Below are 121,896 nucleotides of genomic sequence, written 5' to 3'. Positions count from 1 at the left end.
TTATAAATAGCCCCCCCCCCCCCCCCCATATGAATGTTATCAAAATGAAAGTAGTCATGTTATTTGCTCTGCCACACATCCTTTACTAGTACTTTGCTAGATATAACCTTTTGTTTTAAATGAAAATACAAGACCCATCCGCAAAGGAGAAGCCTAAGCAAGAAGGTGTACTGAAATTTAATTAACATTAGTGCAAGAATCACATTTGATCCTACATAGCCTAAATGAACAGTTGAAAATCAACTTGAAATCAGCCAGAAAGCATCTATAAGCTTATGCTACCCAAACAAAGAATAGGGATACTATGCTTGCAGTTTAGTCTTCCCACAGCAAGAGGTAGACCCTTCTCAACAGTCAATCATTGCATTGTCCCCGATAATTTACATTATTAATGAAGCACAGACAATGCTTGATTATTTTTTCCCTGTATTACCGCTGCTGCTTTCATTGCATAGAACCACAGGCATTGTGCTGGACCAGGAAAAAGAATCCCCTTAAGCAATGTGAAGTCGATATAAAAGTACAATTATTTATCCTGCACAAATGGTTAAATAAGGCTTCACTTCATTGTGTTAAGGGCTGGTTCAAACTTGCTGAATAAACAATAATTTATAGAATCCAAAAATAGAAAGGAGAAATAAAGAGAAAATGTCTTTGGGTTAGTGTATCAAAGATAGAAACCAGTAGAGTGCTGTGAAGGTGTGGTGTGCATGTGCGGAATCAGATATGAACGAGCGAGGCCCATTCTCAGGGCTCCCTATATAGGCTGAATCAGGTGTGCCCAGTTACTCTTATATCCAACTGTTAGTGTACTGCCACTACACAGACTGAAGAGGGCATGGGGAAAATTAGGTTGTGCATAATTTATGTGCCAATACTTTCTAATTGGCTAGTTCAGGAGTCCAGGACTGGTTGAACTCTGGAATTGTGTCACAAGAACCAATAAGAACCAATAAGAACCACACAGACACAGGGATGGCAGGCTTGAAATCAGAGTTCCACAGAAGCAGGTCAAGTCCAAGCAACCAGGGTACTGTAGAGCAGGCAGGGTGAAGTCACAAGACAGGCGGAGGTCAAAGCCGAGTAGTCAGTCAGAAGAGGGCAGGAGAACAGGAGGGCCAAAAGCAGAAGACTGGTTTGGAAGGCAGGAGAGGCTGGAGCAGGGCTAGGACAAAGACGGGACTCAGGAACAGGCAGGAAGAAACGCTGGAAAGTATGAGGACACCTACAGAGCTTCCTTCTTCCAGCTGGCAGATGCGGCTAATGTCTGGAACTCGATGGAGAATTCTGAGACGGACTGATGCTCATAAATGACAGGAAAGTATTGGTGGTTGGGTCCCTTGATTCCCAAAACGCCATTCCCCAGGCACGAGCCTTCCCAGCAAGAAGGGTAATGATGAAGGCTACCTTGGAGCGGTCAGTGAAGAATGAAGAGGTCTGAAGCTCAAAAACCAGTGAGCACTGGGCGAGGAAGGCATAACAGGATCTAGATCTGGAGCACCAGTCAGGCAGGGGCAGGCGTGTTTCCGGAACTCCTCTGGATATCCTTGTGGATAAAGTAAAGTATCCTAGTGGATAAAGATTTATATGAAACGCATAGGTTTGTGTATATCCGCATTCTCATAAACACAGATGATGTCTTTTAACAGTTTTGAGAATACTAAAATTCCAGGAAGTAGTTTCTCTCCAGTGCCATAGGAATTTGGTACAGGCTTTGCTGACGCCTTCGTGACGTCATCAGAACCAGCCCTGTTTACGTGGATAACATGGCGCCCGATAGGTGGCTTTTTAAAGGCTATCCTGTTCACGTACGTGGGCAGCAGTTCGAATAGAATGGGAAAATAAAATGTATACATGTCATACAAAAGTATTACATGAGTGTATTAAGCATTGCCATGCACTTAATCTCCGTATAACGTCTTTCTTATTCTTCCTTTGGGCGTAGGAACAACGATAATGGAAGACCAAGAGAGACAGAAGAAACTGGAGGCCGGTAAAGCAAAGGTAGCTGTGACATTAGAGTTTATAATTTTCCATATTTTAAGGGCTGTAAAAAAATATGTCATTCAGATATTTTGTCGAAATGGTTTTGGACGTCACCCTCGAGTAATAGAACACACAAGCTGCTCCGTTGCACCAGCTGTCATGTCCCTGATGTTAGAGGAGTTGTTATTGAAACACGCGTTGTGCTTCATCACGAGGTTTTATCTTGTAGCCAGTAGGTTTCCACAGCAGTTTAATTTAAACAGTTAAACCTCTCCTTCTTGATCAAAAGAATAAAAACTAGTATTTTTGATAGCAAGTTGAAAAAAATGTTGGAATCCGGTGGAACAGGATTTCCAAGATCCACCCTGAGCGGCTTGGTTACTAGCTCGTGCTTTACCTTCATTGGTCTCACTCATTGTATCGAATCAGCATTAGCATATTTCTAAATTATCTGCTAACACAAATGTGGCCCATGGTACCAAACAAAAGTTTTGGAAATGTAGCCTATAGCTACATGGCCCACGGAGCTGTTGCTCTCTTTCAATCTAAACGATTGCTTTATAGTATTAGCTTTACAGTAAACTGCCTTTATTTCTGTAATCCAACATAATTGTGCAATTCATTTGTTTTTGGTTAAGCTAACTTCACATTTTCAACATGTTGAGGTGCTCGAAGGGGCACTCTCAAATGCAGGGTCAGTGTGACTGCGGCCTGCTTGGTTCTAACACAGTCATCTGAGAGGTTTAAAAATAGTACAGATATGCTGACTTGATGAGCAGGACAATATTATGTGCCTGAGGAGGATGGGAAACAGTTCAGGCTCATTCTGTATGTTTTTATACTGCACAGACATACATTTAATATAACTTGTTAACCTATATACTTGTGGGTCATTCCGTGTCAACTCAAATGAAGTGCACCGCAGCATCTCTTCAATTTCTTCATTTTTTTTTTTCTGTGGTGGTAGGCAATGATGAGGAATAGAAATCCTGAAAATATGAGCTTCATAAACTGCTTCAATTTGGTGCTAGAGACTTCTAAAATTCAGGAATGCATCACTTGAAATGTACATAGTTGCATTACATTTTTAAATGCTCATAATTCTACAGCCAGACTGCCAAATAATTTCATATTTGGCATCCTGGGGCTACATAGCATGTAGAATTCAAATCAGGTCTCATTTTGAAGGTATTGGGCTGTTAAATGTGATATTTTGTTCACAAGAAGCTGTTTTCAAGGCGTCACATTTCAAGAAGTAAACGCATTTTGTGATTAACATGATGATTTTGTTGCCTAGATAATTGTAAATATTAAATATTAAAATATTTTTAGTACTATTCAATCTTCTCTTGTTTGGTGCAGTATACTGTATATTAATTCATGAGGTTATGGTTTTTGAAACTGCCTTAGAAGCCGAACCCATCAAGACACCATGACACATTTTTTCATGAAAGGTAATCTATCCAAAGTTGAGGATGGTTGCACACTTCTGGCGCCCCTTTTCAGTGGAATTAAAATATGTATAAATATGCATACATTTACTTAATTGTATTTTTCGGTGTAATAACTTACACACAATAAAGAAACAGACAGCAACAATGTGTTTACTTTTCAAGATATGGCCCCTTGAAAAATGGCTTCTTGTGAACAAAACATAAGCCCCATATCTTCAAAATGGAAAGAGATAAATATTTTTTGACACCTGATTATATTATACACGCAAAGCACTTCCAAGATATCAAATGTATGCAAAGTGTCTGTACATGGCCCATATGGCACCCTAGGCTTGTACTTTTAGAAGAAATAATGAATTCATTTGAGGGCTATTCTTTAGCTTAAAGGTCCAGGAAACCTGAAGCTGTGAATTCTCAGCTGATGTTGTTGTTTTAGTACTTTTTTGCACAGATGGCTCAGAATATGGAAAGCCTGTGCCAGGTTTTCAGTGGCAGGGTTATCTGGGTAACATCTCCGTCACTATCTACTGGCAATTCCTTTCTATTTGTAATATATAAATGATGCTTTTGCCACTTTTGTGCAGGCAAGCTCAAATTGGAAATGCCTAGCTAAGCGTTGTGCTCAGCATGACAAATCTGGATGCAAGAAAAGGCATACGTTTGGGCCTCCCAAAATAACACCCCGTGCCATGGCCACTGCAATTTTACAATAACCCCAACAAGTAGGATTTGTAGTGGCAATTTTCGCAAGGAGGTGTTCACCAGATATTGACAAAGGCAATTGGATTTTGCTTTAAAGCTAGTACTTACTAATGGTATTTTACCTTCACCACTGTAATGCGCTGTGAGTAAAATGGGCTATATAATTGCAAGCCATTATTATTATTGTTGTTCTTGTTATTATTATTATTAGGCCTTTTTCCAGGCTAGGACTAAAGCCGGGTGAATTGTGTGTTCCAGCTTGCTGAATACCGGCAGAGGAAAGCAGAGGCAGATGGGCAGAAGAAAAGCAAGAAAAAGAGGAGAACGGTAGGGGCCCAGGGCCCAGGCCGCACGCGGGATGAGGAGGAGTGTGACCAGCCGTTGGGCCAGGAGAAGACAGGGAGCAGAGCCAACTCCCCTGTCACTGAGTTCACCATCAGCAGAAAGCTGCGCAGTGGAGAAACGGTCAAACATGACCAGGTCTTCACCATAGAGGTACAGAAGTTCAGTAAAACCTGGCGAAAGCTATATCAGCGATTCCCAAACTTGGTCCCGTGTATGCTGGTTTTCGTTCCAACCTCAGTGGAAATCCTAGAACTGTTAACAAGCTGTTAAATTTCCTGAAGTATGTGCTTTTCATGTTCAGAAGGGTTATTTACTTACTCGTTAAGTCACTTTTTGTCGGACATGTTTGTTTTTGTGCTTATTGTACTATTTTATAAAAACATCAAAAGGTTAATCAATATGCTCCTAGTTAAGTTGCTGAACACATGCGTTTCATGTCTTTAATTATTTTTCCCTTTGTTTTTTAATGTACTGTACTAATGTAATGTAATGTACTGTACTGCCTGTTGGTTGGTTTTGTTTGCTAGCTGTCCACAATTTCACCAATTAGGAGCTATTAATTTGTCTTTAATTTGATCAGTAAAAGAAGATTATTGTGCTAATTACTTATCAATTACTTATCAATTAGCACAGTAAGAATAAATATGAGAACGTTATTCTTCATGGCTTTTTTTCTATTTCTGACAATAGATAATAGGCCTAAGAGGGTGAATAATCCCTCAAAACATCAATATCAGATCATTCAAAAGAAATAGCAGTTTGTTAATTTTCTGGGATTGCAATTGTGGTTGGAACAAAAACGAGCATGCATAGGGGGCCTTCAGGATCGAATTTGTGAATCACTGACCTATGTATACAGTGCCATGAAAAAGTATTTCTTCCCTTACTGATGTCCTCTATTATTGCTTATTTGTCACACTGAATGATCCTTTGATAAAATGTAATAGCAAACAAAGGGAAACGGAACACAAAACCCGTTTTTAAGGTTCCAAACACCAAGTGTGTGTCGGACCCCTCTAGATTTTGCTCAGAATATTAGAGGGCCAAGCACCAAGGGTGCATAGGACCCAAATTGGGATTATTTGGGGGCCAAGTGTCACAGGTTCTTAGGCATGTCACTTTTTTTCGCCGTAATAAAAAAAAAAAAAAAACCCATTCTTAAAACTAAAATGCACACTATAGACAAGATTTTGGTGAAGATCTGTAAAAAATCTTGTTGTTCAAACTAAGTTTACTGGGTCTAGCCACCAGAAAACATTGTCCTAGCCAGGAGAAAAGCCACAGCAGTGGAAGGCTTTCTAGCAGCTGGGATGCTCCGCATGGGAGCTGTAAAGTTTACAGCATACGTACAAAAAATAGGAATAAATCATGACTGATTACCTACCACATTTCACTATGAGCTTTTCTTGTGATAAGATACGTGTCAATTCCTTCAGTGTGGTTCGATGTTGGTGCAATGTGCAGGCACAAACACTCAAATTAATATAATCTTTTGAACTGTTGAATTCTTTCAAATTGTCGATATTTCTTTGTTAAATTGCCTGTTAAAAGTGAGCCCAGACATCAATTTTGTTTCACGTTTGTGATTACATTGCAGGCAGAATGTTTGCCATCCCTAATAAGTTGCTGTTGGTCAGTTCATCTCATCACAATGTGCTAGGCTAACTAGCATATTAGCTTAAGGGTATTATTTGCACCCCACAATTGAACTGATTTCACTCATGAAATGCTCTGCAGTGTAGCTCAATTTTAAATCTGAATAAAACCAATCATAATAACACCACGGAATAGAATAAAATGATAGTATATAACCTCAAATTCTATCAATCAACCTTATTGGTTTTAAATGCTTTTAAATGTAATACATTTTAAATTATGTTCATAGTAAGTACTGCCCCCTCTGAATGCAGCAGTATATGACCTGGATTACCCTTTCTTCCCAATAACACAGCTTCCATTTACATGCTTGAGAAAGAGGGTACTGTTTAACTAGACTTTTATTAACTATTATTTTGCACCGATTGAAACATAAAGTAAAACATTTAAATGTATTCCTTTGAACATGGGTGTGTGTCTGTTTATTATTCATTTCTTAGAAATGTAGGATGAGCAGGTAAGCAATGCACTTTTGTTTTATCAAAGAGCATGAGTACAAACAAATTAAAAAGGAGAAAACAATTGTCAAATATATAATAGATTATTGAGAATTATGCAGTTGCCATTAGCTACATTTCTGAATTTGAGAAGATGAAAGCTTCCCCCCTTCCACCCATGACCACAATGCGTATAAATACAATAATGGCTATATAATAGTTAGAACAAAATCCCATAAACGGCATTGCAGAATGAACTGATGGACGAAAATTGATTACTTTTACCATTAACATTGCCGAATGTAGTCTGGGCAATTTGTTTCATTTATATTCTTCTTTTAATCAACCAACATGTATTTATGTGATTGCAATTTATTATGCATTTCTACCTTTGGGTGAAAATTGACCTATTCCAGAATTTATTTTGAAGTAAACCTTTATTTCTTGTGTTTTAATTGAGGTGTTTCGAGATTACTTCTGTAGCCTTTAGCTTTGAGGTCATATATTGCTTGAAAGCAAAATTGTTTTAGACTGACTGACAAAATTTATTGTTAAGTCCCATGCAAATGCTGTTGCACAGGATATGCTATATTATATATGGGGCGACATGGCTCAGGCAGTAAGAGCAGTTGTCTGGCAGTCGGAGGGTTGCCGGTTCGATCCCCCGCCCGGGCTGTGTCGAAGTGTCCCTGAGCAAGACACCTAACCCCCAAATGCTCCTGACAAGCTGGTCGGCGCCTTGCATGGCAGCCAATCGCCGTTGGTGTGCGTAGATCTTGGTCAGTCTTGTTTTAACCAACTAACCAATCAGAAATGATTTTATTTGTTATGATGAACAGAGCATTTCTCTAGAAAGTACAAAAACACAAAGTGTATGTGTATCTGCCATTTGCACGTTATAACTTGCGATACGCAGTGGCAATTCTGACTTGGGTTGCATGCTGAGCTTCTGAAAGATCATTGGTCATTAGATGTGCAGTGCATTTAAGTGTGTGCCTGGGTCTGTTGTTGTACATTTCTTTAAGCTCACCCCATCCCATGTCAACACATTGACATGGAAATTGCCCGGAATTTCTATCCCATGACTCACTGTTATGTTACTCACTGCATAACTTGAAGATGCATTTAAACGGTGTTCGGTTCTGTATGTCAATAGCTGATATTGCGTCTTGTAAGAAGGACAACAACAGGCCCCGATGCACTTAAATGTACATCTTATGAGCTGCATTTTCTTTTGGGCATTTAGGTTACAGAACAAAACTAGAGTGAAAAGTTTATGTATGCATTTAGCTGTTATCAGAAAAAAAAGTTAAAGAGCTGGAGCTTATTAAAATCTGTGTAACCTTAGTAGGCTGGTCTGCCTTATTAGAAACTGTAGATATGTCCATTGCATAAGGGCCATTTCAAACTATAAAGAAAGTAGCATAAAACGAGACAAGTTGGCACCATCCTAAACAGCCGATTCTGAATGTGGTCTGTGAGAGACAGGGTGCATGTCAAGGCTTTTTAAAGGCAGTTGGGAACTAGAAGTACAAGTGCAATGATCAATTTGTCCACTAAATTTCAGGTACATTAGCTGTATGAACCTTCCGAATGCCTTGGAACCATGTGTGGCTTTATCTCTGTTTGTTCAGACTGTACAGTAACATTTTTAAATCAGTTAAGGACAATTGTTGATTGAATACAGGCCGGTCTATTCCTTGGCTTGGCTTATTGCTTCACCATGGTCACTGTCCACTGTTGAAATCTTTGTGAAATGGCACTTGATTTATGCATGAATAATTACTCACATTAATTCCTACCAAAGTATACGATAGAAGCACATTTTCACCCTGAATTGAATAAAAATAACTTGTATTAATAGTATTCATGTGGATAATAAACAAATACCCTTTTCTGTTTCAGCCTGAAAGTGAGGTGTCCACAACAGCTGAAGACTGCACATCAGAGGTATGGCAACTGGACCATATGAACAGTGTTGTGGCCTCATTTGTCAGACTGTAGCTTAAAAATCCCAATGACAATTTTGTATAACTGTGACACTGAGAACGAAATGTAATCAATATTGTTTTTAGTAAAAATGGAAAAAAGCTATGGTTCATTTTGTTAATAGGGTTTCCTTCATGTGAAATGCCAATTCTGTGGCTGGTTATGGCCTTCTGGCCTAGTGTAGAAAGTGTGAACTGGAGGGACTTGTTCATTGCCCATGGTTTTCTCAGGGTTGTGGAATTAATTGTCTTTGAAGAATTGGCATGGGCACCAAAGCTCTTTATTTTGCAACTCCATAAAACACGTGCTGAAATGGTCAGCTAGGCCATCTCAGTCTTGTTGTAATAGTTACAGTATTGTATATTACAGGTAAATTAAATGGCCATGGTATACAGAGAATACAAATGAGTATTATTTTTTCTGTGTATTGTCATTTTTATTGTTCTGCACGGTGTTTACTACATGTTATGCAGCTCTGAGCTCCAAGCGTGAGGAATTTCTAATTTGGAGACATGCGTCTGCAGTACTGCTTATTTAATGAGAATCACAATGCTCACAGCTGGATAAAGAGCTGCCTGACATTTCAAAGTTGTAAATTATTTTGGCCAAGTTAGTTGAAGAGGGGGTGGAGTGGACAGAGTCGAGGGTCTGAGATTGTACAACTAAACTGTCACAGGCAATTCCTTTTGGGATGAGGCATGGTTTAGGTGAAACTGTGTCCGTATGCATCTGCTGTTAGAAGCAATGTAAGGGCTTCTAATTGTATTTGAATTGATAGGAGGAAGACCTGCGTGTTCCTGCATCTCACTCTGAGCATGAAGCCAAGGGCTTGCGAACAAGGATTGAAATGATGGATGATGAACTGGCAGCAAAACAACAGGCCATGGAGGAGCAGACCAAAGAGCTGGAGGAGATAAGGACTGCCTTCAGCACAGAGGTACCCTCTATACTGCACTGTGAAATACAAATGTGAAATTGTGAAAGTGTTAATGTTTTCCGAAATGTAAATGTTGCGTATGATGCTAAATGTTGCTAAAGGCAATAAACGCAGAACATGGATTGCTTTTGCCTGACATCATATCTACTACCACGGCCATATTGCTGACGCAGATAACCATGGCAGTTGACAAATTGTCAACTCCGCACAAGTGGTAATAGCAGCGCAAGTTCTCTTTGAATTATGGGGGAGTCAGGGGGAAAAAGAGATTCAAATGACACCAGAGAGTTTGCTTTTTTCGCCACAAAGTGGTCATTCACTTTCTTGTGTGCCCTATTCTCTTGCCATCAAAAAAGATCAGTATGCATTCAACTTAAGCTGTGTATGCTCAGATAGTGTTTACAAGATGGTTACAGATATCTGGGTAAGTTAGAGGAGGTCATTCTCTTCAATGAGTCCAAGCTTCCAAATTATTGGGCTTTCCAAATTGAGAGAAAAGGGCAAAAAAGAAAGTTTGACTGTTGATCTGTATTAGAGTTTTAAATCCTCAATATCAGGAAGTCTGAAATGTGACTTTGTGAATGGCGTCTTCTGTCCTCAGCTGCAGAACTTCGAGGCGGCGGTAAACCAGCGCGATGGCATAATAACTCAGCTCACCACCAACCTGCAGCAGGCTCGCAAAGAGAAGGACGACATCATGAGGGAGTTCCAGGAAATGACGGATCGGAGTCAGAAACTGCAGATCCAGTTCCAGCAGGTATCTGGAAAATAACAGTTATCTTCAAATATGATGTGCAATTCCAAGCATATGTTTTCAGTAAAAGAGATCTGCAAAGCTGAGGTTTTCTGAGAATGTACCACTTGGTGGTGATCCCCATTATTGCATTTGATAATTATTTGTGGGGTGTACCAGCCAGTCCTACTGTTCTTCTATAGTCCTGTGGTCTTGCCAACCGACTATCTCTACTTGCCTTATGGATGTGGGCAGTAGCCTCACATTGAAAATGAATGGGGGTGCTGTTGCTGGCCAGAGGAATGTCTGCCTGTCTGTACTAGGGGATACAGACAAGCAGGAAAAAATGGTTTTCTGTGATTTTTAACAACTTTGCTGTGACTGCTCAGTGATTTCAGCCAGTTTCTGTGACAAACAGTCAGCCTTTCTGATTGCAAATGAATTGCTATTTTATTCATTTTGAATCACTGCCTGAGTGATAATATATTAATCTGTGTGTACAGTTCATGTCTATGATTGAGGTCTGGGTCTGATGATGTCCAAAGTTCATACTAAATATTTTATCACCTGCAGTCTTCAGTCTCGTCATGTAGCTGCAGGATCTGAAGTTGTTTGAATTCCAACATGAGGTATGTTTTTGTTGTTCCACAGCTTCAGGCGGGTGAAAACCTGAGGAACAGTAGCCACAGCAGTACCGCAGCAGACCTCCTCCAGGCCCGGGTGCAGATCACCAGCATCCAGCAACAGGTTGAGCAGAGAGAGACCCAGGCCAAGGTCTACTTGGAAAAGATGGATGAGCAGCAGTTACAAATCAGTCAGCTTCAATATACCCTCAACCAATCTGAAATGGTAAGTAGTCAGGACCTACTGGGTTTTCTGTGTTCATATTCTGTGGGCAGAGAATTGTGAGATTGTGAGATTATGATATCATTGCATTCTTCAATGTTTATTATTTCTAATAATGTTATTGAAGACTCAACACTTTCAAAACTTATTGTGCATTTTTGTTGTTTTTGCAGTTGGTAAGAACACAAGAAGAAAACCTTTTACAAAGATTAAATGAAAAGGATGCAGTGATTGCAGAACAAAAGAGAATTATAGCTGATCATGAAAGCTTGCTGACAGTAAAACATGATCTGGAGGTGTCGCAGAAATCATTGAATGAATACCTAGAGCAGATTACTGAGCAAACCAAAGAGTTGGAACATTGTCAAAGTGAATTATCTAGTTCAAAGGAGAGGGAACTAATGTCATCGAGTGAAATACGGCAGCTGATGGGCGCTGTGGAGGACCTTCAGAAACGTAGTCACAAAGGCAGCCAGTCGGAAAGTGACACAATGCACAAGTTGGAGGTGGAGATGGAGCGGAAGATGGATCGACTGAGAGCGGAGCTGGACGAGATGTATGGACAGCAGATCGTCCAGATGAAACAGGAGCTCCAAATGCAGCATTCGTCCGAGATGGATAGACTGAGGGAACAGGATAAATCTGAACTTGAGATGTTGCGAGCTCAGTCCTCCACAAACTTAGGTCAGATAAATGCACTGAATGCGAAAATTGCTGAACTTCAGCAGAACGTAGAAGAGGTCCAATCACTGAAGAAGAAGGTGCACCACGAGCTGTTGCTTGAATCTGAGGAGAAGCAGAATCTCCTGGGTCAGGTGGAGAACCTGAAGCAGGAGCTTCATTCTGTTAGGAAAGCAGAAATAATCTCCCAGAGTGTAAACAACCAGGAGCAGGAGCAGAAGCAGAAGCAGGGTGAGGTTCAGAGACTACAATGCACCATCGGCCACCTGGAGGCCCAGCTGGCAGCTATAGAAGAAGCCAACAGGGATTTGGAGTCCAAGCACGAATCCGAAGTCACCAACTACAAGATCAAGTTAGAAATGCTGGAGCGTGAAAAGGATGCAGTGCTGAGCATGATGGCGGAGTCCCAGGAAGCTGAGCTGGAGAGGGTGAGGACGCAAATGCTCTTCAGTCACGAAGAGGAGCTCACCAACCTCAGGGAGGTCTTGCAGAAGGAGAGTGCTCTGCACCTCGAGAACCTCAAAGATGAGATGACCCTCAAGCAGAAACATGCCATTCACAACCTGCAGACCAGTCTTCAAGAGCAGCTTAGGGCGATGGAGTGTGAAAAAGAGAGTTTGGCCACTGAAAATGTGGCGCTGTTAAATAAAATCAAAGTGCTGGAGGAACGTCTGAATCAGCCTGTGGAGAGTGCCAACTTGGTGGAGTCATCCACGCAGCCAGAGGTACAACAGGTAGAGTTGGAGGGAGTTGGCCAAGAAGAAAAAGAAAAGGATACAGACTTATCAAGAAAGACTAAAGTGGTAGCAAAGACTGGCAAGCAGAGAAAGAAAGCTTTGAAGCTTCAGTCTGAAAAGATCAATCTTAAAGAAAGCAATAAAGCCATCAAAGAAGACGGAAAGAGAATGCTTGAACAAAACGTCGGCTCGAGGACACAGGGGAATATAAAGGCCCAGACTGTAGAAAAGGAGCAATTGTGCAAGCAGCAAATAGGGGAGGATAAAATTAAAATACAGCAGAATACTTTGTTTGAGAAAAACATTGAGGTGAATTATAAGGAGCTAAAGGAAGAATTTGCATGCCTTCTTCAGATTAAAAGAGAACTGGAAGAAGAGATTCTCAAGGTAACGGCGGACTATGAAGTGAAACTGAGTGACCTGCAGTCACAAATTCAGAAGCTGCAGGAGTGCAAAGCGCAGCCCCGCAAACTACAGAGGGATAATGGTGAGGCAGACAAAATGGAGGAGGATTTCATCGACGGCAGTAAATTAATTGAAAAAAACACAATGGAGCGCCCTGAGACACTTGACGCTCTTCGCACTGATAGCGGTGCGCCGTCTGAAGTTTCTGAGCAACTGGTGCTGAAAGACAATCGAGCGGAACGGGCGATGGAGGATGTGCAGTCGATCGGCGCTTCGAACGAGGAGCGAGACGGGCGGCGGGAAGTAGTCATGGGAACGCTGAGCACGGAACGAGCGAGCGCTCAGCTGTCCGCAGTCCTGGCCCGCGGCGGCGCTCCGAGTGGCTTGATCCGGGATCGTAGCCGGCAGATTGAATCGTTGGACGCGAGGGCGTCTGCGCCGCAGATCGCCGAGGGAGAGCACGACCGCACTCAGCAGCAGCAGCAGCAGCGGCGTGTTACCCAGGCACTTGAAACGCGGGCTGTGAATGATCAGGCTCAGGTTCACGGGCAGAGGCGTTTGGTGGAGTCCTCTGCCTCAGGTCTGCAGGAGGACGGGCGCTCGCTGCAGCAGAGGGCCCCGGTGGGAGAAACCCTTCGTACGGACCCAGAGCGGAAAGCGCTAGATTTGGCTGCAGCGGAGCAGGAAATCCAGGCTTTGATGGAGAGGCTGAGAATGCTGCATACACCACAGTCTGAAGAAAAGAGAGCGTCACAGCAATCTGTCACTCTCCGACAGGTAGGCAGTCTCCCGTTTCAGCCCCCCTTTGTGCAGACAGCTGCTGTAGTCTCTTAAACATCCCTGCTGCGAAATTAAATTACCTTGCCTTTTCTTTCTGTGAAGACTCATCGCGCTTTTATATTCTGTGAATCAGGGCTGTAAAATTGAAACAAAAACTGTGGTTGAGAGAGCTTGTACAATAATATTTTTTATCTTTCTAAATTACACATTTAGCATGTTATGATTTCAGTGGCTGGCAGTCTGTAGTGTTTTCCCCTGTTGCATGTTGATGTCTCTTGGGTGACAGGAAATGCATTTTAGATCTCAAACTTCAGCAAATTATCTCAGGGACAATTTGTCTTGTGCATTTCTATGAGTTGAAGGCTATTGGCGGCACTTAATGTGAGAAAAGCTGAAAAAAAACATTTAATTGTAGTGATCGAGAACGCATCTCTCCAGCATGCACCTGAAGGACCTGGCTTGGTTATTAGATGCCATTTGAACATTTATCTTTTTAACCTGATGCTTCAGCTAGGAATATGAAGGCTGACTGTCTTTTTATTTTGAATCCCTGGACTGATTGAACTTCTGTAAAAATCATTTGAAAATAAACCTTTCGATGTTAGAGAAGCCATTTTGTCGTAACCACTTGTGTGGTGTAGATCACACTTGGATAAGGCTTTGTATCATCGGGCAGACATCTACTCAGCTGAGTTGAGTTATATTATTAACTCACTCACTCTATTTGATTTTACAGTATAATACCATGTAATTTTCAGACATCATTATTTGACACACTGTCCTAATCTGGCATGCCCAATGAACTGAAAAGAGCCTTTGTGGATACAGGTTTTTGTTCTGGTCCAGCACCTGATTCTCCCTATCAAGCTCTTGATTGAAGACTATGATTAGTTAATGAGTTGAATGAAATGTTGTCGTGCTTGGCTGAAGCAAAGACCTGGTTCTCTTCAGATATGATTAGACACCCCTGACCTTAATACAGTTGAACACTGCCTCTTTCCTAGCCTTGGTAAATGTGCTAGATTTTGGAGAGGCTGCATGCCCCAGTCTATAGGGTGGCTACAGTCCCCAGGTGGATTCTCCACAAAAGGCAGTATCTGTATTGTCACCCCATCTCTTTCTGTAACCATCTGTGTTTGTCTGAAGTGAAAACAGTCCTTTCTAAACTCTAAATTTATTTATAAATTATCTTCGAGTAACGGTATAACCAAAACAAATACAATCAGTAGTTATTGATGACTATAATCTTAAATATCTAACTTTGTATAGGTAATTATAACTTCTATTAATAATGACCAATATTTATGGTCAAATGTAAATACATCAACTACTTAATAGATAACCTAAAGGATGGAGTTCTTGGATTTACTATTTTGATTCTTAATAATAGAATTTATCAAACATACAAACAAACAAAAATACAGACCACATGCAGACTAACTGTGAAAGACTATGGGAAGGTAGTGGAGATTGTGTGTGTCTGCATGCTTGTGTCCCTTGTCTGAACAAAGGGGGAAGACAACCTCAGCATGTTGGCTGTGTTTAGAAATATGTGTGATGTAGTATTGGCATGGCTGAACAACCTAGTTTAGCTACAAAGGAGTATTGCTCCTCAACTAATAAGCGTTACAAGTAATTCATAGGTAGTTAGTCACCAGCTACTGCCTACATTAAGATTGTTTGATTGTTTGTAAGGCGTTGAAGAGTTATCTCTAGTCCAGACTATTCTTCAGACTGAGCAACGCTAATGCAGATATATTTGCAGTGACCTCCATAATGTTATTTAATGTTTATTTATTTCACAATTCGAGATTTGTAATAAAAAGATCACATGTAGCTAAAGTGCACATTGTCCAATTTTACCATGTTTCACCATGTAGAAATTACAGAATTGTTTATACATAGTCCCCCAATTTCAGGGCACCGTAATGTTTGGGACACAGCAATGTTATGCAAATTAAAGATTCATGGATATCACCAGTTGCTGGGTGTCTTCTCTGGTGATGCTCTGCCAGGACTGTATTGCAGCCATCTTTAGCCCATGCTTCTTCTGGGGGCTAGTCCCCTTACGTTGTCTCTTCGACGTATGAAAGGCATGCTCATTTGGGTTCAACTCTTAAGTACTACTTGGCAAACTGTAGCCTGTTCATCGGCTCGCCAGTGGTTTGCATCTTGGAGTGCAGCCTCTGTATTTCTGTTCATGAAGTCTCCTGCAGACAGTGGTCATTGACAAATCCACACCTGACTCCTGAAGAGTTTCTGATCTGTCAGACAGGTGTTTGGGTATTTTTCTTTATTATGGAGATGATTCTTCTGTTATCAGATGTGGTGGTCTTCTTTGGCCTGCCAGTCCCTTTGCGATTAGTAAGCTCACCAGTGCTCTCTTTCTTCTTAATTATGTTCTAAGCTGTTGATTTTGGTAAGCCTAAGATTTGGCCAATTGCTTTCATTGGCATTACTGTGGTCCTCATGTTGAAATGGAGTTAGCTCTACGTATTTGTGGCTAGCCAATTCATGTACTTACCAAGCCAATAGAATTCATTTAGCTGATCAGTAAACAGACAAATGTAAATACACAGGCTAAACGGTAGCTATTGCCTGTACTGTTTACTTACTGAGATCCTTCCATGCTCGTTGTTGTCTCTGGTAGCCACTGTTGGAGCACACAGTTGTGGAATTGTGAATTGAGGAGATTTTCCCTCCACGACGCAGACAAGCCAGGGTTTTTTTGCTGTAGGGGTGGTGATGTTGTCTTGTCTCCTCTGGTAGTCTGTAGGTGACTCTTTCACTGTTTGTTTTGCTGCTGTTTCTTGTGGTCAGCTAGCACCGCACTGGGAGTACAAAAGGTTTCATGTGGGATGAAGTAGTCTTAGTCAGAGGAACACTTCCTTGTTCTTAAAGTGTCAGTATCACCCATACAGACTGACCCAAGGGTACCTGCATATATATATATATTTTTATTTTTATTTTTTATTTTTATTGTATTGTCAGTTGGTAGAACAACTTGCCAAGTCGGGCAAATGTAGTTCAGGCAAGGACTGTTAGAGTGTCAAAGTCCAGGTTACTGTTGATGCAATACTGGATTCTCTCTGGCTTGCAGTTCAGCCATAAGCCTATATGGGTTTAAATGACCGTTTTTTTTCATCATATACACTGCAGTCCTTAAGTATTTGGACAGTGGTACAACTGCTGTACTCCTGCACTTTAACCTGATATCCATCCTTTCATTTTGAGTCCAACATTGGAGAACAGAGCCAAAAGAACAGAAACCGTACCACTGTCCAAATACATACGGACTGCACTGTAGATTAACTCAAAAGTGATTTTTAAATGTTTATGTTTTGTCCTTGGCTCAGGAGGAGTTTCAGCTGCAGTTTGAGGCTCTGCGCATCAGCCTGTCGCAGATCTGCGCCGCGCAGCTGGAGCTGCAGAAGGAGAGTCTGCAGGCGGAGAGGGAGGCCTGTCTGCGCAGGCAGGAGCAGGATCTGCGCTCCTCGCACGCACGCGAGCTGCAGCAGCTATGCGAGAAGCACAGACGGGAGCTGCAGGGCTTGAAAGGCCGACATTCAGGTGAGAGATGAAAAGCGGAGAGCCACATCACAGGCCTGGTGCTGTTTTTTGATCCATCATTCATGCTGTTGTTGCCTCTGTGCTCTTTCTCCGTGCTTCTGTTTGAACGTCATGCGAATGCACTGTTTTAGATTCATTGTCCGGTAGCGCACATTCAATTGATATTCACTGTAGTACCTAATTTGATGTCGTTTTTTTCTTGCTGGTTGTAAGAACACTTGATCTTGTGTTTATGCATTTTGCGTAGTCAGTGCTCTATACACTTTATAAAATGTTATTATGCCGTACTTTGCTACCCTAAGAACGTAGGATCCATGTTTTTTCACAGGTAAATGGGTTAAAATGGCCAATGCTAGAAAATGTTTGATTGTCTTGTTTCTGGATTTATGCAGTGCAACAAAAAAAACATTAAAATAGGAAACATGTTGTGCCCCACCAGTGCACTGTGCCACCTCTGATTTAATTGGTTGGAGTACAATTAGCCTACTTGACAACTGATTTGTTGGTAGGTGTACCACTAGTATTTGATTGGTAGGTGTGCTGTTGACAATTGCCACGTAGGAGATTGCAGAACCTTGCCTACAGTGCTACCTACTGTAGCAATTTATTTCACAGCCCACACAGCCCATTACTGTCATTTAGCAGACGGTAATAAGTACAATGCAAGTCGCTTTGGACATGCTGTCTAATTCATTTACCAATTTTGACCAATTTGAGCAATACAGTGCAAACAACATTCACAGGCCGGCGTGTAAGGAAGGGGAGATATAATATCCAAATAAGATATCGGTTACTGTGTGATGAATGCACAAATGAACGCACGCACAAACGCACGCAAGAACAAATGAACAAACTAATGGAGACTGATCCCGAGTAGTGCCCCCCCCCCCATTCATTGATTCATTGGGCGATGGACAATGATTCATTGAGCAGCATATGATATAGAAATATTTAACCAGGAGATGTGTAGCATAGCCTGCATACTGCTTTGAGGACACAAATGGTTTATATACTGTTGCCAGGGTAATATGGTGATAATATGTGTTCTGTCATTATGCTGATTAAAGTAGCACTAGTCAGATTATTACCGGATGAAGTACCTGGCCTGTCCACAGACTCGCGCTCCCTCCTCATGTGCCTGTTTGAATTTAAATTGCTGGGTGTCTGCTGCATTTAAAGTGGCTATATGTAAGATTGTTTTCGTGACATCTGCCTTGGGAGAGGGTAATTACAATGGAATTGTACACTGCAAATCTCATGTAGCCTTTGAAATATGAACTGTGTCGCCCTTGTTGTGACGTAAATCAGTAAAAGATATGAAGAGACCAAAGCCTCATATCAGGAAAAGTAATAAGCGCTACTGGAAGATAATGTGCTGCATCACTCTTCTTAAAAGCTCCTCCACTGATTTTTAAATCTCGTTCTGTTCTGCCGAAGATCACTTTGTCTTTCGGCAGGCTTGCCTTCTTCAAATTCTTGCTGTGGTTACTTTGTTCAGTGGCTTGAGTTCAGTGGCTTGAGTCACGAAGCAGGATTACGGAGTTAGCTGGATAACTGGACTGAGTAAAACCCGGACCAGCTCTTTTTACTTCAGTGCATGTTCTTTCACATGTTCTTTTGCTTCTGTGACAATGTGACATGAGCACCCATTACTCTCCGTGTTCCTGGAGATGGAGCGGGAAGATGACCTTTCCTAACTTGGGAATTATTTTCCCTTGTGTGCCGGTCTGTCCCGGCGCGACCTCCAGGCCTGAGCGGGAGCTCTTGGAACTCGGAGGAGATGAAGGCTTACTTCCAGGAGCAGCAGACCCAACTGGAGGAGCAGCACAGCCAAGAGGTCAAGCGCCTGCAGGCCTACTACCAGCAGGAGGCCAAGTATACGGAGGAGCGCTACACGGCTGAGCTCACACAGCTTAAGCAGAGACTGCAGGGCCTCACTACGTCTCGGGCCCTGCTCAGGTACCGCAACTGCCTGTACGGTGGCAGGCCTCGTACTTTTCTTTCATTTTTCTACCATTGCATTTTTGTCTGTGCATGTATTGTATGGGGGAGGGGTATGTTGTGGGACAGGTCTTCGCCCACACACCCTTTCTTCTAAGAGTCGAGCTCTGCAACCATTCATTGTCCTATAGTGCAGTTCAATGCTTGGTTTGCTGAGATGGAACTTTAATCATTTATGCTTGTCACAGGGCCCGATAGTCTTTTTTTTGTGGCACAAGCAGGTGTGTATAGTAGAAATTCTTTATGGAAAAGAGTTGATGTGGCATTCATGCTTGTGGTTCATCTCTAGTCCGAAGATATTAAATATCTTGCCAGTAAATTTGATAATTGTATTGCTTTATCCCCATAAAACAAAAACAAAGGGGGGCACATGTGTTACATTGTTCAGTAATAGTGTATAAAGTAAGTAGCCTTGATAGATTTACAAATTATAATAAGGCATGAACTTTAATGCGGTCTGGGACCATAAGCTATACTGGGTTGGACTACACGAAAGGAAGGGAATAGCATTGTGAGCATGGGCCAGCAGCACTGGAGTTATTGATCTCTGGTGTATCGTAAATCCACTGGCAAGTGATTTCCCTTATTTCTCAGCAAGGTACAAATTATAATCGATCTTGAATCAATTTTGTTTCTTGCACGTATAGGCCAATTTAACAAAATCAGAATCGGGGTTCATCTAGCCCTATGACTTTTGCTATGCCATTCATCGGAGTAATACATGCATGCATCTGTTACTCTTATGATTTGATAAATCCAAACAAACAATGGTGAAAATCCCGGAAGTGCTGTGTCTGTGTGTCTGCAAAATGCTTCTCTGCGTGAAACCAAGAATTTTATCTCAAATTCATTCTTTTCAGCTTTTCAAGAGAACCACAGCTCTCTGTCCCCAAAGAGGAGGAAAGTGAGGAATATAAGGTTTGTTTTTTTTTGTTTTTTTCTTGATTATTTTCATTTAAAATAGTCTTTCGCAGCACTTCATATTGTTTGTTCTTTTTAAATGCCTACTCATTTAAACGCAGTGACTCAATGAGCCCTCAGTGCAGATGAATGCAGGTCATGGCTAGAACTTTGCCCCAGGTCCTTGCATTGATGCAGAGATGAAGCGACCATGTTACAATGGATTTGATGATGGAATAAACTAGGCTAGATTACATAACATAAGTGTGGTCATGGTATTAAACTGCATGAAAGACCAATTCTCTCTGCATGAGTGATTTGGTTGATTTTATTGTGCTCATTGCAAATCTTTGTCTTGGAGTATGGTGAGCCTGCATTTTGCTGTTTGCGCAGGGAGTGCGAAGTAGAGTAGATACCTTTTCATTGCATGGGCCCGCTCTGTGGGAAATAAGGTGTATTAGAAAGTCTTAGAGGAGAGGAGAATTAGTTTTCTGCATGACTACCGATAGGCAGCAAAACAATACTGAATGTTTCCCCAGCGCCATGCAGAGCTGGAACAACTCACAGACCGTCACAGCAGGGAGTCACAAGCGTTAGAGCAGCAGGCCTCTCCCTCCACCGAGCATCGCCCTGACAGCATTAATGGAGGAGCATGGTCCGTCGAAGCGCATGGGGCGGTCGAACTGATCCAGACCCTGGAGAGGCAGCACCAGGAGAGGGTAGAGGAGGAAATCGCTAAGGTATGCTTCTCCCGTATCGCAAAGGTGTGCTTCCCGTGGACCTTTCTTCCCGGTCAAAAGTGAAACACTATATCTGCTAATATTCTACAAACTTAGTTTCATAATTATAAAGAGCATGCATGCTGTCTGTTACTGTGTTTGTAATATAGTGCGTGTTGTTCAGGGCTGGAAATGGGGGGGTTCTTGGGGGTGGAGTCCGGGGGTGGATGCCGTTGTTTCAAATTCTGTTTCAAATTGCCGTTCTGTTCAAAAGTTCAAAAGCCGGTTCTGAGTTTCTATTCATTTCAAAAGTTGTACGCAATATTGCCTTTGTTGCATGCAGCCAATAGGAATGCAAGCCTCTCTTTTCCCTTGCAATCAGAACTATTTGCTTTGGATGCTGCTGGACTTTACTTTGTGTGTGACAGAGAGACTGCCTTGTTTCCTGTGGTTAATTTATTAAGTAAATTAGCTGACTAGGTTTGCTGAGATTATAGTTTTTGGATTATTTTGACAACTGTTCAACCTCATGATTCTTCGGTTATGTTCGTGAACTGAAATAATTTGCTTGCTCGTTTGCAAACTCTTGTCGGTGATCTAGCTTGCACTCGATAGCTGCCTCACTAATTAGTTAGCCAACGAGTTGGAAACTTTATTTGATCGCAGCTGGGATCATTATTTTGTGGACTATTTTACAGTTATTCAGATCATTAATCCAGGGATGAGGTCAGTAGAAGACAGGTGGTGGGGGCAGAAATATTTCAGCTTTTAGTAGAAAAGCTCTTTAGTGCATATGGCTGGTTGTCTACTGTGTGTTTTGGGTTATTTTAAGTTAACAGTGGCCCTGGCACTCCCCAGTTGGAACTACACTAGAAAAGAGAATATCTGGGTAGGGCTTTAAAATAATTTAATTAATTTTATGATCAACATTCTCTTCCTGGTTTTTGTATCTAAAACACCCACAAAACATTCAGTGACTTAAGTTTTTAAGAAAGTCCCTAACCCTGCCCTCAGAGGTGTTAACATTTAGCAGTGTCATCACGTCAGGTCACGTGGGAACTCTGAAAAATAGCAGGTTGACCCTAAAATATACCTACTTCTACCATAACTGCAATTGTTTTACTTGAATCAGTATGGAACACAAACCTAACATAAAAGCTCATTCCCACAGGGCAGAATGAAGCGGATTGCTGCAGGCACCACTGTCTTAAATAGTTATTGTTTGTGCCACACATCATTTATGAATATTGTTCACGGCCTTCTAAATGTTCCTGTTCTGACATTTAAGAAATTATGCCATTCAATGGAGACATGAGTGAGATCATTTTTCCTGTATTACTCTGATTGTGGCAGGATGATGCATTTTCTTTGCAGAAGTATTAAGGATACAGTGACATCAATATGTGTATACATTTCAAATAGTATACTTGGATAATTGTGTTGTGAATGCATGAACTGCAGTACAATTAATACTCTCAGAATGTTTCCTTTAAAGATGTTAAAGATGCGTCATATGATGCTGTTTTCAGGTGATAGTGCAGATGTCCGTTGAGTTTGCTCAACAGACAGAACAGACGAGGATCGCCACACAAGCGAGGGAGACGATCCCGCCCACGCAGACGCGGGCGGACGAGCTGGGGGCAGCAGGCGCAGTGCGGCGTGGGGTTCAGGGGCCAGGGCACGGGGTGGACCAGATGGAGCAGAGCTTCACAGCAGGGCTGGAGAACAAACTGGAAAGGTCCGCAGAGGTCCTTTCCCTCAGAGTGCAGTCACAGCTGAATGAAGCTTCTCCAGACAACCAGGGCCTGCCCTGTGGAGAGAATGAGGAGTCTGGCCTCAGGGTATTACCCAAACTGACAAGGGTGAACACACTACACACTGAGGTAAGGACTGAGCAGTGCGATGTGTGCAATGTATTTTACTGTCTCCGTTACATGAAGTAAGGTCTCAAAACATTTAACAAAGAAATGATTAAGGGTTAAGGTCCAGTTTCTGAATGTTTCTGAATGTTTCGCACTGTTCATTTTCCAAATACAAATCGTGAAATGTATTTGGCTGTACATTGCAGAGAAGAGCAGGCCTTTGAAGATGTTGTTACACAGAAATAACACATTAAACATTAATTCATATTAAATGCAATACAAAATGCAAAACTATTTTATGTTTACAGACATATAATTTTAGTAATTACATGCATTTACTATGCCTTAAGAACAATAGACACTTGCAATCTAATCTAATCTCCAGATTAGAATACAATTTATTATTTTCCATTGTAAATTTAGGGAAACTGGTTTCACCCTTCATATCATGCATGGAAATGCATTTAAAGGCTTTATACATTTCTACATTAGCCCCACCTAAAGTAAAATGTTACACTGCATGATACATTTTTTACAAAACCCGTCAACAGGACTTATCTTTGTGGGTTATGTGTCAATGCAGCGGGACTGAAGTATAGTTGTATAGTATTTGGGGTTGAAGGTGGTAAAGAGGTAGTCGTGCATTCAAGCATTGCAGCAGCACACAGACTGAACAAGTCCCCTGACAGTTTAACAGGAGTTCTGTCCTGAGATGAAAACATCGGTGGGCGCATATAATTGCGCATATTTCCTGCCTGCTCATTACTATATTACAGGATTAATGTTGTCTGTGTTGCAGTCGACACAAGGGGGAGTTATTTCCACTGTGGTTATTTTCCAGCGTGCCGGTTGCCATAGCTCCACAATGAGCGCAATGTTTCTGTTTGCCTGGCAATGCGCGTTGCTCGTCTTATATAAATATATTTATACTTAAAGGCACAGTTTTCCAATGAAGTTGAACTGCTGCCACTGTTGCTCACAAACTTGCTTTGAGGGCATGATGTTCAAAAAGTTGTGGATAGAATGACAGGACTTCTATCTGTTGTCTCTCTCTTGCCTTTGTTGAAGAATGAAGAAGTGGACGGTAGCAAGGGATCCCAAGGGAAAGAGGTCACCTCAGGAAGCCTGCCTCCAGGCACAAGGCAGTCAGACATTTCTCCTGATGTTATTACAAATGAGAGGTTTGTGGGAGAATAAGCGTCTTGAAGTCTTTTTTTCCTCAGATGAATCTAGGTAGACTGAATATCGGATAGTATGGGCATGTTACGTCTTGTGTTCAAAACACATTTAACTTAATTCATTGTATCTCGTGTCATGCTTCAGAATCATTACGCTTGCAAAAGCCGGTCCATTGTGTTTGTGTCGTGAAAAAGTATGGGCTCCCTTCATGGTTTCCTCTATTATTGCATATTTGTCACACTGAGTGGTTTCAGAACTGCAATATTTTACAAAGGGAAACTGAGGAAACACTAAATGCTTTTTAAAAAGTATTATTTCATTTTTGTTTTTATACAAAATTCCCTATATCACCCCTGTGAAAAATTGCCCTCTTAAACTTAATAACAATTTCATAACGATTTCACCACCTTTAGCATTACATGACATTACATGTATTTTTGTAGATGCTTTTATTGTAAAATTAGATTAAGCAGGAGACAATCCTTCCCTGGAGCAATGTGGAGTTAAGGGCCTTGCTCAAGGGTCCAACAGCTGTGCGGATCTTAGTGTGGCTACACCGGGGATCGAACCAGCAACCTTGCAGGTCCCAGTCATGTACCTTAACCACGATATGCTGTATTTGCCTTACGTCAGACATAATGGGAACCGTATTGTACAAAAAGTTCCACATTCCTCATCTGACCATAGAATATTATCTCAAAAGGCTTGGGGGTCATCCTGGTGCTTTTTTGCAATTTTGAGACAAGCATCGAGTTTCCACAGAGTATCTTACTAAATATAGAAGTACAGTAACTGCGCTGCGCTCTTAGGCACATTTAGGAAAAATTGAATGTTTTGAATGTTTAGAAAGCCGCACTATAAATCAACAAATATTTATCAAAAAAAACAATCATGAACATTAATACCTTCTGTACTTCATGTACACGTCATATAGTAACCAAATTTGGATGACATATTGTTGTTTAAAAAGGTAAGCATGTCTACATGTTCAGGTGTAGCTGAGACCCATGTTAGCTGTAATGATTTGACTGGCACGCAGAGCTAGCGGTTTGCTACACTGCTTCTTTTTGCTTTGCATTGTCATTACAGCACCACGGCAGAGATGATCTGCTCAGTTCTCAGCTGTGTGTATGGCTAGCTTTGCCAGAAAGCAGGCAAGAGAGTACAAGTCAAGTCGTAGCTTGCTTTAAATCAGACTAATGCATTTCGTTTTAAGAACAGGCTGTACAACTGATAGCCAAGCAGCGAGATTAGACGAACCTCCACCGGATAAAAAAACATGAATGAAATGGCATACCAAGAATTTATCTCATTTGGTTCCTGTTTAAAACATTTTTGTTATTTGCATTTCAAAAATAGAAACTCGGGCTCCAATATCTCACTTTCTGTTCTCTCTCCCCCGGGCAAGGCATTAGTAGATGCTGATTTGCATTAATGTGCTCATATTTGCCTTTGCATCAAGTCCAGGGTGTGTCTCGGGAGTATCATGCACTGCTGAATAAATTTTGGAGAAAGGAATAGTTCTTGAATGCTTAGAATATAATTAAGATGTTTTCTCCTCTACAGGAGTTGAAAGACTTTCCTCTCACGGTTGACTGTTCTTGGTATTCAGGAATGTGGTTTACACAGTCACTGGATTGGCTTGAAACAAAAGCTTTCACCTGAATGTAAATCAGCGACAGTGAAAACCACAATCCTAGATGTAATGAACAGTCAACATTTACACTTACATTACATTTACATTAACACTGTTTGTCTATTTATGATAAATACCTTTTATTTGACGCTGGATTTTACCGTTTGACCTGGCGCACATTGCCCCCCATTTATACTGTCGCATTCATACTATAGAGAAGAAGTACATTATACAGAAATACTGGTAAAATTCAGCTTTAAGTCGGCATTTTGACCGTAATAAAGGAGATGGAGTAGCACAGTGGGTTATCATCTGCTCTGGCTCGACAGGAACCTGCTCCGTCAGGCGAACCAGAGCCTGCGTCAGGTGTTGAGTGATGTTCTGAAGACCACGGCTGCCGCTGAGGAGACCATAGGCCACTACATGGAGGGCCTTCTGGACCCTTCCACCGGGAAGCAGCCTGAGCAGAGGCCTGCCTGGCAGGGGGGTGCAGCAGATACCTTCAAACACTACAGCTCCCATTCTGCTGGGCCAGGTGGAGGTGGGTGCGGTGTAATCCCTACTGTGATTCTCATGCCTCCTCCATTTTGTAAAAAATATGGAAAACGAAGCAAGGTTTTATTTTATACCCCTCCCCCTCCTCAAGCCAGGTGCAGGTGTCTCTGAGATAAAAAAAAGATTACATCTGAGTAGAAAGATTACATGGTAACCAAAGTATCTTTATTTTGCCCATAGTGGCAAAAGTTTTGTTTGTGTTCAATTTATTGATATAGTAAAATTAATACAGCTTCTTTGAGGAAACCAGTAAGACAGGTCTTACAACACATATTTGTCTTTTGATATTTGTATACGATAATAAATATTATATCAGTATTATATAGAGTGGGTTAAAATATTGGAGGGACCGCTGGCTTCATTTGCAGTGTTTATGGGAGTGACATTATCTCAGTAGTTAAGAGCGGTTGTCTGGTTGTCGCAGGGTTGCCTGTTCAATCCCCCGCCTAACCCCAAAAGCCCAACAAGATCATTGCTGCCTGTGAGTGTGTATGAAAGAGAGGCTCAAATTGTAAAACGCTTTGGATAAAAGCACTTTATAAATGCAGTCCATTTACCATTTAATGGGAGAATGCAAAAGAGTATCAACAGATGGCAACATTGCCCTGCCCATATGGAAATGGAATATACTGCACTATGTTCTAAATAACGGTAATAAAGCCAAAGGAAAGCTAGAGCACACTGTTCTTTCTCTGGTTATTAGGGGTATATTTCCTTGTAAATATTGTTTTTATTGCTTGCTCTTTTTTTTTTTTATCCTTGCAATGTTGTCCTGTATTTGCAATTTTTTGTACTGCACAACAGTTTGAGCATGGGAAAAGCATTTCACAAATACAATGTATTATTATTATCGGTAATGTCTGGCAACTGTTAAACATAGTGGTGGACCTGGAATGCCATCTCATGAGGCTTTGGATCAAGGCCAAGGACTATTAAGCCAGTTGCATCCTATGTTCCCTCGTGATGTCCCCGCTTTCCAAGATGATGCTGCCAAGATACACACCGCTAAACAAATTTGAGAGTGGGTGAAGTCGCACACCTTCCATAGCCTCAACTATCAACAAACGTAAACATCGCTAAACATTTACCTAAAGGCTGTGAGTGCCTGCTTCCGTCCTCAAAGAACTTGAAGTTTCATTCTAGAAGAACAGTCCAATACCCTGTACACACTCTTCAGACAGCATTCTTTATTCTGAAGATGAATGGTGGCACTATCTTTAGCTTCAGCCATTTGCCATTAAAATAACTGAAACAACTACCACATGACTTAACGCCTGGATTTCATTAGTCTTAACACAAACTCTTTTGGCTGCGTCTAAATGACTGTATGCAAACAATGCACCTGACCATACCTGATCTTAAGACCAACCTGCTCACATGGGTTCAGCGTAATTTGCCGTGTAAACAATGTAGGCAGTGGACTCAAATGACAACCGCGTCAGTCTGAAACTAGCAAAGACACTTGCCTTTGGGTTACCACTACTTTGCACTAAGTGTAAAATAGAGCCCAATATGTTTATGTATTGTATTAAATATTCTTGGAAAGTACTGCATTTTCATACAAAAATATAAGCATCAGGTCAGTGACCTGCTTATTGCTACTCGTACATCAGATGTGTGGTGTGCTGGGTTGATGCGTTACTGATGCCGTGTGCAGAGTTAACTTTTGGTTGAGGGTTATTACATGACATTTTATTCAGCAGATGCACAAAGCAACATACAAATTATTCAGCAATTGTTCTTTCTGCGTGCTAATGCGGCAGTGAAATGTGGAATATTTTGTTGTGCCTTCACAGTGTTTTCTTGAATTATAAGTATTATCACCCTTGCAGTCTCTGGCGTGGCTGTGTAACATCGTGCTTAACGCTGTAAACGGCTACTGACGGTGCTCTGTTGGTGTTGTTGTTTGCAGATGCATTGTCAGATAGTTGCCATGGCAGCAGTGCGGCGGGCGATGACGTGAGCGTGTGGTCAGGGGAGACCGAGACGGACGAAGGCCTGATGAGCAGCCTGCACACTGGGGCAGAGCCTCAGCTAGAGAACGAGGAGTATCTCATGAACATCAGCTCACGCCTCCAAGCCGCTGTGGAGAAGCTTCTGGTGGCCATCACTGAAACCACAAACCAGGTACAGTGCCCTCATTTACACACTGGACTGCCGTCTTGTTTGGACATAATAGTAGGCATGTACAGTGCAGTCCGAAAGTATTTGGACAGTGGTACGATTTCTTTTCTTCTGGCTCTGTACTCCAGAACATTGGATTTTAAGTGAAACAATGAATATGAGATTCAAATTGTCACCTTTAATTTGAGAGTAATTGGATCCATATTGGGTAAACCATGTTGGAACATCCCTTTTTATACATAGTTCCCCCATTTTAGAGGACCGCCATTAATTTAACAGTAGTAAGAAGCCTAAGTTTAATCACAAAGAATTATGGGATATGCTACCTGGTGGAGGGGCGCACCATGTGTATCGATATGCACAATTATTATTATTTATTTTATTTTTTTCTCGGCCTCATAATGGCTTCATTGACTGTCAATCAGAAACATCTGAGAAGCCAACTGTCCAAATACTTTTGGTCCCCAATAATGAAGGCGACTGTACACGGATCACTCAATATGGATAGAAATACCCTCAAATTAAAGATGAGTCTGCACTATGACCTTATACCAGACTGTACTGTATAAGTGTTTTTGTCTGTAGCCTCTATAGCTGAATATTTCTATTTTGTTAATTTCGCAGTCATGGCTTTTTGACAGTTACACATCCTTTCAGACCCATAGCATTAAGTTGTCTTATCACAGTGGAAGGATTGACAGAAACACCTGTGGATTTCTTTAGATCAGGCTAGTGAAGCTTGCTTTTGATGACTTGATAACATCTTTGAGTACTGTCTTTGTGATGGTGATCTACCAGTTCTTGCGCGGTTGTGAGGAGGCCTAATTTCTCTGTCTTGGAATAATCTTCTACTCCACTTTTGGAAACTCCCTTCATTTAATTTATTTTCCTTCCTTGAATTATCTTTTTTCTCATCTCATCAGAAATATCTCCTTTAGCCATTTTAGATGCATTTTAGATGGTCAAGAAATCTGCAAGGCAGCTAGATGTTAGGGTAGTTTGTTTGAATTTTAGTCACCTTTGCAGACGGTTTCAACATAACGTCATTAACACATTGACACAGGACCCAGCTCTACTTAAAAAAATAAAAAATAAAAAAAAAAGGATAGAAGACCAAAGTAGGCTGCACAAAGGAAAGTGGACAAATACTGACATTTCATATTATACAGTGGCTTCAGAAAGTATTCAGATTTTGCACACTTTCAGTTGTAGATTTAATTTTAAATGGAGGCAATTACCATTTTTGCAAAATAACACTGAATAACCCATCAAGAAAACATGTTTTTAGACATTTTAGCTAATTTGTGAAAAATCTCAGTATTCAGACCCTTTGCTGTGGCTCTCCAAATTGTGGTCAGGTGCATCCTGTTTGCTTTAATGATCATTGTGATGTGTCTAGAACTTGATTGGAGACCACCTATTTTAGAAAGGCACACACTTGTGTGTCCCACTATTCACACTGCATGTCAGGACAAAAACCAATCCATGAAGTCCAAGGAACACTCTAGTAAATTGTGGTGAGACGTAGATCAGGGCAAGGGTATAAAACCATTTTGAAACCTTTGAATGTTCCAAGTAGCACAGTGGCCTCAATAATTCTGAAATGGAAGAAGTTTGGAAGCAGGAGTTCACCGTCCAACCAAACTGAGTAACCGGGCAATAAGGGCCTTGGTCAGGGACTAATAGCCCAACAGTCACTCTAACAGAGAGCTTCCCATCCAATCTGACAGAGTTTGAGAGGGTCTGCCTCAAAGAATAAAACTGGATAAACTGCCGATATCCAGACGTACAAAGCTTGTAGAGACTAACCCAAGAACGCTCAAAGCTGTAATTGCGGTCAAAGGGGCTACAATTAGTACTGAATTAAGGTTCTGAATACTTCTATAAATGAGAGATTTCAGTTTAATGCATTTTCAAGATTTTTTAAAATTTGTGCAAAAAGTGAATGGGTCTGAACACTTTCTGAAGCCACTGTCTGTAGTGATGGATGCTTTTCTCTAATATTCAGTTAAATATATGTTGCCTGCTTTATTGTGCGTGTGGGTGTGCCTGAATGTGCCCATTTAATTATTATCTTTATTTGATGCTGAATTCGATGCCCCCAGCACAGGGGCCTCATAAAAGCATGTATTCACAAGTATCGTCAGAGGTTGCAGAAAGGCTGCACTTAAACACATGCCCTCAGAAAGCCAATGAATTCAAGATGAAGGATACATGGCATAAGTTTCATCCATCTCTTTCTGATTTATTAAACCACAAGATGGCACTATAGAGCTCAACTTTGGAAAAATTCACTAGAAATCAGTTTTTTGTAGCCATTTGAAACTTACTACATTGACGAACTGCCTCATTACGAATATGTACAGTACGTTAAAGTCTTCACCATCTCGAATTGGCAGCTGTTTTGGATTTTGTTTGTTTCTATGTTGCTCTTCCTACTTTTACCTGGTTGATTGTACCTCCCAACCATCACTGACCACCAGTTTGATGCCGACTGGTGCCATGTCCTGTTTATTATTCTCCTTCTTTCATAAAGTCTGTTTTTGAATTTTGAATATGAGGTTATGCCAGAGTAGTGTAGTGAAGAGGGCAGAGCTAGAAGGGGTGTTTCCAGGTGACAACATTATGCTGATGGTATTGATTTGAAAGCATTTGTAATTTGAAAAAATTGTGCATTTGCCTGTACAATATAAACACAGTTGGTCTCTAGTGGTTCTATGATAAATGTTTTTAATTGCAATGACTCCCACAACTGTTTTCACAAAACTGAAATCATCTCAGAAATGTGCTCTAAAACTGAACCACTAAAGTTCATCTGGATAGATTCTTTTTGGATAGAATTTGAGTTTTTCCCAATGGCCTTTTTGTTTGTGGATCAGCACTCATTTTGCTTTGCTTGTTTATTGGGCCAAGGCACACAAACTCCAAACCAGTTCAGTCACCCTAACATCATGAGCGCCATTAGCCGACGAACAGTTCATGGGGTTTGGTGGTTCTGGGCTGCAGATGACACGGGTGCCTGTGCATCTGTGTCGTTTGTTCTTTGTTTTCACCGCTCGATGTCAACCGGGATGGATGCCGTGATTTCCGACACTTTTGACACTGATGATGTTGATCCTGTATGAAGTTCTCACCACGTGTGAAACTGCACTAACATGGGTGAAAAGCAACCTGGCGTTTCCAAAGTGCACTAGGGACGCGTGCCTGTCTCTCTGATATGACAGTACAGAGATGCAGACTCCTTCGAATCCCTCGTCAGAGACTTCGCAGTGGCAGCGATTACGGGATAGAAGCTGGAGGGGAGGTGTCTGACCTCTGCTACGGAGAAGTGGTTCAATCCAGAAACCTTTGATCCCTGATAGAGATCGAGAAATTCCCAAATGTTCACTCTGACATAAGCAAGCCTTCAGGGGAAAAGCAGAGTATGCGGGCTTTGCATGTACGTCAGTGACGGGCTCTGTCTACAGGATACTGTTTGGGAGACGATATACAATCCTGACCTGCAACTGTTATACCTGAGCCTCCTGCCGTTCTGTCTACCCCTGGAGTTTGGAAATAGCTTCTTATTTTCTGTTCATGTTACCCCCATAATATGTGGTAATGAATCAAGAGGGAGGCTCCCCATCATGACCAGTATGGAGGTGGTACAAATCTCAGAGCATTTTTTGTCAGAAGCCAAACGAAGGAAAGAAATTAAACCAAGTACACATCATCTGGGGACGCATATAAGTGGAAATATGAAGTTTGGTGGGAATTCCTCCAGCTGGGCATGGCTTATGATACAATGACCTATAGGTCTGGCGTGGCAATGAAACTAAATATGGTTATCTGACTCCATTTGGAACACAGACATCATATTTCATGCAAATCCATCCAAGGAAGGCTGAATGGTGTGCGAGTGAGTCATTTTTTGCTTCGTACTGAGGGAAACGAATTGGCATATCTGTGTCAGTCACTCCTTTGTGCTCTAAAAGCTATCTTGAGGACAATGTTGCACTAACCACCCACAGCTATTGTGAGCAGGAATTTCAAAATGGCGTAGGCTTCCAAACTTAATCTGCAGTTTCATAAAAGGTCTGTCCTGGAAAAAAAATAATAAACAGCCCACTCACCTCTATTCTTAAAATACCAATATCTGATGTTATTATAGGCATGTCTGTACCTACTGCTTTATTTCAAAAGATATGAAATAATATGGAAAGTGAGAGGAAGGTGCAGCTCTGAAGTAGTTGGTTCATTCATCAAATCCAATTTGCAAGACTGGTTGTAACTACCGTTACGACTGCCATTACAACTTTGAATTACCGTGGAATCTCTTCCTTTAGCATTATCTTCTTTTATCTCTTCTGCCTTGAAATCCATAATAAAATGCTCCAGCTTTCAGCCTTCAATTCCGCTCACTGGCGCTTGCTGCTCTATTTTATTTTGAAATGTTTTTGCACCTACTTAATTATTTTATAAATTAATTTCTTTCATTTATTTATTTATTATTTTGCCACATTTGATCATCCATCCCCATAGAGGACCTTCTTGTAGTTTGTAAAATACTTTTTTTTTTTTTCTAAAAGAAATTTGGTAGTAGTTCTGATTAATATTTAGCAGATTTATATTTTTTAAATTTAGGTTATACAGGTGATGTTTGTACGTGAATGTTTTTTTCAGAAAATCATGTGTGGTGTTCAACAAAAGAATATATAAAAAAATCCAAAATGCTAGTGGTAAGAATGGTTTGACGTACACAGGTGCAAATCGAACTTTAATTTGAGGATTTGGCGATGCTTAAATGTGTAACTGTAGACCAGTGTAGACTGAAAATTAAATTCTATTTTTCTTTTCACAAAGTCTTCTGTAGGTACAGATTTGAGATTTGGTCTGAGCAGTGCCCCTTCCCTTGAGGAACCTCATGGTTCATTAGATCTATGGGGGTCAGAGGTCAGGTTGGTTTAACACCATGACCCTTTCTTGTATATTTCAACAGGGGCTGAATGGGAGAGCCCTTCAGTGATTATATGAGATGGTTTAAACCCGTCAGCACACCCTCCCAACTCTTTTAATCTCCATTGACGTGGAATAGAAATCCTGTCAAACCAGCTTGTGTGTGTGTGTGTGTGTGTGTGTGTGTGTGTGTGTGTGTGTGTGTGCACGCACGCATGCGTGCACTAGCAGCCTTACCTGCCACTCTAGCTGGAGGGTATAGGCCACACCTTCTCCTGTTCCTGCAGGTCCACATCCTGAATGCAGTCTGCTCAGGAAATACTATTTAGTCCTCCGTGCTGCTGTTTTCCCAAACACCGCTCTCCCGTTTGACCAGAAAATGAGGACCTCTGATCTCCCTGCTGCATTCAGGTGCTGACGAATGTTGTGTAAAGTAATTACCGAAGCTGTGAGCTCTCCCAGAGACCTGTTGCCTTGGAGCCATGGAATTGTTTACAAGGTTGCTGGAGCAATGGAGAGTGCTGACTGGCGGCAAGCGACATAATGCTCAGCCTTTATCACAGGACTTTGGAATGCGCTTTTACCACCGGTACAGGATGTCAGGAAGAACACCTGTTTAATGAACAGGAATTACGACAAGGGCTTTTCACTTTTTGCTGTTGGCATTCGTCCCGATTTTTCCCCCGGACCAGCTGCAATTCGTGTCTTTGAGTCGGTGGTGTTTGCTCAAGGATTTTCCAAGGCAGTTCCGTAGAGACCGTTGCTTGGATCTGCTATGTTGGCTTTTTGCACTGTGCCAGACCCTGGACACGTAAGGCATCTGCAATGACACTGGCCTCAGCCAATGATTCAATCCGGTAGCCCAGGAGACAAAAAACACCCACAATGGATTCCTACAGAACTCACTGCAAATCCGATGATCTGGGGCAGATGTGGGTGCAAGGAGAGAATCAAGACATCTATGAAGTAGAATCACGCGTGCCTTTGCCAAGACCATTTCCTTTTACCTCGTCTTTAAATGAGAAAAATGCAGTTGTGGTTCAGACTCAGATCTCTCATATTAAGCACAAGAAGAATGGCCATTTGCTTAAGGTTGTGTCAAAAATCTCCTTGCCTACTCCACCGTACACAGTAAGTGTTCTGTGCTTTCTATTTCCCTTTACCAAGATGGTGGTGATGTGATCTGTGTCTAGATTATTGAATGGTCGATGGTTCCAAAACTGTTTTAGTCTTTCCTCCTGTAGGTATAGTAGGGAAATATTGCTCCCTAAATGTCTAGGCCTGTTTGAGTTTTATTGCAATACACTCAGTACTAACATTCCAGTCAAATGATCAGAAGCTCCTGAAAATGTGCATTCAGTCCTACTCTTACTGTTTAGGCAGTGTGGCATTGAGTGAATTTTTAGGCCGTACAAATGTGATTACTAGTTTAACTTACTGGTTTTATTTTCAGAAAATTGCAGCAGGTGACAGAAAAAAAGTGTGTTGGCAATCTCAAGGCTCTGAGTCACGTCTTGAGAAAAGGTTGAGGCTGTTGGGCCTGTTCTTCATAATGCCTTCATTTTTAATGTATTGTACATACCTCTTCCCTATCTGTAAAGAACCAAACTGTTTTCATGAATATATGTACTCAGCTTACTGTACTGATATCTGTAACATGTCGGAGTTATCATACATAACTATGATAAATTAAGTTTTAGGGCCCTGTTTTCATTGTCTTGGCACATAGTCTAAAGTGCTACACGCAGGGGCATTTAGGGTGCATTTACTTGCTAATTTCATGGTGGATAACTCAAGCGTAAAGTAAGATGCAACGTCTAAAAGGGCTGGGCTGAGTGGCTTAATTAATTCATGGATGTGTCCTGGGCGTAACATAATTAAAAACCGCGTTATCTTCCATTCCCTTTTGAGCTTTATTCGACTTCCAGTTCTCTTTAGAATCGTTTTTTTTTTTTCCAGTTATGGGGTGGTAAAATCACGGGTTTAATTTGCTTAAAGTGTCTGGTCACTGTAATTTCAAAAATTCAATAATTGTGTTAAAATAGTGAAATTTGAAAGAATCATATCCAGATGTATGCAATGAAATGCAACACACAACATGCTACAAAGAATATTTAGGTCACCTGAGGGCTGTATTGTAATCTTCCATCTCATTTAGGCAAACATTTGAAGCGCATTGTCAGTACTATAAAGCTCTTCTCTGTTAGGCTAAAGTGTCCATTTTAACAAGTTTTCCATTGAAAGATACATCGTGCAATATATACAGTGCTGTCCATAAGTATTTGGACAGTGGTATAATTCTGTTCTTTTGGCTCTGTACGCCAGCACATTGGATTTGAAATGAAATGATGAATATGAGGTTCATTCTGAAGTTCCGACTGTCACCTTTAATTTGAGAGTATTTACATCCATATCATGTGTAGGATTACGTCTCTTTTAATACATAGGTCCTCCGTTTTAGGTGACCAAAAGTAATTGGACAGTTGACTTTTCTGATTAGTCAGGTTTATTCAACAGCTTCCTTCGTGCAGGCATCAGAAACAGCTGCCTTTGTGTCATTCCGAGTCAAGTCATCATTTATTTAGTGCATTTATAAGCAGAATAAAAGAGAATAGACAGCTATTGGGCAACAGCTTGAACAATAACAAGACAACTACACGGGGGTGTGGTGGGGTGGGGGACTATGGATCGGTCTCTGTCAGTTTGTTTCTTCGTTTGTTCTTCACACTGTAGTATTATGTGTTCACCGCAAGGGTGTGACAAAGCTAATTATAACTTGTCTCAGTTCAGTTTGACCTACAGCTAGCTGGCAAGAACTATTTTCAGTATTCTGTCACAGATCTTACATGCAATGGGAAGTAATTTATTGGATGTTGTAAATATTGATTTATTTAGTTTAGCCGTCATGAAATGGCAGGACTACACACTAGTCCAGAAGAGGGCTACACCATGTTGCTTGTCTTCATCGCTAGTTTATAAAGCATAATATTTGTACAGTAACTTTGCTAACTAATAATCTTACTTAGCTAACAGTACTATTCATTCATTCATTTGGATAGCCACCAATGTAGTTATATCATAACTAGATGTCGTGCAATTCTAGCTGACCACTCCAAGTCTAGTGTTTAACTATTAAAAGCTAAGCTTCATAGTTACTACCAGACCCTCAAGTTTATATGTCCTATGGCTTATAGTTAGTATACCCTTGAAACATCCTTTTAGACTGTTTTGAACGATTACCATTTTGTCATAGATTTGGTTATAGCATTCAGTGTTCTGTAGACATGCCTGACTAAAGGAAAGCTTTGTCCCAATTCCCTCACAACCCTCAATGGCACCGTAGGTTTATAACTCTGCTGTACTGCTGTTATGTCTGATTGTGATAAATTGCTATTAGATTATGTGGCTGCCATGCACAAATGTAGTGTGTGGCCGCCATGCACAAATGTACCTGTGTTTCTGACAGGCTGTGAAAATGAATATCCTCTTGAGCACAAATAAACCTCTCATCCAGGGTTACTCGACTCCAGGACCTACAGGCTGCGGTGTCTTTGCTGCAACCAGGCACTGCACCACCTAATTTTACTAATAAGCTTACTTTGTGAGCCATGGAGGGGACATTATGAGTAAAATATGAGTTTAGTGCACATTTGGAGTAAACAATTGCAGAGACTGTGGCCTGGAGGACATGCAGTTCAGTCATGTAATCTATAATCTAATGTAATCTCTAATGTAAACAATTATTTGAGTTAAGGCTGGAGTGAAAGGAAGAGAAGGTGAACTTACATGGAAAATGAAGTGCGCACTCTCAGGAAAATGAGCAAACATGTGCGACAGCGTTTGGTACACTCCAAAAAGACCAATTTGCAATTTAACAAAAAAACCTTGCGCAGCACATTGTAATGGCTCAACAATGATAAGTTAAAGTCTAAGCTCAACACAGAGAGGCTTGCCGCTTTGCAAGTATATTAAAATGAAATTACTGATAAAAGCAACTGGTGTCGTATCTGCGTCACAGATAAGTCAAGGCCTTCCAAATTTGGTAGGATTGTTTGCATTGTTTACCCCAAGACCAAGTCATAGGGAGGTTGGGGTGCTCCTGCATTCGCGGACCAGGGAGGCGGTGGCTGGTCAGGTCACAGACGGGGCGGGAGCTTGTGATGATGCTACAATCACAGACCGGCCCTGACCTGTGTATGCCACTCCCATCTCTTTATGCTTAATGTTTTCACTTTTTTGAGTGTACAGAGTAGACACCTACAGAGTAGCTGGGGCAGCCTGCCCCTCCTAATGTATTGTTGAAGGGGAAACCCTGGTTTGATTGGTTGAACTCCTGGATCTGGTAAAACAGACTGGACGTCTGGTATCGCTATGCTGCATATGATAAACTTTGAACATGCAGGCCCCACATTTGCTATGCCCCATGCTAGCCACTCATGTAAAACCCAGAACACAGCTCCTTAATCCTGCTTTGTGAAACAGGGCACCAATGCCTCTTTGCTTTTATTTGATGTTTTGGACAGCTCAATTGAATTTTAACTATCAAATCCTAATTTTGTTATAGCCTCTTCTGAATAAGGGCAGGATATGCTTTGTAATAGCATGCGACGGAATAGGCTTGGTAGGCTGTGATATGGGTGCGGATATTCCTCCTTTGAATGAATATAATGGGTTTTTCACGGGCGTATTGTGTTCTTTGGTTTCGTTTGTCCTTTATGGGGGTTGTGCGGAGCTGGTTTTTGGGTGGTATTGATCTTTATACGTTCAGTGTTTTCGCTGTATGCATTCAGTGGGGGCAGGCTGCTGTGACAAGATTCTCACCACCGCCGCAAGCAAGTGAAGAAAATGATCCAATTTCTCATCGATAATCTGGATGTCGTTGTTACTGTGTGCTGCAGAGCCGTCTGTGGGCAGCAAGCTCTCCGTAGCATACTCCCCATACTTGCAGAAATTTGATTTAGGAACATTTGGCCAAAGCAATTAACTTGCATGACTTGACAGTATACAAATATGCATAGTCAGCTATAAAGAATTAGTCCAATCAAACCACATGGTAGTGCTGTCGACCACAATATTCTAAAAATAAATTGAATGTAGCTGCAAGCAGTAAATTCTTCGTCTGAACTGAGAATAAAAGCTATTGATTTCTTGTCAGCAGAGGACTGAACTATCTGCAAGGAAACAATGCCAAGACAAACAACCTAGAATTTGGGACATGGTATCTCCTGAGACTTGTATTATTTATGCCTTTTTCTCTTGCTGTGTTGCAGCAATTAAATAATGTATTTTTGAGATTCAGGAATTGAATGTTCTGGGTGCAAAGCAGACAGAATCTCTGTACAGCAGACTATAGCCTAGTGGTTAAGGTACATGACTGGGACCCAGATGGTTGCTGGTTCAAGCCCCGATCCGCACAGCTGTTGGGCCCTTGAGCAAGGGGGGGGGGGGGGGGGGGGGGTTGTTAGATAAAAGCACCAGCTAAATGACAAATTGTCATTGTCATTGTAATTATAGTTATTATAAGTACATTTCTCTGGTGTCTGTTTCAGCTGGAGCATGCGCGGGTCACTCAGACGGAGCTGATGCGGGAGTCCTTCAAATACAGCGAGGAGATGGCGGAGCTGCTGAGGAGGCAAGAGGAGCTGCAGGAGAGTCTGAGTGAGGAGGCCAAGGCCCGCCAGGAGCTGGCCCTGGAGCTCCACAGGGCAGAAGGTGTGTGGAGCATCTAATCACTGGGCTCATTACAGTCGCTTGTTTTTCTCCTCTTTTTTCCTTTTCCTTACTCCCAATTGCACTCCGAGCTCCACACATTGGGAGAGGCTAGAAAAAGAAGTGAAGATGGGTAAACGTGAATAGCCTTGCTCCTTCAAATGTCAGTTTGAAGCTACGTCAGTTGCAGACACGGCAGACGTGGGGAGGTGAATCCACTGGTCGATCATTTATCGGTCACGTTTTCCTAAAAAATACTTCCGCAAGGATGCTCTCATATTTACTTGTTCATAGGCAGGTTTGGTAGTTCCAAGCTTCTACTTCTAGCTCTGTGAAGGAACATTTAAGAGTTGGAATGTCCTTTAAGATGGCGGTTCTTGATTGATTTCTGGGTCAGGAGCAAGGAAAAGAAAAAGAAAATGTGAAAAATAAGTGATTGGAGTGACTCAACTGTCGCAGGAGGATAGGTCAGAGCTATTACGTTGCCCTCTGCCCTTCATGGAACTTGTGATGGCATCTAATCTCTAAAAGGTCAGCCACTCATTGGCGTAGCTATGCTTCTTTCCTGCCCAGCCATTGATATTATAGGGAAACGGTTGTAATTTGATTGGTCAGATAAAGATGGCCAGTTACATTTGGGCAAATGCATTTCTGTCTTAGTGACTGGACTGTTGGCAGTAATGTTCCTGCTGAAAGAATTGCCACAGCTCACTGGCGCAGTAGCCATTTTGTAGATTATTCCAATATGAATTGATGAACTTCAGAGTGGTCATATGAGAATATGAGAATGCGTGCCTGAGGATTCGTTCACAGTAATACAAACAGTAGCCTGTGGTCTGTAGCATATTCACTAAGGTCAGATAGAACGCTTAAGCATTAACTAGGATGTCTCTATCTTTTTGTAATGTATGCTCTGTGGGTACACATTCCTAGCAGCTGGTAAGTTGATATAGCAATAGTACTGAATTGAATTTAACCTGAGTTAACTTCAATTGCTTCTACATCTGTTGCAAAAGAAGGACTTGATTGTGTTGTTCTTTCTACCCTTTTTCATACCCTCAAAACACTGTACACATTGCCACACTTTTGTATGATATGATTACGATCTCACGGTATTTGAGTGTTGATAAATTCATTACTGATTTGCATAGGATGAATTTAGTCAGCAAAAAATATTTGTGATGTGAATGCCTCTTCTGTAATGTTTAATCTAAAAATATAGTTCACACACAAGAGGTATGTGAATCAGTTATCTGGAATGCTTTCAGTGCTTACAAAAATATGGATATAAGCTTTTCAATGAGCCAACAAACCGTAGTAAAAGGCTCTGGAGATGGCGGCACACCAAATAGAAAAAAAGTCACCTCATGAACACCATTTGTTGTGGCCTTGGCTAACGCGTTTGAGCATGAAACCTTCGTCAGAGCATCAGACAGGATACTACTAGCCCATGTTTTACATACTAGTAGCAGCAGTGATTAATTGAAAATGGCCTCACCTGTATGGGGCAAGGCTAGCTAATTCCAAAGACATGCAGAGATAAGCCACGACCAGACGCGTGTAACATAAAGCTGAAAAAATATCCATCAGCAAGGCAATAGGATTAGGAAGGTCCATATAGAAAATCAACCACCATGGATATAAGCAGTCTAGACATTACCTGTGTGGGGGCGGCCTGTGGCATAGTGGTTAAGGTACATGACTAGCCGCCGCAAGGTCTGTGGTTCGATCCCCAGTGTAGCTACAATAAGATCCGCACAGCCGTTCGGCCATTGGGCCCCTGAGCAAGGCCCTTAACCCTGCATTGCTTCTGGGGAGGATTGTCTCCTGTTTAGTCTAATCAACTGTACATTCTGGATAAGAGCGTCTGCCAAATGCCATTAATGTAATATAATGTGCGTTTGTTTCCAAACACGTTTTGGTGCCCCGTAGGTCTGATTGACGGGTATACGGGGGAGAGGGCTGAGTTGGAGCAGCAGCTTCAGGAAAAGCAGGGCTTGCAGCTGCACCTGGAGCAGGAGCTGCAGGTGACCAACAGCCGCCTTCAGGAGCTGGAGCAGGAGAGACAGCAGGTTCTGGAGGAGAGGGAGCTGCTGGGACGTCAACAGGGCGCCTTGAAAGATGGCGCCGGGTCGCGTGAGCTGCGTAAGTATTCCGGAAACTGATTCCGGAAAATAGAGTGTCACTTCCAGATGTAATGGGAACTGATTCTTTAATTCAATTGAATTACATTGCACAATTATTTTGCTCTGATACAAATTGACTGTTTACAGTATATAAATGTTGACCAATGTTGAAAGTATATTTACTGCATTTATAAATAACTGTATTTTACTCCATACAGACCCCGTTCTAGGTTATGCTGTGTATTGTAGCCTAATTTTTCTGTGGAGTGAATGCAATGTGTTCTTCTTACACAGCAAAGCCACCCATATATGCTATAGTGAAGACGTGTGAATGGGGTTGAATCTGTTCAATTGAGGGATTTATTTCAGGAGTGTTTAGCAGCAACTCCCCAACTTTTAAAAATCCTCCTGCATCTTGTAACGTGAGTCATGTAACCGATAATTCCCAAAGTGCTCCATCATGTCTCTCTCTCTCGGCTTCCCTCCTTCTTGGAGACTTATACAATAAGAGCATGTTAAATTTCTGTGCTTTTTCACTCTTCTAGGGCTAGTTGAAGCTGCAGTCGATGTAGCACCTGAAGCAGGTGTGTTCACTTTGAGCATGGCCACTTTATTGATGTATTTATTATTTCTCATCAAGTGGCAGATACAACTGATTAAAAGTCCATCATTTTTTCAAAGCTTGCTTGCTATAAGCTTACTCACATGCTAACCCCTGCCTACGCCTTTTATTTGCTTGTTTACATGTTCCTGCAACGTTTTATGGGTGTAAATTAATTTATTGTTCGCATGATAATACATTTTAAGCATTCTACACAAAGCTTTCCTAATAGCAATCATCTCTACTTGTAGCTTCATCAGTTTTGATTTCCCTCCTGGCCGAAATGCTAATGTCCATCTTTTTGATTTTCTATTTTCAATGCAGTTAAGATGATTGCTCAGTTAGGGCACTTCACTTGCCTGCTTACTGACATGGAGATTGTGTTAGTTTAGTTTTTCTTTTCTTTTCTTTTTTGCTAATGTCTTTGCCCTTTTTATTCTGTGTTTCACTAATTTCTAAGTGGGGCTTGATCTCCTTACTCGCACTGTGAGTTGGTGGTATGGTGACTATAAGATACAAACAGTTGGGAGTGGGTTCATTTCAATTATCCAATGATGAAGAAATGAAGTGATGTTGTGGCTGCCTTTTAAAGAGTGTGCCAGTAATAAAAAGCACATATAAACCTTTTCTGAAAGATTTGCCAGATTAAACTTTTCCAGCAGTTTACTGATGTTTACATTTTAATAATGACTAAATAATGTGAAAGGCCATTTGAATGGCTTGTCGCAGCTGTGCCATCACTGGTACTCCTTGGGCCAGATTTTCTAAAGGAACGGCTTGTCTGACGCAAAAGCATTTGCTACATGGTCACAATGGTTGCAATAAATACAAAATGAGTACTTTTAACAAGCTAGCTATTAGAATACTTTTTCTGGGAATGATGTTACTCTGCAACTTTTAATGCCTAGTTGAATGTGTTCATGCGTATTTCTACATCTAGAAATAATATTTTAAGCTCCTAAAAGTTGGCAGTAATTTGCATTGATATAGCCTGTATCTCATACAGATGTCGCAGAAGGGTGTCCTGTACACACATCCTCTGCAGTCAAAGCAGTTTTCCTTGTGGGCTACAGTGGAAATGAACAAACCGATGCATAACTTTCTTGAAAGGAGACTGGATTTAAATCATCCATCCATCCATTATCTTAACCCGTTTATCCTGAACAGGGTCGCAGGGGGGCTGGAGCCTATCCCAGCATACATAGGGCGAAAAGCAGGAATACACCCTGGAAAGGTCACCAGTCCATCGCAGGGCACACACACCATTCACTCACACATTCATACCTACGGGCAATTTAGATTCTTCAATCAGCCTAACCTGCATGTCTTTGGACTGTGGGAGGAAACCGGAGTACCCGGAGGAAACCCACACAAACGCGGGGAGAACATGTACCTGAGCCACGAGCCCACAAAATTGTATTGCCCAAAATTGGCAATACAATGTCACTAACTGTAGTTAATCTCAATCTTAAGGAACTATATTATGTAATTCCATCACTTCTTGTTTCATTAGAGTATAACAATGAGGTAACAAGCACGCAAAATCCCTATGTCATCCATCAGCATGGGGGAAGCCATGGGACCCCATTGTATGAGTGCCTCCTGCCACAAAATAGTGAATGAGGGCATTGAATTTGTTTATGGAAAGTCTTGGTAAATTGATCGTTAATGTGTCGGTATTTGCAACCAAGAGAGGGCCACGATATGCTGTAGCAACTGTTTTACGTTGTGACTATTTCCTTAGTAAGTCTGGCCTCATACTGCCTCATGCTGTCCGAATTTTTCTTTTTTGAAACTAAATCTGGCATAATTTATGTACTGCATTAGCATTACTGTGTTACTGCAGTAAATATAGGTTAAAATGTAGGCATTTTCAAGTTATGGTGGCCATTTTGGTGGCCTTTTGTGTTTTAACAGCCAACATCATTTTCTTTCAGCATCCTTTTTAATCAATCTAATGTGGTTAATGAACGTGAGTCTGGTGTTGGTGACGGGTAACCGACCCTGCAGCTGCCCAGGGGGGAGTATAATTGTCTTCCACCGCCTTGCAGACCTGCTGGAGGAGACCGAGAAGCTGATGAAGGAGAAGGTGGAGGTGCAGCGACAGGCGGAGAAGGACAGCAGCGACCTCCTGGGGCAGGTGAAGTCTCTGGAGGCCGAGCTGGAGGAGCAGGTGAACAGGGGGATGGAGTTGGAGCAGGCCCACAGGGCAGAGAGCAGTGACCTGAGGCAGCAGATCCAGGCTCTGGAGAAACAGCTGGAGAAGAACCGCAGATTCCTCGACGTAAGAGCGCCGTTCCCCCTGAATTTGTGTTCGATACGCAATAAACCTTGGGTTGCTGTCTTTTTTATACATAAATGAAAATGGAATAGAGCATGAAGCACATGCAGCTGGACTTGAACAAGGTTAATTGAAGAATCAAAGATGTATGCATTTATTTATTTAAAAGGACGGTGGACACTAATAAACGCAGCTAATAAAACCAGATTTAGCCATTTTAGGCTTATTGTCATCTCTAGGCCCTGGGCAGGGTGATTGAAAAACATAAAAGAACATCATCTTTTCATCATAAAAGAACGTCATGACGTAATATTACATGCACATACCAACAAATAGGCATTATCAAATGCCTATGGTGTGGCAATGGTTATTATGATAAAAACAGTTATTGTAATAACAGTGTCCTTTATAATGTAATAACTGCTGGCTAATGTAATACAGTTATTGAGTGGTTAATGTAGTGCACTTTGTCGGTTATTGTTGTAACTCATCTATGGTAAGAGTGTGGGCGAGACGGTAGAGATAGGCGATGTCAAACGGCAGTCGACCAGATTCAAACATTTGGAGCGACCTTTACCACTGGACCACCCTTGGTCACCACAGGCACCATTTGCCTTCATCAAACTTACAGTAATTTGGTATGTTGTCACATTATCAGTTGATAATAATGTAATAGGTTATTACATTAACAAGCAAAATTCTAATGTTAACCATTCAAGATTTTTATTACAATAACCGGCACATGGTATTTTAACTGGCAGTTATTACATTATAAAAGTTATTACATTATCCATTTTATTGCATGAAATGTTTTGTGGTGGAATTTTCTTTTAAGGTCTAAGGTCACTAACTACTGTAAAATAAAATAAAATAAAATGCTGGCTACTGTCACTTAACAGGAGCAGGCGGTTGACCGGGAGCATGAGAGAGATGTCTTTCAGCAGGAGATAATGAAGTTAGAACAGCAACTGAAGAACTCACAGAAGCAACAGCCCAGTAACGGCCAATATGGCAAAGAGGTACTGTGCTTCTCTTCAACTTTCCTATTGCTGGACTGGGAGCATAATGTGGCTTTCCCATTATTGTTTTCTCACAAAAGGAGCAACTTTTATATAACTTTTATTAACGTATTATGAGCTGTTCACAATGTAGAATCTGTGACTTCTCTCGGGGCAGGAATTGTTGTGTGGTCTGAACAATGGCAAGGGAGGTGATTTAAAACCAGTTGGACTGAAATTGAAGCTCCTTGTTCTTTAAAAGAAAAACGCCCACCTAATCAATAACATAGGTAAAATATAAAGTACTAAGTCAAAATACAGAATAATAGTTGTAGCTGTGAGAGTTAAAGAAATTATCTTCTAGTGAAATGTATGTGCACGTCTATACTGGGAATAGTGGTAGCTCGCAAAAACAAGGTCACTAGGCAACACTTGGGAGAAAAAGACTCATGTCAAGAAACATGTTAAAATTAGCAGTTTTATCTGTTGGCCAAGCATAAATAGTTTATGCTTGCTCTGGATTTCTGCTAACCAAGGTCTGGAATGTATGCATAACAAATAGGAAGATGTTTTACTGAAAAATATGCTAATTTAATGTCATTATACCCGGGACCCAGGTCCTGTATGTGGGCTGACATAACAACACTACTTGAGATTCCATTACACAGGAATGCATTGCATTGCTGCCACAGGATTTGCTGATTACATTTTTGCATTAACAAGCTGGTAGACCATGATATTATCATTCAAATACAGTCTCTAACATTGCAAATCGATAAATGTCATTGTTATAATCAGCATAGGCAACATTACAATACTCAAGGCCGAGATTGCTTGCTAACGTATACTAGCTGTGTTTATGATGTGAGCCAAATAGCTGGTAATGTGGCTTAATTTGTTATAAGGTGCTTAGTTAAGGACCAGTGAACACATTATTTGTGTGCGCAATGTTATATTTTGCTCACGGAGAGATCCTCTGCTGTGTAACATAGCTGGATTTTAAATCAGAACCGCTGCCGTGTTTTTCACTGCACTGCCATCACTGATTACACTGACCAGCCTATGTCTGAAAAGTTAAATGGTTACCTGTCATCCCTATTTTGTTGCACCGACTGTAGTGATTTCGTGGATGCTTGTATTCAGTATTCATTTCTAGGTTATATGGGTAAGCTAGCACCTTTTGACAGCCACATAATACTACAGTGCTTCAACTGAACAAACTGACAGATATCAATCCGTAGTCCTCGCTCCATTTCATCAAGTGGGGAACAAAAACATTGTGGCAGCGGCTCTATGCAGGGGAAACGCTTGATGCTGCCATTATTGAATCTCTGCCTCAGTCTCATAACATTATATCCGCTCATAGATGACAGACGTGTACTGCTATCGTGCGTACGCAAGTAATACGTCGTGTGGGCAATGGGGTGGCTGCGCTCTAAACACTTTTGTGTCCTCAAGCTGTCCTTGGTATGCATTTGCATTCGCCAGAGGGATCAGCTGACCACGCAGCTGCAGGAGAAATCGGATTGGTGCAGCGAGCTCCTGCTCCGCTCTGAACAGCTGCAGAGAGACGTTCAGGATCGCAACGAGGAAATCGAGCGGCTGGAAATGCGCGTGCGGGAAGTGGAGCAGGCCCTGCTCGCCAGCGCAGAGATGCTGCAGGTGAGCCAATGCTGCTTTTCTGTCCAGCAAGCCTATATTTAAGCGCATTCGGTGCATGCGTGCGCGTGCTAATTCTCCCTGCTATGGTAGTATCCCCACAAACGTTTGTCAAGGTTATTATTGTGACAGCGGAGTGCTCTGCGATGTGCGTTTTCCAGGTGGAGCAGGAGAAACGGCCTCCACCTGCAAAGGCTACACAGAACACTACGTTGGAGGTGGAGCTGCAGACAGAGAGAGAGGCTCTGGACAGGAAGCAGAAGGAGGTAGCTTATTCATGGATACATTGCATGTGGAGACGCAACATTACAATATCATGTGGAACAGGGAGTAATAATCAGCTAAATAAGCTCTAATATGTGTATGATACAGAGTGTATTTGTTTTTACAGTCATTGCTGGGCATGGTAAAATAATGCTTAGTTTCCCTTTTATCTGGCTTCTCACTGACAAAATGTACTGCTTACTTGACACTTGTTCATTCTTGAATCATCCAAAATGTATAAATTACAGCAGAATGTTTTTTCCTCTATGTTTATTTGGAATACTTATCAGTGACAAAGCGTGTTTCCGATGTGTCCCGTTCCTCTGTTATACATCACTGAAACGGCTTGTCGAGGTAATGTTGTGTCTGCTTCAGATTAGCAATCTGGAGGAGCAGCTGGAGCAGTTCAGAGAGGAGCTGGAGAACAAGAGCGAGGAGGTGCAGCAGCTTCACATGCAGCTGGAGATCCAGAAGAAGGAGCTGAGCTCCCAGCAGCAGGAGCTGCTGCACAAGGGTGACCTGCAGAAGGTAGCGATCCCATCTTCCACCCCAGAACACGGTTGTCATGGTTTGCAATTACAAGCCAAACAAAAGCTCAGCATCTAAATGGAAATATTAATAGCAAGGTTTTTCGGTTTTATTATGCTTTGTGGGTCATAAAACAGCATTCAGCAACATTCATGATCAATTTCTATTAGCTTTGAAACTCAGGTGGTCAGGTCTCAAATTCCAGTCTAACATTTGTTGGCTATATGCAGTATATTGATGGGGTTATCTAAAAAGCTGTAAAATATTAAAATGGTTCCAAGGAAAAGATTCACTTTTGGCCAGTTCTTCAAATGAGCCATGGTTAAAAGCTTTTGTCTTTGGATGGATATTTTACGAGACAATACTAAGCCGCTTTCAGAATTGCTGCTGTAGTTTTAATTTGGCCATTGAAATGGCCTGCAGCACTGCTTGCCAGTCCCCTGCTGAGCTGGCTGATAACAGCTCATTCAAGCTGTAAACACAAACAATAGCTCATTTGGAACATAATAGTCCTCTCTAATACCCCTTTCTCACGCAGACCCTGGGATATACACGGGATGGTTTCGACCTGTGTTTGACCCTTTCGCTCTGTGCGATGGTCAAGGGAAAGTTACATTACATCACATTACATTAATGGCATTTGGCAGACGCTCTTATCCAGAGCGACGTACAACAAAGTGCATACCCATAACCAGGGAACTGGGTCCCGGGTACTCACCATTCACACAAGACTCGAGCTTGCAAGTTTACTTCCGTACACGTCACTGCTGAATAGGGCTGTCCCTTTCCATTAAAAGCAGACGTTATGTTCCCGTGAAGTGATCTGTAGGCTATACTAGAATTTTCTTGCAATGGAAAATAAAATCAATAAATTCATGAATTAATTCCCTGTTTTTCCTGGGAGATTCAACGTGGCGGACAGTGCGCATGATCTAATGTTTCTTTCCTTTATTTAGTTGCCTTATGTATACAGTAGTAAGCTTAATGCAAATAATTACAGTTTACAAGCATCTTTGCAATTGAGAAGTATGGAATTCTTGGCTGACAGAGAACAGTCTTTCGGTTGTCCTCGGTGTTGTTTACTCAAGAGGAATGCCATTGACCTGAAGCTAATTCCTGATCTAGTTGCTGCTAATTGAATTTTGCATAATGTTTGTGAAATACAGAAACAGCATTTCTTGTCTCAGTGGATAATTGTTAATGTCTCAACCAGATGATAACCTGCGACAGCCAGATGCAGTTCCTTTTGAGGGAGAGAGACCTAATCAGCAATGCCGGGAAATATTAAGCTATTATGGCTCTAAAAATTATTCTTTATTCTTTGCAACAAAATAAAGTGTATATAGTACATAGTCAAAGGAAGAGACAGTTTGTCATCTTTAGCAATAATCTTATAATGTTTTGACAGCATATACATTCTACACCTAGCAGCACAAACAGATGCAGGGCATATACCATGACGTATGGAATTGTGAGGATGGATAATTGAAAAGTATCCGTCTCGGTAATCCTCTCACGGGGCACCAAAATTTAGGGTATATTCCCTCCATAAGTGGTGCCCTGTGTAAGGATATAGAGGTATTTGTACAATAAAATGAAACTGATCCTGAATCAGTCGCCAGGGGACAACTTTGTAAGCAACTGTCATTATTTGTGAAATTACAAAGTTCATTCATTCAGAACAAAATTATTAATATTTCTAGTTTACTGTAGTTAATGGACTGTTCTTGAAACTTAGGCCTATATTAAAAATAAGAGTAATAGCCTACTTAGAAAGGTACTGAAACCATAAGGTATGTTACAAAATGCCTTGTAATGTCATGTAATGTAGCTATTTTCTTGACACTTGGTAATTCTAGAATTATCCAACACCCGGGGTGGCCAATCCGATTTCAGGGGTAGCCAATGCCCCCTCGGCCACCCTTCTGGCTCCACCACTAATTGTACAGTAATTACATTCCTCTTGGTGTGTATTTCAGGTACTAGAGGATAAGAACGAGTTACTGAGAGAGCTGGAATCCCAGGTTGAGTGCATGAAGGGTGAACAGGAGCGCTTGAAGAAGAACTTTGAAGAGGAAATCGATCAGCTTAATGATGTCATTGAAAAGCTGCAACAGGAGCTGTCGGTGATTGAACACAAACCATCCGATGGATTCCTACACGACGCAGAGAGCTCAAGCACTGAGAAAAGTGAGGAAGTTCACCTCAGCAGGGATGACTTTGATGAGCTGAACTATAAAATGAAGCAGGGGACTCAGGAATTGGAAACCTTACAGGCCAGTCACAGTTCCTTATTGGAGAAATACAAGTGCTTACGGGAAGAGTCGTCCAATATGTTGGCTGAAGGGCAAAACAACAGGCTGCTAGAGCTGGAAGAAGCCTTGCAGGAGAAAACCGCTACCTGTGTGGTCATGCAGGCTCAGGTACAAGCCTTGGAACAAAGTGCTGGCTATAGAATGGCCAGTCTGAGCACACAGATTGAGGAGCTGGAGGCTTGTGTGGACGAGAAGGACTCAGAGCTGAGGCTATGTAGACTGCAAGTAAAACAGACACAGGAAGAGGCCGATGTCCTAAATCACAAAATCTCCGAATTGGAGGATAAATTCCGAGAGAAGGTGGCCGCTGTGCTGGTTAGCCACGCCGAACTGGGTGCCGTACAAGAGCAGTCAAAGGTACAAGCCAAAAGGGCCCAGATTCAGGTATCAGAGCAAAAGGAACAGCGCACACCAAGCGTCCAACAGGGGGATGGAGGTATAGTTTCTCCTCCAGGCACTCAACCAGAGGTCAAGGTCCATGAAAAGGTGTCCACCACAAAGGTGGTACTTTTAACAGAGAAGCTGAGAGAGCTCGAGGAAGGTTTGAACAACATGCAGAAGGACCAGGAGCTACAGAAGCATCTGCTGTCCAGCTCAGAGGAGGAGGTAGTGGAGTATGAGAAGAGACTGGCTGTGTTGCTGAATCTCCTCAACCAGATGACAACAAAACCAGGGAGCCAGAGATCACCGCAGCCAATTAAAGTATGTCAATCGTAGTCCATAAGGAGTGGCTTCTCTAATGTCTGCACGTGTAATGGCAAAATTAATCTGTTGAATTGATTTTGAACATTTAGATTTTGTTTAACCCCTTAAGTATCATCCATTTTCTTAACACATGCTTGAAAATTACATACCCAAACTACTACTCTTGAACCTTTGACTGCAGGCACAATTCTGGTCTCTTCTAAAATGCAACCCCTGGGGCTTTGTTCTCCAAGAGTGAGAATGACTCTAAATTACTCAAATTCTTTGTTAAGTTAACAAAGTTACAGAAGCTCAAACACAGTGGAAGTGGAAGCTTCTCACTGAAAAGATGTATTGTATTTGAGTAGATACAGATGCTCAGGGCTGTGTCTGGTGGGTTTAGAAACACAATGGAACCACCGCTAAATGGTGGACAATTCCCTTTCTAACTTGATGACAATATCACCAAAATTAGAATTCTGCATTGCTTTTTCTAAGCTATGTCTATGCTGACATTTGGAGACTCCAGAATGACTTATGTAAACTAAATTATATTATGGGTCATGTACTATATATTGCATACTAAATGATAAAACCTATTCAGAGAAATGTGTTCTCACTTCCCCCTTGCCTGTCACCCTTTCCCAAACCTCTCCCCATCTGGCAGCAGCAGGTCCAGACGATTGTAAAAAAATAAGTACAATGATTGCAATAATAAGATGTTGTATGCTAATATTTTGATTGAGGTCCGTTGATTAAATTTTGGTCAAATACCCAACCCCCAACATCAAGTCAAACACTAACCCATAATTTCACATTCCACTTATTATTCAAAAGCAAGCCTGCTCCTTATTCATAAGCTTAGATAATAATAATAGAACATTTTGAGTATGTATTTAGATGCTAATTTAGATTTAGATTTAGATGATAATTTCATAAACTAAAATGCTACTCAGTCGTCACTCTAATATGATTGCATTAATATGCGTCAAAGAAAATTTATTTTTACAGTCCTTCAACTGGGCTGCTGAGTCATTGCACTGAAAGGCTTTACTGTTTACAAAGCTACCACAGGTGTGAGGCAGGGAAGAAGGGTTTTTTTCTGCTGAAGGGCAGTATGCCCGATTGTGTGTCTGCCATGGTCAGATTTCTTTCTTGTCGGATGTGCATGTGCCACAATGGAGCTTTTTTGTATTAAACCACGAAGGTTATATACTGAGCCATCGAGTAGCATATTATTCTTGAGTAAATGTTTTTCCTTCTCTTTCCCAGGCATCTGTGGCAGCTGTTGAAGAGGAAGCTGTTGCTTCCTCAAACCTGCTGCAGGAGGTCAGACAGGAAGCTGCTGCCACTAAAGAGGAGCTCAACAGCTGCAGGGAAAGAAGTGACAATCTACAGGAGGAGCTACAGGTACCTCTAAGAAACACATCCAAGATTTATAGACGGTGAAAGTAGTCCATTCCTCACAACATAAAAATGCATACAATGCACAGAGCAATATTTCACACACATAGCAACCATAACTGCAAAGTGCTGCTCTTTGCTGATGAGATTATCATAGGTCACATCTTCATTAAATGATTTATGGAAAGCCAGTTGCGAATTACATACCTACAAAGATTTTAATTAAATGAACCATCGGATTACTGTAAACACTGACCAAATATACATTTGAAACTCTAGTTTGACATCTCACTGATTCCCTTTCTAGGAGAGAGAAATGACAATAGCACAGCTGAAAGAAGAGCTCCATATGGTAAGTGCTGCAGAGATTGAAAAGTGAGAGCTGACAATCTCATATTTTTCAGAACCAATGCTAGATATTTAAAGACTCTAGTAATGATTATTATCTTTTTTTTTTTCCAAATGGAAATTCCCAGTTTTTGAAATCCACTTGTGGTACGCAGCCCACTAAATGAACTCATACTAGCAGAACACTGAGAACTGTTATGGCTGTTATGGAACATGACACCCACACTGATATTTATGACAGCAAAACCAACTGAATCAGCAGCAGGGTGATTCAGCCATATACAATGCAGTCCGTAAGTATTTGGACAGTGACTCATCCTCTGTTATTTTTGCTCTGTACTTCAGCAAACAAACAGTTGAAATAAAACAAGATTTTTTGTTTTAATTTGAGGGTTTTTACATCCGTATTGGGTGAACTATGTAGGAATTGAAGCCCTTTTTATGGATAGTCCCCCAAATTTTAGGGGACCAAAAGTAATTGGACAAATTACCACAAGTCTAGTTACAGAGCTTAAAAACAACAAATACTTAGACTGCACTGTGTATATAAGCCAATACTCGTCAATTCGAAACTTGAAAACTAAGTTTTTCATCAAGACTCCTACCATAACATTTCTTTTTTTTGGTGGATTATGAGGCATGCTGTTTTTCATGGGAGTTACAGGTGTCACGGTTTCCATAAATTGGCATTTTCTTGAGTTTCGCCATTTTTGGCGATTTCCTTTTTCAATTGGCCTACACTGTATATTACTCTATTGCCTTCCATAGAAGGTTTGTGGTGGGCTTATATCAAACACTGCAGTGATATATTTCATGCGAGTTATTTCAGATGTACATCAGTAGCTGGTGTCACATACACAAGTGACAAGATTTTCAGAAAATGTTATATTTGCGAAGAAAAGATTGCGTGTGACACTTGGATATCTGATGTTTCCATATTAAAGTGTTGAAAATGCATCGAGTAAACGTAGGTTTTAAAAAAATAATCGCATTCCGGCATTGTTCCATTTTTCTTTTATTGTCTGTTCTCATAGCCTTTGCAAATGTGCAGGGAAGGTTGTGAATAAGATTACATATAATCAGATTTTGATTGCATAAGGTCACTGGATTTCAAGTGGCTCTTTGGTCCCTGCTTCGAATATGCATACCAACCAAGAAACCGCATTGAAAATGCAAAAAAAGAATTTTAATTGTTGTTAGTTTCACTCAACCGTTGTATGTCTGGTATTATAAAGCGGGCATCCTTTCTTGACAATCTGTTCAGGCGACGGAGAGAGGACCCTGTGTTACTGAAGAAGATTCTGCTGTTGTATCTAAACTGCTAGAGGAGGTCAGACAGGAAGCTGCTGCCACTAAAGAGGAGCTCAACAGCTGCAGGGAAAGAAGTGACAAGCTACAGGAGGAGCTACAGGTACCTCTAAGAAACCCATCCAAGATTTATAGATGGTGAAAGTAGTCCATTCCACGCAACATAAAAACGCATACAATGCACAGAGCAATATTTCACACACATAGCAACCATAACTGCAAAGTGCTGCTCTTTGCTGATGAGATTATCATATCATCTTCATTCAATTCGATTTATGGAAAGCCAGTTGCAAGTTACATACCTGCAAAGATTTTAATGAAATGAACCATCAGATTACTGTAAACACTGACCAAATATACATTTGAAACTCTAGTTTGACATCTCACTGATTCCCTTTCTAGGAGAGAGAAATGACAATAGCACAGCTGAAAGAAGAGCTCCATATGGTAAGTGCTGCAGAGATTGAAAAGTGAGAGCTGACAATCTGATTTGCATCTCATATTTTTCAGAACCAATGCTAGATATTTAAAGACTCTAGTAATGACTAAGCCGTGAGAATTTTTTTTTTTTTTTTTTTTTTTTTTCCCCAAATGGAAATTCCCAGTTTTTGAAATCCACTTGTGGTACGCAGCCCACTAAACGAACTCATACTAGCAGAACACTGAGAACTGTTATGGCTGTTATGGAACATGACACCCACACTGATATTTATGACAGGAAAACCAACTGAATCAGCAGCAGGGTGGTTCAGCCATGTACAGTGCGGTCTGTAAGTATTTGGACAGTGACACATCCTCTGTTGTTTTCGCTCTGTACTTCAGCAAACAAACAGTTGAAATAAAACAGACTTTCAGTTTTAATTTAAGGTTTTTTTTACATTCGTATTTGGTGGACCATGTAGGAATTAAAGGCCTTTTTATAAATAGTCCCCCATATTTTAGGGCCTAAAACTAATTGGACCCAAGTGTAGTACAGAGCGAAAAAACAACAAATACTTACAGACTGCACTGTGTATATAAACCAATACTCATCAGTTGCAATCACTTTGATGCTGCTGCCTCTGGAGTAGAATCTGAAGTTGGGCAGGTCAGAATGGTGCCTAACATTTATTATCTGGTTGCTATCCTGGTCAGTGAGATGTGGATATCTGAATATCTGTCATCAAGCCTACACTGTATATTGCTCTATTGCCTTCCATAGAAGGTTTGTAGTGGGATTATATCAAACACTTCAGTGGTATTTCATGCAAATCATTTCAGATGTACATCAGGAAATGTGATATTAGGGGGTAAAATATTGTGTTTGACACTTGTATATCTGATGTTTCCATATTAAAGTGTTTTTCCATTAAGTGTCTGTTCTCATAGCCTTTGCAAATGCACAAGGAAGATTGTGAATATGATCACATAAAATCGTGCAATCAAAATCTGATTATAAGTGGCTCTTTGGTCCCTGCTTAGAACACGCATACCTACTAAGAAACAGTATTCGAAAATGTTGTGAATAATTTAAACTGTTGTTAGTTTCACTCTCAAGCATTGTATGTCTGGTATTATAAAGCGGGCATCCTTTCTTGACAATCTGTTCAGGCGACGGAGAGAGGACCCTGTGTTACTGAAGAAGATTCTGCTGTTGTATCTAAACTGCTAGAGGAGGTCAGACAGGAAGCTGCTGCCACTAAAGAGGAGCTCAACAGCTACAGGGAGCGAAATGACAAGCTACAGGAAGAGCTACAGGTCAGAGACATATCCATCGCCCAGCTGCAAGAGGAGCTTAAGCAGATAAAGGAGGCTTTCGCGAAATCGGAAGAGGAGCATTCGGAGAAGATGAGAGAGACGTCCACCAAAGAGAGAAGTTCTTCTCAGATGGACCAGGCTCCTGGTACCAAGCGGACCCACCAGACCTCCCAGACCCCCCGGGCTGCCTGCGCTGATGCGCAAGTGCAGACGAGTCCCGTCCCACACGGCCCCCAGGTGGACTCGGAAGAAATAGCGGAGGTGATCGGCGAATACACAGAGAGGATCGAGCAGATGCAAGACCTACACGCAGCCGAGATCATGGATATGGAGGCCAGGCACATCTCCGAGAGCGAGAGTCTCAAGAGGGAGAAGCAGGCCTTGCAGGAGGAGTGCCGGGCCCTCAAGGCCGTCGTCAAGGATCTCTGGGATTCGGAGGTGAGACGGACAGCAGTCGTCTTCTTTTATTTATTTATTTCAAAACCTTTGGCACCCAGATCCAAGTATAGTCAGCGCGTGAGGGAGTGCGGCAGCCAATCAGAGGGTGGGGGGAGGGACTTGGCGGGGAGGTTCGCCACATGCACGTGTCTTGGAAGTAAGGTCTGGGGCTCCAGACGGTACGGCTTGAAGGCGTGTTGTTCTCATTCCAGCCACTGGGGGGCAGGGTTGCGACGGCGTTTCCTCAGCTGTACATGGGAACTGATAATAAATAGGGTACAATTGGCAACCAAATTGGGAGAAAAATGGGAAAAAACTGAAACAAAGTGCCGAAAATATTGACTCATTGGTAAGGGCATCTTTGTGTTGGCAGCTCTGTAAAAAGTGCTGTACAAATAAGAAAAATTAATTGAGTTCAAGTGTGCAATGTTCAGTTGTGGTGCTCCAATTATTATTATTATTATTATTATTAATATTATTATTATTATTATTAATTTATTTTTATTTTTATTTTTATTACGCACAGTCAAATTTAATTGAGCTTTTTCTACCTCTACAGTCTGCATCCCCTCAACCAGAGCACCTTCCACCCTCACAGTCCAGGGATGGATCTATGAGTGGTAAGCTATATTATTTATTGATTTCTGTAAGGCAGTATAAGCCCTTCAGTGCATAGGTGAGTTGTGATTACTCTAACGTGGCTCGCTGCCGTAGTGCCACACTCACGATCTCTGCCCCCTCCCTCTCCCCCGGCCCTCACAGATAGTGGCTCGGACTGGAGTCAGCGCACTGGCTACATCCCCCCCGTTCTGCCTCAGGAGTTCAGAACCACGCCAGAGGGAGCCAGAAGGGACCATGAGACAGACCTACTTCCTGACAGAATTAAGGTGTGCCTAATATATATTATTGCACTATAACATGGATCTCACAGCGCTTCATATAAATCTTCTCATGTAGCTGTATAGGACTTTACAACTCAAATATCCTGTAATGTTGGTTACAGTGGAATTGCCTTATTGAACTCAAACTGGCTGTAAATTAACATTTCCATAAGTTCAATCTAAACAGTCTCAGAGGGCGGTGTTAGGCCATAGAAAATGCCGTTGTTTGTATGTGTGTATGTGTAGAGTTTGCTGAGGGAGGTGCACCAGGAGGGCATGGAGGTTCTGTCCCTCTCTGAGCTGCCAATGGGAGAAGGAGCGGGGGAGCAAGAAGAGGCTGGCACCCCACTGAAATGCCAAGGCTGGCTGAAGGAAAGGGAGTCCTTGCTAACCACAGTGGAAAAACTGAAGGTCCTCATATCCACCATGCAGATCCACCGAGAGAGAGAGGTATTGCACCATTGTCTCAAAAAAAACATTATTTCCCCAGTCTATAGCAAAACCGCATACCTTATCTGAATTCAGGGCGGCCTGTAGCGTAGTGGTTAAGCTAAATGACTGGGAAAGGCAAGCTTGGGGGATCCGCACAGCCTTTGGGCCCTTGAGCAAGGCCCTTAACCCTACATTGCTCCAGGGGAGGATTGCCTCCTGCTTGGTCTAATCAACTGTACATCTCTCTGGATAAGAGCGTCTGCCAAATGCCAATAATGTAATTACATTATCCAGAGCGACGTACAACAAAGTGCATACCCAGAACCAGGGATAAGTTCGCTGAAAGACCCTAGAGGGAAGTACAATTTCAACTGCTACCTGTACAACAAAGATAAGGACGAGGGCCCTTTATTTTATTTTTTTAATTTTTTTTTGAGAACAAAGACACAAACAGAGCAAAAATGACCAAAGTTAACTATCCAAACACTGCTTACCTAGCCAACTAAAAATTCCGATACACAAAGCAAGTCACAGAGACAACAATTAAGGTTCACAGGGAGGTAGGGAGGGATGGGGAGAGGTGCTGCTTGAAGAGGTGTGTCTTCAGCTTGCGCTTGAAGGTGGGGAGAGTTTCTACAGTTCTGACCTCAGTTCCACCACCGTGGAGCCAGAACAGACAGTAGTCGTGAGCGTGATGTGGAGGTTCGGAGAGGGGGAGGTGCCAAGCGGCCTGTGGAGGCTGAGCGAAGAGGTCTGGCAGGGGTGTAGGGTCTGATGATTTTTTGTAGATAAGCTGGGGAAGACCCCTTAACTGCTTGGAAGGCTAGCACCAATGTTTTGAATGTAATGCATGTAATGTAATGTATGTAATGCAATGCAATGAATTCAAACCAGTATTCCTAAGAGTAAGGTATACTGCCAAGTTTTACCCAAGTCATTAAAATGTTTCTTTAAAGTATGAAGTATGTTTCTTTATTTAAACCATGTACGTCTGTGAATACCATGGCCTAGGCTTCAGTCGGCATGTCTGGAATAAACTGTTAGTTTTCCTCCCTATTTGCAGTTGAATTTTTGATGCGTTTGTAAATGTCAACAGACTCACAGCCCCTTGGTCGAGGCTGGTGAAGACTGGCGGGCAGAGCTGCTGAAGGCAGTTCAGCAAGTGTTCGCAGCAGAGCGTAGTGTGTTGAAGACCTCCACATACTCCCACCTGGAGCAATTGGATACCAGTGACTCTGTCATCTGCCTCAACCAGCTGGAACATAAACTCACTGAACAGGTACCCTCATCCATATAACTGAACAGGGTTGTCACAATGTCAGATAATATTGAAGTCAAAGATATATTGTTTTGTAATTACACTGATTTGGTTTTAAGAACTATGTGTATTCTCCTGTGACGGCCCGCATCTCTGTTGGGTTCAAGTAAAGACTAACTGGGCTACGAGTGAATATGAATATGAATATGATTCAGTTGTAATGACCATTTAAGATGGAGTGGCTCTGTGTGATGTGCTGTCTTTGTACACTGACAGGAGACTCGGCACAGGGAAGCTATGGGGGGCCTTCACAGTGCAGACAGAACCAGCCTGCTGATGGAAGTCCGTCAGCTCAAGGCCCAACTCCAGCACCTCCAGCAGGACCCCGGGATCACGGGTACTGTCCTGTTCATCCATTAATCTGCCTAAAAGACCGAAAGCTGGAGTACTGAAATAAAAACCTAAAGAACACTATTTGCTTTGTGCAGCTTCATTAGGTGTGGCTACGCAGCAGCCGGGTTTGGAGGAACGGGCCGGGGAGTTGTGGGACCACGATGCCTTGCAGTCTGAGGGGATGTTACTGGACGAGCTGAAGGCAGAGCTGGCCCAGACCAAACTGGAGCTGGAAACGACGCTGAAGGCTCAACACAAACACCTGACAGCACTGGAAACTCTGAGGTAAGCATTCACACTCTTACATTCACTAATAGCATTGGAAACAACGCTCTTACTCTGGATCTGAACAGAGAACAACACTCGCTCGTACTAAAACGCTTTCATTCTCATTCACGCCCTGTATATGAAGAACTCATAATGACTTCCCACCTTCTGGTTTACAGGACCGAGGTTTCTGAGAAGGCAGCTGAAGTGGACGTCCTAAATAAAAAGCTGATGGATGAACAAAAGAAGTCAAGAGAGCTTCAGTGGGCATTTGAAAAAGAGAAATGTAAATTGGAGAAAAAAGACCAGAAAGAAAGAGAAGAGCTAGAGGTAAGGATACCTGACAGATGTTACATTACGATCACTTGAAAGACGGTCTTATCAAGAGCGACAAACAGTCGTGGATATTGCAGACGAATGGATTAGTTTCCTTAGCAGTGTTTGTCAAAGTGTTGTCAGTGGTAGAATATTTCAGTAAACCCTGGCAATGTAAAAATTATTGATAATGCAGGGGCAGCCATCTTACTGGGCACACTATTTTTATTGCGGCCTGTTTAATAGTGCGATAGCATTGGTATATATGGACTGTCAGTATCATTGTTGACTGTTGTCGACTATTATCTCAATGTCTCCAGGATGTGAGGCTGTTGTTGATAGAACGGGAGAGGGAAGTGGCCCAGCTGAGCGAGGCTGTCGAGAAGGAGAGGAGGACCTCCACCCAGCTCGAGCAGCAAGTGGGCCAAGGCCAGGCCCAGCACCAGTCCCTGCTGTCCCGTGAACAGAGCCGCATTTCAGAACTGCAGGTCCAGCTGGCCTCTGCACAGGCCCGGGCTCTGGAGCTGGGAAGTGCTTTGGAGCGGGAGAGGGAGCTCAGACAGCAGCAGCTGGGGGGTCAGCAGGCCGCAGGCCAGACGAAGGCCGCGGACGAGGGTAGTCCGATGGAGGTGGGCGTCAGCCCTGAGGAAGAGGTCCTGAAGTCCCTGCAGTCGCAGCTGGACGACAAGCACGCAAAGGTGGTGGAACTGGTGGGAGAGGTGGAAAGGCTGAATTTAGAGTTGATACAGGCCAAGCTGGAATGCAGTGAGGTGGGTCAGGCAGCGCAGCACAGCCAGGAGGCCTTGCGGAAGCTGCAGGAGCAGCACCAGCAGCTGCAGGCCCGTGTGGAGGAGACGCAGCAGAAGGTGGACAGGAAGACCCAGGAGACACTTCAGCTGAGGGCGGAGAGAGACCAACTGCAGGACCAATTGTCACAACTTCAGGGCTTCGCTGAAATGCAGCAGCCCAGCACACAGACAGTGAGTCGTATTTCCCCTTTTCATCGTATCACACCAGACCTGGGGCAAATTTGCCAATCTTTTTGGGTTCAAATACTGTTCTTCGCTCGATTGATGTTGCCTGGTGCATTTGACAAGCTCAGTAAAGCGTGGAAAAGTATTTTGAAATTGACCAAGGTCTGCACCACACGTAGTATTTTAGTATACTTCTCCAGCAGTTTGCCATTTCTAGTATGGGTCACTATTAAGTCTTCGATGGAAATAGTTGTCATATTTTGATGCCTTGTCTGAAGCGGTGTGCTAGAATTAAATGTTCTATGTTCTGCAGTCTCAGGGCCTGTGGAAAACGGAGGACGAGCCAGTCAGTCGCACACGAGACTGGGTATTAGGAGAGAAGGTATCAGAGGTGGACTCCTTCTCTCGACATGAAGTGACGGACCCTAAACTCACGGACAGGATCACCAACCAGCTGCAGCACATTGCTGCTAAGATAAAAACCATGATGAGCGATACCGCAGGAAGGTAAACCCACACGTTTTCAATATGATTCATTCTTTCACTGTCCACTGCCATGGGAGGGCATTTCAAGAAAAATATAACATATTTACCAGTGTAAAACAGCTTGCAGTGCTAAAATACACTACCATGTTATATTATTACCATGTTATCATATGTTATATTCTTTACATTTATTCCTTTATGGTGAAAGGCTTTTTTTCATGCAAGGGTTTCTGTTAGGTATATTTTTATGTGGCTAATTATTTTCAATATACCAATTCATCAATCATATGTCATAAATTGGCACCCGTTAAACTAAGCTTTTTAAAGGCCCACCTGCGTTCTCTTCCTGGTTTTAGCATCTAAAACGGCCACAAAATGTTTGCAAAGAGTAGGTTTTTTCCCTCCTAACCCTGCCCCAGAGTCCAATTCCCCCTCCCACTCCACCTCCTGTGGACATGACACACTTAGTTAGACCCTAAAATATGCATACTTCTACCAAAATCGCAGTTGTTTTACTTGAATCAGTAGGGAACATAAACCGAAAGCTCCAGGATATGAAGCTAAAAAACACAAGAAATATGTCCGGGCCTTTAATGTCTCCACGTATGTTTACAGGGGGTCCCGTGAGGAGATGGACTATGAGGGTCTGACATGGCTACAGAACAGTGTTCAGAGTTTGCTATCACAGCTGCAGCAGGGACCATCACTGCCTCTGCAGCAGGGATCATCACTGCAGCTACCTCCTCTGCACGTAAGTGCACCTCACATCAAACAACGCTGGGAAACCACTTACAGTAGTGAGCTTTTGCCTCGCTAATTGTTAATGTGTTTTTTGAGGTCGATCTCACCTGTAAATTAAACAGAGTGCGTTTCTCTGAGCCCAGTGTGCTCCACTGTCTCTTACTTCAGGCTAGTCCCCTGTGAGTTAGGAGTCTCATATAATGTTATTGAGGTGGTTCGGGTTATAATTTACCTCCATGAGATTTGTAATGTTTTTACTGTTGTAGAGGTACTCTGTAATGGCAGGAAGCTGTCAGATACTGATAGTGGCTATCTTTTATTGTCTCCATTTACATTTATTATTGAAGCACTGTTTCCCACCAGCAAATCACTGTTCTTCTGCCACCGTGAAGCTTCTCACCTTGACGGTGACAGGATCTGCTCCTTTCTTTTCAAATCTTCTCTTGCACTTTGAATTGAATTGGATATGATATACTGGAAATTAATAATTTATCTCTTACTCTTGAATTGGATATGATATACTGGAAATGAATCATTTATCTCCTACTCTTTGAATTGGATATGATATACTGGAAATGAATCATTTACTGATTCCACATTTAAGTGAAGTTGTATCACTGTGCTGTGTGTTTGCGTCGCAGAGCACAGCCCTGCCCTCCAGCAGCTCCTCAAACTCGTTAACGGAGAGACTCCTGAGGCAGAACGCCGAGCTCACCGGCTTCGTCAGCCGTCTGACGGAAGAGAAGAACGACCTCCGCAACTCGCTGGTCAAACTGGAGAAAGAACTGAGGCACAACCGCTCAGGAGGAGGCCTGGTGCAAGGCGTTACATTACAAGGCAATGTGAGTGCAACACTGCAGCCCCTGTACGGAGACTTTCTGGGGGCGACATTGGCTCCCTGAGCAAGACACCTAACCCCTAAATGCTCCTGACAAGCTGGCCGAATGGGTGAATGAGAATCATCAATCGTACAGCGCTTTGGATAAAAGCGCTATATAAATGCCAACCATTCTGTAACATACTCATATCCTCGGTTTTTATCTTTCTTATACAGACACTACAGTACTTCTACAGTGAGTGCTAGTTAAATCTGAATTAGGTTCTGGCTGTACCCGTATTCGGACAATGGCTTAACAGACTGTTCTTCGCCAGTCCTGCCACAGAGGAGGTGAGCAGCAGGACAGCGTGGAGCTGCTGCTGACGTCTGCCCGTGAGGGCTGGAGCAGGGAGAGGACCAGGCTGGAGAAGTGTCTGCAGAAGGCCGAGGCCGAGGTGTCGAGGCTGAGGGGGAAGATCCGAGCCGACTCCCTATGGGAGTTTGCCGACCACGATGCGGACAGCACAGCACTGAAGGTAGTTCTTTTTTATTTTTCATGAAATGGAGTGTTATTTAGGGCGGCACGGATGGTGCAGTGGGTAGCACTGCCGCCTCACAGCAAGGAGGTCCTGGGTTCGAATCCCGGTCGGCCAGGGCCTCTCTGTGTGGAGTGTTTGCATGGGTTTCCTCCAGGTACTCCGGTTTCCTCCTACAGTCCAAAGACATGCAGGTTAGGTTAGGACTGGCAACCTATCCAGGGTGTATTCCTGCCTTTCGCCCCATGCATGCTGGGATAGGCTCCAGCTCCCCTGCAACCCTGTTCAGGATAACCAGGTTAAGATGATGGATGGATGGATGGATTAATGGATTAATGGATTAATGGATGGATGGATGGGTGGATGGATGGATGGATGGATGAAGTGTTAGTCACTCAGTCTTTCCGCACTAAGACCTTGGGGTCATTTTTGCTTGTACGGACTAGGTGATGAGTAATCCAATTCAAGTGAGTAAAAAGCCAGATCACTGGGGTGAAAGGTATTGCTGTCTGGAGAGATCAAATGTTAAAACCTGTTTTCTTACTGCTTAAGCATATACTTCATTTTTAAATTTGGTTCAATTGAGTTTTATTTGTATTGTGCTTTTTACAAAAGGCATTGTCACAATGCAGAGATCTGGTTTGAACCCGCCTGAGTGCACCTTGGTCGACATTGATAATGTTACAAATTACTATTAGAGTTTGAAATAACTGTTTTTTAATTCTGTAGATGTATTGCTGTTATTATTCCTACTATCACCAAAGATCTCAGAGCGACTTTTGAAAATACATACTGTATAAAGAACATCTCTAGGACTGGTTTGAAGAATATTTATAAAATGAGAAAAATCCTGTCACTAAATGTAAAAGTATAATACCACAATATTTAGTCTCTTAACTGATTCATTGTTTGATTTCTTGAATGTCTTGAATATTGATTTGCACCACTAAATGGATGCTGTCTTGCTATTTCCACCCTTTCAGAGGATCTATGTTAAATACCTGCGGGCAGAGAGCTTCCGGAAGGCTCTTATTTACCAGAAGAAGTACCTGCTGCTGTTGCTGGGGAGTTTCCAGGACTGTGAGGTGGCGACGCTTTCATTGATTGCCAGGATAGGTGGCCGATCCTCCCAAAGCCTGCACGCAGCCAATCAGAGACCAAGAGGTTTCACACGCTTCAGATCCGTTGCGCGAGTCTTCATTGCCCTCTCCAGGTAAATAGACACACTGAGCCAGTCTGCCAGGAATCAGATACCAACACTCGCAAAGCCAGACTCATGTGCCAGTCATGATTAAATATGTTATATGATATCCTATTCATCTTCATTCCAGTATTTCATTGTGCTGACATAGTCGCAAGAATTTCACCAAATTGCCTTACACAAATAACCTGTTTGAACAATATTAAATAGTGGATATCCTGTGGACATTATAATCATAATATTTTTTTAAAACAGTTGCAGTGTTGCTTCTGTTATTCCTAGTTGAGATTAAAAATTCTAAAAACTTATTTTAGATGTCATTACGTACAAAATGGCCCTGGTGTAGGAAATTGAGAGCTGTGTGCAGTGGAACCTTCTTGAGCCTGAGTTACAGATTGAGATAATCAGATGTGTATTAATACAAGTTATAAGCATAATTCTCCTAAAAAATACTATCAAAATTAGACGATGGACATGTTTTGCAATATTGCTAATGAATATAATTTTGATCAGATTCAACAGGCCAGTGGAGATATTTGTGTTGCAGATGGTCTGAGGGCATTAAGAGAACTATGCATTTGTGTGCTGTTTGCAGTTACATTTCTCAGTGCCAGATTACAGATGTTTACATGTGTATGACACCTATTTTTTTTTTTCACGGTTCTTAGTATGGATAGTAATGTGTGTACGATGACTGCTGTTTCACAGAATGAAGTACCTTGTGAAACGATGGTATAAGACCACAGAGGCCCACACTAACTCCTCAGCTGTCCACAGAAATGGCCAGGTCCAGATAACAGGTGAGGATGGGAATGCGTTTCTCACTGGGCAGGCATGTTGTTCATGCACTAGGCTCTAATGGTGTAAAGGTGTCTCGTCACAATTGCCAAGTCACCTGTATTTCTTATAGTCAATGTGCATGATGGCAATCGTGATAAAAATAATACAAATTCACATGGTTTCTGTCTGACATGGTTGTGGGCTCTTCTCCATCACTATCAGCCATTGAAGAAAGAAGAGAGTCTCCGTATCTGCACCCAGGGAGTGTGGATGGGTATGGAGAGCTCAGGGGTTCTAGCCGGGGCCACACAGGCAGAGACTCTGCCAGGTAAGTCCTCTCAGCACAGCGCCTTTAACACCCACTCACACGGGATCAGGGCGTCTTAACACAGCCTCACACAGGATGAGTAAATTTAACACCTTTAACACCCACTCACACAGCCTCTCACAAGACGAGTAGTTTAAACACATGCTCAATCCCTAAAGGCCCAGACGCACAGAGCTGACTGTTGGCCATTCGCCATAGTGATTGCATTCTTTGAGAGTATTAGGGGCCAAGCAGCCCCTGGTTTTATTATGTTTTCTTCCACCACTTTTTCAGTTCAGGCTCTTTGTGATGGAGAGTTACTTCAATGAGTCACTTTCACCCCGGTTTCCTACTTGACGGTGCTAACCATGCTAATTCCTCAACCTTTTTTACAAAAAAGTTAATAAATACTAAAAGGATTGATATAAAGATGAAACTTGGTGTGTCTATTGAGGACAGCCGCAGAGTAAAAGTATTGCTTCTCCTCAAAACAATTATATTAACTATGAATTACATGAACTACCATAACATCACCAGCTCCCACAGGCTCAAGAGCCTTAACGTCAGCTTGCTCCACGTTTAAAGTTGGTTAATCACTCGACTCACTGTGGTTTTCCTTCATTTCTGCATTTGTAGGTTTCACACAGCTCCTACAGAGACGGGTAGCCTAGCCTGCTCCCACCTCCAGAACTACGATCCTGACAGGGCTCTGAGCGACTACATCTCCAGGCTGGAGGCACTACAGAGGAGACTGGGAAGTGTGCAGTCAGGTAACTTTGTAACCAATATTTACTCACCAATCACGTAAAATCAGTGATGGTGGTTCTTATACAGTGGGTATATTGAGATTTCTTCAGATGTGACAGTGTGTTCTAAGACTAGCAGTCAATTCACAAATGAGATCACATGATATGTATTACTGAATCACATAACAGTTGGACCACATTTACTGAATTTTTTAATGCGCTTGCCATTGAACACCGCTTACACACACACAAATTGTTGTATTGCTCATATTTATTTAAAGCACAGCCCATTTGATGAAATATGTAGCTGATGTTGTTGATATATCTCGTGCATTAATTTAGAACTTCTTCTCACAGGTTCTTGTTCCTATGCTCAACTGCAATTTGGAATAAGAAGATAAGACGTGTGCTTTTCAACTGGCTTGAAGACTTCATCATTTTCATTGTGCAGAGCTGCGCTGTTTTGTATGATTATCATGTATATTTCCGGGACCAAAATAATCGTGTAATAATTGGCTTCCTTGCCAGCATATGGGACAGCTTCTGTGTCAATGAGTCTGCTTATCGGATGTTCATAATTATAATCGCAATCTAAATGTATATTTGTGGAATGCTAATTTAAAAGTGATTAATTTATACTGTATGTTGTGTAAGTGGAAGAAAGTATAGAATGTTTTTGTTTTGTTTTGTTTTTTGGTGTGAAGGCTGCTGCAGGGTTTTGCTACACTGTGTGTCATTTGACTGCTACTATGGACAGACCACAGAAGACATTTCTAGACATATTTTTGTAAAGGTAGGAGCTTTGGATTTTATGGGCATTTTTCCAAATTTAAAATAAAGATTAATATAACATTTCAAAAGCTTTTGTGTCTCTGGAATTAAGTGAAGATGAATTATTTGGGTGGGTGAATTTGAATGAAAAGGCCTTTGGTTAAAGCATAGATTTATAGTGACTGTAAAGTTGCTGGTAATTTTTGAAATAACCTTTAATTAACATAGAGGGTCATGTCCACTTTCCATCCATCCATCAAATATCTATTCAAAGTAATGTAAATGTCATCTGGGATTTGATTCCTTTTACAGAATGTGCTGGAACTGAAAGTACCTGCCTAATTATTTATGGATCCGCCTTCTCTTTCTCTCAACAAATCTACACCACTTTGAACTCATTCTCAGTCCAAACAGCTTGGAAAGAATTACTGAAGAAAAATGTGACCCACTCTACTTCAGATACTGTACACACAATTTGACACTTTCCGTTTTTCATCATGTTAAAGTACAGAAAGCTACTAAATAAGGTATTACTTGAGACTGAGTAAATGTATGTGGAGATAGGAATGTTTTTAGAAATAATTTTGCCCTTCTCATCATAAAATACACCCTCAAACCAGGAACTGTTGTTTGAAATTTCTATATTTGTGCGGTCCAGTGGTTCCCAAACTCCTGGAGTACCCCTGTGTACCCCTGTGTAGAATTTTACATTTTTGACATTTGGCAGACGCTCTTATCCAGAGTGACGTACAGTTGATTAGACTAAGCAGGAGACAATCCTCCCCTGGAGCAATGCAGGGTTAAGGGCCTTGCTCAAGGGCCCAAGGCTGTGTGGATCTTATTGTGGCTACACAGGGATTAGAACCACCGACCTTGCGGGGGGGGCCAGTCATATACCTTAACCACTACGCTACAGGCCGCCCTACTTTTAACAAGCTGTTATTTTTTATTTCGAGGGATTATTTACCTTAAACCACATTATGCCAGAAATAGCTTCGTAATGGCATTAAGATTAAAAGTACGATGTTCATATTGTGCACTTGCAAATCTTGCAAACAATTACATAAGAAGAGGTAACAAAAGACTGAGGTTAATTATTAGGCCCCTAATTAGGCAGTTGGTATTTCATTCATATTTTTTTTTCCTTATACGTATCAAGTCAATGCAGGTTTGCCTTGTTACCATTTGCTTTTCCTTTGAATTCGTCATCTTCAGAAGTGTTTTCATTCATGCTTCTCTTATTATTTTGGCCACATTCTATCAAGCTTTTCAGCTTTATTTCATGATCATGGAGAGAAGTACAAGAAAATGCTGTTTCTTCATCTAGCTTTATACTTTTTCACACAGACAGTGGAAACTTATCTTGCAGAGATAAGGAACATGAATCACTTCATACATGATGTTATGAATAGGTTCTGTTAAGAGAGCTGCTTACATATCGTGGGTTATTTGGCTGCACTTCTACTTCTAGGACATCTTGTTCAACCTTGAAAAAGGCACTAAACAGAGAAAAACATTGTGAGAAAAGAGTCCATTACGTTCACACAATTTCACCCAATGCCATGGTATGGTTAATACATAGTATGGAATGGTTGCAAACTTGCCAGGAAGAGGATGCAAGTGCATATTATCCCCACGGATGGTAAGGAAGATGGTAAGGGAGGCCATATGTAACCCAAGGATTGTAATTTAAGAATTGCAGAAATTGGTTGTCATGGGGTCACCAAGTCTAAAAAACACAAAATGGCACGTCTTTGGAAAAAAACAGCCCTTACTGAGCACAATAAACAAAACCAAGCATCTTGAGTTTGCCAAACCTCTGTTTTATATGATTATCATGTATATTTGTGGTACAGGGGCACTATTGAATAACAGTAGCACTATGAATTACCAAGAAGTCTTGGCAGAATATCTGGTTGCCTCTGCTAGGAAGCGAGTCTTGGTCGTAGGTAGATAGTCCAGCAGGAGAGTGACTCCAAGCACACATTAAAATCCGCACATAAATGGTTAATTAAAAACAACAACTAGGTTCTGCAATGGCCATCTCAGTCTCCGGACTGGAATCCCATGGGTATCCCAAGGTCGATATGTATTTGGGCAGACATTGTATTCTATTAATAATAAGTGCAGTGCAGTTAATTTGAGGGCATTTACAGCCATATCGGGTAATCGCTGAAGGAATTACATCCCTTTTCTACATACAGAGGATGGAGATAATGCAGCTTGTTTGACAGCCTCATCAGTGAGGGCATTTCCCACAAAACCTTTGTTGGTTACCAGTCAATTATTTAATCACAACAGTTAAATGTTTTGTTATTTGCTATGATTTTAACAAATTAGTCATTAATAAAGAATGTTGAATTGGCTTACCACTTGAAGTTATGAATCTGTGATGTTACCACAGCTCTGAAATCATGCACATCACCAAAAGTACAGTACGTATAGTCTGTGTGCACAGTACCTGTATGTCCTTCCGCAAGAATGCAAGCAAGAGTGAGAACAAACAGTTCAGCAGCTTGAGCAGACGTGCCTGGGTGGAGAGCGTGCACATCCAGTACTTCAAATGGGAAATACTGTGGTACAATTTCTTTACTCCAACAGATTGAATTTGAAAGGAAACCATGAATAATGAGGTCAAAGTAATTTGAGGATTTTTTTTCCTAATTTCAACTGAAGATGCTTTAAGAAGAATATAACACTTGGGGTAACATTTGAGTTAACTATAAGGTTATTCATTAACACTGGTCCACAACACATGTGGGTGTATGCTTCCCTTTTATAAGAAAACAACAATGGAAATGAATAACATTAACTCAAGGTAAGAGTTCTATTCATCTGAAAGCATCTTCTGTTGAAATTATGAGAAAAAAAACGTGATATATATCATTACCATCCAGAATTCCAAATATATTGTGATATACAGTGCATCCGGAAAGTATTCACTTCACTTTTCCCACATTTTGTTATATTATAGCCTTCTTCCAAAATGGAATAAATTAATTTTTTCCCTCAAAATTCTACACACAACACCCCATAATGACAACATGAAAGAAGTTTTTTTTTTTTTTTTTTTGCAAATTTATTAAAAATAAAAAAATGAAGAAATCACATGTACATAAGTATTCACAGCCTTTGCCATGAAGCTCAGGTTCATCCTGTTTCCACTGATCAACCTTGAGATGTTTCTACAGCTAAATTGGAGTCCACCTGTGGTAAATTCAGTTGATTGGACATGATTATGGAAAGGCACACACCTGTCTATATAAGGTTCCCACAGTTGACAGTGCATGTCGGAGCACAAACCAAGCATGAAGTCAAAGGAATTGTCTGTAGACCGCCGAGACAGGATTGTCTCGAGGCACAAATCTGGGGGAAGGGTACAGAAAAGTTTCTGCTGCTTTGAAGGTCCCAATGAGCACAGTGGCATCCGTAAATGGAAGAAGTTTGGAACCACCAGGACTCTTCCTAGAGCTGGCTGCCCGTCTAAACTGAGCAATCAGGGGATAAGGGCCTTAGTCAGACAGGTGACCAATTATCCGATGGTCACTCTGTCAGAGCTCCAGCGTTCCTCTGTGGAGAGAGGAGAACCTTCCAGAAGGACAACCATCTCTGCAGCAATCCACCAATCAGGCTGTAGAGTGGCCAGACGGAAGCCACTCCTTAGTAAAAGGCACATGGCAGCCCGCCTGGAGTTTGCCAAAAGGCACCTGAAGGACTCTCAGACCATGAGAAACAAAATTCTCTGGTCTGATGAGACAAAGATTGAACTCTTTGGCATGAATGCCAGGTGTCCTGTTTGGAGGAAACCAGGCACCGCTCATCACCTGGCCAATACTATCCCTACAGTGAAGCATGGTGGTGGCAGCATCATGCTGTGGGGATGTTTTTCAGCGGCAGGAACTGGGAGACTAGTCAGGATTGAGGGAAAGATGAATGCAGCAATGTATAGAGACACCCTGGATGAAAACCTGCTCCAGAGCGCTCTTGACCTCAGACTGGGGCGACAGTTCATCTTTCAGCAGGACAACGACCCTAAGCACACAGCCAAGATATCAAAGGAGTGGCTTCAGGACAACTCTGTGAATGTCCTTGAGTGGCCCAGCCAGAGCCTAGACTTCCGATTGTTCCGATGTTCAATCCGATTGAACATCTCTGGAGAGATCTGAAAATGGCTGTGCACCGATGCTCCCCATCCAACCTGATGGAGCACCTTTGCAGCCTGGAGGTGCTGCAAAGAGGAATGGGCGAAACTGCCCAAAGATAGGTGTGCCAAGCTTGTGGCATCATATTCAAAAAGACTTGAGGCTGTAATTGCTGCCAAAGGTGCATCAACAAAGTATTGAGCAAAGGCTGTGAATACCTATGTACATGTGATTTCTTAGTTTTTTATTTTTAATAAATTTGCAAAAATTTCTAAAACTTCTTTCATGTTGTCATTATGGGGTGTTGTGTTTGAATTTTTTGAGGAAAGAAATGAATTTATTCCATTTCGGAATAAGGCTGTAACATAACAAAATGTGGGAAAAGTGAAGCGCTGTGAATACTTTCCGGATGCACTGTACATTGTAGGCCATATCACCCAGCCTTATATCATGGGATTAACATTTCACTTAGGACCCTCAAATCCTACCTGAGAGAAACAGGGCTTAAAAGAAGGGGGATCTATAGATCAAATGTAGAGATCAGGTTTTGTGCCGAAACCTGACTCCCTGCCAGAATTTGACTCCCCTTCACATGCACGTGCACCAATCTATGTACGTTCTTTACTGCTCTGTTCATTCTGTACTTGTAATTAATATGTACAGTGCCGACTGTAAGTATTTGGACAGTGGTACAACTCTGGTTCTTATGTTAACAAACACAATAACAGACTCCAAAGGTAATTGAAAGCCTAGAATCAAGACTAGATATGAAAAACTTTATTATACCTTAATTAAGGAAGCGATTGAATACACCTGACTAATTAGAAACAACTGAGAAACCAACTGTCCAATTACTTTTTCCCCCTAAAATGGAGGCACTTTGTACAAAATGGGATGTAATTCCGACATGGATCGCCCAATATGGAGGTATAGCCTAAAACTAAAGGTGACGGTCTGCTCTTTAACCTCATATCGATTCTTCCACAGTATTGGTTTATACAGAGAAAAGATTGATATTTTATGGATACATGTATATTGTCATTATCACTTGTCCTGACATACTGACAATAGCAGTATAGCAATATAGCCAGAATGACTTCCATTGGGAGGTGCTGTCTGCAACAAACAAATATTCCCTCCCCCCTTACACTGCAAAGCTTGACATCAACAAAATATATTGTTTAAATATCTGGAACTCTAGACCCTCAGATGTATTTGTCAATATTGGAAATGTAGTCAGTCCTGCCCCATATCTATAGATTTCAGTATTTTACCCACACCAGATTCACTGTGATGACACATCTGCACATCTAGTCATGTAGTGTACACCCTCGAATCACACCGGCAAACAGGGCAGATAAAACTGCTGATGCAGCATACTAGGCCATGCCAATTTAAAATGTAGACCTATGATATAGGCTACAATAACTTCACTGAAATGCCTTTCCCAAATAGAATAGCCTACAGTCAGCGGCAGAGCTAGCTTGTCATACATATGGGTGGGAGACAAACACTTAATCAGGGGAATGTTACAATGTGATCACAATTAAACCTCAAGTCAATTCTGCCCAGTCAAAGTCATTTCAGTGAAATTTCAAGTCCAGTCTCCAACTCTGCTGGAAAGATGGAAGGAAGATGGTAAGGGAGGCCATATGTAACCCAAGAATTGCCTATGTCTACCACAATGGGCAAGAGGAAGTTCGAACTTTTATTGTGAAATTTCATGCTATAGTGATTACCGGAAGTTACGTTGCGACATGTTAATCAGGAAACCCAATCTAATGTTTTCTGGTCGTTCTCACATTTGCACTACCAGTGTGATGGATTGACTGTTTCAATTGTCAGTTTGGAAAAAAGATCAGGTACGTGTGATTTAACGTTCGTCATCTAGTCAACACTGAATAAATTAGTGAAAGTTGGCTAACATTAAGAGTTTGGTTCCACTACACGAAAGTAATTTATAATTCCATGGCACTTGGTGTTCAACACTAAACATCGGAGTGTATCTCCTGTTGGGTTTTCGAGTTGTTTTTGTTGTAATGAGATTAATATAGCTAGTTGGTAATAGGAAAGAGTTCATTGCTTACTGTGTTTAAAGTTAGTTTAGCTAATGTGAAGCTAGTGAAAGTTAACCACAAAGTATAGCCAACATAAATGGTAAAATTGCACACATTCACATCCCCATTGATGGATCATAGCTGGCTGTCTAGCTATGTCCTTTAATATATTCTGCTGACTAGATAGTCTACATTAAATTCGGAAGTTTTGATAAATGTGGTGGCCAAATTAAAGCTGAATGAAGCAGCCAAAATCGGGCTTTGCATTTCAAGGCAATTTCCTGGCGCTTGTACCACGAAGCGAGATTACGGGGTTAGCGAGCTAACCGATGATGCAAAGGAAAATGCACCCTCCTTACTCCGTACCCCGGAAACCGATCTTTGTGGACTCCCTTTTACCACTGTCCCAATATTGGAGTAGACGAGCAAAGCGGCTTCAACTACGGCCTCCTCCACTCCACCCTGAGAAGTGTGCATCGATGTAGACTTCAGTGGAAGTGACTGATGACTTTATTGTGCTCACGCCCATAGGCGTATTTTACATGGAGGACACGGGAGATGGGTCCCCCAAATATCTGGAAAGGATATCTGTCCTCAACAATGTTCAACCCATTCAAACTGGGTCAGATACGCAGTGCCTTTCATCCCTTCTCCCCAAGGCTTAGCTAAACGCTTTCTTTGAAAGAAGTAGCCTATTTTGCTCATCTGATAAGCTAAGACTGCTGGGGAACTTGTCTAGTATTTAGTTGTCCAATGTCAAGTGCTTTTAAAAAATAATATTATGATGATGCAGAATGCTGTAGCGATTTTGCTTGTTTTGGCCGAGGAGTGTGAACGTCTTTCTAGTTGAGATTTCTAAAGTCTATATGGTTGGGATCCCTAACTACCTAACTAGCAACCAAGGAAAGAGGCCAAAGGAGTGAGATGCAGCAGAAAACGGTTTGCCATTAAATACAACAATCTGTTGTTAAACAATTTATTAATAATAAAGATTAATTGTAATTATAATAATTATATATATATATATATATATATATATAATTTATTTATTTATTTATTATTGTTTATTTTTTTCCATGCACTCTTGTAATGTTGTCATTTAAATTGGCACCAGATGGCACTGTGAACCAGATATGGATTATAAATCATTATTGCAAAATTGCGACATGCTAGTCACATGTTTTAGATGTGTGTGACGAGTCGAATATAGAATATAAAATAAATCTAACTTACTCCTAATACCTAATACATTTATTTCACTTAAGGGCAAAATATGGCTGAATGACAAGCCAAAGGAATTGCAGTAGGCATGGCTTTTCACCAAATACTAATAATTCCAAAACCTATTGCCATAAAGTTATGAAACTTCATAAGAACCTTGACAGTTGGTTCAAGAATCAAAACATAAAGCTTTAGCCAAATCCTACCTCATGGTTGTGCTATTAAGATCCAAATAAAAAAAAAATATGAATAATCACTAAGTCAGTTAAGTTAATGGCCTTTGTCTCAGTTGGAACATCTCTGTCTCTGTGCTTCCCAACTGTGGTTTTGTTTTTTTGCCCTCAGGAATCGCTGCTTGCAGCAATATTTGTCATTGCTGTTCTTGTTTTTGTTCTTGTAGTTGCCTTTATTATCCTGATATTTTCTTTTCAATTTTCCAGGTATGGTGACACTCCATCTTTGGGATGTTTGATTTGAAGAAGCAAACAATGGGAGACAGAGATAATGCTGAGGATGTGTTTATCGCTGTAATTCGTCCAAAGAATATAGTCAGCCTGAACTCCAAAGAATACAAGGCTAAAGCTTATGAAGTAAGCACTCTGATGTTCTGTCATGGATAGATATTCAACATAATTTATGTCTTTGCAGAATCATTTGGATTCATATTTATTCCTCCTTCCAGATTATTGCATTATTTCTGTTGTCTGAGAACCAAAACAGAGTGTAAGCTTTTTAACAAATGACTCTAATTTCACCTCTATTCCAACTAATTATATAACATGTTTCATGTTTCCTCTTTAATTGGTGGTGATACCTTAAAACTTTTTACAACCTAGAACCATCAAGCCCGACGCCATGTCCAGCATTACCACATTGATTTCTATGAATACAGCAACCTCATTTCATAAAGATTATAAACGCAAATAAAGGACACAACTGAATTGATTTCAACATTTTTATTTCTAAATTATGTTGGGTTTGAGAAATGCTAAGGGAAAAATGTATATCTAGGGTATTACAGGTGCAGTGCGAAAAGTGCTAAATTGTGTGAAACAAGACAAAACACAGTATGGAAAAAGTAGTAAAAAGTTATTTCTTCAGTAATAACACATTCTGCACTCAGCCCTTCCGTTTCTATGCTCCCGCTATTACACACACTGTCTCCTCCAACTCATCAATTCCAAAAAAATCATAGAATGAAAAAAGCCATTAGGTTGTGTTGAATCATAACACACCATTATCTTTACAGGAACTCTGATATACTCTTTCATGTTTTTGTCTCTACAGATACTTTTAATAGAAGTCCCTCTAGAAGGGAAGGAAAAGAAAAGGAAGAAGGTTCTGTTGGGGACCAAAATCCAAACAGACGGTGACGTTTCCACATCTATTCTGCAGTATGTTGATGAAACAACCAAACCTATATCCAACAACCAGGGTTTCATAGGTAGGCTAAACAGTCTGAATATGATGCAATAATGTCCTCATTAAGTGGTGGTAACAGTGGATCCGCAGGTCTATACACTTTGTGGCCCACAGGGTCTCACACATTGTGGATGGCTGTTACTTCTTTTCAGGAAAGCGTGTGGTGTACATGAAGAAATTCCCTCTTGATGGGGAAAACGCGGGGCAAGAAGCCTCTTTATTTGTTGTGCCAATTAATGTGAAAGGTAGGACTGTGTCTAACATCTTTTATTTCATTAATGGTATGTTATGGCATAACATGAAGTCAATGAAATTCAGATGTGTGTGTGTGTGTGTGTGTGTATGTATGAGGACAGTGCACTCCAGAATTATTGGCACCCCTGACTGGCAATGCACAAAAGTACTCTTGGCAACTCAAAGTGGCACTTCTGCTTCAGAGGGGAAAATTTTGTGTGCGTGTGACAGGCTAGGAGGAACGAAGTACTGGACCTTGCACACTGCTTTTCTTCCTCTCCCATTGCAGTTTGTAGCAGTGCACCTCAGCAACACTGTTGTGTAAAGGCAACTAAATTGTTGCACAAATTTAGTTTGATCATTTTCATGAATGATATGAATGGTACGGTTTATTAAATCAGAATGCTCTGGGTTGTTTTCCACTTTCATAATTTTTTGTTCTTCTCTAATTGCAGACAATAGTAAGCCCATATGCACTCCTGGGACTCCATCTTTCTATTGTCTTCAAGATATAATGCGGGTGTGCAATGAGACCAGCGCCCACTTCTCATCCGTGACTTCAAAGATGCTTCTAGCCTTGGACAAGTATGCTTCAGACTCAGGCCTTTCATTTGAATTTGATTCAGTGTGCAGCTATTGTGAAGTGAAGTGTTTTTGCCCTTTTATCCTCAGGTGGCTAGCAGAGCAGCACCTTGTTCCCCATGCGGTCCCTGCCCTGTTCCGGCCCTCCCCAGCAGACCGGGTGAAGACGGATGTCAGCAATCCAGCTTACACCACAGAGAGCAAGCATCTCGACGTCACGCTGCATATGGGGTACACGGCCCTCGAGATCAAGAGCAAGATGATGTCGCTGGAGAAAGCGGACATGTGCATCCAGAACCCTCTTTATGGTTCTGACCTGCAGTACACAAACAGAGTGAGGTGCCTTTTTGCTGCAAGTGCTAACAGTGCCGTTTGTTCAGGGATGCGTTTGCTTTTTGTACATTTATACATTTGAATGTGAATAAGATCCATGGTTGGCAAGTGTGCAGGACACATTTGTCTAGCTTTCATGCGATTGTCTTTACCACCTCCATGAATAAGCTAAATGCCTGAATTAATGCATCTCTTGTTCTCCTTCTAGGTAGATAAAGTTATCATTAACCCGTACTTCGGCCTGGGTGCTCCAGATTACTCCAAAATACAGATACCCAAAAGGGAGAAGTGGCAGCATAGCATGAGCAACGTGACAGAAGACAAGTAAGGAAAAGGCTTACACAATGAGAGAATGTACCTTGCACACAGTGTGTTACAAAGCAGTGGAATCTCCCCTGAAAGGTGTTACAACAGAAAGGAATTTCTGTAATGTTAAATAGTGAGAGAACAGTAATACAGCAAGTGAAGCTTCCTTAAACACAATGGGCCTCGTTCACAAAATGTGCGTGCAAACAAATTTGATTGCTAACTGGGCTAACAAACGTTTCCACTAACATTTTGGTATTTTTTGTCTTATCTGAATTTGTTCTTTGGAGATCGACACATTCGGAAATTTGTGTAAAGGCATATGCAGAAGATGTGTCTATTTAGAATGCTTTATTATACATCCAGTGTACTTTTAATGTAGTCACAGGCCTCATTATTTATCAATATAATTATAATAATATGAATATAAAATGCTATTGATTTTAACTACATACAGTGAGCTCCAGATTTATTGACACCCTCTTATTTTTTGTGAAAACCATAGGAGTCAAAATTTTTGGCACCCCTAACAATTACTGAAAATAAAATCAAAGTAAAATTGTCAATAAAATGTAACTTAATTTAGTTAATCTCAGTCTAGAGGAACTATATTGTGTCATTCCATCACTTCCTGTTTCACAATTCAGGCCTACACAGACCTCAATATTGTTCAAGATTCATTACATGATCATTGAGAGAAGGACAAGCAAGTTATGCTTGAGATGTTAAAATAGTATGCGCAGTGTTCAGTTGTAACATTATTTTCTTGCCGTGATTTGTGTTTTTGCGTCAGTGCTGCATGCTTTTTTGTCTCCTCTTAGAGAGCGCCAGTGGGTGGATGATTTCCCCCTGCACCGTAGCGCATGCGAAGGTGACACAGACCTGCTTTCCAAACTCCTGGACAGTGGCTTCTCTGTCAAACAGCTAGACAGCGACCACTGGGCCCCCATTCACTACACATGCTGGTTGGTACATTGGTCCCATGTTTACTGAGGTCATTGACTGTCTGTGACTTTCCAGGTTTTTATATGCAATTTGCTCCAGAGGGCATTGAAGAAACACGATGACAGTATTAAATATGTCCTTTAGTTTTGGAGAAGAAAGCATTTTAAATTTATCGTCCTATTTTCAACCAGTTGAGAATATTCTCCTAGTAGTATGTCACACGAGGATAACCACTTCCCTTATCCCTCCCCTATAACTTGTGGCCCACAGTTTGCACCGCTGGCCTCCAGGAAAGTGAGAGCATGTCGTAGCTAATTGACAGTTCTCATTACCGTATTGGGTGAACTTTTATAGTGGGAAATTTAGGCTTAGAAAAAAGTTTTAAAATACATTTAAATGACGTGCAGGTTAGGCTGATTGGAGAGTCTAAATTGCCCATAGGTATGAGTGTGTGAGTGAATGGTGTGTGTGCCCTGCGATGGACTGGCAACCTGTCTAAGGTGTATTCCTGCCTTTCACCCAATGTATGCTGGGATGGGCTCCAGCCCCCCTGCGACCCTGTTCAGAAAAAGCGGGTTAGGAAAATGAATGAATGAATGAATGAATAATAAAAAATAAAGATAAAATAAAAAATATGCACATTTGTTTTATAGTTGCCTAACGACAACTGGCAAGTGTCAATCACCATATTACTCCTTTAACTTGCCATGTCAAACTAATTTGTTTCATCAATCACACGGGACCTGAACACAACTGTTCTCCGTTTAGATACGTGTCCTGCCAGCGTGTAGCTTTGGGGGAAAGAAGGAACATAACTCTACATGACAGGACTAGTATTGTGTTCCCTGACGTGGTATGTTGGCTTCGGATGTGAAAATGTGTAAAGTCTGTCTGACGACATTGGTGCTTTCCACGTATGTCCTTCAGGTATGGCAAGGTGGAGGCAACAAAGTTGTTGCTGGAGAAGGGGAACTGTAACCCTAACCTGCTGAACGGGCAGCTGAGCTCACCCCTGCACTTTGCTGCTGGGGGAGGCCACTCTGTGATCGTACAGCTCCTCCTGCAGCACCCCGAAATAGACAGGGTAAGGCTCAGTTTGAAATCCCAAAGGAATGTTTCCAGCGCCTTGTTGAATCAATGCTGCAAATAATTTGGGCAGATCAATGTCCTGCCCAGTGCTGGATAGGTCTACCTATTAAAGCAGCCACTAACTGTACAATATAGTGACAGTTATGATTTGTATGTCTCCAGTGATTTTCCTTTTTAATGAAATTTAAGGAAAGCAGATGTGGCAGCTTGATGGAGCCTGTTCTTAATATGCAGATTGTCATTAATAGACCAGTTCCTTTTTTCCATTTGATAATGCACTGTAAATTAAAACGTTTTTATTTGTTACATTTTTATTCAGGTCCCATTGTAGGCCTGCTAAAATGACTGCACTTATCACTCCAGAGATTCATATTACAGCCACTGCACAGAAGGTGGTGCCCGAGAATCATCGTTTGCGCTTGCCTTTATTTACAGCATATTGAAGATCAGCAGAAAAGATCCCCATTGCAGGTCTGTGAGGAGAACAAACAGAATGAGTGGGAGGAAGCAGCAAAACAGCTCAAACAAGCCAATAACAAGCCTGTAAGCATACCTCTTCACCCTCTTAAGCATACAGCTTCAGTTCATACCTATGAATCAGAGAGAAATATATTAGAGAGCCTTTAAAGGTTGTTTTCGGTCATACAGTTGTACTTTATGTGATAACTAGATTTATTTAGCAAGAAAGGTTTCTGAGTTTTGTATCTACTAGGCCATTTGCCAGTTTAGTAGTCTGTTGGATATGGTTGTAAGAGGGAGCAAGCCATCTTTGAATGATGTCTTTGAAAGTCCACCACTCATTATTTTCAAAAGGGTTAGAAATATAAATGAGATTACTGTTAAATCCTGTCCACCTTGTGTTGTGGGTCACATTGGGAATCAGTGCTAGGCACTTTCTCATTGGTAGCTGCCAGCTCGTTGGCACTTAAATTTAGTTTTAGATCATCTGTGGGAAGTAAATTTGTTTAAATGAATCTGCCCCTCACACTTTTAGTACCGTTTCTGTTACCACATGTTTTACCACGTGTCGTTATTGAAAGATGACTCCTGCGTTTGTCAGTACGAAAAGGTACGGATCTATCGCATGGACGGTTCATATCGCTCAGTGGAGCTGAAGCACGGGAACAACACCTCGGTGCGGCAGATCATGGAGGGCATGCGTCTGTCTCAGGAAACCCAGCAGTACTTCACCATCTGGATCTGCTCTGAAAACCTGAGTGAGAATAGAGCCACATGTCCTCTCGTTTGGCTTTGACTATGTGTAACTGTGACCTGTTCATCAACCTTTGTGTTCTGGGAATCCACGTGGATTCCCAGAACACTTGGTTGGCATTTCATCAACACTTCATCTGAATAGTAGGTCACATTCTGGCTGGTACCAGTTTAGCTAAAAGTGATATGGGCGTGGACGCATGGTGATGGAATTATCCAAACAAACAACATTCAGGGCCAATGTAAAGACTAGAAAGACTAGTGTCACGAGTTAAACAATACGCTCCTTTTCACCTCAACAATTTTATTCACCTCTAGTTATTAACTTGCATTATGGTATTATACCCTATATGCGGCATCATATGCAAATCTATTCAACAAAATCTTTTCTTCAGCCTAGAATAGTTGTTTATCAACAAAGAAGTACACACATTCACTGTAAACAAGCTTCTGTGATAAGTTGACTAGCAAGTTGCCACTACTATACATTTTGCCTGTGGCTCTAGGATCGGTGTGTCTCGGTGTGCCCTGTGCATCTCTATGACATTGTGTGCTCTCTGGGACATTCTGTTTTCCATGTCTAATGTCTTCTGGGTTGACACTATGCATTCTTTCAGACCTGCAGCTGAAGCCATACCACAAACCTCTGCAGCACCTGCGCATTTGGACAGAGATTGTCACGGACCTCACTGTGCTGGATCCTCAGCGAGAGACACCACAGCTCTTTCTGCGAAGGGACGTCTGCCTTCCTCTCGATGTGGAGAAGAAGGTTTGGTGATAAACACTACACGTTTACAGTACAGTACATAATAGACCTGGCTAATTTTGTATCAAAATCCATGACGGAAGTGCCATTTTGCCAGTGTCGGCTCACCACACGCTGGCCGGAAAATAGAGCCCATAGTAATTGTGGTTCTAATGTGTTCGAAACAAGCTCTCTTACTGAGCCCCACCCAAACAGCAAAAAATTTAAATCTGGCAACTATATTTTTATATAGAGCAGTTGGAGGTTTCCTGGTTTGACCGCACCCTGGGTGTGTTGAAGTGTCCCTGAGCAAGACACCTAACCCCCAATTGCTCCTGATGAGCTGGTTTGTGCCTTGCATGGTAGCCAATCGCCATGCCATTTGTGTGTGTGAGAGTGTGTGTGAATGAGAAGCTTTGGATGAAGGCACTATATAAATGCAGACCATTTACCATTTAGTCAACTTCCCACTTGCTTATGACCCCCCTTGCGGTTACACGTTTTTGGAACTTGTGTGCTTATGATATGTGGCAGGTTGAAGACCCTCTATCAATCCTCATCCTGTTTGATGAAGCTCGGCACTGCCTACTGAAGGGCTTTTACCCCTCGCCTGACAGCAAGCTCATCACACTGGCTAGCCTGCTGCTGCAGATCATCTATGGAAACTATGAGAGCAAGAAACACAAGCAAGGATTTCTCAAGTTAGTACAACTATACTGTGTGTGCTTAGCGCTTCACTGCAATGTGGAGCTTATTTACTTCCATGACATGTCACAAAAGCTTTAAATGTCCTGAATACTCACAAAATGTCATGTCATCATGTCAGTAATGTCCTTGCTTGTTAAACGACTCAAGATATCTGTTTTCCAGTGAGGAAAATCTGAAATCAATAGTTCCAATATCCAAGGTAAAAAGCAAAGCACACCATTGGACAAACAGGATCCTTCATGAATACAAGGTTTGTTTTATTCATACATTTCTTCTTTTGCATATGCTGCCAGGTTATCTAGGTGCTGTCTTATGTCTTATTCTGTGCTGTTGATTATATCAGTCATAGTCCACCATGCGTTTCAATGTCCAGTGTTTTTAGGTGGTTGGCTATAATATGTGCATGTCAGATCAGTGTAGAAGGCATTATTGACCTAACTATGGTATGGTATACTGATAAATAAGCATTCTTTGCTCTGTTCGAGAGACCTTTTCAACAGCCTTCATACCTGCCTCTGCTCCCCAGAACCTCAGCACAAGTGAAGGTGTGAGCAAAGAGATGCACCATCTCCAGCACCTATTCCTCCAGAACTGCTGGGACATCCCCACCTATGGAGCAGCCTTCTTCACCGGCCAGGTCTTCACCAAGGCCAGCTCGAGTAACCACAAGGTCATCCACGTGTACGTCGCGGTCAACACCAAAGGCTTACATCTGATGAACATGGAGACCAAGGTTCGCATGTACAAACCACACCTCACTAATGTGTTTATAGCCTTCCCGAGGCAAAACGATTAGCTTCACTGAGCTGCATAATCCACAACATTAACCCCACCCTAAATCACTCTGTTACGCTATCTCCTAGAAAAGCTTATGGGGATGTTGCTGAGATGGCCATTACAGTCAAACGGGGGATGGGTGGGGGGGTTATGAATGTGTGGACTAGGATCTTTGAGGGTGAGGGATAGGTAGAGTTGTGCAATTTTATGGAGATGGTAAATACATTCTTAGCGAGGAAGTTGTTGTGGTGTGCAAAGCTGAGTGAGGGATACAAGGTAATGCCAAGCCTTCAGACAGTTGTGGAGGGTTTGACTAGGAGGCTATCAATGTCGAGACAGAGGTTGGTGATTTCTGAGGTCATGGCATTTTCTCCAGTTAGGGCGATTTCTATTTTGTTGCAGTTCAGTTTCTGGAAATCAGCAGCTATCCAGACCTTTATGTCCTGAATGCAGACTGTGTGATGGGGATGGTAGGGTTGTGATGTTCTTTGGCTGAGTATCTCTGTATCATTAGAGTAGCAGTGGAATTTGTGACCATGACAGTGAATGATTTGACCTAGAAGAAGCAAGTACATAATGAATGGAAGGGGCCCCAGGACTGATCCTTAGGTGGTGTCAGTGTGTGACAGTGTGTACAAAAACACCCCGACCCAGTAAAATTAACACTAAATGTTTGCCGCTTGCACACTCACATATTCTGTGCCCCCCTCAGTTGTTTTATGTTCTTGTCACCTCTAAATAACAAAAAACCTTTTTTTTGTGTGTCCAGATGCTGCTCATAAGTCTGACGTATGGCACTTTCATGTGGCAGCTGGGCCAGGCAGACCAGTATTTCCACATCCACAGCCCAGAAAATAAAATCAACTTCATTGTGCACACGAAACAGGTAAAAACTCAATACCAATCTTTTAACTACTTGTGAAATGTGCAGCGTGCAAATGGAGAAATTATTTTTTTTTTTTAAAGGAAGGTTTTGCTTCCACCCACTAGTAAGAGCAAAATGCACACCATTTTCCTTACTTCATGGCGCTGTATAATTATGTGCCCCCTTCTTGATTTCCTCTATTATTGTTTATTTGTCACACTGAATGGTTTCAGATCTGTTATAGCCAGTAAACTGTGTATGAAATGTAAAATAGTTTTCATGATCTTTTTCCATTGTGTTGTATACAGGCTGGTCTGGTTGTGAAGCTCCTAATGAAGTTGGGTGGACAAATAACAGCAAATGACCGAAACTTAGACAAGTATGCATATGTATGATAAGATTGTATGAAATTGTAAGTAAAATATATTGTGTTATAAGTAGTCATTTCAGTGGATTCTATGACCACTTTGTTCATATCATTTTATATTGCTCATTCTGTTTAAAAAACAGATTGGATTAACACTGTTATTGTTAACTTGGCTTTTATAGAGTTGAATTGAAATTGTGCCTTTTTGAGAGTTGAAAAGAGCTTTCTGGTCTAAGTATAAGTGAACTGAAACCTAAGACTGAAAAACCTGAAATTCAAGTTTAATTTGGATTAATTGAATCTGAAAACTTTTCTGATTCAAACCACAGTATTCAATTTTAAAACATTACTCATGAATTAAAAATCCATCCATCCATCCATTATCTGAACCCGCTTATCCTGATCAGGGTCGCAGGGGGGCTGGAGCCTATCCCAGCATACATTGGGCGAAAGGCAGGAATACACCTTGGACAGGTCGCCAGTCTATCACAGGGCACACACACCATTCACTCACACACACATACCTACGGGCAATTTAGACTCTCCAATCAGCCTAACGTGCATGTCTTTGGACTGTGGGAGGAAACCGGAGTACCCGGAGGAAACCCACGCAGACATGGGGAGAACATGCAAACTCCGCACAGAGAGGCCCTGGCCGACGGGGATTCGAACCCAGGACCTCCTTGCTGTGAGGCGTGAATTAAAAATCTAAAATGCAAATTGAATGTAAGCCAATTCAGTTTCAAAATTTCATAGACCATTTCAAATGAAGAAATACGCATTTAGATTCAAATTCAAATTCAGGTGCCTGGTGGCACAAGATTTACACCATACATGTTTCTATAAAACAAAGCATATTGTATTCAAATATATATACTTCTCCTGTAAATTATTGAACATGTTTCTTTTTTCCATCTCAGTATATCAGTTTTGTATTTCAGTATTTTTAATGAGCATTTCATTTTAATATATGTGTATACATGTATATGTGTATTTAACATTTTAGCTAAAATAAAGTTGCTAATACATCAATGTGCACAGTTTTATCTTGATCAATGCCAAGGCTCTGGGGCCTATGGTTTTTGCTGCTTGGACACAATCATCATCTTTGTCATCATTATATCAAACCTTTGTAAAACAAACTTCTTTTTAAATAAAAATTGGCTACATTGGCTATTGCCTACAATACATAAAATCTAATACAAAATTTCAATTTTCCACCTCCCCTATTCCTGTTTGGAAGATGGCGGAATATTAATTTCTTCAACTAAGTCAGGGGTGCCCAATCATGTGCCATGGAGAGCTGAGAGTATGCATGTTTTAATTCCAACCTATCACTGTATTCAAGTTAAATTACAACAGACAGCTGCAATGGTGTTACAATGCCCTTTTTAATCAATACCGTTAGCTTTAATCCCTTCACCTGGCTCAAAATGGAAAAAGCAGAGAATGGACATTCAACATAGACTGCCCGGAAGAAGGCTTGGAAGCATGTGTCCAGTTGTGACTGCTTTGTACATTATTCCTATATAAGTACAGTAGCAGTATTCCTACATAAGAGACTACATTGCAGACTTATGAAATTATGAAATACAGATTTAGAATCAAATTCAGTTGCCTGGTTACACAAGATTTACACCATACATGAAGGTCTCCTTTCTGTAAAACAAAGTGTATTGTATTCAATACACTTTAAATAATGTCACAGCACTCGGTCAAAATATAAGTCAGGAGGATGACCACAGAGGTCAGTTGAATTTATGAAAACTGTCAGGTGCACTTTGATGCCGTCACCTCGGGTGTGCATGAGAATCCATACACAATGGTTTTACTGTAGCTGAGAAACTTCATGGAAGTAAGCACCCAGCATCTTTGTTCCCATGATGTAGTTGGACCTGAAAAAAGATAAGAGTATGGCTTTTATTGTTCAAATGGATGACAGAGCAAGGTTCATGACAGCACTTGTCTTTAGGGAAAAGTAGCACCAGTAGGGAAATGTGTGGGTTTAGACCTCTCTGCTTAGGATCCTGTTAGCAGCTGAGATACATGCATTGTATTGTGCATAAGCCAGGACACAGTTAATGTTAAATTATCCTCTTCAATGTTCTCCTTGTTGCCAGGCCTGTGACACCAACCATGCCCTATGCCAAACTAAAGACCGCAGGGCATGAGCAGAGAAAAAGCCAACCATGGAGAACTAATTACACTTTTCCTATTGTATACAAAATGTATTTTACCAGTTCCCAGTGATTTGATATGAAGTCAAAATGAATTATTTCTCTACTGGTCATGTTCTTTGGTCTTAACCAAAGTCAAAATAATTCATTTTGACTTTGGTGAAGACCAGTAGAGAACATGAGTGATTATCACAGATTTGGCAATACAGGTATCCTGGCTACACATTTTCAAATTTTGTAATGGTGCCACATAAATTACATCTGTTGTGTTCATGAATATCACATCAAAACTTATGTCCAAATGAACATTTGTGAGCCAACAAAGGCTTGAGATACACCCAATCAACCATTTATCAGAAATTTCGAGGCAACAATAAAAGAATCAAAGTACAAAACACTGTAGTAATATAAAATCACAGGACGACAGTAATCCGTATCATGTAGTCAATAAACTAGGAAAGGCACACTCATATAAATGGGTTTTAAGCCCGGCTTTGTATACCGCAAATGATTGTGATTGTGTACATGTTCGGGCAGACTGTTCCACAGGCATGCAATGGAGGAAAAAGCTTGATCACCAAGCCAAGTTCTGGGTACCGCCAAAAGGCTGCGGCTACTGGACTTCAGTGAGCAGGGGGATTACAAGGGATACAGTCGATCAGAGAGGTAAAGGGGCTATCACCATGCAATGACTTCAAAACCAGCAACAGTATCTTGAAGTCAAGTGGAGTGCAGCCAGGACAGGAGTGATCTGCTCAAACTTCCTGGTTCTGGTGATAACTCTGGCTACACTGTTCTGGACTGCCTATGGATGGACTTTGCAGGAAGCCCACCAAGTACATTACAGGAGTCAATTCTGGAGTAAATGTTGTAATGCTGGAGTCCCAAATAAAACTTCAAAAATGTTCATTAATGGTACTCTATTACAGTGCAAGACACCTAGCTGAAGCCTGCATTCGGTCACATTCTTATTTTTAACATCACAAATTCAACCTCTACAGAGGTTATAGTACAACATGAATAGTCCCATTTTGGCAGCATGTGGGTGCATGTTTTCTATGAATAGCTATATAAAGCTTGAGTAAAACGCAATTTAATCAAAGCGATTATCATATCTGTTATACAGTATGTTCAGATGCTTTAAATATGCTTTTCTGCCACGGTTTTAGCCTCATGGGGACAAGCTAATGCCACTGGAGCCTGTTCAACCAGTGCAAGCATGGCGAACAGCGCTGAGCGTGGTTTACCTGTTCAGCTTCTCATTCTGGTGAACAGCGCTGAGCGTGGTTTACCTGTTCAGCTTCTCATTCTGGTGAACAGCGCTGAGCATGCTTTACCTGTTCAGCTTCTCATTCTGGGAGTGTGCTCCGTCATCAGAGCACCCCATAGGCAGCAGCATGACGTTTCGTCCGGTGGCCTCTTGGAAGGTGAGGGCGACGGGAATGCTCCCACCTTCGCGAGTCAGGTCTGGTTCTACTCCGAACACTGCCCGCGGTCAAGAGGAAACGCAGACATTCGTTTCATTACAGTACATGCTATTTCGCGGACTTACAGTTCATTAGACTAAGCAGGATACATTCCCTGGAGCAATGTGGGGTTAACAGCTGTGCGGATCTTAACGCGGCTTATCGGGGACTGAACCACCAACCTTGCTAGATATAAAAGTGCTTTTATTTTAATACATCATGCTCTCTACCCGAGATCTCCTCTGCCCACCCTGGTAATCTTTGTTACATTAGTGGCAGCAAAGGGATAGACAGTGCAGACACAAAGAACTCATCTCGCCACATTGCAGCTCATGCACAGGTTGCTGTATGCGGAGGATTACAGCCTTACCTGTTTTCATGGCCTTCCTCCCAGCCATGTAATGGGGATGGTTGAAGTCAGACACCCAAGCCTTTGCCCCATGGCCCATATACACCTTTAGCTTGTTCGGGCTCTCCAGCTCAGAAAATTTACTCTGCAGGTGGCTTATTACCTTACAAGGGTAAAATAAGAAAAGAAAACAGAAATGCAATAAAAACTATAATGCAACAAATAAAACTTGGATATGATCGCTGGGTTTTAGAAAGTACATTCTCCTGTATACTGTACTCGTACAGTAGGTACGTAAAACACTGAATCGTACTCTCCCACAAATTGGATAAACTATTATAATTCAATCACATGCTTATTTTTCTGCGAGTATGATCCAGCAAAGGTGTATTTTGGAGCATATCAAATCTAATTTCATATCAAATCACACCAAGTTGTTTTTTTGGATTTTAGACATTAGCCTTTTAATTTTCATAGTGCAAATACCTGTGAATGTGTCATCACATTTGAATTTGTTGCGGGTTTGTCACACCCGTCAATATCAGTAGAAAATATCATACATAGGAGCAGTTACAGAACGTAAACACACCGAATCGATGTTGCTACAAAAATGCCATTGTGAAAAGGTATGAAATATAGCATTTTAATATGAAACAATAAGAATTTAAATACACTCATTGTGTATGTTCCCAATCAGGAGTGTATTACAATTCTATGTTTAACTTGTATTTTTATTTCCCCCCAACCCATTCAATCTAGCAAAATAACTTTTTGAGTTCTCAATTCTGATTGTGTAACATTTATTTTGAATTGTTTTTTTAAAAGTACTGTAATTAGTTGATATCATCGCTGGGATTGAAACTAGATCTTTACTACTTCAGATATGGATTAAGACAGAAGCCATATGATATCAATTTAACTGCTTGTTGTTACTGTACTTTTTCAGATCACTGATGTGATGCTCTAAGTCAAGTTAAAGTCAAGTCAAACATGCATGACTGTAAAACTACCTACTGTGTACACTGCAATCTTTTTCCATATCTGTTCAGCTGCCATCAGCAGCACAATAAAAGATAAAGATTTATTGGCTTTAACCTCTTCCACTCCAGAGACACTTGCGCAATCACGTATGTAGTTTAAAGTTCTTTTTTTTTTTTTTTTTTTAGCTTGATCTTGTTGAAGGCTGTGTCTCAGAGAAGTGAGATCTGTGGATTACAAGGTTTATACTACAGAAACCATGCTGTGACAATGTTATATCCAAAATTTGTGTTATAATGGGGTCCATTATTAGAGGGTTCCACTGTACTTAATGGAACCATTTATGTAAAGACTGTACAAAAATAATAAACTGATTTCTTTGCTCTCATAATTTAGAACACTCGAAACCTAACCCTGGCCTGCTTTAGATACTCGTTTTTTTTTTTACATCATTTTCTTTTGGATAATTTTATGGGAATAGGCCTGCAATACTGCAGGTACAGCAGATGAAAACCATGAACTCATTTAATATTCTAGCGGATGATCTACAGTACATTCTGTACTGAAATTATCCCATTTGTAACGCATACCTGCTTCTCCACCTTCTTGGGGTCCATGTCAGGTACCAGGCGGATGGAAAACTTGCCAATAACTTTGCGGGGGATGACCGTTTTTGCCCCTCCTTCTGAGAAGGCCCCCTCGATGCCATGGAGAGAAAGAGAAGGGTACCTCCAGCGGTGCATCAGGACTTGCTCCTGCAGAAAGAGAGGTAAATCATTGGGAATTATTAGCAGGATTTTTTTGACACAGGTGCCTGTTGCACACATTACATGTATGTATGCAAGCTCATTGGTTTTGCTGCCACTAACTTGAAGCCTGTGTTTAAACATAGTTTTTTTGTAGGAGCGGCTACCAAGGCTTGCCCTGCCTAAGAATATGGAAGAGGCAAACATCTAAATGGAATCAGTAAAGCATAAGCAAAATAAAATAAAAAAGTAAATGGTAAAGCATTGCTTAGACAATTCTTACACTATGATACAATATGGGTGATGAGAAACATGCCTAAACTAATTTAATGTTTGGAACAAACCCAATATGAGTGGGCAGTAATATTTCTGAGACTAGAGGTTTGTAAACTTAAGTATGTTCAATTGCATATTATTAAAATGACTAGAGAAATATTTTTAATGGCATGCGTTGCATCTGTACTGTTTGTACCAATGTTTGACTTATTTTTGGGTTGATTTGGGCAGCCATCATGCTTCAGCAGCTCATGGACATCAATTTAAAATATGAAATAGGGGCCTGAAAACCTTCTGAAGGCACAGTATGGTTCTCCACTGAAAGAACTCAATAGCTCCACATACTTCTTCTCAATATTTACATCCAATTTACATTGCATTTAACCAACATACCATCAGAGAAGAAAGACAGATCATAATAGGTGAACAAGGCAAGCCCCACCTTGCTGTTGTGGAGCAATTTGCATGCCCCCACATCCCTGCGGTACTCATCCACGTCAAAGTCAATTTTCTCATAAAGCTTCATCTCTTCCTGTGTTTCAGGGGCCACGTCATCATACATCCCCGGGACCAGGATTTTACCTTTTTTATCCACCAGCGACCCTGCACAGAAGTTCGAAAGGATTGTTAAGAAATACCAGCATATGTATACATTATTGATTCGGACGATAGCTTTTGTAGCCAAGAGCATGAATGCCCATAGATTTTTGCAGAAACACTGGAATACAACACACAACACAAGAACATTTTAAACATAATCAAGAGTAATTGGTCTACATTTTAAAAGTTCCATCATCTCAACAGGATATGCATAATGCTTGATATCACTCGCAAGAATGAAACAATTACTATGGATCTGTGTTCTACTCCAAACAGGACACATTCAGTAAGTGTAAACATAATATTTAAACACAAATTCAGGAGTTGCAACAAGTCTGCCTTCTGCAGCTTGTGACTTACCCATCAGTGCGATAAGGTCAGTCATAGCTTCATGAACAGAGCCCCCAAAAACACCAGAGTGGAGGTCTTTATCACAGCATTCCATCTGCGGACAACACAACATATGGTCAACGTTAAAAACAAATAAAAATAAATACATTTAGATGCAGTTAATTAGAGTTAAATGCAGGATTGCAGAAAGAACATGTGTACTAAAGAAAGGAGAAGGAAGACACTTAAATGTTCACTCAAAAGTTGAGAGTAAAAGGAAAGAGGACCTCACCTCGATGAAGAAGTAGCAGATGCCTCTGAGGCCGTATGTGATGCAGGGTTTGGTCTTTCCCAGCCAATAGTTGTCTGAAATGCAGACATAATCCACATCCTTCAAGAAGGAATCTTTTCTGGCAAACACCAGGTCGTCCAGGCCCTCTGACCCGGACTCCTCCATTCCTTCGAAGCAGAACTTGATGTTGATTGGTAGTTCCTGTTTCAAAATGCAGACATGCCAAAATGAGGTGTCAATCTTCAAAAGAAAAACTCTTCATATGGATGCTCTTTTTAAAGTGCACTATGAAGACAAAGCCAAAAATATAACACCACACATTTTGCCATCTACGCGAAAGGGATAAGCCTATGGGGGCTATTATACTATAACGGTACAAGCAACAAAACAGAATAGATAAATTTTCTATAAATACTATAATTTCTTGTGGGAGTCCCATTACACCTCACAAGTTAAGCTTGTACCTGTTTTATTTTCTGATAAGCCTCGATGCAGTTAAACCAGGCTAGCACCGGGCCTTTGTCATCAGTGGAGCCTCGTCCATACAACTTCCCTGCAAAAGAACAAACAAAAACAGGTTCTACTGGCAAGTCAAATTTCTACAGAACAGTATGAGTAATGCGGTTACAAAAATAAACACTGAAATGTCATTACTTGCTTTCACTTACGTTTTAACACTGAACACTGTTGGCACATTGATTTGTTGTTATGCACTTAATGTATTCTCAAAAATGTATGCATATAAAATGTTGCACATTATTTCTGCTTTCAAAGCCTTAATGTTGGCCTACTGCATAATGACAAATCATACAGGCCACTGAATAAATGATCAAAACAGCTTAAATGCGCAATATCACAAAAACAGGTTGTGCCACCAATTTCTTTTTATTGTGCCACCAGTTGAAAAGGTCTGGAGCCTTGAATTTAGTCACAGATTGTGCTTTGTGTGTCGTTTCCTTTTTTTTAAACTTTTCTTTTGCTTCTTTGACACTGCAAAAGGCACTGTGTTGTTAAACTTTAAGTGTAATGGTCAATGTTAATGTGTGTGTAGGGAAGGGGGGGGGATTGAACTGAATTCCCACCATCCTTCTCCTCCAATGTGAAGGGCTCAGAATCCCAGCCATCATCAATGCTGGCTGGCTGAACATCCAGGTGACCATAGATGCACACAGTCTTCTTTCCTGGGTCTGAGCCGAGAGATCCGAGGACAATTGGCGGCAAAGGGATTTCTTCTCCACTCGGAAGCTAAAACCAAGTAAAGAGGAGAGAACAGGACACATTCTCACAGGAACAATAAATTTGTTCTCTCTGAAGTTAATAGATTAGCAGCTACGATATTAGCGTGTTGAGAAAGCATTTAGCTGAAACAGGATACGTGATGCTAGTATCGCTCAAAAACTACCTGAAGATGGCATCAAAGGCCATCTTGAAGAAATGGGGTTGTGCAAAAATGGTAAGAAAAACGTCTTATTTAGGCCACTCACTTGACATACTTGGAAGAGTTTAAGTGGTATCATCTACAGTGAAGGAAATCATTTTTTGATCCCACGCTGATTTTGTAAGTTTGCCACTGACAAAGAAATGAACGTTCTATAATTTTAATGGTAGGTTTATTTTAACAGTGAGAGACAGAATATCAAAAATGAAATCCAGAAAATCACATCAGATAAATTGAAGTGCATTTGATTGCGTGAAATAAATATTTGATCCCCTACCAAACAGCAAGAATTCTGGCTCCCACAGTCCGGTTAGATTAGTCCTCTCGCTTTAAGAAAGTACTCCTTATCTCAACTCGTAAACCTGTATAAAAGACACCTGTCTCAACTCGTTACCTGTATAAACCTGTCCACAGAATCAATCAATCAGATTCCAACCTCTCCACCATGGGCAAGTCCAAAGAGCTCTCTAAGGACGTCAGGGACAAGATTGTAGACCTGCACAAGGCTGGATTGGGCTACAAGACCATAGGCAAGCAGCTTGGTGAGAAGGAGACAACTGTTGGTGCGATTATTCGGAAATGGAAGAAACACAAAATGACCATCAATCGCCCTCGGTCTGGGGCTCCATGCAAGATCTCGCCTCGTGGGGTATCGATGATCATGAGAAAGGTGAGGGATCAGCCCAGAACAACACGGGAGGAACTTGTTAATGATATCAAGGCAGCTGGGACCACAGTCACCAAGAAAACCATTGGTAACACACTACGCCGTAATGGATTAAAATCCTGCAGCGCCCGCAAGATCCCCCTTCTCAAGAAGGCACATGTACAGGCCCATCTGAAGTTTGCCAATGAACACCTGAATGATTCAGAGAAAGCTTGGGAAAAGGTGATGTGGTCAGATGAGACCAAAATCGAGCTTTTGGCATCAACTCGACTCGCCCCGTTTGGAGGAAGAGAAATGCTAACTATAACCCCAAGAACACTATCCCAACCATCAAGCATGGAGGTGGAAACATTATGCTTTGGGGGTGTTTCTCTGCTAAGGGGACAGGACGACTTCACCGCATCGAGGGGAGGATGGACGGGGCCATGTTCCGTGAAATCCTGGGCGACAACCTTCTTTCCTCAGCCAGGACACTGAAAATGGGTCGTGGATGAGTCTTCCAGCACGGCAATGACCCAAAACATACGGCCAAGGCAACAAAGGAGTGGCTCAAGAAGAAGCACATTAAGGTCACGGAGTGGCCTAGCCAGTCTCTGGACCTTAATCCCATAGAAAATCTGTGGAGGGAGCTGAAGCTTCTATCTGCGAAGAGGAGTGGACCAAAATCCATCATGAGATGTGTGCAAAGCTGGTGACCAAGTACAATAAACGTCTGACCTCTGCTTGCCAACAAGGGTTTCTCCACTAAGTACTAAGTCATGTTTTGCTTGGGGCTCAAACACAATCAAATGCAAATCTTTCATATTATTTTTTTTATTTTTTTTAATATTCTGTCTCACTGTCAAAATAAACCTACCATTAAAATTATAGACCGTTCAATTTATTTGTCAGTGGGCAAATAATTATTAGAGGGATCAAATAATTATTTCCTTCTCTGTATGTGATAAAAAAAAAAAAAGGGTCCCTATGGAGGCCATGTTGCTCCATTAAAACTGAGTTCCCCGCTCATGAGTTTATTTTACTGGTGTTGTCTTTTTCATTATGGTTTCCACAAAAAGATACCATCCCTGTACCCCGGTTTAATGGAAAAACAAGGAAAGAATGAAAAAACACTCCTAAATGATGTCATCTGCAATCTCACCTTTTGTTTGCCAATGTCCACCAGCTCCACTGTCCCTCCCAGTTTCTCAATATCCTTGGCAGCCATTTCCATCATCTTATTGATCTCCCCACGCTTCTCTGGCCAGGCTGAAACGCTCTGCACAGCAACCCACTGTGCCAAACGCTGGAGGAAGGACAGGCAGTCAGAGGTATGAACACACAATTCCTCTGGCTCTGACTCAGCACATTTGATACTTACCGCAAAAATGATCCGGGTGACGTGCTTAACAATCCGAAACAGCAGCGTCTGTTGTGATATGTACTTAATGTTCTAAAACAGCAGATATACCAATGCTGCGTGCTAGAATCTGTGGAGATAAAGACTCCAAGATTGACATTTCTCTGGTCTTAATGATAGATTTATAGCTAAAATGGGTCTCTTTTGGTAAATAACTGATTTCATCTACATCCTAAAAAGAATAGTTAGCCATCTTCCGTAAAATTCTTCAACAGCGATGTGAAAGATTGATATCAAATTCTAAGAAGTGTTTGATTGCAGTTTTTGATCCTAAAATTGGTGCTGGTTTATATTATAGTTTACATATTAAGCAGGCAATTACTTTCTCACAGGGGTGACATTGGTGTTTGATAGCTTTTTTCATTAAATAAATTAAATAGTCATTTTAAAAACGTGTTTTACTCAGGTTCCCTACATTTTGCCATTGAATTAATGACCATTTTGACCTTCATAAGTTTCACCAAATGCAGTGCCATGCAATTCCAATGGAGGGAAGAATGGTGAAACATCATCATGAACACCAATACATACCAAGATATTTAAATAACAAAACAATACTTCCTCCCGCTCCCAATGAGCTTACAAGATTTCCGTTTTCATTTAAAAATTTGACTTCTGAATGCAATTCACTTATGATTATCTGCTCATACAAGTACACATGTTTATAGGACTATAGTTTATAAGTTTTTATAGACAATTCTATTTAAAGCATTTTTAATCATGAAACAACTTTTTTTATGCAGGTGGTTTTAATGTATCGGTGCATAAACTATAACTATAATGTGGAGATCATAAATGTAATCATACAACCCATTTCTTATCCATAGGAGGTCTAAGTGAAGGATGCCCTACCTACACCATCTACTCAATGTTTCAGTAGATAGTGTAGGCCCCGTGGATGTCTTGCCATGGTGGAGTCCTCCCTATCATGGTGGAGTCCTCCCTATCAAGCTGATGTTCAAATCTGACAGCCAAAACCATGCAACTATATTGTTCTGAATCATCACATTACAAAGAATAGACGCTTGGGCTGCTTTGGTCAACAACATAGTCTACACAGGCTTGTTTCCCCGCATTCTTTGTATATCAGAAAAGAGGACACTAGACAATACTGCCTTCAACCCTTTGAAGTGGAATGACACACTTTGCATCCAAAAGCACTCCCTTTAGTCACTGTCAAATAACTCATTTATGAACGGGGTCTATGTGTCTTTTTTTTTCTTCTTTTTTTTGTCTTAATGCATTTAAAAATGCCTCTATACTTAAATTTTTAGAATACAGTTAAGTTTAATCACATATTTTTATTTTATAATGTTTTAACGCTGTAAATATTTATTCATCGCTTGTTGTTTAAGTGGTGCCTTGTCATCAAAAAAGAAAGCGGTTTTATTCGACCCTTTCAGTTCTCTGAGCTCTGAACATATTACCACTGTGGAGCCGGTTGAGTTTTTTATTTTTTTTTTTTACATAAAAACATTCTTCATATAACTTTTATCAGTCTAGGGCAAATGGGGCATGAATCCCAGTCCCTTTTCCACTGGGCTGCAGGAAACAAAGGCAGTGAGGAACTATCCACAGTGGGAACTAAAATGGTCCCTAAAGCGCAGTTTGTTTTCCCATCACACTTTGAGAACCGTGAAGATAATGCAAAGTAGGAGGAAGTGTCTAAGAACCACTTCCATTGCATCAAACCAGTAACTGGTCCATCATGATGACCAGCACAGTAGATTTTTCAGAATAACCAACAGGGCTCCAGCACCTGCAGCACTAATTATGAAAAAACTTTTTTTATTTTTTATTAATGGTACATGTAGCCATTTCTGAAATAACGTGGCTTACGAGGGAAAATGAACTCTCAACATGAAAGGCTCCTAATAAAGAAAAATTAACAGCTCATTGAAATTCAAGGATTGCAACTGTGGTCTAAGCAAAAACCAGCAAACACTGCTGTACAGAGCTTTACAAAACTATGGCTCTAGTATCTTTGGTTTAATAAGGCCATAGTTATAAATGACTGAAATTCTCTGTTGCAACTGAGTTCTTCATTTCCTCAAACAGCTACAGTTCTCCCTGGCTACTAAGTAGCTGAGTCGGCAGATGAAAGAAATAAAAATCGGAACAAAAACTGTTCTGTAATAAACTACCTGATGCTTTGATACTTTAAAAAAAATAAAAAAAATAAAAACAAAAAAAAAAACATTAAAAAATTATACGATATAAGATGCAGCACCTTTTCTAAGGAAGCTCCATGTTTTCTTAGAAAAACACATTTAAACTAAATGCATAGCCTATTGCTGTATGAAAAAAAGGTAGGTTAGCATTAGTGGAAAGCAAGTTTCCAAGAGTCATTAATTGTGCTTGGCTGAAAAGCATAAGACTTTGCATCCTGTGATGTAAGGTATAGGCTATACAATGGTCAAATGGTGTAATGCTACACATTAAAAGTAAAATTTGACTAATAAGTAAGTTCATATGTTTGTGCTCAGCTACTATGGAATTATCCACCTATAACATACTCTACATTTCAGATAACAAGAGTTAAATTGATCACTCAAAGTTAACAATGCTCAAAGTACATAAAGTTACCTACTGAATAAGCAACGATTTAGTCTGCATTCCTTTCACTTATATGCATTTCAATTAATTACCTCAACGTAGATCTCCTGGTGTTCGTCCACATACTTAAACAATGCTGGAAGGAATGACATCTTGATTCTTGACCACTTCACCAGGTTAACGCTGTCACACCAAGCAAGTTAAATGTGACAGTTAAAGACCAACAGAGAGTAATCGTTAATTTCTGTACTTGAGCTTGGAACCGACTCCGCCCATGCTGAAGTCAGCAAGCCTATAGAGTCCAATGAGATAAATAGCAATCTTTGCCGTCTACAAGCAGATTACGAAATCGCACGATTTAATAATTAACTACAGCAATATAAAAGACAAAGTGCAGACAAAATAATGAACCATAAAGGTTAATACGGTGATAGAATTAATGTTGCTCTTCCTTTAAGTAAGTTCCTCATGCGGCCCCGAAACATATTAAAGCTATCCCGCTATTCGCTAACAAAATTACATTATCTGGATAGCTCTACCGGGTGGTACGAAAAAACTAAAAATGCGCCCCAATCTCCACTGTTCATCTTGTAACAAATGAACTGCAGAAAAAAGAAACCTGGTATGTGTTAAAGACTTGTATTTTCATAACTGCGCTTGAATGCCTACTTACCGAACTGCATAACTGTAGACAGCGACGCCAACAGAAACATGAGGGGAGCAGATTCAAACCCGGAAGTATAATTGCTGAGCTCAGTCATGCTCAGTTGAGTCACAGATGTTGTTCAACGTTAGGTAGCACGGCTTTCTGCTTTCTAAAGAGATTGGGGGAGGGTGTCTGCTTTCTCTCTCTATGGGCTTTGGTTGTGTCCTTGGTCACATGCCAAATCACATGTTTTCCCCCGAGTTGTCCAGCTGACACAGAGACGTTCAAGTTCTTCTTTTATATCCTTCGGATGACGTACTGTATGTGTATATTTTATATATTCATGTTTGAAAGAATTACAATAGCTTTGTTATTATGAAAATGTACTTTCATTTCAGCAATAAAAAACATGTGTGATCTTTTGGCTCTGTACTCGGATTTGGAATGAAACAATGAATGTGAGGTTCAAGTATAGAACTGTCACCTTTAATTTCAGCACATTACATTCACATTGGGTGAACGTTCCATCCTTTTTATACATATTCAAAATTATTGGCACCCTTCACAATTATTGTAAATAAAATCAAACAAAATTGGAACTATATTGTGTCATTCCATTACTAGAGTATAAAAATGAAGTATTTCAAGCATTTTTTGGTTTGAGTCTTGATGATTACGGCTCACAGCTCATGAAAAATCTAAAGTCCAGTATCTCAAAAAATTAGAATATTACATAAGACCAATCAAAAAAAAGATTTTGATATGAACATACTTTTCGACCTTCTGAAAAGTATGTTCATATATGCACTCAATACTTGGTCGGGCAATCATGGGGAAGACTGCTGACTTGACAGTTGTCCAGAAGACACTCATTGACATCCTCTGCAAGGGGGGTAAGACACAGAAGGTCACTGCTGAAAGAGCTGTATCAAAGCATATTCATGGAAAGTTGATTGGAAGGGAAAAGTGTGGTAGGAAATAGGTTGCATGTTGTTTCTACTGTTTGTGCAATAAAATACAAACGTTACCATCTAGATATTCTACGACTGTATTTGCCGTTATGACTATTGGAATATAACCATTGTTTTGGAGGCAATACCGTACCTGCTTTTGTCAGCAGTTTGTCACCTGCTTCACTAGCTTGTAATCATTCTGTTCATGACAAAACATAATAATTAGCAGTTATTATATTAATACATTTACAAATTACAATTTATTTTTGTTTTATAATGTATTACTGATGTAGATAGTTATTTATTGCTTGCTTAATTGTTTGCAGTGTCTTCAAAAAAAGAAAACCTTCAGTTCTCCGAGCATATTTCCTCCAGGTACTATGCTGACATTTATATACATTATAAAGCAATAGCATGTCCTATTAACATTGCTATAAGATGTGCTTACCCCATGAAACATTCTTTTAATGTAGGATTCTTGTAATGTAACCTGAACTGTCACTTTTGATTTTGTAGATATACAGAAGTATATATAGCATATTTATTAAAAAGTAAAATAAAAATAAAAAAACATATAATGGCGCTCAACAACTCATATCCAGGCCTTTATTTGACATTTTCTGATAGGGACAGGTCTTCTGAAAAAAATAAATGAGGGGTTACATGAGGAGTTATCTAGTAGATAAACCAGTTTAAATCTGTAAAATAGTGGAAACACATAAAAATCACCAAAGTCTCAAAGAGTTAATAGATCCAGTAATAATGGTTTCTGGAACGGACCCCAGGGCATGGTCAGACTCTAAAATATTTCCATATCTGTAATAGTTCAAAAAACAATTTTTAGATAGCTCTTCTCATAATTTATTCAGTAGGCCGACTGCTGTAACTCCCACTGCAGGTTGGTGTGTGTTGGCAGAATGACAAGTCAGCTTCTATATCTATCAGTGGCAGAATACAAACAAAGTACCTATACCGATGCTTGTACCAGGAAAATTACAGAGCGAGTTGAGACAATAGCGGCATAACATTTAGTGTTCTGATCACCCCGACTTCCACCGTCCCTGCCCCCAAGCTATCATCTCACAAGCAATGAGCACTTTGATTACGTGAATACAAGGATCAGAAATAAGACCAAGAAAAATGCAGGAAGGAAGGAAGCTTGCAAAGCACTGTAGCACTACCTAGAGTGTTCATTGCACAGGTGTCATGCATAATAAATTTGCAGAAGGAAAATAATCCTAATAATAATCCTTGCAAAAATATAGGGTTCCTACATACCCTTAATGCTTGGCCCCCTAAATATTATCACAATATATTTCCCCAAACATTGATGGTCATAAAATGTCAACATCTAAAATAAACAAAATAACTTACATGTGGTAGTACTGGCAGTTGGGTGCTTGTGGCTGTGAGTGCTTGGCCCCCTTAACTGTTACTTATATTATATTCTAAGATATAAAAAAGCAATTCTAATTGTAACTGAATAATTTACATCCAAAAATATTCTAATCTACTGCCATTACTACTACAAATGCAATTTGTTTATCTCCTCTAAATTTCAGCTTTTGTGTTACACTCCTAAGATCACATTACATTTTTTTTTCTCTCTCATTGTTGCAAGTAGGGTTATCTAAAATGTGAACCTTGTGCTATGTGGGGGAAAATTAAACAGTTGATAATCAAACTGTCTTAACTGGAATTTGATAACTTTAGCAATTGTCATGACCATATTCTGTGTCTCAGAAACACTGACGCAGAAACCATGGGCGGCTATGAGTCACATAGGGCCAAGTTATCAGTTTGTGCCTGGACAGAATGTTCATGTTGTGTTATCCCTATATATCCACAAGCTAGTGGAACAGTTACACTAACTTAACTCTGAACTGCTTGATGTTTGATCTTTACTGCTCCTGTAAATATGGTGTGGAAACAAAAAGGAGAATCTTTCAAATTACTTGGATTGTACATTACATGTATTTGTATTGAACTGGCAGAAGCCCATGTCAGTTGCAAAAATGGCACCATTTACCTTGATAAATTGTCAGAAAATGTTTGGTTTCTTGACATGGCAACTTGCCCTATAGGATATTCTGAAGAGAGGCACAGTGGTTTTGATTCCAGTCATGAAAGAGCTGTGCATTTCGGACACCGGAAAAAGTCAGGACTTGTATCCACTGAACATGTGAGTCGACACTGGGCTGATTTTCCGAAACTGAGAGGGGTCAGGATGAATGCTGAAAAGTCCATTCTGTCTCCAGATGTTAACATCTCAGAAGCTGGAAAGGCTTTTTTGAACAAAGTAATACACAGCTCTGCTGGGAATTTTCTCACAAGGAAATATGTTAGAGGTAAGAAAATATATCATATTATGATGTATTAATGCAATTTATGTATTATTTGTAGAGATACCTGTGAAGGGACTGATGAATACATGAGTAGATTCATTGATATTTGCTGAGCAATTACTGTATATCCACTCATGTAATTGTTCAGACAGATCACAAAAGGTCATCTCTGTATCATGACAATTAGAATGGATGGACTCAACATACAACATAATGTTTTGGAAGAATAAGATCAGTGGAGGGAAATAGGAATTGTAAAAATGCTGACATTAGTACTTCTCTGTTTTGATTATGCATTGGCTGTCAGCTAGGGCAAATCCTGCCGCAAATGAAAAATAGATGTTTCTAAATACGTTTTAGTGAAATTATTTTAATAACACAAGTGCCAAATCTGCCTTATTATTATTAACAATAAATCAACTCATTCAATCTATAAGCCTGCAGACACATTCTCACACATTTTGAGTTTATACAGTCCAGGTATGCCAGATTGAACTTTCTCAAATGTTTATGGCCACCAAAAGCAAATTAATCTGTACTAACATGAATGGTCTGTCCAAAGCAAGCATGTTATTCACCATTCATCAATCAGTGTCAAAATTGGAATGTGCTGTGGGCTCCAGAATTATTGGCTAAATATCCACAAAATGTGCTGTAAACTAAGAAATAATATTAAATATAAATTATTGACATAAGCTTTATTTTCCAACATGCATAAAGTAGTGCACTTTAGCGTGGCCTGTAGCATAGTGGTTAAGGTACATGACTGGGACCCGCAAGGTCGTTGGTTCAATCCGCACAGCCGTTGGGCCCGTGAGTAAGGCCCTGAACCCTGGGGAGGATTGTCTCTTGCTTAATCTAATCAAATATACGTCGCTCTGGATAAGAGCATCTGCCAAATGCCATAAATGTAAAATATAATGATTCAATGGAATCAAGCAAAGTCTTCAAATAAAAATGTTTTTTCCGAAAAAAAAAAAACAGGCTCCACAATTATTGGCACCCCTGGTTTCATACTTTTTGACCATTCCTCCATGCAGCACTTTTCAGGCTCATTGATATCCCTCTTCAGTTCAGACCACAGGTGTTTCATGGGATTTCATTTTGAAATAGTCTTAAATAGTGCCCCTGGACCACTGGCAGCAAAACGTCTATGACTCACTGTCATATTTGACAGTAGGTATGAAGCACTTCTCCTTGTATGCATTCCATTTTGCCAGCAAACATGCTGATGGTGTAAATGGTCTCATGGTCTCATCTGACCATAGTACTCTCTTCCAGTCATAATTCCAATGAGTTTTGCCAAATTCAAGATGCTTGATTTTGTTTATTGGGCTCAGTAAGGGCTGTCTTTGTGTCTTTGTGCCACCCTTCCAAAGAGTTTGCAGGTTTGGAGGTACCATTTCATGTTTTTTTTAGACTTGGTTACCCCAAGACACAACCTTACAACAGTCTTGCAATTCTTGGACTGCGATCCTTGGGCTACTTCTGGCCTCCCTCACCATCTTTCTTACCATTTGTGGGGATAATATGCACTTGTTTTTCTTTCAGCCAGCATTTAACCCTTACACTATCCTAAATCCTTTATATCTTTAATTGCGTCTATTTCTATTGGCAAGGAGTTCCAAAGGTGAGCACCCATTATTGACATTCCTGACTGCCCCATAGTGTCTAATTTTACAATTACCACTGGTAATACCCCTGGTTATCATGTTCCCCCTCTGTCTACAAATAACCTGACTCAGTATGTCATGTCTGGTATGTCTGGATTTCTAAATACCATGGCTCTAGAATTAACTTTACCTATAAACATATCATGCATACATACATACTTTCAACCTATGTTTGTTTGGTGATTAACAATAAAGAAATCGATTCACTCAATAAGGCTGAAGTCATACATCGCATTGCTTCACTCTGACCTCCCACCATTGGTTGCTTGTGGGCATGTTTGTGTTCTTTATATTGATAGCAGTGGCGTTTAGGTTACTGAAGGTTTTGTCTACATTTGAGAATACGCCAAGGCTATAAGAAGATATCTAAACACTCCCAGCTCGCTTCAGTTCAGAATCATCAGGATGAAATGACAGATAAGGGGAAAGGCAAGACAAAATGTGAAAAAAATTATACGATCTCTGAAAGAACTACTCATAAACTGGTCAGCAATGTAAAGCAAAACCCACATATCACTGTAGAGGACCTTCAAAGAGGTTATGCTGACACTGGAGTAGTGGCGAATTCACTAGTATATTGCCTAAACAAAAATGGAAGAAAGAAACATTTCCTGTGATCTCACCACAAAGGTCAATATCTAAAGTATGCAACACATCATGCAGATCACATCACTTAGTGAAGGAATTGAAACTGAAAAGAGGTTGGATATTTCAACAAGACAATGATCCAAAAGATACCTTAAAAGCAAACATGAACAGAAGATTAAGGCTTTGGAATGGCCTTCATAGTCCCAAGACTTAAATATCCTAAAACAAGATCTGAACAAGAACTGAAAGTCTATTAACTGGTTACAATAAATGTTTGCTAAATATTTACTTTATATTCAATTAACCTCATTATTCATTGTACTCAATGCGCTGGACAACTGAGCAAAAACAACAGACAGTGGCAACAGACAATAGTGTACCACTGTCCAAATACTTACAGACTGCACTGTATCGTATATATATATATATTGTATAAATTCTCTATTAAAAATAAACATATGACCATAATGACATTATTCTGTTTTACAGTAGTATTTGACTGTTTTACTATTTTCAAATTATAATTTGTACAGATCAATTCTGAATTATATCAATTTAAATAGGGTATTAAGAATATTGTATAATCATACAATAAAATTACATTATTTAAAATATAATAATATATACATAAATAGAACTTTTATTTATGTCTTGCTGGGGAAGTGCAAAACTCTTAATCCTCTTAATTGTAGCCATGCAATACATTTTCAGAGAACTGAAATTCATCATCTCTTCTAGGTGATTGAGGCTATGCTTTAGCTTCCTGGCTAATAACACTTCTAGCCAATCAACAGAGCAGGCAAGAGTGCTCATATAAGCGTCAGATATGCACCAGTGCAACATCTCCTATCGTGGCACAGAATATGTTGTCTATATTTGTGACTCCACCTTGACCTTATCCCAATGACCTATCTTTGTATTCTTCTTACTTGTAGATGCCATTTTCTGAAAAAAATGTCATCAATTAAAAGTTAACGTTTTCTTGCATGAGGCCCAATGATCCAAAACACAAAGGGAAGTCCACACCTGAATGGCTGAAAAATGTTTTGGAGTGGCCCAGTCAAAGTCCTGGCTTGAGCAAAATAGAAATGCTGTGGCAGGACCAGAAACGAGCAGTTTGTGCATGAAAACCAATTAGTCTGAATTAAAGCAGTAAATCATGTGGATTCTATAGGCATTTACTGTTAAAAATGGGTGTCTTGATTTTTGGCCACTATTAATAATGAGTACTTATGTAAAAGTATTTTTCCCTGCCCATTATGTTTTATTTTGTTTTGTGAGACTGCTGTGTTTGTTTCCGTTTCCCCTACAGGTGGACATGAGGACATCACGGCCCCGTTGCGTACATCCTGGTTGGGAGGTGCAATTAAGCGGCGATGCATCCTGTTGCCTGGCACCCCTCATCAGGTGACACATGGAGCTGACGACACCGTTGACCGTCGCTTAGCAACCACACTGGAAGACGCCTGTAACTGGGAACGCAGAGGACCATCATGGAGCAGCGGAATTAAAAGATGTAGGACCATAAACAGCTAACATTCATCAATGTCAGTCATTCTGATGATTCTGATAATTCTGCTTATCATTTTCCACAATGCAGTTGCTCAGTCACCTGCTGTCAGGTTACTTCTTCGGTAATGCCTTTTCCAGTGCTCCATTGCAGTTACAAATGATAGAAATCCACCGTGTGCAACACATATATAATGTGTTTGAATACCGGTCAGAATTCAATGGAGCAAAATTCGATTGAGGTGGCCACCTCAGAATTATCAATGCAGGAAAACCCCTGAGCAGGCCATTTTATAATAAATGGCATGTTAAATTGTTGTTAGATGGGGTTGAAAACTTCAATCAATTCACAAAAACTTCAATCAATTGACCTCAATAAATATTGAGATCAAGGAGAGGGAGGTTGAGAGATTTAGGGAGGGCGACAGACAGGGGGAAGTGAGAACTTTTTACAGGAGCATTTCAGGAAAGTTCATCCAGGATAATTTAGTATTAAATATACGCTCCACTCCACAGTGGCTTAAATATATGTTATGTAAATGTAAAATGATCTAAGTAAACAGAGTTAAACATGAGACATTTCTTCAAATTTTAAAGCAAGATTGGTTCATATTTTAATTCTTTACTGTTTATAAATTATTATTATTATAAGGAAAAACGGCCTGTGCAAAAGTTGGGAACTAGTTTTGGATTATTCTTCGTTACTTTTAAAAAGATGATTAGGCCCAGATCCAGGTGATTTACTCATAAGGGCTTCAATGAGTCAGGCGGGTATAATTCCAGGGCCGAACTTTTTATTCAGAAGTAACTCCACGCCTTCTAAAGTATCCAACTGCAGTGGCTGTTCTGTCTGCTGTTCTGTCGTCTAAACCATTGTCCAAGGATTTCATAATGAAATCATAATCATTTCCACCAAGAAGGAGAAGGCTATCTCAATGTTTCAAACGACCTTTTTCCACTAACATTAGAAAATGGAGGATAAATGGAGTCAAGGCAAGGTCTGGAAGACCAATAAATATTTCAGATAGAATGGCCCGAGACGTCATGAGAAATGCTCAGAAGAACCCACACATCACTGCAAAAGAGCTGCAAAAAAGTAGCAGGCACAGGCTGTTCAAGGGACAACAATACACATACTTTAAACAATGTGGCAGAGTTGCCAGAAAGAACAGCCTCAACACAAAATTAAGCATCTGAAGAATGTGAAAAGAAATTTTGGATCAATATGGTTTGGACTGACAAAACCAAAATTGAACTTTGTGGCCACCACCACAGAAGGTAAGTTTAGAGAAGAAAGGGTGAAGCCTTTGTACAGAATAAATCTGTGGAGAGATCTCAAACATGCTGTACAGAGGCCAAAGAATATTTCTGAGCTAGAGGTGTTCTGCCAGATTAATTAATAAAAAAGAATCTTGCTTTAAAGCTTGAAGAATTTTGTCATGTTTAAGGTTGTACCATTTAGCGGCCAGGTTTCTTCTGTTCACTTGGATATTCATTGTAAGAGGCTTTTTGACCAGGGGTGAACACATTTTTGCAGACCACTGTACATCCAGACTGTAATTGCTCCCTATGCCCCAACAAGGCCGCTCCTGTCTGCTATTGTTTTTGGTTATAATAATAATAATAATAATAATAATAACAATAATAATAATAATAATAATAATAATAATAATACATTTGATGCTTTTCACTTGTTGAAGGACTTATGCACTTGTAATTCACTTTGAATTAAATGCGTCTGCTAAATGAATAAAATGTAAATGTATATTGCTGGAACTTTTTAAATTATATTAATGTTTTATGTGTTTTATTTCCGTATCAGATGGATTCATACCTGTGAAAAATGCCCCCCCATCTCGCAGATATATTTCTGCTGAACAAAAGGCTCTTTACATCCGACTTGCCACATTCACTGGCTGTCACAAAAGGAAGCAGGTAAGGAGGCATCTACCTCTATACAATTATCAATTGATAAAATAAAATATGCTTGGTTGTGCACATGGCAAAATCTTTGCCCACTTATAGCCAAGGTAATTAAAAATGCGGCAAAACCAAGCGTTGAAACATCGCTTTTTTTTTCTAAGCCTAAATTTCCATCTATAAAAGTTCACCCTATCTGGCACTCAGAACGGGGAATCCAATGGCAAGACCACAACGAAAGTTCTTTAGAAAATAAGGTCTTTATTTTCTCATGGTAGGTTGGTACAGCGAGGGTCGTAGCAATAGTCCAGGCAAAGGGTCAGATCTCCAGCAAACAGATGTATTGAGGATAATCCAAAGAATAGTCGTGGTCACAGGTAATGGGTCGAAAACAAACGGGCTAATTAAACAGAAACGCAATCCAGAAACGAAAGTCGATAAACAGAAACAGGTTGAAAAACTATGGGTCAGAACAAGACAGAAGGAATAAGCTAAACTCGATGGTCGAGGACGAAACAGGTCAAAACAGGTATCAACACAAAACCGTTGGAGAGAATGGAATAAACACATAACAATCTGGCAACTAACTGCACAGGTAACGAGAGGGAATGGGAATCAGGTGGGGAAATAATCAGGAAGGGAAACAGGTGAAACGAATGAATGAAGTGACAGGGAGACTACGGTGTGCACAGAGGTAACATAAACACGAAAATGCTAACAACATAGGCAGAATACAGAACATGAAAAACACAAAACCTAACACACCCAAACAAGCAGTATGAACATGACAGAAAATGAAAACATCTTATGGAAATTTATCAAAACTAATTTTGGTATGTCACTATTGGAAAACAATTTCCATTTCAACTAACTTCCAGATGAGGTTGTATCTTTGATTTAGGTAAAATTAACATTAGTCTTTGTATATAGAGCTTTAATTAAAGTCTGACCAACATTGCAAAACGTGACAGATGTTACATGTTTCAACACCCGCCCTGTCAGCAGAAATAGTTGACCTGGGGTTTAATTTGCAATTTATAAGTTGCGCATAACCTCGAGTAAGAAAATTATGATGGAAGGCTCTGCAAAAAAATACATTTTTGTTCTTTGTGACTGACAGTACATGTGGACTCAAACAATCTTTGGGGCCTGGTACTGAAAAAATGTATTCAAAGATTCCCTTTACATGTCCTTTGTTGAAGACTGCCTATACATACCTACGAAAAAACAATGCAGAGGGTCAGGGTGAAAGCGACTGACTCAGCTATGGCTGTCAATCGGCATCTCAGCCCATCAGGGCAGGAGTGACTGTCTCGGCCACGGTTGATTGGAGCTGAGCTAGAGTGGCACCTCTTACCCCGTCAGGGTGAATGTGGCCATCTCGGCTACTGTTATGAACCGGCGTCTTCCCAAACCAGGGCAGAAGCGATTGTCCTAGCCACGGACAGTTGGTACTTAGCTACAGTGGTGCCCTTCCCCCGTCAGGGTGAAAGTGATCGTCTCAGCTCTGGCCATTGAACGGCGGCTCAAGGCCTTTCACCTCTTCCCTCTTCTGCTAGTGGTTCTGGCCAAAGTGAAGGTGTTGAGGGCCAGGGTGCAGTTTGTGGCCCAGACTGGCCCCATCAGTCCATGATGACTGAGCTGGAAGGATGCTGAGGGCATCCCCCTGGCCTCTCCCAGCCAGACCATGCTGTGCTGGGTGCGGGGGCTGCAGCGGCACCCGAACACAGGGTTATTCAGACTGTGTGTTTGGTCCCTGGATGGGGGACATCCAGTGTCCTTGGCCCAGTGCTTATGACAACGCTACGGGCAGCCAGGGTCCCCGCTACTTGTCTGCTCTATGATTTCAATGATTTTCCACCTGTTGTTCCATCAGTGTTAATATTATCCACTATTATCCATTTTATTAAGAATTTATTTTGTAGGCTACGTGATGTCATTCCAAATATTTGTCCTCTCCGTTGTTGTATTCCTATGCAGTAATATGGCATAAAAGCTGTAGTGAGCTACTGTACTGTACTTGAACATTAGGCTACCCATATTTCCTGACCTGTAAATTGTATTTTTTCTTATGGTTCCCTTGCTACTTGTGCCTGGAATGAGGGCATTTCAATTATTTGCTGCATGATTGAAACAGTCTTTGTAAATCGGAGCCTGTATCTGCAACTGCAAATGCTATACTATTTCCTTAGAAAATCTGGCCCGTGATATTTTTCATTATTTTAAAACTATTTTCATAATACATATACATATACATATAATTTGAAAAATAATACATGCTTTTCTTGCACACAAACAATTGGCATGGGGTAATATACAGCGTTATTATACTGTGCGACACAAGACCATTTATAATTTTTGTCTTATTGAAGTTTTCACTTTGGCTAATAAACTATATCATGAGCAATCAACTTATTTGCCTATGAAACTAGCTGGCTATATAAGTAAGATATGATAGTCTACCACAAACGATGCAACTGTAACTTACAGTTTGAGACAAATCAAGGTTTAGCTAAACATGCATGATTGAACACGTAAAAAGATAATAGGAATGTGTAGCTGCCAAAATTGCACTCCAGACAAGCGATCATTGAAACTCTGTATAGTAAAGCTTATTATAAAAGCGAATGTTACCTACCTAAACGATGCCAGTTTGTTACCGGAAGCAACAAGCATATTGGCTGTTAGTTAGCTTGCTGAATTGACAAATATCCACCTATAAAGGCACAATGATTGTGCAATTATGCTCACGATGCTCACTACTATGATCGTATTGCCTCAGGTGGATATTTGTAAATTCGTCAAGCTAACTATGGTTAATTTGCTTGTTGCTAGCGATAGTGAACTGTAATTGTTTTAATTTGATATGTAGTCTTTGCTTGGATAATAAGCAATAGTATACACAGTTTCAGTTATTGCTTGTCTGGAGTCGAATTTTGGCAGCTACATGTGAACAATCAGAATAAGCTTCCATGCTATTGGCTGTGGCAATTACAACCAATTGTCAACCAATGAGCCTGAATTACTGTACAGCTGTACAATGTTTTGGTATAGATTGACAGCCTGTCACTCTGCGCCACTCTGAAACCCGATTTAAGGACTATAAACACAGGCAGAGGGTGAGTCAATGTCAATGAGCCTTTTTCAAAGATAAAAAAAGATTTACAATGGTCTTGTAACAATGTTTTAACACATTTTTTAACACTCTTACCTATTGTACCTTTAATATTCAATATCTCCAATGTGGCAATAGCCAAAGCATTTGGCTTGACTTCAATGAACACCTTTTGCAGCATTATTCTTTTTTTTTCTCCTTACAGGAAGGCTGCCACATCCGAAAGCTGATATATCATAAATTTTCTGGGAAAGTATGTGTTTATAAAGTATCCTGCATACCCAAACACCATCATTTCCACCATTCTGTCAGGACAAGAAGAGATAATTGGGGTTTTGATAACTTGCCCCAAGACCACTACCAACCCAGCACTCCTGCCAATTTGCAAAATACAGCCACAACTGCTGATGTCACCATGGGAACATCAATAAATAACCCAACAGAGAATATATTCTGGGAATTTGTGACCATGCCAATTTTCAACTTCAGTCCCAGTCCCTCATTAGGAACATTAATCAGTGACCCAGCAAAGAACAACTGGGGATTTCCCACAATGCCAACTGCCCACTACAGTCCCGGCAGTACAGCCAAAACTGGTGATGTCACCAGTACCTCATTAGTAACATTAATAAGCCACCCAATAGAGAATACATTCTGGGGGTTTTTCGCCATGCCAACTGGTACATACAAACCAATGACTGCAACAACTACTACAACAACAACAACTGCTGATCCTGCTTCAAAACGTATAACCACAAGTAAGACTCACACAACTGTAACATCTACTGGTCCAACCACAAAAGCTACAAAAGCTGCAACGACAACTGACTTTCACATGACTGCAACAACTAGAAGTACTTCTGGCCCAACTTCAACAGCCACTTCCACAACCACAAGAGCTGCAACAATGACTTCAACTACTTCTCTCCCCACTACTACTGTTACCCTCACAACAACAGCTACAAAAACAACAGCAACCAGGAAACCTGCAAAAACTGCTCATACTGCTTCAGCACCTGCTACAATGTCTACCACAACTGTTTCTCCCAGAACTACACCTGTCTCAAAAAGCACTGCAGCGAGTTCTACAACAGTTGCTGCCATAACCACAGCAGCTAGTAAAACTACTGCTTCTTCCACTACAAGCACTGCAACCACTACCACAAAAGCTACAACAACTGCTGTTCCCACAGCGGCAACAACTGGAGCTACATCATTCCTAATTACAACAGCTGCTGCCACAACCACAACAGCTACTTCAACAGCTGCAACTGCTACTTCAACAGCTGCAACAATTACTGCTCTTCCCACTATTACTGTTACCCCCACAACAACTACTGCAACAACTGGAACAATTTCAACAGCTGCATTCACAACCACAGCAGCTGCAACAACTATGTCAACAACTGCTCCTCCCTCTACTACTATTAATCCCACAACAACAGCTACAAAAATAACATCAACCATGACAGCTGCAACAACTGCTGATCCTGCTTCACTGCCTGCTACAATATCTACCACAACTTTTTCTCCCAGTACTACAACTTTCACAGAAAGAACTGCAGCAAGTTCTACAACAGTTGCTGCCACAACAGCAGCTAGTAAAACTACTGCTCCCCTGACTACAAAATTTGTAACCACTACTACGACAGCTACAACTGCTGTTTCCATGACTGCAACAACTGGAGCTACATCCCTCTCTACTACAACAGCTGCTGCCACAACCACAACAGCTGCAACAACTACTGCAACTGCTACTTCAACGGCTGCAACAACTACTGCACTTCCCATGACTACTGTTACCCACACAACAACTACTCCTGCAACAACTGGAACTACTTCTGCCTCAATTTCAACAGCTGCCTTCACAGCCACAGCAGCTGCAACAACTATGTCAACAACAGCTCTTCCCTCTACTACTCTTACTCCCATAACAACAGGTACAAAAGCAACTGTAACCACGACAACTGCTGATCCTGCTTCACTGCCTGCTACAATATCTACCACAACTTTTTCTCCCAGTACTACAACTTTCACAGAAAGAACTGCAGAAAGTTCTACAACAGTTGCTGCCACAACAGCAGCTAGTAAAACTACTGCTCCCCTAACTACAAAATTTGTAACCACTACTACGACAGCTACAACTGCTGTTTCCATGACTGCAACAACTGGAGCTACATCCCTCTCTACTACAACAGCTGCTGCCACAACCACAACAGCTGCAACAACTACTGCAACTGCTACTTCAACGGCTGCAACAACTACTGCACTTCCCATGACTACTGTTACCCACACAACAACTACTCCTGCAACAACTGGAACTACTTCTGCCTCAATTTCAACAGCTGCCTTCACAGCCACAGCAGCTGAAACAACTATGTCAACAACAGCTCTTCCCTCTACTACTCTTACTCCCATAACAACAGGTACAAAAGCAACTGTAACCACGACAACTGCTGATCCTGCTTCACTGCCTGCTACAATATCTACCACAACTTTTTCTCCCAGTACTACAACTTTCACAGAAAGAACTGCAGCAAGTTCTACAACAGTTGCTGCCACAACAGCAGCTAGTAAAACTACTGCTCCCCTGACTACAAAATTTGTAACCACTACTACGACAGCTACAACTGCTGTTTCCATGACTGCAATAACTGGAGCTACATCTCTCTCTACTACAACAGCTGCTGCCACAACCACAACAGCTGCAACAACTACTGCAACTGCTACTTCAACGGCTGCAACAACTACTGCACTTCCCATGACTACTGTTACCCCCACAACAACTACTCCTGCAACAACTGGAACTACTTCTGCCTCAATTTCAACAGCTGCCTTCACAACCACAGCAGCTGCAACAACTATGTCAACAACAGCTCTTCCCTCTACTACTCTTACTCCCATAACAACAGCTACAAAAGCAACTGTAACCACGACAACTGCTGATCCTGCTTCAACACGTGCCACAATGTCTACCACAACTATTTCTCTCAGTACACCAACTGTCACAAAATTTAATACAGCAAGTTCAACAACAGTTGCTGCCACAATCACAGCAGCTAGTAAAACTACTGCTCCCCTGACTACAAAATCTGTAACCGCTACTACAACAGCTACAACTGCTGTTTCCATGACTGCAACAACTGGAGCTACATCTCTCTCTACTACAACAGCTGCTGCCACAACCACAACAGCTGCAACAACTACTACTCTTCCCACTACTACTGATACCCACACAACAAAGGCTACAAAAATAACAGTAACCATGACACCTGCGACAACTGCTTCAACGCCTGCTACAATGTCTACCGCAACTGTTTCTCGTCGTACTAAAACTGTCACAAAAAGCACTGAAGCAAGTTCTAAAACAGTTGCTGACGCAACCACAGCAGCAATAAAAACGACTGTTACTCCAACTACAAATTCTGAAACCACTCCTACAAGAGCTACAACAACGGATGTTCCCACAGCTTCAACAACTGGAGCTACATCTCTGCCAATTAAAACAGCTGTTTTCACAACCACAGCTGGAACAACCATTTTTACTACTGCTCTTCCCACTACTACTGTTACCGCCACAATAAGAGCTACAAAAACAACTATAACCAAGACACCTGTAACAACTGCTGATCCTGCTTCAACGCCTGCTACAAGTTCTACCACAACTGTTTCTCCTAGTGCTACAAGTGTCAAAAAAAGTACTGCAGCAAGTTCTACAATTGTTTCTGCCACAACCTAAGTTGCTAGTAGTTTGTTGCAGTAGTTTGTTCCCCGACTACAAATGCTACAACCACTACTACAACAGCTACAAAATTGCTATTCCCTCAGCTGTAAAAATTGGAGCTACATCTATTATAACAGCTGCTGCCGCAAACCACATCAGCTGTAATGACTATTATGACCACTAAAGCAGCTGCAACAACTACAGCAACTGCTTCTCGACCAGCTGCAACAACTCTTGCTGTCCCCACTATTACTGTTACCCCCACAGCAACTAAAACAACTGGAACTGCTGCTGGCCCTATTTCAACAGTTGGCTGCCACCACCACCAGAGCTGCAACAGTCACTTCAAGCACTGCTTTTACCCACACTACTACTGTTACCCCCAAAACAACAGCTACAAAAACAACAGCAACCACAACAACTGCAAATCCTTCTTCAACACCTGCATCAATAGCAAATTACAGCTTGGGTGAACGCAAAATAAATGTTATCCTGTATGACAAAAAAAATCTACCTTCAATTAAATTGTTTGGGCTCAACCTTTAACTATTAGATATGTAATTTCATATGAAATAAATAATTGTGCATTAAAATAAGCATTTTAGTTATCCAGAAAGACCTTCAGAAGCTTCTCTATGAAGCCACTGTTTCATGACTTATCAAAATAAAAATGTTTTATGGTAAATGGTTGGCATTTATATAGCACCTTTATCCAAAGCGCTGTACAATTGATGCTTCTCATTCACCCATTCATACACACACTCACACACCAACAGCGATTGGCTGCCATGTAAGGCACCGACCAGCTCATCAGAAGCACTTGGGGATTAGGTGTCTTGCTCAGGGACACTTTGACACAGCACACTCTTGCCTGAGTGGAACACTGACAACGTCTCAACCAGACCATAACCTGTGACAGCCAGATGCAGTTCCTTTGAAGGAGAGACCTAACCAGCATTGCCAGATGAGAAATTATCGTACGCGGGGATATGAAAATGATAGTTTCACACATAGTCCAGTGAAGTGAAGAGACATTATGTATAAATATATGCTGGCCAATGTCAAGCATTTTTTTAAGCAATCATTTTATAATGTTTTCACAACATAAACTCACTAGAATTGCTACCACCCTTAATAAAAAGGAGAAAAAAGGCTGCATACAGTATAATAACATGGATAATGATCTGTAGTTATTTTATTAATACATTTATAAAATCTATTTATTATTTAATTTTATAATATAGTATAAGCACAATATTCTTATTGCTTGTTTAATTGGTTGCAGTTTCGTAAAACCTTCAGTTCTCTGAGCGTATTTCCTCCAGGTACAATGCTGACATTTTTATACATTATAAAGCAATAGCATGTCCTATTAACATTGCTATATGATGTGCTTACTCCATACAACATATTCCTTTAGGATTCTTGTAATGTAACCAGAATTGCCACTTTTGATTTTGGAGGTATACTCAAGTGAACATATTAATACAAAAGTAAAAAAATTAAAATAATAACAAAACACAAAGAAAAATGTATAATGGGGCTAAACAACTCATATCCAGGCCTACACTTGACATTTTCTGGAAAAAAAGTGGGATTAGATGAGGAGGTATCTAGTAGATAAACCTGTTTAAATCTGTAAAAAACTGTGAATAGTGAAAACACGTCAAAATGACCATATGTCTCAAAAGGTTAATATATCCAGTAATAATCCTGGTTTCTGGAACGGACCCCAGGGCATGGTCAGACTCACTACAATATATTCCATATCTGTCGTAGTTCAAAAAACATTTTATTCAGTAGGCCTACTGCTATAACTCCCACTCTTGTAGGCAGGTTTGTGTGTGTTGGCAGAATGCCAAGTCCGCTTCTATATCTATCAATGGCAGAATACAAACAAAGTACCTATACCGATGCTTGTACCAGGTAAATTACATATAATAGTATTTTAAATAATAATAATATATAATAATAATAACAATAATAATAATAATAATATATTAGGGCGGCACGGATGGTGCAGTGGGTAGCACTGCCACCTCACAGCAAGGAGGTCCTGGGTTCGAATTCCTGTCGGCCGGGGCCTCTCTGTGCGGAGTTTGCATGTTCTCCCCGTGTTTGCGTGGGTTTCCTCCGGGTACTCCGGTTTCCGCCCACAGTCCAAAGACATGCAGGTTAGGCTGATTGGAGAGTCTAAATTGCCCATAGGTATGAGCGTGTGAGTGAATGGTGTGTGTGCCCTGCGATGGACTGGCAACCTGTCCAGGGTGTATTCCTGCCTTTCGCCCAATGTATGCTGGGATAGGCTCCAGCCCCCCTGCGACCCTGTTCAGGATAAGCGGGTAAAAGATAATGGATGGATGGATAATAATATATTAAAAGCAGTTCTAATCGTAACTGAATAATGTACATCCAAATATATTATAATCTACCACCATTACAACTACAAATGCAACAACTACTAATAATAATAATCAGCTTTCAAATGTTCTGTTTTGTCTCATGAAATGATTAAATATAATTTCATATCCTCCTAATTTCTGCTTTTATGTTACACTCCTAAAATCACATTACTTGTCTAAGAATCAGATTCTTTCTCATTGTTGCAAGTAGGCTTATCTAAAATGTGAACCTTGTGCTATGTGGGGGAAAATGAAACAGTTAAGAAATGTCTTAACTGGAATTTGATAACTTTAGCAATTGTCATGACCATATTCTGTGTCTCAGAAACACTGACGCAGAAACCATGGGCGGCTATGAGTCACATAGCACCAAGTTATCAGTTTGTGCCTGGACAGAATGTTCATGTTGTGTTATCCCTATATATCCACAAGCTAGTGGAACAGTTACACTAACTTAAAACTCTGAACTGCTTGATGTTTGATATTTTCTGCTCCTGTAAATATGGTGTGGAAACAAAAAGGAGAATCTTTCAAATTACTTGGATTGTACATTACATGAACTTTCTCAAATTTTTATGGCCACCAAAAGCAAATGAATCTGTACTAACATGAATGGGCTGTGCAAAGCAGCCATCGTATTAAATTTTGGTCTCATCTGACCATAGTACTCTCTCTTCCAGTCATAATTCCGATTAATTTTGACAAACTCAAGATGCTTGGTTTTGTTTATTGTGCTCAGTAAGGGCTGTCTGTGTGCCACCCTTCCAAAGAGTTTGCTGGCTTGGAGGTACCATGAAATGTTTTTTTTTTTAACTTGGTGGCCCCAAGACACAACCTGTTTTGCAATTCTTAAACTGCGATCCTTGTGCTACTTCTGGTCTCCGTCACCATCTTTCTTACCATTTGTGGGGATAATATGCAATTGTTTTTCTTTCAGCCAGCATTGAACCCTTATACTATCCTAAATCCTTTCTATCTTTAATTGCTTTTCTTTCTATTGGCAAGGAGTTCCACAGGTGAGCACCCTTTATTGACATTGCTGACTGGCCCATAGTGCCTAATTTTACATGTCTAATTTGGTAGGTCTGGATTTCTAAATACCATGGCTCTAGAATGAACTTAACCTGTCAACATATGATTAACATACTTTCAAACTATGTCCATTTACTTTGCCTGATTAACACTAAAGAAATCGATTCACACAATTAGGCTGAAGCCACACATCCAGCAATTAAATCGTATTGCATCGCTCTGACCTCCCACCAGTGGTCACTTGTGGGCATGTTTGTGTTCTTTATATCAATAGCAGTGGCGTTTAGGTTACTGAAGGTTTTGTCTACATTTGAGAATACGCCAAGGCTATAAGGAGATATCGAAACACTCCCAGCTTGCTTCAATTGGCAGAATCATCAGGATGAAATGACAGATAAGGGGAAAGGCAAGACAAAATGAGAAAGAAATAATATGATCCCTGATAGAACTACTCATAAACTGGTCAGGAATGTAAAGCAAATCCCACATATCACTGCAGAGGACCTTCAGAAATGTGAAGCTGACACTGACACTGACACTAATATGCACAAGTGGCGAGTTCACTAGTATATTGCTTACACAAAAATGATCTCTAGGGAAGAGTTGTCTGAAAAAAAAATTAACAGTGATCTCACCACAAAGGTCAATATGTAAAGTATGCAACATATCATCTACATCACATCACTTAGTGAAGGAATTGAAACTGAAAAGAGGTTGGATATTTCAACAAGACAATGATCCAAAAGATACCTTAAAATAAAACATGAAAGGTACAGAAGATTAAGGCTTTGGAATGGTCTTCATAATCCCAAGATTTATCTGAGATATTCTGAACTACAAGGGGGGTGGGGTTAGGGTTCGGGTTTATATTTAATATTGTGCCAGAGGAGTCACCCATTACTGACATTACTTCACATTCAATTAACTTCATTATTCATTGTACTCAATGTGCTGGACTACTGAGCCAAAACAACAGACAGTGGCAACAGATAACAGTGTACCACTGTAATGTTTCTATATCTGTCCTGTGTGTATTTATGTTTATTCTTGTTATTTATTGATTTTTCATACATCCTTTGTTTTCCATTACAGTTCTCATTTGTCATCCCCTGTTATGTCTGCGTCTGAATGTTTACCAGCCTAGTCACTCCCCTGTCCCCTGGCTTTATTTCTTACTTTTCTGTGAGTGATTTTGATCTTTATGTGTGTGAGATATGTGTGTATATGTGCGTATGTATAAGCTACTGGATGGTTGAATAAAGTATCTATCTATCTATCTATCTATCTATCTGTCTGCGTGTCCCACTATTCGGGTGTTTACGGTAGTTTCAGGTTTTCAAATATTCCTTCCAAACTCGCGATGCTTCTCTTGGTAGTTAAATGTTGTAAAGCACTATTCTTACTAACTACTAGTAATCTAGATATTGTACAGTACTAATCCGATTAATACACTTACTGCCTGTCTAACTAACTAACTAACAGTCACTTTTATTGGGTAGTTTAGAAGTATTCACGTAACTAATTCACTAACGCAATCTCTTAGTGTTTCTGCACTGTTCTATAACTCCGCCTCCCTATGCTATCCCTGATTACTCGCTTAGTTTCAGCGAAGTGTTCGCACCTGTCTCTGACTATCACTACGTCTTCAATCTATGCAAATCTCCCTAATCCGGAGCCATATGTTTTACATGTTTTATTGACTTCGGTTTCTGCCTTCACCCTTTTGTACTTTTGCCTAATGATTTTCTGGATTTTTGACCTTTTTTGCCCGTTTTCTCGACCATTCTTTTGCCTTCTGTCTTTGTCTTTGTATTGGATCTCCTGGCTACGAAATCGGACTAATAAACTACGTTTTTGGATTATCCGCTGGTCTGCCTCTGGGTCCTCAGTGCCGTACATAACAACCACTGTCCAAATACTTACAGACTGCACTGTATTGTATATATATAATGTATAAATTCTCTATTAAAAATGAACTTCATAATATATGTTTTACAGTGGTATTCGACTGTTTTACAACACTCAAATTATACTATATTCTGATAAAGTCTGAATTATATTAATTTAAATAGGCCATTAAGAATATTGTATAATCATACAATAAAATAACATTATTCATAATATAGTTATATATAAATGAATAGAACATTTATTCATGTCGTGCTGGGGGAGTGCAAAACTCCTTTGTATTTGTGTGTTGCTCAAGATTGTCATGGGGATGAGTGGCTTACTTGTGAGTAGTCAACTATTAATCGTAGCCAAGCAATACATTTTCAGTGAACTGAAATTCACCTCGAGGTGACTGAGGCTATGCTTTAGCTTCCTGGCTGATGACACTTCTAGCCAATCCACAGAGCAACCAGTGCAACATCTCCTATGGTGGCACCGAATCTGTCATCTATATTTGAGAAGCAGACTCCACCTTGACCCAATGGTTTTTTTTAGTTACTCTTTTTCTTACTTGTAGATGCCATTTTATGAGAAGAATGAGTTAGTTAACATAAGAATACAAATGTTTTTTGCACAAGGCCCAATGATCCAAAACAAAAAGGGGAAGTCCACATCTGAATGGCTGAAAAAAGTTTTGGAATGGCCCAGTCAAAGTCCTGACTTGAGCCTAATAGAAATGCTTTGGCAGGACCTGAAACGAGTAGCTCCTGCACAAAAGCCAATTTGTCTGAATTAAAGCAGTACTACAAAAAAGAGTGGACTAAAATGTTCATGGCACTGTATTTAATGGTTTATAAGGAGTATTTAAATGGTGGTTACATAATACATTACAATACATGAATGGCTTTTGGCAGACACTCTTATCCAGAGCAATGCACACTTGATTAGACTAAGCAGGAGACAATCCTCTCCTGAAGCCGCCTGTAATAGGTTGCACAAAACTGAGATAGAGTAGTGTATAGGCTTATGAGTATTTACATTTTAAGAGTCATTGTAAGTCTGTATTATGCCTCATCAGGTCAATGGAAAGCATTGCCACATTGCATGATTTAGAAAAATCATGTGGATTCTAAAGGCATTTCCTGTCAAAAAAATATAAAGGTGTCTTGAAATCAATAATTTTTGGCCACTATTAATAATGAGTAGTATTTTAAAAGTATTTTTCCCTGCGCATTATTTTTTTTATTTTGTTTTGGAGACTGCTGTGTTTGTTTCTATTTCCCCTACAGATGGACATGAGGACATCACAACCCCGCCGCGTACATCCTGGTTGGGAGGTGCACTTGAGCAGCGATGCACACTGTTGCTTGGCAACCCTTATCAGGTGACACATGGAGCTGCTGTGGACACCATTGACCATCGCTTAGCAACCACACTGGAAGACGCCTGTAACTGGGAACGCAGAGGACCATCATGGAGCAGCGGAATTAAAAGATGTAGGACCGTAAACAGCTAACTTTCAGCAATGTCAGTCATTCTGATGATTCTGATAATTCTGCTTGTCATTTTCCACAATTTAGTTGTCCAGTCACTTGCTCTCAGGTTACTTCTTCAGTAATGCCTTTCCCGGTTCTCCATTGCAGTTACAAATGATAGAAATCCACCGTGTGCAACACTTGTATTTATAATGTGTTTGGACACCGGTCAGAATTCAATGGAGCAAAATTTGATTGAGGTGGCCACCTCAGAATTATCAATGCAGGAAAACCCCTGAGCAGGCCAGGTTTTTTTAAATGATAAATGGCATGTTAAATTGTTGTTTGGTGGGGTTGAGTATTTCACAAAAACTTTAATCAATTGACCTCAATAAATATTGAGATCAAGGAGAGGGAGGTTGAGAGATATAGGGAGGGCGATAGACAGGGGGGAGAGGAGAACTTTTTACAGGAGCATTTCAGGAAAGTTCATCCAATATTATTTAGTATTAAATGTAATCTCCACTGTACAGTGGTTTAAATATATGTTACAGTGAATCTGTACGTAATGTAAAGTAAACAGAGTTAAACATGAGACATTTCTTCAAATTTTAAAGCAAGCTTGGTTCATAATTTCATTTTCTACTGTTCATAAATTATTATTTTTTTAAATGGAAAAGGGCCGGTGCAAAAGTTGGGAACCCTTTTGAATTATTCTTTGTTATTTTTAAAAAGATGATTAGGCCCAGACCCAGGTGATTTACTCATTAGGGCTTCAATGAGTCAGGCGAGTTCCAGGGCTGAACTTCTAAAGTATCCAACAGCAGTGGCTGTTCTGTCTGGAACCATTGGTTCCTCTAAAAACGTTATTCAAAGATTTCATAATGAAGATGGTTCATTTCCACCAAGTTGGAGAAGGCTACAAAAAACTCTCAATGTTTCAAACTACCTATTTCCACTATTATTAGAAAATGGAGGATAAATGGAACAGTTGGAGTCAAGGCATGGTCTGGAAGACCAATAAATATTTCAGATAGAATGGCCTGAGACATCATGATAAATGCTCAGAACCCACACACCAATGCAAAAGAGCTTGCCAGAAAGAACAGCCTCAGCACAAAATTAAGCGTCTGAAGTATGCAAAAAGAAAACATTCAGAACCCTGAAGTCTTTTGGATCAATGTGGTTTGGACTGACGAAACCAAAATTGAAAGACAAGTTTGGAGAAAAAAGGGTGAAGCCTTTGTATAGAAGAACACCTTGCCAATTGATAAGCATGGAGCTGGATCCATTATGCTTTGGGTGGCAGCTGGGGGTACAGGAAATATTGTGCGATTGGAAGGAAGAATGTTCAAAGGTCAATTGAGACATTGAAGTTGAAGAGAGGCTGGGTATTCCAGCAAGACAATGATCCAAAGCATATCTCAAATCTGTGGAGAGATCTCAAACATGCCGTACATGCAAGGAGGTTACAAAGTGCTAACTGACAGGGTTCCAAACTTTTGCACAGGGTCTTTTTCCTTTTTTTTAAAATCATTTTGAAACTGTAAAAAAATTAAATACAGAGTAATCTTGCTTAAGAACTTGAAGAATTGTGTCATGTTTAAGGTTGTACCATTTAGAGGTCAGGTTCATTCTGTTCACTTCGATATTAAATGTGAAAGGCTTTTTGACCAGGGGTGCACACATTTTAGCAGACCACTGTACATCCAGACTCTAATTGCTCCCTATGCCCCAACAAGAGCTACATGCATGTTTTGTTATCTTATGGATTTGATGCTTTTCACCTGTTGAGGATCTTATGCACTAGTAAATTGCTTTGAATTAAATGCTGAATGACTACAATGTGAATGTATATTGCTTGAACTTAC

At 40.8% G+C, this 121,896-nt stretch overlaps 3 protein-coding genes across 7 annotated transcripts; 2 read left to right on the top strand and 1 right to left on the bottom strand.

Moving 5' to 3' along the window:
• The first annotated feature begins 1,759 nt into the window (after window positions 1-1,759).
• Window positions 1,760-66,563, top strand: akap9 (A kinase (PRKA) anchor protein 9). 5 transcript variants are annotated; one of them, XM_061254091.1, is made up of 47 exons: window positions 1,760-1,808; window positions 1,946-2,004; window positions 4,401-4,637; window positions 8,486-8,530; window positions 9,348-9,506; window positions 10,108-10,263; window positions 10,891-11,088; window positions 11,259-13,685; window positions 17,045-17,258; window positions 19,007-19,217; window positions 20,120-20,177; window positions 20,699-20,899; window positions 22,408-22,761; window positions 23,809-23,921; window positions 25,885-26,096; window positions 28,023-28,237; window positions 38,719-38,881; window positions 40,811-41,023; window positions 41,550-41,588; window positions 43,657-43,889; window positions 44,786-44,905; window positions 46,373-46,546; window positions 46,705-46,809; window positions 47,183-47,335; window positions 49,315-50,352; window positions 51,607-51,744; window positions 52,046-52,090; window positions 53,351-53,497; window positions 53,797-53,841; window positions 54,985-55,569; window positions 56,129-56,189; window positions 56,332-56,456; window positions 56,697-56,900; window positions 57,979-58,161; window positions 58,417-58,537; window positions 58,629-58,818; window positions 58,980-59,130; window positions 59,436-60,095; window positions 60,403-60,596; window positions 61,191-61,326; window positions 61,958-62,158; window positions 62,469-62,669; window positions 63,653-63,882; window positions 64,579-64,670; window positions 64,873-64,978; window positions 65,594-65,727; window positions 66,061-66,563. In XM_061254091.1, the coding sequence occupies exons 2-47, from the start codon at window positions 1,957-1,959 to the stop codon at window positions 66,102-66,104; spliced, it is 11,079 nt and encodes a 3,692-aa protein (XP_061110075.1). In that variant the 5' UTR covers window positions 1,760-1,808; window positions 1,946-1,956; the 3' UTR covers window positions 66,105-66,563. The 5 variants fall into 5 exon arrangements, with proteins under 5 accessions (XP_061110075.1, XP_061110073.1, XP_061110072.1 ...); XM_061254089.1 differs by having other exon boundaries at window positions 1,770-1,848; XM_061254088.1 differs by having other exon boundaries at window positions 1,783-2,004.
• A 5,811-nt stretch (window positions 66,564-72,374) lies between these two features.
• On the top strand, window positions 72,375-84,511 carry krit1 (KRIT1 ankyrin repeat containing). The gene is made up of 17 exons (XM_061253597.1): window positions 72,375-72,478; window positions 74,335-74,484; window positions 75,182-75,338; window positions 75,469-75,561; window positions 76,006-76,135; window positions 76,223-76,466; window positions 76,674-76,789; window positions 77,593-77,736; window positions 78,644-78,800; window positions 79,241-79,348; window positions 79,866-80,022; window positions 80,635-80,786; window positions 81,297-81,463; window positions 81,633-81,720; window positions 81,997-82,203; window positions 83,017-83,133; window positions 83,421-84,511. Exons 2-17 carry the CDS (start codon window positions 74,359-74,361, stop codon window positions 83,505-83,507), a joined length of 2,250 nt encoding a protein of 749 aa, XP_061109581.1. The 5' UTR covers window positions 72,375-72,478; window positions 74,335-74,358; the 3' UTR covers window positions 83,508-84,511.
• Window positions 84,512-84,851: 340 nt separating this feature from the next.
• LOC133136273 (cytosolic non-specific dipeptidase-like) lies at window positions 84,852-97,577 on the bottom strand. The gene is made up of 12 exons (XM_061253598.1): window positions 97,427-97,577; window positions 96,846-96,936; window positions 93,940-94,083; window positions 91,776-91,938; window positions 91,158-91,246; window positions 90,694-90,894; window positions 90,432-90,516; window positions 89,914-90,074; window positions 89,040-89,204; window positions 87,493-87,634; window positions 86,994-87,141; window positions 84,852-85,374 (listed from the first exon to the last, which is right to left on the bottom strand). The coding sequence occupies exons 2-12, from the start codon at window positions 96,903-96,905 to the stop codon at window positions 85,308-85,310; spliced, it is 1,425 nt and encodes a 474-aa protein (XP_061109582.1). The 5' UTR covers window positions 96,906-96,936; window positions 97,427-97,577; the 3' UTR covers window positions 84,852-85,307.
• Window positions 97,578-121,896: the final 24,319 nt, after the last annotated feature.

The sequence above is a fragment of the Conger conger genome, chromosome 9 (assembly GCF_963514075.1).
Source record: "Conger conger chromosome 9, fConCon1.1, whole genome shotgun sequence".
Classification (NCBI taxonomy): domain Eukaryota; kingdom Metazoa; phylum Chordata; class Actinopteri; order Anguilliformes; family Congridae; genus Conger; species Conger conger.
Note: the sequence above shows the minus strand (reverse complement) of the source record. Positions and strands in the feature narration are given on the sequence as shown.

What these genes read in the sequence shown, in the direction of transcription:
- akap9 (XM_061254091.1), top strand. Translation starts at nt 1,957, where the DNA reads ATGGAAGACCAAGAGAGACAGAAGAAACTGGAGGCCGGTAAAGCAAAG. An exon ending in GGAGCTCCACAGGGCAGAAG is followed by an intron (nt 38,882 to 40,810) that starts GTGTGTGGAGCA and finishes GGTGCCCCGTAG; the next exon opens with GTCTGATTGACGGGTATACG. An exon ending in GCGTTACATTACAAGGCAAT is followed by an intron (nt 62,159 to 62,468) that starts GTGAGTGCAACA and finishes GTTCTTCGCCAG; the next exon opens with TCCTGCCACAGAGGAGGTGA.
- krit1 (XM_061253597.1), top strand. Translation starts at nt 74,359, where the DNA reads ATGTTTGATTTGAAGAAGCAAACAATGGGAGACAGAGATAATGCTGAG. An exon ending in TGTGCCAATTAATGTGAAAG is followed by an intron (nt 75,562 to 76,005) that starts GTAGGACTGTGT and finishes CTCTAATTGCAG; the next exon opens with ACAATAGTAAGCCCATATGC. An exon ending in AGCACCCCGAAATAGACAGG is followed by an intron (nt 78,801 to 79,240) that starts GTAAGGCTCAGT and finishes CTTTATTTACAG; the next exon opens with CATATTGAAGATCAGCAGAA.
- LOC133136273 (XM_061253598.1), bottom strand. Translation starts at nt 96,905, where the DNA reads ATGTCATTCCTTCCAGCATTGTTTAAGTATGTGGACGAACACCAGGAG. An exon ending in TGACCTTATCGCACTGATGG is followed by an intron (nt 90,075 to 90,431) that starts GTAAGTCACAAG and finishes ACTTCTGTGCAG; the next exon opens with GGTCGCTGGTGGATAAAAAA. An exon ending in AATTGCTCCACAACAGCAAG is followed by an intron (nt 89,205 to 89,913) that starts GTGGGGCTTGCC and finishes CTCTTTCTGCAG; the next exon opens with GAGCAAGTCCTGATGCACCG.